Raw genomic sequence first — 144,179 nt, 5'->3', positions numbered from 1 at the left:
AAGAATACCCCTAATACACATAATTACAGGGTCAGAATGTCAATGGCCTAAATATGTGCCAAAGTACAAAACGTGGTTGGACAGCTGTTTTATATATACTTTGAAAATAGCCACTTTAATCAGTGTAACACACAGCTACAATAGAGCTATTATTTTTTCTTAGCATATAAAGGACCTCCATTGAAGAAACCCAGACATTGTACTATTAAAATCAGCCTAAACAGGTTTATAAACATGAAACTAAAAAGGAATGCTGTAGCACAAACAACACTGGCTTCTTAAGGCAGCAGAATCTGCTCCACTCTTTCAAAGAAGAGTGTTAACTTATTAAATGAGGGAAAAGCATCACACTGCTGATTAATACAACATTGCTTTTTGCCCTTAGAAATGCCTAAGATTTAATTACCACAATTTTGATTTGTGGCTGGGTTTTCATCTACTCCGTGATGCAGAGGATTAGATATCATAATATCTATGAAATAATATTCAAGACTCCATTCCGTTTCATCTACTGAGATGTGTTAATTGAAGGGCCGGCAAGTGTTTCCAGAGGAAACACAATTCTTTTGTCACCTATAAGAATCATTCATCTTCTCTTATCGTGCGTTGAATGCAGTAGATTTAACCATGTTCATCGCTGCTCTATTATTTTCCCAGCACCCTTATTACATGCTCCTTGGCTATAGAGACACATTGCATTATTACTTACTTTTATTAACCTTTATTTTGCCAGGAAGGTCAACTGAAAACTCAATTCTCTTTCGCAGCGATGACCTTTGAAATCAAAGTGGGTAGAGGATTGTAAGGGATTGCACAGCATATCATATGTAGTGGGACAATTAGTTTGCTACATGTCCAGAACCAGTTTTGGAATTTCATACGGGCACTGGGGTCAACATGCTTACTCTTTTGATAAGTGCCATGGAATCTTTAATGACTACAGTGAGCCAGGAGCCCACATTAATGTCTCCTTCTATGGCACATTTCCCTCGTCACTGCACTGGAGAGCTGAATCTATTTGACCCACCAACGCCAACACCCCCTACTGGCCCACCAACACCTTTCTGGCAGCAACCTGGTTTTCCTAGGAAATCTCCAGTACAGAATTATCTGTAGATTATATTTAGATTATACAAGTGCATATGGGGCCATCAAAACAATTAGTCATGCAATTAGGCAAACTTGCCAGGTTTAACTTTTTCTGCTGTTCAGACCAATAATATACTGCACATATCTATTCTCATGAGAAGCTGGGTAAAAAGTATGGTTCATAAGATTAATTCCCTGGCCTGAGTGCACCGAACCCTCCCCCCATGAAATCTCTCTGAGTCACCCTACAATGCATCACTAGCTCCGGGGGTTTGCCATCGTGCCCTGGGCTGTTGCAGCTCTACAGATCATACAATGATTGACATTTCTAGCCTTGCTTTGACACTGTTAGGCTAAACTTAGCTTGTCCCACCTGATTTTTTTTTCCTTTGTTGGTGTACCCTGAGAAAAGAAAGACCTCAATTTTAAACTCACTCTTCTGGCTGTCAAATGAATGTCCAGCTTCTTACCACATTCTCTCCACCATGGGCTTTGTCCCCCACCTGCGAGATATTTATTTTAAATATTTAGCTTGTTAAAATAATTGATGTTTGCAGACCTTGTCTTTTTTATACAGAATAAAGCCCTGCTGGACCTCTTGCAGTTTGTTGTTCATGTGTTATTTGAATACTGAACCTTGGCAGCATGGAGGTGTTCCTGCATGACAAAGAGCTGTTGCTGATTAATTAGGCCCTGGGGTGAAAGTGTTGGAGAGCCCTCCAATCAGAGCCTTTGCGGACAGCCGCCGCATCATTAAAGGTGACTACTCCGACCTTTGCGTTGCTGATGGGTTTCTGTGGGATGACGGCAGACGCGGCATGCCTGGTAATGACTTCAGGGGGCCACACAATGCTTTTTGACCCATGCTTGTGTCTTGCAGGTGAAGAGGTGCAGTATCGATCTCTTTCACCGGAGTTACACATCTGTCGGTCCCATGAGTGAGGGTGTCGGGACCCCAGAATTAATACAAAAGTCGAGACAAATCCCTCTAAACACTAATTTTCTCTCTGTTGGCCATGTTACGCCCAGTGGTAGATAGATGTAATATACTTCTGGTTACAAATTAGGTCGTGTGAAATATGTAACTTGGCTTTGTCTGTTATCATACCTATACTGTCTGAAGGGTGGTGTGTGTTATTAAAGCAGTTTCCGTATGATATTCAATTCTCTGACCCTGATGCAGTTTGCTCAGTTTTGGATGGCAGATGATATGTTACTTCATAACACTTTTTTTGACACTGAGGCACAATGTATTCACCCAAAAGGTTTGTATGTCAATGAAAGTATTAACATAAGGGTATAGGAAACTAGTCCAGGAAATAAAATGATAGTAACGCCATATAAACAATTCTAACAAAATTGGAAATTTGGAAGTGGTAAAGTTTATACTTTTTTACACTTGTATCACACAAATGTATACACAAACACATCACTATTAATAAATTCTGTCATGACTAAGTGCTGGTAGCATTCTTGCCTCTGCAGCTAATAGTATGTGTGGAAGTCATAAGGAAGAGATATTTTATCTAATGTTGAAGGACACAACTTCACCCCAGTATGATCATGTGTAGTGTGACCTGTATATAATCTGACAAGTGTAATTTACTTTTCTATATAGCAGTTTACCAACATTACCACCAAAAGGGTAATCATGTTATTATTGCTTGCTCCTAATTTAAAACTATGGCATCTGCTTATCACTTATAAATAACATTTCTCTCTGAGCAACAGAGCCGAAGGGTTTTACAGTTTTAGTTGTGCAGGTGTTGAAGGAGATACAGTACTTGAACAACATGGGACATGCATGTTAATAACATATTGTTTTGCTATGAATCACCCTGGCACATCCCTCTTCACTTTTGTGTGTGTCTGTTTGTGTCTTTTTGTGTGTTATATGCATATGTGTGGTTGTACATGTGTGTTTGTCTGTGTGTGAGAGGGGCTGTTTGCTCCCCTTGAGTAAGTGTTAAGAGCCTGTCCATGACCACAATCCTCTTAGAAACATTGAAGGGGAAGTTGGCTTGTGAGTGGAGTACGGTGTTAAAGGACTCTAGTCAAGCAAGGCCTCACTGACATGCTGGCCTTTCCCTGGAATCCCTCTGGGTACACTCAAAACACCACCCGTCTTGTGCCCCTGATGGGTCCACTGTAAGATGTCCAGCAGGTGTGAACTTTATGATGCTTATTCTGGCGATGGTCCAGTTTTCCCTCTGTAGGCCCTAATTCCCAGACAACATTATATCCTTTTTGCAGCCTATCCCAGTTATCTACTACACTCAAAGGATTTGTTGGGGCATATGACTACACACTTAGTAAAAAATGTAAATGTTTTGGCATCCAAAACCAAATCTCTCCCAAGTGCTTTTAAAATAACACTATGGCTGATTTGCTGCCATTACTGTATAAAGAGAATAATTTGTTTTATTATTGCATGAAATCTTTTGTAATCTGTGACAGTGCCTCAGTGAACACAAAGTGCAGCCCACTCTGTCTGTGATAGCGAATGAAAACAGAAGTACACCTTAATGGGGCACTCTTATCTTGTTTGATAACACATGTGCACTCTCATCCATTATGATAGAGTCTTTTGTCCGTGCAATGGAATGCAAATTTCAGTCTGATCATTGATCTCCCTCATCATGGCCAAATGGACAGACACCCATGATTAAACAGTCCAGAGGCAGCACATGGAGGAAAAAAAAAATAACACAATAAGGGATGGAAGCCAAGTTCAATGTAATCTGCAACACAGCTGACCTGCTTGTCATTGGTAACCTGTTGCTTCTCATAAATTACAATTTGGCTTTCATGTTCAGCTCCCAAAAATGAATAAACTTGGCCAAAAAAAACCCTTCCTTTTCACTGACATCTTGAGTTAGAACTTCCATTAATCTAACCCTCCCTGAACCTCACCTGAATAAAAAGGTTGGTAGAGACCTGTGGGCCAAACACTAGCTATGCTCACAGACATGAAGGTCTTCATAAAACTGGATGCCACATCAAGGTTCTGGCAGATTCCACTAGCTGAAGAGAGCTTCCTCCTAATTACTTTGCCTTATGTAATTCATTCTCCAATTAGTCACTATGCTTTCAATAGATGTTAATCTGGCATTTCATTGGCTTCTCAGCACTCCAAACACAGAATCAGGCTGATGGTGGAAGGATGTGACAGTGTCCTGTGTCATGCAGATTTCTACATCTATTGCCGGAACCTAGGACGCCTATTTGATGTCATTCAAAAGACAGCTAAAATACCTCTTGTCAGAGAGAAGAGAATGGAATTGGACAGAGCCGTAACACCAAACCTTCAAAGAACTGAAAACAAAGTTAAGATTACCTTGAGTTCAGGTGTCATACTCAGCTAAGCCAAAAAAACACAGGCCTCAATGAATACACGAGCCACAAGTTAATGCTGTAACTACTGAGATTGAATGCCCTCAAAGAACTTTCCCCACAAATCCTGAGGTTTGAAAATGCTGAAGCTCACATATGACATTGTCCATGTTCCCGGAAAAAAGCTGATCATGGCTGACATACTTTTCAGAGCACCAATGCACAGCATCTAGCAGAAAGAGTATCTGGGAAAAAAAGCAGAAGAAAGTAAGTGAATGCTGCCAGACTGAATGGCCAGACAAACATCATTTACCACTAGAGAAGATTCCATTCTAGTTTGAGAGGGAGAGGTTGTACATAGCAGGAAGCATATTTCTGAGAGGGTAGAGAATTGACATCCCTACTTCAATAAGAGAAGAAATGCTGTGCATTCTCCATGATGGCCATCAAGGCACTGTCAAATGCAGAGCCAGGGATTAGTAGTCATTTTGGTGGCCAGTCTTAGCTGTGCACATGTACAAAAGGGTGGATACCTCTGAAACGTTTTGAATGTGAAATATGCAGCCTCCAGTGACAGTTCTGCAGAAGCCATGGCAAACACTAGCCACCAAGCTGTTTCACCGGTAGTGGAACACTTACATCTTAGTTGCTTACTACTACACAGAGGTCGCCCAGCTCAATTTGACCTCAGCCAGTTCGGTCATTGTTACCTTGAAGAATCCCTTTAGATGCCATGGGGGCCCACAGAGTGTCATCTCAGAAAATGTTTGTGACTGAGAAAAGAGTGAACTTTCCATCCCTTTTCTGTATTTTCAGCTCCCTCATGTTCATTGAAAAAAATCAACTTATCAGTTTAATAACCTGAGTGGTATCGTTATTAAGTATCCAGATAACAGCACATGTGACATATAGCAAGTGACCAGTGTCAGCAAGACGGAGGGAACAAATATCATGTTATGAGAAAACAAGGGTGTTTTTATTCATTTGGCTTTAATCAAAGCTCATTGTAATCACAAACATAATATTCTAAGTCCTTATGGAGATTAACATTGCAGGATTTCAATCATTAGGCTTGCTAGTTCTAGCAGTAAGAATAACATGTAAAACATTTCTCTAAATGCATTGAATTCACTGAAAACGAAAACAACAACAACAACAAAAGCCTTTGCAGTTGCTAAATATGTTTGCTAAATATACCCAACCATTGCTTCACCATTGGTGGTGATACTGATGTTATTAGGAATCCCAGTGTGGACAGGATAGACTCAGGAAGCTAGAGTAAAGAAACTGGCAGTAGTATCCTCATGGACATGGACCAGTTGACACAGGTGCTGTTGATACCTGCCATGTGATGAACTCAAAATTTTCTTGTTTTACTGCTGGATAAGTCTTGTTGTGGTATTTTGCATTGAAGGATCTTTTCAAAAAAGACATGCTATGTATCTCTTTCAGCAATTGGGTACTTGGTGGTGTTCTCACTTGTGTCCACCCAGATTTCACACCACCCTTCTTCAGAATTACTCTTTCATGTTACAATTTGAAGAATAATAGAATGTTTTAACTCTAACAACAAAAATAATCAGACTTAATAGAAGTGGTTCTATCTTATTTGCTTCTAATCTTAACTTAATTTGAAATGTCACAAATCAAACAAAACTGTCCTTTTTGGAAAAGTCTTTTTTTTCTCAATGTGCTGAATGTGTACTCCACAGACGCAGATAAGAGTACTGTTTTAATTTGGTTAAGCTTTTGCCATCTTCAAGCGATGACATTTTTGACAACGACTGTTTCGTTAAGATTGCCACTGTTAGTTTTACGGATTCAGAAGAGGAGGGATCCCCTACAAATGAATCTGACATTTTATTCCTTTTACTCCAAGCTTTACAGTTAAAGATAAAAGATTAAAGCAAATATGATCTTATAGGCAAATTGTAATCTCTAACCAGATGAAGCGTCTTTCAATGATGCTGCTATCTCTGAGTTGTGAAAGACAGGAGTAATAGAAATCCACAAGTAGCAATAAATCACCAGGAACTGATGGCATGCACCTTTTGGCATCTCTTTAAAAGATGTTAATACTACCATCTCCCATATCCTTGAAAAGGACCCAATGTACAGTACACACCACTGACCTTTCTTGTTGAAGTCTTATAACAAAACACACGAAAAAAAAAATATTCCTTGGTTCCATCTGCCAGTGGATCCTGGAGTTCCGGGAAGTGATCAATATGGAGCTGACTACATGGATGAGCAGCACCAGGAAGGTGTTTAGACTAATGTAGCTAATGGGACTATGTTGTGCTGCACAAGAAGCCATCAGGGCTACTCTGTCCCCATGGGAGGGAGAGACAGGTGGTAGTTCTAGTAGTGATAATTTTACGAAACGATGCTGAAAAATGTTGACAATGAAGTGTATTGCACTTGGCCTCAAACTATATGTACATGAACAATTGTTTAAGCAGATAGAAACTCCATTTAAAAAGGGAATAATTTTGCCTCAAGCAATAGATCAAGTTCTTTATTTGACTTTCAAGAGTGACTAACAAGGTCAGAATGCTGAGATGTAAAGCACCTAGCTCTAACTCTGAATATTTATCACTCTGAATATTTATTTATTGCTCTAATCAGAGGGACCAGAGAAGCGTTCATAAATTCCACCCTAATCCCAATGCCTTCAGAGGTCCCTGGAGATCCAGTGGGGAGAAGAGCGATTCTCCTTCACCCCTTCATAAATTAATAGAATGCAATTTCTTAATTATGAAAGCCTGTTGTCTCAAAAATACTATCCTCATGATACCTGTAGGAGATATGACCAATTTTAAATGTATGGTATAATTCTATTTTCTTAATTAAAACTAAATGTTCTTATACAGCTTACATTTAGTAGTCTCTGACAAGGTTGCATTATTATTATTATTATTATTATTATTATTATTATTATTATTATTCATGAGACTGATATGCATAAAAATGAAATAGTACATTTTAAAAATGCATCATTACCAAGGAGACTGGAGTGCAGTGAGTAATACTGTCATTGGTAGTCAGCTGAAGTTGGAGAAAGTGTAATTTCACTGTGCTGTATTGCAGTGATCTTAATAGCCTGCCATAATTTTGTCTCTGGCATACTACCATATATTTGCAGCGTATATTTTAAGGAATAGGAAGTTAATCAATTTTGTCACTGCCCTGATATACCTGAGGGAGTTCAGGGAGAATCCGTTTCAGTGTTATACACATGCCATCTCTGTTCCCTGCTCATAAGAATTTATGATCCATTTCATAATTAAATGTCCCATAATACTGAAACCCGATCAAAATCAAAAAAAAAATAAATAAAACTCAGGACTTTGAGCATGGAGCAGCATTGTTGTGCCTGCAAGTAGAGCCACCAGATTAACCCTGCAGAAAATTACATTTCATATTGTTAACACCCCCCCACATTTCTCAATGGCACACAGGAGACACACCAGCAGTACCCTATTCCGTCTCCTTATCTGTATCTGGCAGAGGCACCCAGCTCTCTCACACAGCTAGGCATATTATTCTCCCCCTTTTAATTTAAACAAATTGTCTTTCTGTCAGTGGTAAACATGCTCTAAACTTGAAGGTTAGTCATTGTAACTTATAAAATGTTGCATTCTTTTTTCCCCCCTTCTCTACTACAGAGACAGATTCAGGTGATTAAAGAAACCTCACTGCTGGTTGGCTTTGTTCTGTAATGTTTGCACTCATTTTCAAAAGTTAGCTGCTTTTATTGCTTCATTTGTGTAAGTGCTGATGAAGACAGCGGCTTGACAAATAACGAATAAACTGCTGTAATGATTGCTTCTAAGCAATTGCTTAGAAGCATTCTTCCCTGCCTTGTTTTGAAAAAAAGTTAAAATGCCTCAGGACTGAAGTTGGATTGTATATTGTGATTATCAATATGGTGGCTGAGATGGGATCTGCAGTGTTTCGCATTAAAAAGGATTAGAAGCACGGGTTTACTATCACAAACAAATCACAAAAAATAATGCTCGGTGCTCACAAGATCCCTCAGGGGCTTGCTTCTTATTCATTCACACTGAATTATTAGAAATAATATTTTGTTCAGTAAGGCAATACTGTAAATGGACAGATAACTGAATTACAGCTGCCAATCATCAGTAAAACATATATTTGTGCTCTGATTCACGATCTTAAACAATGGGAACTGGAAATTAATATTAATAAGTACAGACAAATATCTTTCAAATGCAATCAGAACGGAGTTTCATATTTGTGCTGATAATGGCTTTAGAAGGTCATATTTGAATACACCACGAGATGATTTCTTCATAAATTTGCCTTTGTAGGCAGATTCGTAATGAGCTGATTAATTACTCAATATATAAATACATATATAATGTTTAAGCTTTATACACAGAGAATCAGTTCTCAGTTTATTTTTTGTTTGTTTCGTGGTCAAGGCATTACCAAGCCTGAGGCATACCACCCTGTTTACAAGATTGTTATGCTGTACTGTAACTTTGGTTTAAGAAGTACAGTATACATGATTCTGGTTTTGAATCAGCTGCTTACCCTGGTATTGCACATTGGTAACAGCTCTCTCATTCAAATTAAAGCCAAATAGCAACCGTTATATGACAAAGGTCAAGGCCCTTATTAACAAGATGTTGGTGTTTGATTGTGAGACAGTGCTTCTTGCCTAGACAAGAGTGGAACAGAGCACAATGACGCGCATGTTCATCAAAATCCATACTGCAGATAGAACTTATAAAATTGTCTTGTCAATTCATTGGCTTTGTTGGTCTGGATTTTGACATCATCACTGTTTGTTGACTTCCAGTTGTCTAATTCACTGAAACCTTTCTGCTTTAGATATCCATCTTTGCTTTGTTATTTTGAAATAAATTGATAACCTTCATCTATCGCAGAGACACAAGTTGCTTATTGGAAAAGCTAAACCTAACCCGAGAGATGGGTCTGTCCTTTTTGACCTATACATGGTGCCTTCTGCTGATTTTCTCTCTCAATATGAAATTTACAAATAGATAAACTTGCCATGTGTTAAACTTGGCGTGGCAAAATAATTGGGAGTGCAGAGAGTGACATTTCATTTTTCATTACAAGGGTTCTGATTTTAATCTTTCCATTTTTCCTTTGGAACACCTGCACTTCTCACGGACCAACGGTGTGCTACGGAGTACCACTCGAGAGACGCTGATATAGAATATTAAACAGCCAAGTTTTAGGTAAAAAGGACAATGTGATTCAATGATCTACTGTTACCCTACAGACCATATGACAGGGAATGTATATACACAGCCTAAAAAAGGGCTGCAAAGGAATAAAACTAAAGTGCAACTATAGCACAAGCATGTCCTGTTGGATCGAAGGACATGAAGACCTCATGCCTGAAAAATCCTGGCGACCCAAAGGGCCAGTGTAATCCCCTGACATAATCCCTTGTTCACTACTTCTCTGTGCATTCAATTCAGTGCTCCCACCTTCAGAGAGAGCTCTCCTCTTAAACACAATTCCACAGTATAGCCACTTCCCTCAGGTCCCTGGGGAAACGGGGAGAGGAGGGTGGAGTGGAACCGTACGGGTGGGGTTATGGTGGGGGTTTGTATTGGCAATTTAATGGCTCTCAAATGAGAAAGCAATGACAAAATGTACACCAATCACTGTCCAGGACCAAAGACCGTTCACTTGACTTGTGCCGGTCGAGAGACAGGGGAAATCACGATTCTGACAGAGTACCGTAATGAGTGTTCAGTTTGCTGCCACTGGACAGCAAATCAATTGAAAAGCCCTGATTGGTCCACCTCACTTCTCTCAGCCGGGTCCTAATAGCACTGTCCCAAAGAGAGAGACAAACTGGTAGCCTCATTTTGAAGCCTTCCTAGGAGACAACCCCTGACACCCCCACCCCAACACCACCCCCAAAATAAATAGACACAAGTCAATATCTACAATTACTTTACATAATTGTATGTGTGACTCATAGGCAATTTAAAGATTTTTTAGATGAGATATATAACACAGGACTCTCTGACAGCTGACAGGCCAGGACCTGTGGTGTACATCCTTGGAGTGTATGAGCTCCTATGGAGTGGCTGAAGATTTCTGTATAAATTTTGTGACTTCATATTCTCGAAAAAATTTCAGTTCCAGCCACTTGAACAAATGGCTATTTTGTTGGGCTGAGCAAGTGATTATGTTGCTTGCTATGAATAATTTCCTTGAAATAAGCTTTCTAAAAAAGAGAAGGCATGCCCTTCCATGAAGTTCCATTTATTGTCACACCCAGCCAGTTATATCCAGATGAAATCTAAAACAAAAATGGCACCCTCACTGGGATGGAGTCTAATTCAAGGACTGTAGCCTCTTTGAATTGTAATTTCAGAGGCAATGAGGGCCCATTATTAATTCATGTCATTCCAGCCGCAGAGCAAGGAACTATTGCGGACAAATCAAGGCAGTCAAAGTCTAATGAGATCAAATGTTGATGTTTCAAGAGCTGCTCGCTCTCAAGGCAAGATAAGGACAGAGCCAGCCCCCGATGCAATTAACGCCCGGCAAGAGAAGAAGGCTTTTCCAGGCTGACATGTTCTCATTTAAATACACACATCAGAGGAGACATCAAACCGCCATTAAGGGACAAAGAATGATGACTCTTGATGTTTAACACCTCACACGTGTTAAGAGCTGAGACACAGATCAAAGGGCAAGGTGTCTGCATAGTTCTTATTAGTGAACGAAGTCAGCCTGGGTTAACTTCAAGCTTTTAAAATCCCAGCATGTGGTTGAAAACAGTTAAAGTACACTTAATGTTTTGTTTTTATACATATGCTACAGAATGATAAGTCATTTTAATGTTTATTATTGAATGTGCATCTTTAGAAATGAACATAATCATGATCCACTGGTGCATTACCGTAAGCATTCTTGATCTCACTGATGTTGCATTTGTTAAAGTAAAATGTTGTTGTGAACAAAAATAAATAAATCATTTTTATTCCTCTACCTTCAGGATAGCAAAGTGGTATCTCTTACCACTTTCTACCTATACTGAATTGTGATGGTCTACGATTGTCATTGTCTGACAAAGATATATCCCCTGAGAAGACTAAATTGGTATTATGATAAAGCTGAGATTCTGGGGACCCTTTGCTGTTAGTGTCGAAGGATTCCCCATTTTGCTGACATAAAGCCATAATTAGCAGATATGCTGACACCATCAAAAGAAACTGTCCATCACATACAAAAAAGACTTAATAATTGAGCCTCCAGGGTTAACCGGCCTCCTGATTATCCTTTGGCATCTACTGCTGTCTCATTTTTCCTGTGCTTCTGGGAACAGCAGGGACTCCTGACAGGCACAGGACAGTGTGATGACAGGGTGCTGGAATTTACTGTGGTGTGCCCTCAATGCCAAATCATGTATTCTCTGTTTTATCAATCCCCACTATATTGTCAGTTGGGAGGCTGAAGTTAATTATTTTCAGAGAAGATCAGTTAATACAAAACAAGTTTGGTTAAGGTTTTTTATTACATATTGGTTATGTTACTTATCGTGTCCATAGGTTTCCAGTAAGGGAATTATAGATAGGTGACTTTCCATGATGATAACCTTAACTTATAATAACAACTCTATAATGGGCTAAAACATTTGTTCATTCACATTTCAAAAGCACTCAAGATTATCACCAGGCTTGGCAAGAATACTTTGTTACTCATATTTAGAGCTTGGGGTTTTTCCACAACTTCAACCCTTCAGATTGATATAGCCTCAGGTTCAAAGGCCTCAGGTTATCCCATTGCAGTAGTTCAATAATCTCAATTAATAAAGACCACGGTTTAAGAGCATGAGTATGAAGACTGACAACGATCTATACATCCATTGACCTATTCTTTAGCAAGGCAGACAAATACTTTCAGATTCATCCTTGTGTTCATATAAAGGCAATTCTGTTGTCATTTTCTTTTGCATACAGTTTGTATAAGTCCTGTAGGTATTTACAGTCATCAAACCCAGGAACAGAATCTAGCAAGAGGCTTTTCAGATCCAAACTGAAAATTTGTCACAGTGTAAAATTTATGAACCGGTTGATTGAAATACATTTTCCTCAGTCAGCCAGGGTTGTTATGTAATTACTGATTAATAACAGCTCCAGTTTGGACCTGTCTGTAACAAATCCCAAGCTTCTTTTTTTGATGAAAAAATAATACTAAAACACTTCTTACAGCTTTAACTTATACACACAGCCTTCCATTAGTTTGTACCTGGTCACTCCATTGCAATCCATGGTTATGTTGGAAAGGTCTACTGTGAAATTGCACAGAGCGAAGTATCAGACAATATTCTGGAAGATGTGAGAGATGCCTCTATTGACTTATTCTAAAATTCTGAAATATGTACACATGAAATGTGTCTGTACTTGTGTTTTGTGTTTGTATGTGTACATATGAATGCATATATGTGCATATATATGTATGTGTATACATATGTGTATGCCTGTATGTGTATTATTATTATTATTATTATTATTATTATTATTATTGCAAACATGTTGTTCAGCACAAATGTAGCCATGTTTTTAAAATCAACCTCAAATGCATTTCACAATGCCATCTGTCACAGTAATTCACATGCTCTAGATACACTATTAGCCACAACAACTCTCAAATCAGTTGTTACCACTGATGTTTTGGAAACTAAATAAGCAAAAATACAAAGATTGTTCACATCTTTTGATTTATTAGTGAATACAGTTACATAATCAGATTTTCTGATCAATTCTTTAATTTTGATTTCATGCAAGTCAGCAGTCTGTGGTAGATACCTTGCAAAGTTGATAGATAATTGTTATTATATGTTTTTTCTGACAATGCATGTCATTTTAGTTGATCCATTTTTTAAAGCAGAATATTTCCACTAAAATACACATCTGTCAAATCATGAATGACATCCCATTTTTTCCTGATGCATTTTTGACAGAGGATAACCACTTGTCTGTGTCAATCACAGTTTTTTGTGTATGTGTTTGTGGTTATAAATGCTGGGCTGTATTGTATATGGTTTAATAACACAATATTTTGCAAGATGTGCAAAATAAATCTGTAGGTATGCTGTATAGTTGTATGATTATTCATGTTTCTGTGCTGTTTGCACTGCCTACAGGGATTCCAGGAGGATAAAGATTAAAATATAAGTCGAAGGTGTCAGGCAGTGCAAACAGCACAGAGAGTTGCATGTGGGTGTGGCAGAGCAATTATTGAATGATTGAATAATGAGCAAGCTATGCCATGCACCTGTGAGCTGGGTGTGTCGGGGAGCTTTGCAGCCTTTAAAAAGCAGTTGGTTGTGTTGGTAAGGGGACAGCTGCCTGGAGAAAAGTAGCAGGCGTGCTCTGTTGTGGCATGTATTAAATTGTTTTTTTTTCTGGGTTTTTTTATTTGGTTGCATTAGTTTCTTTGGGTTTTTTTTCTTTTTTTGGTCGCTTGTTTTAGTGTTTGTGCTAGTGATGGGAATAACGGGTCTTTGAAGGGAGCCGGATCTTATGGCTCCGTTCCTTTTCGAGAGCCGTTCAAAAAAGTTGTGGTGGGCTGACTGTGGTCGGGGCAGTTGGGTGTCCAGGTCTGCTAACCCGTGACAAAGGCTCTGCATGTTACATGATGCAGCAAAACTCTGACCGTACTCATGTGTCATGAGGATTGTCATCTAATCTTACATTAAAATGATTTACATGCAGCTAAAGACAAGACAATTCATTGTCTAGTCTTTTCTGTATGCATGAACTAGCTGCACTTTACTTTTCAAAGCCGGCCAGTCATGATTAGTCATTTCTGCATCCATTTGATTGTGTTATAAAAAATCAGGGAGCAGGGGAAAAAGAGGATTTTGTAGATTAATATGGCAGTAAGGGAGCTTTATCCTGTTATCCATGAATGCAACAGAATTTCACAATATCGGGGCCATTAAAACTGTAAACAAGACTATCATGTTCTTTTGTGATCCCTGCTTTAATACAACCATTAAAAGAATATTTATGATGGCTGTCCTTTCAAAAACAAGTGAAAATTAAGATTAGGTCTTTTTCCAAGTTCAACAAATGCACCAGAAGCTACAGCAATTGTGAAAACATTCAATAAATATTTAGCATATCTGCTGCTGTTTTATTTGCACAAGTGAGTCTCATATCAGCATGATTGGGGACTGACTACCTCTTATGTCAGTGTGGTTGGGGATTCTTATGCTGAAGCACAGGCATAGCTCCCTATGACAATGGAATATATTTCATCATTTCTGTATTTCCTTTTGATTAATATGCTGTACATATACAGTGCTTACCATTGCCTTACAGAAATGGCCTGTTTGAAGTACCAGAAATTTGAATGTAACATCACAATATGTGAGGAAGCTGCCCTTTCTTAGCAAAACACCAGGCTAGGAATTGTGGAAACTAAAAAGAATGCAAAAAACTAGAGAAAATGCCATTATATGGATTTATTAGTAAGAGCATACATCCATGGTAAGGAAATTCAGTTTATCAACATAAAGCGTCACATGATTTCCATAAAAAAAGCCTCCATAAAACCCAAACACACATAAACACATCTTTGATTATTGTGCTTCTGTGATGCATTCATTTTTTATTAGATCTGCTGAAAGTGGCAGCTGGGCACAGTGACGTTTGCACGTCATTTGTGTGGCATGAAATAGGAAACTCAGCTCTGTTTTCCAAAGGCCGAAATAGCATTTCGTGAGAAGGCATCTTTAAAGAACATGTCAGATCTAAAATTATGCCACAGAGCATCAGGCCCTGATACACATCACGGCTATCGAAGACATGTGACTTTTGCAGAGGGAGTTTAAATGAATATCCTTGACAGGAGGACAAATGTATGACACTTAAAGCAACGCTGGCTGTATGGTTTAAATATAGCAACACACCATGGGAAAAAATAGTTGTATTTCTCTGTTTCATCCCCCCTGTTCCGTGTTTTAAATGTTATGACAGAATCAAGGCAATAACCCCAAATACAATTTAAAGAAAAATGTATTAGTTCCTTACTGACGTGAATTGAATTGAATTGTGGGCATGTGTTGTGAACATGGTTTAGTGGTGGCACAGGTCCAATAGGTCCAGAGTGCAGCCATTTTACAGTCTTCTACTCCTTCCTACTCTTTGTGGTGCTCTACAGTTTGGGAAGCAGGAGGCATTTTGAACTAAATTCACAGTGAAGGTTTGGATGGTTCTCCAACAGGAAAGTAATGAAGACGAAAGATGCCTTTTCCATAGCTAATGACTACAGGGTACATGTGGCCAGAGTTAAATGGTTTTGGTTACAATCCACCCCTGCATTTTCATACTGTAGTTGAGACAGGCCTAAACAGGTACATCAGAACAGTTTTTATCAGTAAAATGTGTGTTCAAAAGGCAAACAATTCTGCCTTTATTTGAAAGTTCTGCCAGTACTGAGAAACTGCCTGCAGCAATTTGACACTGGAGAGTCTTAACTACACACGAATGAGGAACTGATACTCCAGATTTGATACATTTCAGTTTCCTAGAGATAAGCTGTTGAAGCACCATGGGTTTAGAAATAATGTGAACATTTTTATTTATTTATTTATCTTTTTTTGTCCTACATCTAATGTTTGGCAATAGTTTTGCTTCTGGTAATTGTCAAAAAAAAAGAGTGCTATCATTTTAAAATAATAATAATAATAATAATAATAAAGTCATAAATAAGTAATCATTTCAGAATGACAGACCTTCTGTCTCTGCCGCCTGTCATTCAGATTTATTCCCAATATATTCTGACACATTTATTTGTATTTATTTATTTATTTCCCTGATTTGTATTACTACACCGCTAATCCTTTTAAAACCATCCATGCTCTGCTTAAACACACTTGCATGGGCTAAAGGATTATGTTAGCCACCTGTTAGGGTTTGGCAGTTTGATGTTGAAGCGCTGACAGCAAGACTGCAGTGTCATGTACAGAAGGCAAGAGCTGGAGGTTGGAATCACTTGAAAAGGGAGAAACAAATAGATTCTGTTGAAAAAAATTAAATACTCAATCTGCTTTAGTTTTCTGTAAGCTTCTTAATATCAAAATAAATTATACTGTATTGCAAACAGGTTGCAGAGCACTTATTCTCTCATATTCACACTTACCTTCACAGAAAACATGAGTAAGTATAAGACTAACTCTTGCTTCTGACACGTTATTGAATGCTGTGTTCATTTTTTTTTGAACAAAACATTCAGTAATGTGAATGCTTCTGAGCATTTCTAGTTTTTCAGAAGCTATTTCGAAAAGCTTCTGAAATGTTCTACAAATCTCTGCTGAGCACAGAGGCTCTTTTTGTCATTTGTAATAGAACAGTGCACTTTCCTTTGAATGATGAACGTGTTTATGTTGAATGACTGTATGCAATGTAATGTGGAATTGTGTGTGTGTGTGTGTGTGTGTGTGTGTGTATTAATCTATGATTTGTGAATTTGGCAGATGATCTTATCCAGAAGAACAACAGACACACATGGTCTGATACATATAATTTCAGGTGATACCAGAAAATAGGTACAGAGCATTCAACAGCAAAGTAGATTAGCATCTTCTATACAAAAATGGAACTCCACAACAGCAATTGTTCTAACATGTACATAGTCATCGTCCGTCATCCTTGAAAGAGACATGGCTATGTCATACTAAGCATAGAGCAAAATTATCTATGCATAGAGAATAATAATGTGTATAAAGTCTAATAATCTGCACACAGAGCTATGTCATGATCAATATGAGCAACATGGCAGATTCAAAGTATTTAAGAAATGATCAATTGTTATTGTCTTTTGCTTTACATTCTTTTGATAAGAATTTGGTGAACAATTTTTGTACATAAAGATATAGGCATTGTCATGCATAACAAAAAATGACTATGCATTCATTCTGCTTTCTGAAACACATTTATTACAGATGCATAATAACAGTGTATATTTTTGACTGGAATATTTTGCCTCAACACAAAAGGGGCTATTAGCCTGAGCATGCTGTGCAAAACACAGTCTGAGGGGTAATTGTAACCAGAGGAAGAGAGCCTCTCTCTCCTCAGCTCTCTGAGTGCTCTGGAGCGGCAAGGAGAGTCAGTCGAAGGAGTCGTCTGAACGGAGGCTTGTTATGCCTGCTGGGTGTGGCACGTACTGATCCCCTCCCATGGGGGCTAATTTACTGCTCCAGCATTTATAAGTCCTCCGCTCCTCCAGATTACACACAACCAGCACTACAGCGTCTGCATTCCTGCGCCAGGAAACCACATTATGCCAACCCGGTGATTGACTGCCAGCTTGATTGATTATGCGTTCATTCATTTGCCTGTGACTGACGTTCAGAGAGCTTTTAACATCGTGCCAACCTGATTATTATTTTTCTATCCGCGTGACACAGTTAGAGTAATTTTTACATTTTGGAGCACAATAAAGATTTTTGCTTTCGGAGGATTCAACAGCGGTCTGGAGTGTGCGATTTGCATTGCGACACACTGCCCAGGAGCCCTAACTGCTACTCCACTCTGTCACAGCTCTTTTCACTTCTTCATGTCAGATTAAGTCCAGTTAAAGACCCCAGGACACTTGAGTTATAGGTATGTGAGAACAGGATTTGAGTTTTGCAATGTTTTTCACAAATTTCTTCACTCATAATTGATCTACATGCATATACATCTCAGACTATAGTAAAGTGGCAGTAGGAACATACTACAGACAACTGACTGTTTTCTGGAGTGTGGAGTGATCTTCAGATGAACTTGACCACTCAGAATCAAAAGGCCTTGATAATGTCAGCATTGTCTTGTTATGGTGCTAAAGCTCAATATCCATTTAACCATTAATTTGCTTAATGACAGCTCTGATGTCTGACCTTTGTCATAAGTAATTGTCAGGGTCGATGTAATTGCCTGCATGAACTTTAATTCTCAAAGACTCTTCTTTCCACTCTTCAGATACACATGCTTTCTGCCTGTCCTGTTGCCTTACACTGTATCTGTCTGCAGGAATTCACCAGGGGAGGCCATGTCACATTACTATCCCATATTGTGACTGTGATGAGCTTGACCTGACCTGAACCCAAATGCTGTAAATGCAATCATAGGACCAAACCAGCATGTTTTGCAGGGTCCTGTCAGTTGCGGGTTAGGTTGCAGGGGTATAGTTGTAGTGGCATGGTCCTATTGGTTATATTGTCTAACACGTCCATGTTGAGTCAGGTGCACTTGTGGTCTCGGTACTGTATTTGGCACTGTAGCTTGTTTATGTGTGGATGGTGGCACCCTTGTTTGTGTAATATTTTGGATAAGAGCATCTCCTCAATGTCTTATCAGTAACTATAAATTTGTATCTGCTCTGTAATATAATTATTCATGATAATATTAAGTGGAGAAAAGACAGTTTTCAGTTAGCCTATTGCAAAACAGTCAATGAGCTGGAATTTTCAGAAACAGCATCCTCTAAATTGGACTCAGTATGTTTCAGTAATACTGTAAGATAATGCTGCTTTAAATCTCAGTAGATTTGCACCTATTTGCAGTTGCCAGGTATCATACTAGGTGTTTTGGCATTATTTGCCTTGTTTGATTGATTTAGTTGCTTCAGTGCCAGACGCCAAAGCCCAGAGTTGTTGCATTGTTAAATCCTTTGTCTATAAACCCCATCACTGGTCTGTACCTTGTCCTTGTAAGGCTTTGCCGTGTTGAATTTATGCAAGTCGGTAGCTTCAGTTTGAAAATCCATTTGTTTAAGCTTACCTCCTCCCCACAGAGCCGAGACACCGCATCCTCTGTAAACCCGTGGATACTTGTTTTGTTAACAAGAAGCGCTGAGTGTAATTTTGATTGATTTGAGACCATTTGTTTCGTCTTGTCTCTGTCTGCGCCCTACGGTGAATTTCAATGTTTCCCTGCTTCTGTTGTGCTGTCTCCCAGGTATTCTGTATGCATTGAGATTCTGAACTCTAGCCCCTGCATCAAGGTCATTTAGCTGTAGGATGCATGCAGTAATGAAGCACTGAATTACTCACTTACAGAGAACATGCTACAATCCATATACATCAAGAGAGACCTTAAAGCTAAACACAATAATAAAAGACACAGAAAAAAATAGTGTTGTTTTTTTTCCTTAATATATTCCTTTTTTGCTCTCAGACTGCACACCACAGCAACATCTATAACAGTATCAATCTATTTTTTATTTAGTGTTGCACATTTTTACAATAGAAATATACATTTTCCAGACAGTACTGAAGAATCAGAAATCCCTTGGCAAACAGGAAAAAAAATTCTTTGACTGATGGAAGACAACTGATTCCAAGGAAGCAGTGGAATCATGTATAAATCTATACTTAAGGTCAGCATATTTCCCTATTCCTGTTATGGGACTCCCCACTTGCATAATGTAATTTGACCAACATCTGACATAATTTCTCTTTGGATGTTTCTACTGTAGCTCATGTTGACCTGACTCTTGGAAGATGTATTTATCTTCATGATAGGGGCAGTGCATCAATTCCATATTGTAATAGAAACCAAGCAAAAAATGTAGCATTTGAACAAACTTTATTGCAATTGTCCAGTGGTTTACTGGCCATCGGGCATACCGGGACAAATCCCGGTGGGCCGCCACATTGGTGGGCTGGTGGACTGTCAAAAAATCCATGAAGTTTTTACCGGCCCTGTCTGTCTCTTTACTGGCCCTCTCTGTATGCCTATCATCTGATGAAATGGTTCAATTGGGAGGACTGAGAAATGAATGTTTATTTCAATAACAAGATACCATAATTTCATGAATGCTTTCACTGTTAAGGCATGTTGCACAGCAGTTTTCAATGACACACGTTCGTATGTAATCCTTTACTTTGACACTGACAAAGTCATGTCATGATTAATTCAAACAGAGCTTAGTTGCGTAACCTTACCAACAATGCACTCATCTAAACTAAGTAAAATATTGCATTGTTACCACAGTTTTTTTTAATTAACGCTAAATAAAAGTTTTCAATGTTAGCTGTGTGCCATTATCAAGGCAAGCAAGCTAGCTAGGGAACTTCAGAACCGCTGATGTCCAAGTTGTACCTAGCTAGCTAGCTAGTTGCATTAAACGCGATGATATGAAACTTGATATGTGATATATATCAGCAGAATATAATCGTTTGTAATGTACTGATAATTTAATGTTAAATTTCAAATAAATAGATATGTACAAAAGTGCATCTAAGATTTAAACTATTGGAATGCTCTCTGGAACAGAAAGAGGATCAAATAGATATTTAGGAAAAAAATGACACCCCATATGGCTCTATCATTATGCCAAAAATTAGCCAAAAACGATGACTGATACCTTACATAATTCTGTCACTAAATCCAATTTATATACCATGAAGAAGGGTGATTAGCTGTTACCTGTCAGCCACTTGTGTTTTACTTGCAATCATTTATATTTTAGTGCAGACATGGGGTGCATTTAAAGTACTCCAGACCTTTTACTTTGCCACATCTGCCCTCTGCAGCCAAGCTGCAGAACCATCTGATTCTGAGGCCAAACTGTCATAATAAGCGTATTACTGAATTACAGTATTTCATCATGTATGCTGTTCATTTTGAAGTGTTTTCCTTGGCTAAATTTGATACAACATTTCTGAACTACTTGTATACCTTCAATGATAGATAGGAATAAGAATTCTAAAAAAGCTTCTTTTTGCTGAGTCCCCATTAAGTTTCAACACTACAGTACATATGGAACACCAGGGGTACTTCAGCTACACTCATTAAGGTGTTATTCCACTTGCTGTTGACATAAGTGTGGACATAGGTGACTGCCTGCTTTTAAACAGATGAATCTGGCAGTGGTTTAGAAAGTGACATCTAAGGCGCAGCAGGGCTCTCTATAGGAATCTTTGTCCTCATTGGAAACAGTTTGTCTCCAGTGGGTACTGGAGCTGCAGCAGCAAACCACCAGATCCTAGTTCTCCTCCCGTAGGGTCCTTGCATCTCCTTCAGCATTTTCGCCTGGCGGCAGAGAATAATCAGTAAGAGCTAGGCATTTTTCTCAATCCATCTTAGATGAGGTAACTGGGCCAAGTTGCTTGATCACTGCTGCTTTGTGAACACTTTCACACTCCTTCTCTCCCACAAAAATGTTGAACTTGCACTCAGCCATGATTGGATGGTTTGAGGACAGTCAGCGAGATTTACACAAATATAAGCAAGTGTTGTGCTTTTGTTGGTCCTTAAACATTCTACATTAATTTCATTTGAGCTCATTATGTTGCGTAAGACAGCTAAACATTGAAAAAAATCTCAAACCTATGGACAAGATGTATTGCAGGCATGGGCGTCAGTTTTTTTTTGAAAAGCGCTGGGGACAACGACAGGTTTGACATGTTCACAACTACCTAAAGGCTTTCAAAACTGGAGGGGACGAAATGGACCATGACAAAAAGTGGTGGGGACATGTCCCCAGCGTCCCCAGTGTAAATGGCGCCTATGATTGCAGGTAGATTGTGCATTTGTCTTGATTTATTTTTTGAATCATATTGCTGTCTGGTTTGAATCAAGAGGAACACATTTGTATTTCTTGTTTCAATAAAAAGAACATTAGCAAAACATGACACATTGTGATGAAGTGATCCCAATAGGAGCACCTTTCATTGCAGGTTACAAAGATGCAAATGTTTTATGTGAGTCGGAGGTGAGTCAATCTACATAAGACCTTTTTCCACATTCGCATAAACATTTCTGCATCCTTTTATATGCTGTGCTCATAGACATAAAGAGAAGCCAGCAATTTACCACCTTAAAAAGTAAGATCTTCCATTGTTAAAATTCCAACTGCAGTAATTGCTAAACAGACCAGTGAATATTTTTACATTTCCACATCCAGGCAAATCACATTTATGATGATGTCTGTGTTGTCTTTGGAGCTCTGCATGAAATAGCCATGCACATCGGTTTAAATCGTCATGTCCTGAATGTGCCTGAAGGTCTCTGTAGATTGACGGTCCATGCATTCTGCACCATTAGAGAACAATGTAGTCCCTGCGGGGGTTAGTTACAAAGAGCTTCATGGTGGATGAGGGGCCCTCTAATGTTTTACTCTTCAAAACGAACAGGGAGGCAGGAAATACAGTTCTGTCCTTTCATCTGTTCATGCAATTCCAAAAAGAACAGCATAAGTGGGTGCAGTTATGAAAAAGATATGAAAAATGTCCATATACTCTTTACGCATGATTTTCAGAAATATAATAAAATGTAGCTTTCAGGCGTATTATGGGCTTTTCATATCTGGAGAAAAAGGGGTGTACTTTTCTTTTGTGGACTACATCCAAGTGTGGAAATTGATCTTGCTGCAGCTCTACTGCAAACACATTTGTAAGCGAAACCACAGACATGATTAGCTTGGTGCAGAATCTATTACCCTTGCCCCTGTTAGTTGACATTTTGAATTCTGTACCATTCACAGCAAATAACAACAACAGTGTAACCTAATCCATGGTGTAGGAAGGCTAATCACAAGAACCCAGATGGAAGGGCATACAAGATTTATTTGTCATTAAAAGCAATAAAGGCTGGAGAAGACTTCAGTTTGCTATTAGAGATCACAAACTTTTAAGTGCAGTGGTGGCAAGGATGTGAATGACATTACGAACAAATATTTGACCCCTGCCTTGGCTAATTTCAGTGTCGTATAATGATATAAAACAGCGCAAGCAATAAACCAGATCTTTTTTTTTCAGGTGCATTTAAAAAATATTTTTGAGTGCACACATTGTACATTTGAATCCATTTCATTAATAACATGGCACATTTGGAATTCTAGCATAATATTTAAATATTGTCTATTTTCTAGTGAAATATTGTCCTTTTGTGGTACAGAAGTCATGTCCTTTTGTATTTCATGCCTTCATTTATTGTGCGCTGTTTTACTTATTGTTTGGCAGTGGATCTGACCACGCGGCTGTTAGGGGAAAGCGTTCCGGTTCTGCTTTAAAGAAAAAAATATCCACAAAAAGAAAATCTGTTGCATTGGCAAGCCGGTATTGTATAGTGTTATGTGTTTGTTTGTTTTTGTATTTGTACCATGACTGCTGTATTTAAATTACAAATGAAGCTGACAAGAAGGCATGAAGAAACGTAAATCAATTAGCTGAACTGTATTGATTGATGTGAAATCATTCTGAACCCTAAGCCCCTCTCAGATTTTTCAAATACCCAGGAGAAAGGCTGAAATAAGAGAAGGCAGTATACGGGAAATGGCAATGAAGAAAAAAGGCACTCATTATAATTCAAAGCCTGTGAGGCAATGACCTTTACAATGTGTACTCCGAGACAGCATGTTTAATTACTAAATCGTGGCTACATCATAATTATTCAGGAGTCCCTGGAAATTTCACCCTCAAGGATGAGACTGTGATGTTGAGTTGAGAAACTTTGCTGTTCAGCACAGGCACACATTACTCCCATGTGCAACAGTGATAAATTAGTTGGGATGTTTCATATCATCAAATGTAGCAGAGCTGGGGGCTTTGCTACCTGTACATCTGTTTTTATTTTGTGTTCATGAGGCCTCAGTGCAACACTGGAAATGAGCATTGAGGCTGTTCTTAAAGTAACTTCACTCCAGTTTATTCAGAAGTTAAGTGCTAAGTCTTATTTCAAACAAACCAGCTCTCTTTTTGACTGTGACAGGAGTTGGAAGTTTGCATTTTTCGTTAAAGGCAATGAAATATGTGTTACGTGAAAGCACATGCTTAACCTTGTTCAGGGTAGTGTAACATACTGCTGTTAGAACAAAGTGTAGCATGCGTCATCAAGTATGTCATCCATTACAGCACTCCAGAATATCCTGGTATATTTTTGAAGTCCCTACTTTTCACTGCATCACAGCTGGAATTGCAGAGTTGACCTTTTGAACGGGGAGTTATTTGAACATTTTCAAATACAATTTGACATTTCAAAAAGAAATCAACAGGTTTGCCCGGCAGTGCGATTTAATGAACAGCAACTAGGTAATATAAGTTAAATATGAAGTACTGTTTAATCATTTAGTCATGGAGAGAACATTGCAGACTGTTTAGAAATATACACACACTGGCCTTGTAAACAGATGTGAAAATTGAATGGACATCACAATCACATAAGTATTCATCAAGCCTGGCTTGCTGTATCATAACTGTTTGAAGTGCTACATAATCATCAATTGGTTATCAAATGACCCTTGAACATGGGTGTCTAAACAGAGGCTTGAAATTCTTTGTCAGTTTTCAGGAAGATCAAGGAGAATGAACACCAAGTGTTCAGTGTTTACTTGGACAAGCCAAGAATGCACCAAGTCTATAACCATTACAATGCATATTTATAAATGCCTGGTACAGCTTATCAAAGGCTTTTCTGTTTTTGTTTGTTGCCCTTTAAGTTACAATTACATTACTAAATGAACCATATCTGATGGGCAATAACACTTTTAGAACCAGTGCTAACTAGCAGCTAATTTGAAGGTAATGTCATTGGGAGATGAGGACACATTGATTTCTTTATGTTACCAATTTTTATGCTTTGTTTTTCTTCACTCGTACTGTTAGTATACAATATTAGACATGCAGTGTTACATTTAAATATCAATTCAGCAAACAAGTGGCATGTATTTTGACAGCCATCAGACTTGATTTGACATTTTAATTGTGTGACAAGCACACTCATTGCTCAAATTCCATAGTGTCAGCCATACGTTCATTCCAGACACCACCTGAAAGTCCTCATATTCCAATATCTCTGCTGTTAGCTTGTTTCTCAGGAATAACAACTACTCTCAAATAGATTCTACACATGATACTTTGCCGGTAAATATTTTGACAGACCTCTAACTGTAAGTTGTAATCTTTATGTCATGGTAATATGTCCCTAACCAGTGGGGTGGATACCACTAATTTGTTGTTTTATGGGAAATGCATATATGTATGACTAAAGTATGACAATTAAACACCTGTGTTGCAGAGATGCCTTACAGTTAGGCATATCCGTCAATGCGATACAGCATTACTCGGGTATACTCACATTCTTCGCAGGCCATGGGGGTGTTGGGGGGTTGTGGTGTTTACTGGCTAATTGGGAGACATTATTCCTTACAATAATCACAGGTTTCCAGGTTAGACAGTCACTAGGATAATGTTTCTGAAAGCTAACACGGAAAGGAATTCGAGTCTTCACTATTGCAGTTAGCACTCAATGAAATTTGTTAATTAGTCTCTCTGACTAGTGCTCACTTTCCACTTTACCATGTCCTTGGTTTGAATTATGTGGGCATTGCAACTAACAGTGTGACAGACTTATGAATGCTTATGGAATCAATGCAGATGGAGAGCCATTACATTTCCTGTCATTACAACAGAAAGTAAATTGGTTCATCATGAAATATTTCATTATTGAAGAAACTTACACATACCGGACACAATGCTGGACCTGCGCACTAAACTTCCAGCAATTAATCAATATGCAATTAACATTCCTCCACAACAAAGTTCACTCTTTTTCTTAAAATAAACTTGCCCTTGGAGACCATATAATAAATTCTTTGTCCTGCTGTATGTTTCTGTCTTTTTTTCCTGGCCCTTTCATTGGTCGTTGTCCTGATTCAAACCTGAGAGGCATTCGGACATACAGTATGTGGTATGAGGGTCAATAACAGACTCTGTTCAGATATATTGTAGATTCAATATTCTGACTTATCTTACAGACATTCAAAAGCTAAGGCCCAGATTTTGTTACTGCTATGTACTGCTATGTGCTGTATTCATAAATAAAAATGACAAAAGTAAGCAAAGATCACACCTTGTAAATATTTAAACAGTGTTCTCAGATCATCAGGCATTAAAAACAACAACAAAAAAACACTGTGTAAGAATCTAAAAATCAGATAGCATACCCGTAAGGGATGAAAAGTCACCATGCAGAGAGCTTCACAAACTTTCACTTTACACTTACCATGGCACTCGTTATTAAATGTGTTTTTAACAATGAAGCAGTAGTATATATTAAATTTTAGCAGAATATATTAAATTGTGTATCATGGAAAGTGGATTGCATTTACAGAAATGATTGGTCCTGGTCAGTTCCCATGCATTGAATGTAACATGAGGAGAGAGAGGGGAAACTCAGAATTCAAAATTCAAATTCCATTAAAGGCAGAACAAGGTGTTATACAGCAGAAAAGCGGTGAGATTTAAATGTTGAGCAAATGAGGACTGTGCAGAAAGTCACAGGTTTGATATGCAGTAAATAACACTGCTTTAACATGCAATGAAATGGGAATTTAGCAGGAATCATAACCCCTATGGGAAGGGAGAGGAGAATATTGGCTGTTAGTGCATAGATGGGAGCAGGCTTATGGGGTTTTTGAAGGTCGCCATTGAGGCTTCCCCTCCACCAATTACTATTGTGCATTCCTTCCTTAAATTAAACGAGTGAGTTTCTAGTAGGTTGTTATTTAAAATATGTGATATGCCTATGTTTGACACTGGCTCCTGTTCCTGTGTGGATGGTAGTGCCCTTGTTTTTGTAACGTTTCATGTTTTGTTGAATACACTTTGTGCATCACCTTGGTCATTCTGGAGTGTGCTGGATGTCAACAAAGTAAATGTAACGTTAATTGTACTCACATATTGTATGTCAAACTGGATAGGAGCATTTGCTAAGTCACAAAATGTAAGGCAATGTAAAGTAAATAGTTAATTGCTCTATTCATAGTGTTCATGAGGTTTTCATTATTTCAAAAAATATACATATAAATATATTGTCAGTGACTTCCTTACACCTACAGTGCTCCAAAATCCTTTTCCCAGCCCATTTTCTGCTTGTACAGCTGTCTGTATCTTTTATGCATTCTGAGAATACTACAACAAGTCATGACACCATACCAAAAAGGAGGCAGCCCCATCTTTATGATAACATTTGCTTTGTCAGTTCAACTACATCAGCAGTTCAGCTGTTAGGGGGTAACTACATAGTCATCTTTTGCAAGCCAGACAGCCACACAAGGAACAAACGCTGATCGATGACTGAGATCATATAAGCAGCATCAACAATGCAGCCAAGTCTTCTTCAACAATGAAATGAATTTGGTGGAGATAACCCCGATGAACGTCAGCAAATGTAAAGCGGATGGGCATAGTGAATATATGACACAATTGTTTTTTGTGTGTGTGTGTACAACACACAAATCAAAGGAGAGGTCAGAGCATGATTATCTGGGTCTGAGTGTCTAGCTGCAACAGAATCAGGAGTAGTGATTGATGGCAACCTGACTGCATGCCACGACATTGATGGAGTCCTAGGACCTCACATGCTGCTCCCCCTGCAGGCTAGACTTGGCATAATATTCTAACAGGATAACAGCTGTCTTCAAGCTGCTTCAGCCCCATTGATAATTTATAAGATGACACAGGACAACGCATGCCATCTAGAGCTCAGTGAATGGCCACCTGCTGCATCCTCCAGGATTTACAGAGAAATGGAGTATCCCACAAGACAGCATTTGCAATTTTTGTCGTATGTCACAGATGAAGAGCTTGTGTTGCTGCTAATGGCAGCTGTATCGCTACTGTTGATCAAGCCTGTTGAGGAGAAATTGAAAATGTCAGCGTACCTGCTGCAGAAAAGATTCTGTCACTTTAAGTCATTAGTTGCAAGTGAAGGATTTTTGTGACTTTCTGTAATACTCAGGCTCAACTGCTGTGGTTCAGGATACCTGAGAGATGTTGGTTAGATTCAACTAAGCAGATTCATTAATTAATTATTATTATTATTATTATGATTATGATTATGATTATTATTATTATTATTATTATTGTTGTTGTTGTTGTTGTTGTTGTTGTTATTGTTAATAATAATAATTAATAATGGTGTGGTGGGGTGTAGTGGGGGAGTGATGACTTGTCATACCTGCAAACCATTTTTTGCCCCTAAAATATTTCTATAATCTTGCCACAATGTATGATTACAACTGAGTTTTCAATGAACATAAAAATGAAAGAATGGAACAGAGAGGAGGTACATGTGAGTGCATGTGTTGTCATGTGGAAATAATATTGAGCTTATTTTACACAGTGGCAAACTCCTACCTATTAATGCCATGCCCTCCACCTCCATCAGCTCTTTACAGCCTACACAAATGAAACAATTTGTGATATGATATTTCACATCTAACATTGCTTCCTGCAGATTCATTTAATTTTCCCTCTGTACTGTCCCTAAATTTTTTATATGTGCTTGTAAATAATAGGAAAGATCAGTTTGGGAAGACATAATTTTATTAATACATCAGATTAATAATATTTTTCAATATTGTTAGATTGGGATCTGATTCCCAAATTCACATCTGCCGTTTTCATGGTTTTGTGTAATTCTTTGCCTAAATGCCATTCTTCCCCTTCTTCCTCAGGTATGTACTTCTGTGATGTCATGTGAAGAATGTGAATTTGCTTGCTCACTTACCTCATTCACCTGCAAATTGGAACGTAGCCTAAGATTCAAGGAAAGGATGTAATGCAGCACTTTTGGGACACAGCCACTGTTCTTTATGACCATGCACAAATGCACCTCAAATATTTGCACCTCAAATTTTGTTGGCACCTTATTTCAAATCTTTTTAATGTCTTATAATGCAGATATAATGCAGCATGACAAGCAACTAAGCAATCATATTTCACTAGCTAGCTAGCCAGTGTGGACCATGTGCGTTGTTGAGCACAGACGATTATATGCAAATTATTTGAGGCATCATCATCAAGTCGCAGAGATATTTCACTTTTCCAAGATGATTTTTGCTAGCCAGGGCAATTGGACAACTGCACCGTCATCTTCAAGGATCTTCAATTACAGCTGCTGGCCACAATTTATCTTGCAATGAAAAACTGAGTATTGTGGTTGTTGAGCTCAGCAGATTAACATTAGCATAGGCTGCATACCAGTCATTCAGCACATCAAGTGACTAAAAGGTTTACTATAATGCAACATTTTCAAAGTTATTCTAATTAGCTGTGCAACATTTTATGGATGAGCAGTGCTCCACTTAGACTTTGAAATCATGGCCTTCTAATTACAATTCCACTTTAGTATTGGATGTGTTAGTACTTCCTGTCACTTACACTCTAATATACTCAAATCTGAATTTTCTCTTGACTTATATCCTGTTAAGTTGCATCAGATAAAAATCAGCTCTATTTATGTTCTTTGCAAATTTGTCTTAGAATAATGATACATTTTTCATCTTTATCCATGATATAAATACAGAAAAGATCATCTGGCTTCCCTTCATCAGATTTTCAATGTAATTACTCAACATGTTGTATAAAAACAAACAAATAAAGGAGCAGTGTTAATCAGTGTACCATGACCAAGGGAGTATCCTTATGAATATCTGTCATGTTTGCTTTCTTTTTAAGCTGCACAACATTCAGCAGACCTTCAGGGATGCATTCATTTTCTGAAATGACGGAACTTGAGCTTTGTGACTGAATTCTGTGCCGTGATTTTGTTTGACAGTCTTGTCTGGATAGCAGCTTGTCAGTGTGTGAACTATGGCAGATCCTGGGTTTAAATACCCCTGGTCCCTCTGAGAACAGCTCAAGGGCATCAGATAACATTGCAGCCATTTATTCTGCAACAAAGCATATGTCTGGTATCCGAAGGATGGATGATTCTGCCCTGTAAAAATCATCTTGATGTACCTTATCAACCATGCAAAAAGATCACCGGCACTGCAGAGAACAAACGAAAAAGGAAAGGCATTGCTTTCCTCCGCTCTGATCGAAAAATTGATCCGGAAGAATGTCAATAACAACAAGCCCGGCACCGATGTGCGCACGGCGATATGCCAACAGCTAAACTGAGCTTAGACGTGATTATTTACCAAATAGCAGGGGGACTTTGCTTCTTGTGTTTATGCAAAAATACAAATTATTATGTTTATCAATTTTCATTTCTGTTCAGTAGGCTACACATTAAAGCATCGCGGTATCGATTTGACACTGTTTGGCCCGCTGCATGTTTGTTTTTATGATGATGAAAGGACATTTATGAAGCTCATTGATCCAGGATGGTGGGGTAGTCAGTGAGGCAGGGGTTTGAGTGGGCAATAATGAACAATTCAATCCCCTGACTGCCAGCTTCTCCACAGACAGCTCCGCTGGGACAGACAGAGATAATAGAGGCAAGCGTGTCCCATTGGAATTACCCAGGAGTCTCTGCCAGTGTTGGCGACTAGGATCGAAGACTCAGCATAGTAGGAGTGCCTGAATCAGAAATCACAGATCTGAGCGAACAGTATGACTAAGCACCCCACAGAGAGAACAGCGTGTGCTTAAAGCGCCATTCTTTATTTACCATGCACACCTATTACCATCTGTCAATTGACATAACAGGACACTCCTAAGTGTGGCTCGACAGGATGTAAATTGTGTGCCCCTGCTCTACGTGATTGAATTTCAAAAGCACACAAAGTAGAATCTAAAGTCGCCGCAATCATAAACATCAGACTGACTTTTCAGTCAGTCTAAACTGTGCACTGCCAGTTTTAATGTTTCATGCACATATATTAGAACATGAAACATTAAAACTGGTTCACACTTACACAAAACTTTGATTACATTAATCTTTGGGTAAAGTAATGAGAACAGTTTCTTGTTTGGTCAGCATTTTTCTTGATGGCTGAATGATGCTTTTAAGCCTAGTTTAACTTATTATTTATGATGCTTAATGCAGTGCCTTTCATCTTATCCATATATATTCATGAATAAAAAAAACTCAAAAATAACTGAATTCAGTCAAATCTTGAACTAATAATTTGAAACACATTGCATATGTGTCAAAAAGATGGAATATCCTCTTGTGTACTGATGTTTAAACCTTGCAAAATTGTGTTAACACAATGTATTAACACTTCTTTTTCATGCAAGAAGAGACCATCCATGTCTCTGCAGACCTTATTAATGGCAAAGTGTTCAAAAACACACATTAGACATAAGCAGTGAATGGAAAAAACATTTTATTTAATTTAGGTCATTAAAGAGGTATACCCCAAACCCAAAACTGAAAATCTGATATGCTGATTTTTTTTCATACAATAATTGGTAACCTTTCTGTCATTATACTGTAGATCAATCCTACTATGTCTGCAATGATATAGCTTCTAAAATATTATTTTGTGTGTCAACAAGTCCCAAGCTCATTCCTCAGAAATTAACTGGATTCTGAAATATTTGACTTATTACCTTCATATAAGAGAAATCATGGTGTGAAAGAGTAACATTTTGGTGTAGAGGTGAAGGAAAGGTTCAGATTCCAATTCCCCACAGGGCATTATTGTACACTTCAGCAAGTTACTTAACCGGAACTCCCTAAGCATCCAATATTATGCAACATACTGTGTTTACACATTACAATAATGCCACTGGGGTGGCAGTGTTGCATAGTGGTTAAGAAGCAGGACTCATAACAAGAAGGTGGTTATTCCCTGCCGGCGCACTGCTGTTGTACCCTTGGGCAAGGTACTTAACCCACAATTGCCTCAATAAATATCCAGCTGTATAGATAGATAACATTGTAAAAAAAAACAAAAAAATGTTTGACCGATGTAAGAGCAACTGCTAAATGCCAATAATGTAATATCCACAGTTTCGCCATAAATGTGAGAGCCAGCTAGGTAAATAAATCATGTAATATAGAGAGGCCTCTTCTGCACTCTGACTGAAATCAGTAGAAGAGCTTAGTTTTTATTTTTACAGCAATTAAATACTAGTTGGAGGCTGATACCTAATCAACCTATATAGCTTTGATAACTCACTGTGAGGGTGCCCCGTACCTGCATTCTTAAATGAAGTTTTTTTTTTCATTAATTTCGTTTGTACAGAGAAACACATGGTGAAATCCCATGCAGTACGTGCATTAAGCTGGTGGTTACAGATTTTATTCAATCTTAGACTGTATGGCAATTAATAGAAGCACACTTCTGTTCTTCTGACATGTATTCGTAGTCAAACAATGAAAAATTTGAACTTCTCACATGACATTTATCTTCTCTCAAACTCATTTCAAAATGAATGCTCTACAAAGCCTGAACTGTTGTTTAGTGTCAGAGACCCCACTTGGCATTTAATTGCCTGTGAAAATCAAAATGTCAGATTCTTCTAACAGTAAGTCAGGGTGCCGAGGATCCATGCATCACCTACCTGCAAAGACAAAATATGATAATGTGAATTGGTTTGGGGGACCGACAACCAAGATCTGTTTAAAGTACCAATGGAAACAACATTAAATTGTTGAATAGAGTCTACGGTTTTTGGTGGAATGCCTCTCCATGCATCTGTAACATAGTTTATAGGTTTGTTCCATATGCACCACTAATTTAGTCACTATTGACCCTTTCATAAAAGTCAGCTTTGTCTCACTTTTCTAAACTCTACTCGTGCTATACCTGATGATGGTTTGCCAAACCTTCTGGCTATGTCACCCAGATACCCAGATTAAGATGATTCTATGGTAACGGTTAATGTTAGCTGCCTTTCCTTCTCTGCCTCCACCAACAGATAAAACATTGTTGATATGCACTCATGATCAGAATTACTATTTCAGGAGGTCACTTTACATATCATCAGCAGTCTTACAACACAGCTGCACAGACTTAAGATTTGATCTAAGTATACAAACATACAAGTGTACATACACGCATACAGCAATTCTTATATGATAATCAAATTAAATCTGTGCAGGAGGTGTAGAATGAAGTAAGTTATGTATCTCAATATCTCTAAGGGCTTGAGTATGCCACTTCATATATGAATCTCCATTAACTTATGCCCTAGCAGCTATTCTTCATCAGCTCCAAGCATGCTTTGTCATTTACGGTTTGTGTATATATGCATGCATACAGATTTAATGGGTTCCTTGGGCAACTGCTCTTGAAATGAGTTTCAGAAGCAATCAGCTGTTTTATCATTTGGTTTGTATGTCCTTTGACTGACATCAGATGCCTATGACATTGACAATATTTTCACTCACCTGGAAAGCAGTGTAGTGTGTGGATTCTGTGTGCTTGTATGCGTGTGTGTGCACATTTTTGTTCACAGCACTAAATTTTATTAGCCAGTTTTCATAACACTTGCATGCATATATAGAAATAATGGAACATTTAATAAGCCATGACATATTTTGGGCAAGATCTGAAATTACCCCATCGGTGAGGGTAAAAATATTTTCAGCTACAGATTCTCAAGAGCAGGGAGAGAGCAATGAGTTCACATATTGCCTGGAGGATATCTAGGAGGTTTGTGCAGTAAACAGGAAATCCCAGAGAGGATAAGAGACAGGTATTTACAGATTTCTGATCCTCCAAATTTAAGTCAGGCATTACGCATTGTGTGTAATGGATAAAACGTACAGATCACCACACTGCAGTAACCGCAACATCAAAGGAATTCTAATTGCATGATTTTTATGAACCATATTTCACCTAATTAATCTAAGAATGAATGTGGCTTTCTTTGAGCATATTGGCAAAGTGGCTTATTATTTGTGAAGAAGGCATGTATTTGGAATCTCAAATATAAAGTATTACTAGCAGGGAAGATCACATTTGAAACATTTTAAAAATGCAACAGCAATGGTTTATTGTACCAGTAATAGTTTACATAGCTTTTTTTTGGTGGTGGTGGTTTGGGGGGGGGGGGGGGGGGGTTCTTTATTTAGTTAGAAATCCCTATTGCTGTATTGCTCATTGAATTTTAATGAAGTAATATATTTAACTGTATTTATTTTGCTTACCTGCAGAACCCTTAAATAGAAAGAGAAAAAAAATCATTCAGTTTTACTGTTGTTCACCATCTCATGGCTGTGGTGAGGAGGCAGCAAGCTGATACAAAATATGAATAGATAAAACTGTACAGCTATAGTGCAACTTCTACCTCAAAATTATACATGAAAATATATATTATATATTATATATTTCTCCCATTCCTGCTATTCTGTCTTTAAATCATCTCGCTTTTAATATAACATGATAAATCAACTACTATAAAATTCTGTTTGCAATTCCCAAAAAAAAATAAAAAGAAATTGCACTCAGCTTGGCAAGAGATGCCCCCTCTGTCATCCTGTGTTATTCGAATGACCTCCAGGGAAGGGATGTGACTGATTGAATTTGTATGCAGGAGACAGAGCCTTGCATTTTGTGACTAACCCAATTTCCGTTGCATCTGATCTGTCATAGAAAAGTTACTCTCCCTACTCTTTCATAAATCATACCCCCTGTGTCATCCCATGGTGAAAACATAGGAGGGACAAAAAAGTAATCTTTGCAAACCCTTTCCAACATAGATGTAAATGTTCAATAAAGTGTGATTCAGTTTTTACTGAATAAGAACAACACAGAGATCGATTAATTTTGTGGGTAGAAAAGTGGAGTGCACATAATGGTCATAAAGCACATTAATGGTCAACTGCTTGTTCAAATGTTCAGAGTTCAAGAGTCCTGCTTCCTCCATTTACTGCTTGCACCAAGTGTCAAGGTCTAGGTGTTTGTGCAGCAGCTGTAGGGAGGATGTCGGAAGAAGCTGGGGGAACCTTGAACATGATACAGACACCATTGATTCAAGAAAACCAAAGTGACTGGAGGCACTAAACTTTGAAATGAATGCCTTCAGTATCTCAAAGGCCTTTTAAGAATGCTTGCTGTGTTTACAGAGTAAACTCTTTCTCTTGAGTTAAATGTGTCACAATGCATTGAATCATAAGTGCTGGAAAAAAAAAATCAGCAGAGCACATTTCCAGTTTCATCTTGTCTGTTAAATAGATAAAGTGGCAGTAGCAGACATTACATAAAATGACACCATTGTGTTGATAGTGATAGAATGACAAGTGCATATACACATATATGACAAGATTATAGAATTAAATTTTATGGCAGCCATTTAAATAATTGTGAAAACTCTTCGAATTTGAAAGCCTGAGGAAGGGACTTTGGGTCGCCATGCACGGAAAACCTGTCTTCTTTGATTCTGAGTTCTTCAAAACCCTTTAGGGCAGATGCCGAAACAACAGGCTTGTCAAGGGACTCTGAGATATGACAGGAGGACTGGGGTCAGGCATCAAAAAGGTAACACTTTATATGTAAGCCTCTTTCAAATACTGTCACACACACACACACGCACGCACACACACACACACACACACACACACACAAATGTTCACTGAATACCAAGTAAAAGTTCTGTCTATTACATTTATAAATGTGAGTTGCAATAGGATTCAGAATTCCTGCTGTATACTGTAGTGCATGCACAGTTAAAAGTCAGATATATTATAAAGTGAACCTGGAAATATTTTCAGAGAATACATGAGTGTGGTGTCTCCATTTCCTTGGTCACCAGGGGAGTGTTTTTCTTGAGGTCTCTGTGTGATGAAGAGAGTGCACTTGAATTAAAATTTACACCCACCTCTTTCATGTTTTCAGTTTTGCACTCTTGCTCAAAAGATGTGAGGTATTAGTGACATGAACTTTGAGAAGTAGTATTATGTTTAAGTGCCTCAGAAAGTTTTGAACTGTATTAGTAAATGTCACAGCATAACACTCCCTTGCAGTGAATAATAAAAAGTCAACGGCAAAGCCATACACAATAATATAAAATGTCTAAAAGAACATCTGTTATTACTGAAAATGGAGTTTCAACTTAGATCTGGCCTTAATTATTCAAATCAAATACATCACAAATCACCTCAGTTATAATTATATAAGATATTACGAGATACAATAACCAATAATGACTTGTGACTGCTTGTGATTGCTTGAAAATGTTTTGACTCAACTGCAACCACAATTGATGATAAAATTAATTACATGACCAAATCATTCAATTTCCTATGTAAAGCATCTCACAAAATTTTCAATCAAAATTATTAGCTGTGGTGGCAATTATCAAAAACAGTACACTGTAACTGATGAGTTTCAGCAAAGGTATCATGTTCAACATTTGTGATCCCCAAAAGCAAATACAAAAGACATGAGAGAGTGAAAGTAAAATGTTGCACAACCAAAATTAAAGAAGAGAAAGTTGGAAGTACTTAAACCAAAGTGTTTGAATCAGGAGTTATTGCAGGCGATGCAGGTGATGAAAGAGGATGGGTTAAATGGCAAACCTAAAAAGTTGACTAATATGGTTTTCTTTGACCTGGAATTTCCAGTTCCTTTCTTCGTCTCCTGATTTGCTTTAAGGCAACTACACCTGTGATAACTCTACATTTCTTTTAAAGAAATATTTCTATTGGCTTTATAGGACACCATCTGAGCAATTAATGAATAGTTTTTAATTCCTAACTTTTTTGATTGTTAGCACCAACATTATCATAGCTACAGTAGATAGGGAAATTTTGCATTAAAAAGTTTTGATGCAATGAATAAAATGAAGCATAAAGTGTAAACCATTCCTCATAAAAGTTTGTGCCACACTTATATGTGATGATATATCACCAAGCACCTCCAGTAGAAATTAAGCCCATAATGTCACTTTTCCGCTTGAGAAACATTGCCAGACTGTAAGACCCTCTCTCTCCTACTCTGAACTAGGGATGCACATTAATGCCTTTGTAAATAACATAATAGTCTATTGTAATGTCTTGTAATGTAATGCATTATGATATATTTTCTGGAGCTCTGTAGAAAGGTCAAATTGTTGGAAATCGACGGTCCTTTCATCACATCATTCATGTTCATCTTCTTCCATTAGCTGTATATGAAATCTGGGATTGTGTACCAAGTGCTGCTCCTCAGCTTCAAGGGTATTCTTTTCTCTTGGTTAAACTAGTGCACCCTTCCGTACTGAAATGAAGGTCTTCTGAGTCCAGCTAGATTATTACCACAAAATCAAAGCTGTGCTCTCTTGAGGACCGATCTGTTAGCTGGTCTCAGGCTCCACAATCATCAGTAAATGGGTTTGTAACACATTGAAATCAGAATCCTTTTAATTATTCTGTTTTTTATGTGACCTTTTGTTGACTGTCAATACCTCTATCACACTCTTTTCCCTGTTTCTCTGCCCCTTTGTCTTTGTAATTTTGTCTATTATTAACACTTGTTCATTGTATGATTATGGCATAATAATTTAAGTCCCTTTGCTTTAAAGGTGCATCCTACAGCGACACGGCCTTTTAAATGTGCCATATAAATGAATTGTACTAGTATTATATACTGGTATCTAAATTAGTCATTTGGTTGGTTTTATTTCATCTCTAGAATACAACAGCATATGTGTTCCATGTGTCCAAAATTGTTATTTTTTTCATTATATAGATATTTTTTTCATAAAATCAAAATTAACCAATAAGAACTAAAGGGATAAACTAGAGCTACATATGAATTTACATATTCAGAACACATTTGTACTCTCTACTTTCTTTGTACTTTGCTGTCAATGTAAGGCAATGTAAACCATGTGAATGCATCTTATAAATGTTAAATTCACTCTCACCCAGCATGCATAAGTTATATTGAACCATTCCCATTTTGATGGTTGGTGTCCAGGATTTTGCATCGGACTAATATGCAATCCACCAGTTGTCTGATGGCAGTAACTTCTTCCTGACAATGTTGTGGTCTTTGTTGTGTCCATCCTGTATTAATGTAACGGCATTCAAGCACTGTCTTTGTACTTAGTTAAAAGGCACAACCATGTAGAACAAGAAAGAACCTAGACTATCATTAACAGATTATGATTTTGATAAAGTAGTAACTTCTAAACATGTTTGTATTTGTGATGTCAGATGTAATCAAGACACTGTGACGGAGACAAATTTAACAATCATAACAACTGAACCTCAGTTCAGTTCAATCTCATAATGCCTTATTAAATAAAGCCTTATTTTCACATGCAGATTTTCCTTGTTGTACAATAATGTATTATCATTGCTATTATTATTGTTATAATTATTACTAAAAATTTGCTAAAATAGTGTTATTTCTGCCATCAGCTCAGTTCATATAGATTTTTTAAGGCATTTGGTTAAATTCTGTCTATTTTTAAAATGTAAATTGGCTACACATTTACACCATCAGAAAGGAACAAAAAACAAGTCTCTGCTTGACTTGAGATTTTATTTCTTGGTTTTTGCAGTGTGTACTACTTTCATATCTATGTTGTTTCCCTTTCCCTTGTAGAAACTGTTGCCAGAGTCAGATTAAGCCCAGCCTTCTTTTAGAAATCGCCATTACCTTCTTTTCTGACCAGGTGATGATGCAATAATAATGTTCATTGACGGCATTGCACCTTTCCTGTATTTTACATGGTCATATATATTTTTAATTGAAAATACATAAATGTGCTGTATGTATGGTCCCTGCAATAATAATGATACAATGTGAAAATAAACGAGCATTCTAAAAGGGCCAGCTGCCTTCCCAGCTGCCTTGCGCTTACATTTATTAGTCAATTTCACATGCCCAGCAGTCTAGTGGAGTTTTGTATTTTCAACACAGAAAGGGGAAAAACGCTTAAGCATATTGCCTTGAACATCAAAAATCAATGCTAGACAGATTCAAGGGAGGAAAGAAAATATCTCAGGGTATCCGATGATTGATTCAAGTATCTCATACAGTGACTGTAAAATACAATGGAGATAAAGACAAAGGCAGGAAACTGTGTATGTTTTGACTATATTCATTTCTGTTATTTGTCTGCGTTAAGGCTGATGATGATGATTAAAGTGTTGATTTTTAAATGAATTCTTTAATACTGGAATTCTGCCCTTGCCCTTTTTATCACTGCGTCCACTGTCCAGTTGTCTTTACTGAGTGTGTGGAGTGCTTTGGTAACCATGGAAATGTCATATTTCTAAAGGAAACACAAAGCTTAACCTCAACCTGTAAGAATAAAACTACAGTGGGGAACATCTTCAATATAGATCCTTTTCCACTTCACTTTGACAGACAGTAACTGCAAGCTCTCACATGAAACAGCTCATTTTTGTGGTTTCATTTTGTTTGCAGACAGTGTTGTAGCTGTGCCTATCCATTCAAAGCTTGACTCCAAATCAAGATTGACAGTTCAATCCATTGCTTAGACCACCATAGCTTCAACCCCACTGAAGACCAAAATCATAGGGGTTTTTAATTTTTTATGCTGTCTACTCTTTTCCACCCAGTTTTGGAATCAGGAAGCATACCATATGTCATTTCTAGATGAATTTTGATTAATCCAAAATGTATACACTTAAAATGGTTCTGGACTCTTTTATCAATCCAAAATCAAAAATTACTTGAATACGATGAGTGATCATTTTAAAATGAAAATTGTTGTGATTAAATTATTTTTGTAACATAATGCATATTCACCTTTCATATATACATTTCATTGAGTAAACCACCAAGTATTTCTCTACAACACCTAAGTGGAAACTGTCTAAATCTCTGGGGACAAGAAGAAATACATTTAGCCACGAGTCATCATCTTTGTAGGTCCCCAGCATTTCCCAGCCAGTGCATTATGTGAGAAGCCATAATGAAGCTAAAGTAACAAAGTGCCTTTTCAGGAAATTCTCTGAAAGAAGATCACTTGTGTCTGTGGAGACAAGGACGTGGGCAGTCAAATTAAGTCAAATTAGGCAAATTAAGTGTCATTTTTCTTGTTGTTTCTTTTAAGCATCAGAGCCACTGATTTTAATTTACAATGACACATGTGTATGCAATAAAAGTGGGATTAAAGTGAAGTTATGACACAAAGTGGATATTAAACCAAATCATCATAAGCTTAGGACTTCTTGCATAAAGCTACTGCAATAACTTGTGGCTCTATAACACCTTGCTTGTGTGTTATGGTTTTATGGCTGACTAGCCTTAATCTGTCTCAATGATCACTTCATCTGAGCAAATATAGATTAAGATTACATGTAGTGAAGCTCATTTTGTCTCATGTATAAAACACTGAGGTCAACAGTCTCTTAACAGACTTAACATACACACACATGTATCTGTTGTATGTGTGGTACAATGTATGTGACATGGAAAACCACACCTCCCTGCCCAGACCCTGGTAGTTAATTGATTTTTTCGTGGAGGTATCAGTCCTAATTGCAGAATGCAGTTACAAGACACTCACTTTAATTATAAAAACTAAGCAGACGCTTCTGATAAAATAAAGCAGTTTTGGAACCAATATCAGCCTTTTCAATACAGCAGAAAAATGGTACAACTTGATGTCAAAGAAATACACCACAGGATTCATAGAACAAAGTTGTTCTCTTTTTTTCTCACATTATTCAGCAGGTAACAGCAAAGCAAAAGCAAACCGTAAGGAATACAATAACTTATTGTTCGATTCTTTAGATGAACCAGTCAATTGAAAACTGAAGTGTGTGGGAATTTTATGAATTTTATCCATGTGCCACAGCATCCCCTGGGGGGGGGGGGTGGTTAAAACACATGGAGACTGATAAATTGTTCATAGATAGATAGTTGTTCAGACCACCAGATAGCTAGCTTGCTCAGACAATTGTGTCACCTGTCTCATGGCATGTGTACCTTTTCTGGCTTGTTCTGATCATTGTTGTGAAAGGAGCTATATTCAGTGTGTTTTTGTTTTTAGAGATTTTACCACTGATTCACTAACCTGAGGAACATGTAGCACTTACAGGGCACATGGCACATGTTCTTATAGAACACCATATGATATGGGCATTTATAAGCAGGTATTTATGTACATGTATGAGTGCATGTGTGAGCACTTTAGGGTAGCCAAATTAATTATACATTCTACTATGATACTATTATTCATTCATCACCAGTCACCAACTGAATCAAAAGCACATTAATGAATGTGTCTTGCAGTCTGTTTCCAAAATTTAGACAACAGGAAATATGTTTAAATGTTAAAAAAAATGAATATCCTGAGTTTCACTGATTAAGATACAGTGTAATGCAGAGTAATATGCAGTTAGTAAATGGGATGAATTGATTCAAATGTAAAACTCACTAGATGTCAAGTAAAAACTCAGGTGCACAATTTTTACTGCGGGGTAGGACTGCAGAAAAACAGACTTAAATGTCATGTCAGAATATACGTATCTTAGACGAAAATGAGACACACCCTTTTGAGTGTGTAGAGAAGCTGGCCAACACTTCTCCCATAAATGAACCAAAATAACAAAAGGTTAAAACAAATAATATTTTTTTTTTAAAACCAAACAACAAACCAGCATCAGAGACAAAACAAGCCTTCCCCTGCTCCCCAGCCACACCTGTATTTAATCAGGCTTCAATTAGTAAGGTGTGGCTCATTACCCAATAAACTGGTTCCCTTAAAAATTGCCAACATGTGCATACAATTAACAAATGATTAATACGCAATTGACAATTAGACCCTGTTTACACTTGGTTTTAAAATGTGTCTTGGGCAGTTGGATCACAAGTGGACAGCCCTAAATACAAGTGTAAATGACCACCAAGACGCATCACTCAAACCACTTGCCGAGGCGGTCTGGGACACATTTGAATACATATAATTTGTGGTGTAAACGCTACTGATTCCTGATGCGTCCCCGACAAGGACGTAACAGGAAAATACGTAATCAATTCAGTTCACTCTTCAGGGTCTTGTGGCTATCACAGCAGCGGTGAAAGTCACTGCTTTTCTCACATTCTTCCTTTTTCATCTTGTCCTGCACTCTTTGTAAGTTGCAAATGACTTTGCCCTGCCAATCTCAACAGTTGGAATAGCCCGTAGATGTATATTAGTTCTTGAAATTTTTCTTTTCTTAGCTAGCCCGTGCTAAACAAATCTGGCGACAGAGACTGACATAATAACTGTGTGAAAGTGGTCAGCTGGACACCTTGGAGACGCATGATAGACACAGGTGTAAACAGCGATGTGTCTCGACTGTCCACTTGTGATCCAATCGCCCAAGACGCATTTTAAAACCAAGTGTGAATAGGGCCTTAGTCTCTAGAGAGAGGTGGTGAAGGTTTTCCTTCACAGAATGACAGCCCCTTATTTTGGGAAAACTCTGGCCCAGATGAATATAGGATCATAGGAGAAACCCATGTCTGAGTAATCTTAGTATAACAGATGCATGCAGCTCTTCATGGAGGCACTTAAGCAGGGATTGTGTGCACTTATCTCAATTCTGAGTTAGCCCCTAAATGAATATATCTTTGTGTGTGTGTGTATGCGTGCATATGTGTGCGCACTGTTCTGATAAGCAGGTGTACTTAGTGTGGACCTAAATCATTATATTGCTTTACTATTTGTCTTATAATCAATCTTGTCGTCCCCCCCTACACACACACACACACACACACACACACACACACACACACACACACACACACACACACACACACACACACACACACACACTTCTACCACTTCCTTTAAAATGACATGACAGGTAGTAGTTATTCTTGTGGAGTTCAAAGTCACATTCTAAAATTTCTCACAAGTGCCTTGAGAAACAAAGTTTTATTTTATTAAAAAGAGGTTTTAAAAAAATTCCTAAACCATTTCTATTACTTCAACAGGTCTGTGCAGATGAGTGCTCCTTCAAATGGCTTTTCTCCAGTTAACTGTTCAGCATATATATTGGTTTAGAAGATTTCATATTCATCTATTAGTCTCGTCACAGAGGGGAGGAATGTAATCAGCTGACTTGAGTGTGGTGGTATTTACTTGCGCGTTGCTTCAGGTTTATTAACAGGGACAGAGAGTTGGTCTTTTCTCCTTCAGTAGTGTGTATCCTATTCATTGCTCCAAATAAATGCTTTGAGTCTGAGTCTTAACAATGAATTTTATGCATTATTCCTGTATTGTTTCCCCTTTCCTATCCTGTCTGGGTCACCGCTTTGTCACTGCAGAAATCAATACACCAAAATAATGACTGCTTGGAAAGCCACACACTTGAATGGCAGTCTGGAGATTGAATATAGTGATGGAATGCTCTTGCTTGGCTAAATAGCATCCAGTCCAATCTTTAGTATTCAAACATATCTCCCATGCTAATGCTCATTTTGTGCTTGGGATACTTGCATGCCTTTTTTGCTTGCAACAGCTGTTCTTCTTCAAACATATATTCACCACAGGCACTGATATTGCTATTAATTCATGTATGGATGTCAGTACTTTTAAAAAGGTAGGCAGAGAACAAATAAAATACAAATGATGTGTAATATTTGAGGAAAGTGAAAATCCAGGGAAAGGGGAAATACACATTTGACAAGGACATGGATTTCAATGTGCCAGATTGAAATCCAGTTTTAAGTTTTATCCCCCAGTCACTGCAGATTTTTCTGGCACCACACAAAACAGCACATGCTTCCTCCTCAACTAGACTTACATATTTCTTGCTACTAAGGTAACAGGAATTTTGCTTCTTCACATGACATAGATGGATATAATTGTTCGCTTATTTTCAAATTTTGTCCACAATGTAATAAGTAAAAATAAAATGTGGACCATCTATGCAAGATACTGCTGCCTACATATGAAATTTTGTTTCAGATGGGATCTACTTACACAACACAATTTCCAGTGGTGCACTGTCTGAAAAGATTTTATTCTATCCATGTCTTATGCTATTTCAATTTATACTTATTTAATTCTCCCTTCATTTTTACTGCCCTGTCCATCACCACTCATAAATACACATGACACTAAGAAGAGCCTCTTGAAAGGCTTTTTTGAATTGTAGATTGCAGACCCTGATAGTTTTCAGAGCCAAAGTTTCTTAAAAATTTAGAAAAATATTCAAAAGCAGTGCTCCATGCTGTACAGGGGCAGACTGCCTCTTTTCTATTCATGCAACCACTGGATACTTTTCTCCCCCAGCAATTCTAAATATTAACATAGAGTAGCAGAATCATGATGTTTTAAAGGAAATTGATATATAACACATTTCCCTCAATTGTCCATTGTAGTGTTGGGATTTATAAATGTCCTCCAAAATGCTTACATATTTCAAATCTTTTTTTAAACAAGAGAAAGTTTGAGAAGAACACAGAAATGCACCCAGTGCACCACAGTGGCTGCAAATATCTATTAGACTTTGATTTTTCTGCTGTCACTTCAGTTTTAAGTCAAAAGCTAATTTGTTTTGCTCATTTGAAGTGAGATCAATAAATGAATTGGAGAGAAGTGAACAGCATCGTAGAGCAATTTCATGCAATATGCAAAGCAAAACCATATGCAAATAACACCACAAGTAACAGAAATACAGTGCTATGGTTTGTTATCCAGCTCATAAGCATGTTCTTTTTCATTACTGAGCAGCGCAGCGATACATAGGGAGTGTACGGGACACATATGAAATTTATTTCATTTGTAAATGCAGTCTGACAAGTTTAAAATTTTAGACTAAAATGGCTCTAGTTAATAAGCTAAAAATTGAGCCCTAAATGCAGTACAATTTGATTCCATGTACACAAACAAAATGTAAATGCCCAGGCCAAATACTTACAGAATAAAAGGTTAAGAATGACGCAATTTACATGGACATAAATGTAATGATTTTGTTCTTGATAGCATAGGAATATCAGAATAGTTGAGAATGTATTTCCATCTAGTTTATAAATGTTGGCTTTTTCATTTGTGCAAGAATGGAAGTTTACTCAAAATTTAAGATTAAGTCACTGCTCAGTGCATTGTGTTCTCATAAGTTCCCATAACAGGGTAATTTATTTGACTCTCCTAAAGAGATCTAAGCTCTGCCTGCAGAACAACATTTCATCAGTATCTCCACACAATAATAAAGAGAAAGAGGCTTGTATTCCTCTGCACCATAATTCTGACGCCATTTTGACATACTGATGTTCTCCATTGGTGCTGAATTATTCTCTTAGGAGTGGGGGTTCCTAGTAGAAACTTTGTTGGCCCGTAGTGTCAAAGCACATCTTTGTATTTCACATTATTCAAAAAGGAGAGTGTAGAAAAGGGCCACATGCCTTAGTCCCTGTTTGTGGCACCACCCCCACCTCTCACAGGCACTTTGATTACAATACAGTTGTAACCTGCCCAAACCAATTGTGACTTGTATTTAATTTGTACCCTACTTCTGTCAGTCAGTAACTAACCCATTTGAAGGTTTAATCAACCACTGAAAAGTAGTGAATAATCCTTAGAATGAATTTATTTTTTCAAAATTAGATGGAGGTAGTATCTTATTTGCGCTCCTTTCATAATATGTGGCTGGTCAGGGGGTCATTCAGTCCCCACCCCCTAACACCTGATACCTCTAATATTTGATATTCATTTTACATGTAGTGTTGTGATGTATCTTGGATTCTGTGTTTTGGGGACTGTTGTATTGTATTATACTTGGCTTCCATCAGATTGCACAAATTAACCTGTGGTAAGGCTTGAATGGTGTTACGCTCACACTCACCGGTCTGGGAGTGTTGTTAGCCTGGTCTGACACTGTTGCTCTTTAAATTGAATGGATACACTTATGTTCTATTGTGCTGGAAGTCGCCCTGGATAACAGTGTCTGCTAAATGCATATAATGTGATGTCATTGTTATAATCCGCAATGATAATGACTCTGATGCTGTTCTGAAGTGCCTCTTCAGGTCTACGGCACCAAATACTCGAGCACATCTAGAAACACTATTCGCCTGCTGTTGTCTCAGGAAAGTACAAATACAAAGCAGTAGTTATTCAGGCAAGTGCAGATGACAGTCTTTGAAGACAGACAGAGAAAAAAAAAAAAATTTCTCAGTATGTATTACCAGCAGAGTGCTACCATATTTGGGTCTCTTCACTTCAGGGAAAGCGATGAGGCTTTTGTAAGTTCATCTATGTATCTGAACCAGCAGTTGGTGTGCTTTAAACAAATGTATTATATAGACACCTAGATCATTTTTTGTTGAGGACTTGACTTGAATGGAAAGGATGGACTTCATACAAACATGAATGGTGCCTCCATTCTATTGAAAAACAAAACAAAGACCCCAGCACAATATTTCATAATAAAAAAATTCCTCTATCATACTGAGAACATCTCTGCTGTCTATATCATTGATGAGAGTAACCCCTATTTCAGAAAGGGTATAAACACTAAAAATCTTATTAAATAATAATGCAAACTAGCAAATATATAAGCCCTATCCACATCATTAAATTCCACATCAGATTCTTGTTTTTAAAATGTTTGCTCCTGAATAGCAAAGCAATTCTTCAAAATGAAGCAATGGCAAGCCTTTTATCTATTTTCTTTAACAGAAACATGGCTCAAAGTAGAAAACATCATACGCTTTGTAGAAGCTGTAGTTTCTCCCTCAGTCAAAAACCTTGTGCTTCTCATTGTGGAGGTGGAGTTGTTACCATTTTAGGACAAACATGCATATAGATGGAAAACACTATGATAGCTCTTCAACTTTCAAACTACCAATTTTTAATTGGCTCAGTTTAAACTGATAAATATATATATTGGCCTCAATGCCCTGGCTTGGCTATTGGAATTTGGACAATTTCATTTGGACAACTTACTGATGACCAGTTACACCACAAGCAGAGATTCAAAATGCTGGAGTAATTATTTACCCAAATTGCTACCTTGATTGTCATGTAAAAAGTATGGTATCTTGTATGCCCCATGTACTGTCTGAGAGATACTGAAACGCTTATTCACACTTTTGTCTAGTCAAGGCAATGCTACTGCAAAACCTTACTATCTGGCAAACCATATCTTGTCACCCCTTTATGCTGAAAAAGATGGCAAAATACCACATAACACCTCATTTTGCCTTTATTTAGTTGCCCTCCATTAAATACCATCCAGATTACAACATTTGATTACATTTACATTTGTCACTAATGTTCTTATCCAGTGTAATTTGCAAAATACGAATACAGAAGTGCATTCATTAAAGTTATTAGAACGATAGTACATACTGAGCAGGACACACCACATCCAAATGTGTGTCAGTCCATTCCACATTGCTGTGCTATCTATTGCCATTGAGTACATATGTGTTACAATACATTTCAACAAGCACAACATGTGATCTTCTTTCTCTATCTCACACAGATAAGCTCTTACAATCTTACAGTGCTGGCTGAATCATTGTGCCCAAAGTTTCAAAGGTCAAATCTGGTGGCACAGCTTTCAACAAATGGGCCCCTGAGCTTAGGAATGACCTTCTCCACATCATGCAGGAAGCAGAGACTGTACACTGTAGGCCTTTAAATCTAGTGTCAAAAGCCATCTTTTTAGCCTCTCATTCAAGTCCTGATCTTTCTAACCCAAAAATATACTCTACCTGGTTCACCCCATCCTTCTCAAACTATGACCTGGACACCATTGTAGTAACCAGGCCTACCTTCTTGCTGTGCTTGGCATTTTCAAATACAATAACTTTGTTTTTTACAGAATGTGAATCATTCCGTTGTTCTTAGAGATAGCTCAGAGTCTGTTTTTACGTGACCTTTTACAGGACTTTAGTCACCCTAAAGAATGGCCTATTGAAACTATGACGTCATTATTTTAATTGTCTTGTCAGGCTTCGCATTCATTAGATTAACTATAGCTAAACACTAAATTCACCCTTTGGTGCCCTTTGTTTAGTCATAATCTAATTTTTTTTTTTTTCAAGAAAGTGGTGAATACGTTGGTGGAGATCATTGTGAATAAAGATTTGGAAACTTGCTTCTGGTTGTGCATGTAAGGACACTAAAGTAAGTTCAATTAAAGTGTTTATCTTTATGATAATTATTCAACAGTTTTTTTGTACCCAACTGTCTGAATAGCTTTCCTGGAGTTCAACTCCAATGCCTAAGAAGTGATCAGGGAGTAATTTTCCAGTTTTTACCACATTTGCTAAAATTCTTTTTTCACCTCTTTGAAAACTCTACTGTTCTCTAACAATCCAATCCAATTGTAGATACTGTTACACTTATTAAAGACTTATTAATAGGTTGAGTGACTGATGTTCAGTGCTGTTACAGTGCTGGGAGGTAATTTAAAGTGCACAATGACTGTATTTGAGTGATTAAAGTGATGCACAGTGATAAAAATCTCTGCTAAATGCTCGGCTAAAATGAGAGCACCGTGAAATGAATGGGCCCAGAATGAAATGAATAATAGTAATTAAAACTTTTCTTTGCATTAATTGTTAAAACAGTATTAGTGCATTTATGCCTGCTGTGATTCTCTGCCATACTTTGACCCTGATCCACGGCAAATTTCATTATGTTCACTTTTAAATAGAAAAACAAGACAAAACCCCTGATATTCAAATTCATAATTTTTAGGCCAAAAACTATATCTTTTTACCACTTTAATATTTACTTCATGGAAACATTTTAATACTCAAATTCAATGACAATATTCAGTATGTTTTTCTGAAGTTGGGAAGGGTAAAGTGTTTGAGAATTCTGTCAGAATATATATGGATACCGTATCATCAATGGGTTGAGGTTGCTGAAGGTGTTTGCAGAGGAAAAATGAAGTAGAGCTCAGGGGAGCATGTCAGTCTGCTGCCAAAAGTGATGTCACCACCCAGCAGGGAAGGAAATTATGCATTTTTAAATGATATTTTTAGGGTGGTTTTTGGCATTTTGGGAGCACTGACTCATGCTAATACAAAGGTTACAGTTGTAAATAGAAAAACATCCAATATTTTTTTACTATCATACATTGACATAACTCTACTATAGTTTTGCAGGAAAGGCAAAATTACAGTGGAGTGAGGAATAAAATCAAATATTGTCAACTATACTTCTGTGATGACTTCCTTCAGACCTGCGTAAGCTTGACACATATTCATTACATACAACTGAAACAAAACAAATGCACATTTATTTGCAGGTGTTTATTTAATTCACGTTTATTCTAACAACATCCATCTTGCAGTAACCATGCTAAAAACATTTTAAATAATCGTCTTACATTGAAATGCTAAATTCTTTCCCTAGTGTCCGCTTTAATTGGTCCCTTTGTGTATAAAAGCATTTCTTTCCATACTTTCATTGCTTCAGTTTTGTCTGCTCTTCCCTTGTTTGCTAACTGTGGCATCCATCCAGACGTTGCATAGTGATTAAGGAGCAGGACTTGTAACCCAAAGGATGCAGTTTGAGCTCTCAGGTGCTGCTGTCATACCTCTAGGCAAAAATGCTTCGTCTGAAATGATTCAATGTGAATTTTATTTCATTTTATTGAAATCCTACCTATTGAAATTCTATCAGGTCATTTTTACATGATTCTTTGAAGGCAGCATCCTTTCCACCTTTAATATGGCCCATAGAAAGATTCCTTCTATTTATACTGGATGAAGAATATTTGGAAACTTGCCAGACCAGTTGATCCTTTGCAATACCTGTGGCCATCTGGAGACTTCTGTACTTCTTCTGGATTAAATTGAGGCTGCCCAGTCAGCAATTATGGTTTCCACTGTACACCCTCTCGAGGAAAACAAAAAAGTCAGAGCTGGAACAGTTACAAATCGTGAGCATAGCCAGTTAGCTGCCCTTGCTACTCTTTTTGTTAGCTGAATTGAATAATTCTATCAAAGCCCCTCCATCTTGAGATGCCCTTTTCACCTAACAGTACTTTGATGCTCTCCAAGATTCCACTTGTGTCATGTTCTCTGCAGCTTGGATTCTACCACAAAAGAAAATGATCTGTGCCAAAAACAATAATAATAATAATAATAATAATAACCTAGTGGCAACATTTGATATACAGCTGAATACATGATCACCTCTGAAAGTCTGTGCTGCTCTCTATATACACAGCACTGTTTTCTCAACAGCCCTCCTGTCTGTGCTGCCATCCACAACCATACTGAGTTGTCCTGCAGAGTGAACCTGTGGCATAATTGCACCATGGATGTCCACAGTGAGAAGCTGCGGGAATAATTTTTTATTGTGGGAAGAAGATAAGCTCAAATTAAACACTCAAATGGGGCAAATACAATTCACCTCACATGATCCATGAATTAATTAGATATTAATATGGAGCGTGGAATATTAATGTGGCACCCATAATGATCAGATCAATATTTTAAGACCTATTCGTTAAATAATGTGTACACATCGGCTCTTCAAGTCAAGATACAATTTTTGTTAAACGTTTTGTCCAATATTGTACCAATCACTCAGTCATGGCCAACGTCACTCCATAAATGTTTGCATAACTACCATAAATCTCAGTCTGGCACAAATATCTATGTGAAAACGCAGATCAAATTGTACAATAACACTCTTGTATTGCCAGGACTACAGGGAAATAAATTAAAAGCACTTAGTAGATTGACAGGCTACATTATTAAAATGGTAAGCAAAGTCGCCAGTGTCTCTAACAGGATTATAGTGCATTGATACCCTGCAGCATGTCATTATTTGCTTGTCTGTCACACCCATCAAGCAGTTGTAATGGTGACATATCCACAATCACCTATAATTTTGCCCATGTGAATGTACAGATAACAAAATAATATCTATTTAACAATAAAGAAACCAGCTATTTTGATGTTATATTAATAAATTGGAGAACCACAAAATATAGATATGTATGAAAGTGAAAAATGATCAAATAACTGACTACAAATTGACTTCAAATTGTAGTCAGGGTGGAACATTAATCTTTCTGAATTTAAATACTGCACATATACATTTACCAATTATTCAAAACATCATCTTAATACAAAAATAAGACCATTACTGAAAGATATTTTAAAGCGGGATTAACATCGAAGAAGACAAAACAAAGCATTTGTATCCAGTGGCATTAGTTGAATTAGCAAATTCTCTAATCCAGAGTGCCTTACATGGTTAGAGGTTACAGTTTTTACATGTTGGTTACATTGGTTAAATGTTGGTTACATTTTTTACATTACAGCTGGACATTTACTGAGGTACTTCTGGGTTAAGTAAATAGCCCAAGGGTACAGAAGCAGTACCCCAATGACCTTTCAGTTTTGAGCCCTGCCCCTTACCACTATGCTATACCACAGCACTGCTGGTTTGATTATTTTACATAGCATGCATGTCATAGTAATCCCAGGTTAGGAAACATACCACAGAGCAGTGTTTTTAAAAAAAATATTTTAAATGTTTTAAAATTATGATGAACCCTATTGACTCATCAGATATTTTCAGTAACATGAAACAAAAGATAAAGCAAAAAAGAAATTGTATTCCAGAGGAATTGATCAAGAAAACCCAAGAATGAATTCCCTGGTTACTCAGACATAACTCTGAATGAATTTGTCATATGACAGACAAACCTCGCCATCTGTGTGTCAAGCTTGATAAAATGCCCGATGATAAATACAGTCAGAACTGAGAAAATTATTGGAAAAAGGTGGTGCATGCAGATGCAATGGGTGACTCATGTAGTCACTGAGCTTGTAGAGGGTATTTCTCATTCAAATTCAAGGTTTGTTGGATGGAAATAACATTGCTTCTATACACAAACATTTTTCAAACACATCATAAGGTCAGCTGTCAACAGAAAAAATACATCAGAGAGGTCCATCTATGCAAGTATTTTGACATCATATTTTTGCTTTTTTGTAACAAAATTATATCTATAAAAATCTATAAATCTGGAAATGCAAACACACTGCATTGATGGACAGACAGGCACCTCTTTTCACAACAACCTGAGACATGAGTGGGAGTTTTTGAGGCATTCGTGTATCTCGATATAGTTTGTTTTGCTAAAGTTCAAGGTTTCAAATGTATCAGGAAGAATCTTTGACTACATTAAGATGCACATGCCCAGACTGACCTACATAAATTCAAAAACAGAACTACTTTATTGCTTGTTTAGGTATTTGCCCTAATTTGAAAATGAATCAGGTCAAATTAGTTACCAGTTTAGGCTAAACATTTTTCATGTTAGGTGTTTGAGAAAAATGTATGATAGAGCATAACATAAACTAGGACTATGAATAATAGTGAAAAGACTGCTTTAAATTCTCATTGTGATGACAAGGCTGACTTAGTTTTAGTTACATGAATATGCTTAGTGTGCTGTGTTTGAGTAATGCCATTCCACTGGGTTGAGTGTAAATGTGTTCATTTTGGAGACTTGGAAGGGTCTTGCTTTGAAGATATTAAGGAGTGCAGTGGGGTGTCATAGGAATAAAGCAGCATGACTTGTAAGCAGAAAAGCAAGCACATTTGATTATATAAACATAGTCATTATGCAATAAAGAAATAATTAATAAGATCTGTATGTTTCAGTACAATAAACAATGGAGAGAGAGTCACTTGACACAAATTCTGGAATACCACAAATTACAACAGGGTCTCCACAAGTTAATGCACGTACACACACACACACACACACACACACACGCACACACACACACACACACTACCAAATGAGGAATTTCTCAATGAAATACACAATGAGTATTCCCACAAGACCTCTTTTTTTTGTCTCAAACCAAACCTAATAAAATAATTATTCATTATTATTCAAAACAACAATTTTAGATATTAATGACAGCATTTAAGAAAGACTGAGCTGTATTCCCACTGCCTTTCTGAAAGCAAATCCCTTTGGGGTACAATTAAAAGATCTAATGGATAAATCCAGCCTGACATATCCACTTGTTCTTTTGCACAGGGACCACAAACATGTCAGTGAAGAGTCTGCCTGAGGAACAACATGTTTTACACCCTGAGAAGAAGCAACAAATAACATGTTTTACTTTTAACAGTTTCTCTGAGGTTGCTCATTTACAGAGGTCAGGAACAGTACAGTATAAACCACAGTATCTGTTTGTAACATTCAGCACAGTTACCTCCAGATGTATCATCATATATCATCACACTGCAGCGTGGGGTGCAGGTTCGGAGGACAGCCTTACAACCATAACGTTGCAGGTTTCAACATCTGTTGTAGCCTTGAGGAGGCTTATTAACCAGAGTGAGGTAATTGCTTTGCGTCATTTGAAGATTGTGTATTGTGCAAAAAATTAAGCTATGTAGTTCACTACAGATAATAACAGTACAGAAATAAATGATAATAAGAATACAAATTTTGTTTAATTTCTACGCTTTTGTTTCTGAGCTTTCTACAAACAAGTAAGAACAATTTTAACAGCTCTATATGGATGCATGAATGGCTAAGTCACACAATAGTACAGTGCTGTTTTGCTAGGTGAAAGAAATGTTGAAAATCTATTATGTGTAGTATAATATGTGTGTTACAGGTCCAAAATTGAATGAAAGATTACTATTCATTAGACTACTATTTCCACAGTCACTCTCCTCATGAACATGGAAGCTTCTGACAGCTCCTTGATTAGTTTGATATGACCCTGCTCAGTATTGTCAAATTCAAGGTGTACCACATTATAAGGCATAATGAACAATGGCAATTTTTTCTTGTCTCATTGACAGGACAGAAATCGGGCAGTTGGATGCTGTTATGTGCAACTCAATTGACACTGATTACAAGAGTAAAGACTGAATGTTTATCTTCAATGTTATTTATGACTGAGAAAGAATTTGCTGTTTTGAGGCCATCCCTCTCTAATAGAGTGACATGGCTGGAAGAGTTACATCAATTTACTGCTGACTAACACAAGATTGTCTGGGGGTTGTTAATTCACCTCTAAACATTAAGAGAATAAGCAAAATGCTATATCTATTATAAAGAATAAATACAGTATCAACAATTCTGGACTGTAAATAAAGATCTGAGATATAAATTAGCTTTGCCATGTCAAAGTGAATCACTGTTTGCCATTTGTGAGACAGCTGGTAAAACAGCCATGCAAGACAGACCATCTTCAACCACTAACAGATGGTCATTAGAGCAGGCCAAGCCAAAATCAGTGGCCCTGGAAGGGGAGGGCAGAGAAGTCTGAAGTGGAGACTACCACTCACATGGTTAAAAAGGAAATCTATAGTTTTGGTGATATCTCACATACTGTATGAGATCACATTTGAGGGTAGTATTTTGGCAAAATAAAAAACCTGTTGTCTGGACATAAGTACTGTACGTTAGTTGTCATTCGAATGTCCTGCAATATTGTGAGATTTTCCCACTGTGAATACAATTCTCCTGGGAAAAATCATGCCAGACAGTATCAAATCTGATACTGTAAAATATGCATTTACTGTTAGTTTCTTTACTCAGACAATACTTGCACAGAGCACTGAGCCAGGCTGCCCAGTGTTGGGGAAACTGGCACTTTGCTGGACTCTTAGAGAGACAGGGTTGGGGGTTTCTTTCTGCTGTGCTGCAGTTCATTTGGCAGGATGCAAACTTGATGTCCTAAACATTCATTTCCATGCTGTTTCACTGAAAGAAGGCCAGTTTAAAAGCAATCACAAAGAGATGAAATCCTAGGATGAAAGGGGCTTGAAAATTACTTAAGTGCAACATGTTGCAATGATAACAGCTGCTGTACTAAGTGCATAACTTACATGCATAAACTGAATTCATCGTGATACAGATGTTACTACGGTGTTACTTACCTTGAATGGATCTTCGCAGTCACTTCTATTTCTCCACTCAGAGTATGATGCAGCATATTAAGCAGCATATTAGCAGACTAGAATAATTGCAAGATCAAAACCAACTTACCACCCTCATTGCATGGAAAGTGATGAGTCTGTCTGATCACAGAAAGTGAGCCTAGTATCTGATTGGGCAAGAAAGTATAAAATGTGTTTTTGTCCTTTGCTGTGGTTTCACTGGGTGGTATCTCAACAGCAGACACAATAAGCGGGTTTGTCTGCTTCCAGTTGCTTCTTCAAGACTGGCTGTACATTTATTCAATTCTGTCCAAGCTGCTAACTGATGACTTTAAATAGTGCAAGTTTTATTGACTTGCTTTGACAGTGCTGCATGTCCTGGAAGCTGGCATGTATGCAACTCTACAATCATAGGAGTACATGATCATATTTGCTTCATAGCCCTGATCATGGCATTAAATGTAAGCTAGAACAGTGTAGCAGTATAGTGAAACAGTTAGTAGACCTGTACCCTTAAACAAGGTTTTTAGCCGTTCAAGTGGACTACATGTACACCAGACATTACTGTCAGGTAAGCAAATGAATAATCTAAATTACATATGTGGAATTCAGTGTTCCCTTTTTGAAAGTCCATTCTATCGCTCTGTAAATCCAACCTGAAAACAAGCAGTGGGAGAGACAGAGTTTTAAATTAACAATGAATGTGTCACCCATCTCCATCATAACCAGCTCATCTCTCTGACCTGTATTCTCTCTCCTCCTCTACAGCGTGGTAAAGATCTCCATGATCACACACTCTCTGTGTTTCATCATTGGCCTGTCACAGTTTGGTACCTTATAATGTGTCAGCAGTAATTACAGCTCATTACAGGATATGTATATGCCAGGATCCTGTTAGTGATGATAATTTTAAAAAGCAAAAGTCGTTTAATTATTCTAATGTTAGACAATTATCAGGATGCCATGAAAATTGAAGATAAACATTTTAATTGTCTAGAAATGCAAAAATATCAGCATTTTTCCATAGATGCACTCCATAAAATTTGATTGATAGAATCAGTCTTGATTATATTAAAGCTTTAATCTGAGCATAGAATGCTGATCCCTGTGAAAATGGTATTTTTCCTACACTTGAATATAACTCTATGACCCTATCATCTAAACATTTGTAACATCTATAATACATTCTAGCTGTGACAGCTGCGTAAAATACAAATAATAACACATGCACATTGTGTAGAAGGTTTGTTATGCACAAACACACTGCAAGTTGTGTACAGAGATGATACAAACACAAAACACTGTTAGAAAATATTGTGATATTTTATTAAAAATGCAGCAGAAAAATTTTATACAGGTGTACAGCCAGAAATATCATCTATCACTTAAGGCAAAAACTGCAAACAATATGAGACAAACAATACAATTTAATATCCTACATTGAAACCCTGCGTGCCTTGACAGCTGAAAGAATCAAAGGCCAGGACAAGTACCTCTGTTGAAATTTACAAAAGTAACATTATATTCCTCCACTGTGATTTTGATTTTTGTTTGCTTGCTGTTTTTTACCCCTTTCTTAAAAAATGGATGCATATTCAAAACAACAAAAACTGGGTTAATGGTTATTTTAGTGTTATTTTTATTATCAATATTATTAATTATTATTATTATTATTATTATTATCATCATTATTATTTAAATTCATTCACTTGCTTTTTAACCCGAAGTATCACAAGCCTGGCACAATACTTTACATATTGCTAGCAAATGACAATTTGAAATATCTAACAAATATTTCTTTACAAACATATCCAACTAATATTAATACCAAAGCCCACTGCCCTGTTCTAAATTATGCAATGCTGGTCACTTTTGAAGCTGAGGCAGTGTTTAGGTTGCTAAAAAAAGGCCTATAAAAAACTATACTAAGCTGCAAAGGATGGAGTGTGTGAAATTAAATGTGTGTATATTATGTATATATACACCATTCACATGATCAACTCCTGCGTAAGACAGAACACTTTCAATGGAGGTTGTAAAGAAATACTCAAACATGCAACAAATGTTGGCAGAAATAAAAGTTATGGAACACCGAGATAATCTGTAGGATATAGTCTTTCAGACAAACAGTATTTGCTGTTTTTTTTCTCCTTGGAAACGAAAAAATGGTTTTGATTTAAAAATAAATGATATGACCAACATATTTACACACAACCGAAAGCACAAGCTCCTTAAAAGTCATATTTCAACTCAAAACAACGATAAAAGCTTTTTTGTTTGTTCTGTTTTAGTATCTGTTTTTACTCACAACTATTTACATTTTTGTTGTTTTTACAAAGTTTCATAAATACAATTCAGGCTGGGAAAATCAGACTTAGCTTTGATCTCCACCATTTCACTGCATAGTCCCTTAAATTCAAATTGTTCGACTTCCCTTTAGAAAACTTCTCACACTCGTTGGTTGTTCTTGGCATACAATGTATGGCACATACAAAGCTTTTAGTTACCTTGTTATCACTTGCTACACACAAATATATTTTATGTATTTGTCTTCTATGCCAGTGTTTTTGAAGTGAAAAAAATGTTCAGTTCTCATTTTTCTTTAGCTGAACTTAAGTTTGATCCTTCCAGAAGTTTAGATCTGAAATGAATATTACTATAGTGACATTCACTTTTCACATTTCACAGTTAAGTTGAGTTCATCTCCGATATATTTCAAGAAGGCTCAGTAACAAAATAGTATCTTATCTTCTGTGATCAGTCTCAGTGGGAAAGTTAACACTATCTGTTTTTCTTTTTCCTAAACATTTCATGTAGCAGCTCCCAGGCTTGCATTTTTTGCTTGCAGAGAGCTATACTCGCGTGGTAGAGTGTCCATGGGGGAGGTTGGTACTGTTCTGGCTGCCGCTGAATGTGTTGAAGGTGTGCATGGGCTGCATCCCGGCCAGGGAGTTGGGGATCATGGTGATGGTGTTGGGGGTCATCAGCGGGATGTCGTCCGGAGAGCGGCGCAGCGTGAGGGTGTAGTCCGGGGGGCAGGTGAGCCTCAGCGTGTCATGGGCCTGCAGCGACTCGCACTCGTGGTCGTGCTCCAGCTGCTTCATCTGCAGGGACATGATCTCTTCGTTCTGGATGTGGGCAATGTCATTGGCGGTGTTCCGCTGCGGGCTTGGCCGGCGGTTGGACTCGTGCCGGCGCTTGTCCTTCTTGTAGTAAAGTGCGGCGAAAGCCAAGATGTTCAGGAAGAGCAGAGAGGCGCCCACCGCGATGGTCACGCTGAGCTCCGTGGAGTAGTCCCGCTTGTTCTCAATAATTACCGTCGTCTCATCTGGATCTCCTGTTTTATGTTGGTCCGTCACTTGCTTGGTATTGCCGGGAGGGACGATGGGGTGGCGGGTGGTGGAAGGCCACGTTTTCCCTGGGAAACGTTTGGTGTACGGGAATGGGGTTGTGTCCTGAGGAGGAATCTTGGTTGTTGTCGATACATACTGGAACAGTTCGTTTATGTTGTGCAAATGCGGGACAAGCTCCAACCAGAAGGCCACCTTTGTGGCTCTGTAGTGGTCCCGGACCCTGGGTTTCAGCCCGATGTGCAGGTATAGCTGGTCCTTCGGGTTGTACTTGGACCAGGCCACCTCTTCAAAGCGGTTTGGTTTTGTGTGGATGAATTTTGTGTCTTGGGGAACTGGCTGATTTGGGTCTCTAAAATGAAATAAGCAAAAAAGCCACTTGCATTAATAGGTTAACACTTTACTATGCAAACATACCTCTACAATGATTATTACAGAAGTCGTCTGTGTGCACAGTCTTCACTAAGACTAATTAGGACAGCATTCAGTTGGAAATATTTACAAGATATAACAACAAAATAAAGATATAACTGACAAAAACGTACTGTCTTGTACAGATCTATTGTTGATTTAATGGTCTTGGTATGAATGTGAACCTAAGTGTCTTAGAATGAATGTGACAAAAATGAGTATTACACAATCTTTGCTATTATTTTAATTTTTAAAAAAGCTCACATTAAAACTCACCAAAAGCCAATTTAGCTATATGTACATAAATGTACATTCAGGGAGCAGAGTGATCAGGCTAAATCATTATCACTTGTCAGTAGTGGTTGGTGAACCAAACGTCTAACTTACAAGATTGCAGGTTCAAACTATGTCCTATGCTTCCATTATACCCTTAAGCAAGGTAAAGGGTAGTCATTTGTAATGGAAGCCTACTAAATTAACAATACATAAATGATAAATGAAAAGTTGTCATAAACGTGCTCTACAAAGAAAGTGTTCAACCTCAAGCTTCTTCACAGCATGGTGGATTGAAAACTCATTTTGAGGAATAATATAAAAGCAAAGGAATGTAATCAAAATATGAATTTCAGCTGCAGGCACCATTAATGAAAGAAAAACAGAATACATTGATTCTGTTTTACATTAAATATGTATAGAACTAGCCCAAAAGATGAAAATGGGGGAGAGATGGGTCCTTAACAAGGATCAACACCAAAATGTATAAAATCTTTGCTCATTTAAACAGTCCGTTGATCACACATATAATAAGACAAAGTAAAGTATGCTGTGATAATGTATACTTATGTAATTGCTTCATATTCCTTTCTATGTTCAAAAAACATGATTAGACATGCATTAGGACCAATGGATGAAATACATAATTTATGGAGCCAGACTACTGGTCCCTCTGTTCATATTAGCTGCTAGATTTATACTGTTAAACCCAGTTTCTAACTCCAGTAATGTAAGTGTTGTTCATTCCTTAAGAAAGATGTACACTATGACTAGCTTCTCTTTGTATATGTCACAGTATAGAAACCTTGTTAAAATATATTTTAAATATTTCTGAAGCAACAATAAAAACATAACTAAGCCTACAAATAATTTAAAATATGCAACAATTGGTTGATATACTTGTGATGTTACAGTTCAATGGAATCTGGAAATGGATTCAGTCTTCAAAGAAAGTCAAATAATTATTTCATTTAATTATTTTAGTGAAGTATTGTATCATATACAGTATAGCGGGGCATCTCATAAGCTTCTTATTAGGTTTAGGTTTGTAAATCAAGGTCCTGCCCAGTAACTTATGCAACCATTTAATAACCAGACATAAGGCGATGAGTATATTTTATAATGATACCGAACAAAATACCCATAACATAGTGGGAACTAGTTTAATTAAACAGCCAGGGCACATATTCGAGTTGAAATGGACAGCAGCTACACTGGAAGTATTCTTGAAAGCATGGAGTGACAATATTCAAAAATTGCACAAATTACTTTCCTAGCATTGTTGAGTCAAAAAACATAATCCACAGCTGCTTGAAGAAAATAAAACATACAAAACAAAACAAAGTGAAAAAAAAAACAGATCCATCCTTATCAATACCCCCTGGAGTTCAAAAATGTAAAATGTAAATGTAATAGGTGGATCCTATTCCATCAAAGCTTGCAAAGCACTGTGTTAGCCATTCTATTTTTAATGTAATATTTTTGGTCACCACCACTCTTCAAATTTCTCTATATTGGGTAAAAATCCTTAGCAGGGGATGCATTTTTATGGCTGAGATTATATCTGTCAGATAGAGCTCTGTTTTTGACGTTTACGCTAACCTTACTTGATTAAAATATTCTTAATCTGACAAGGTTCTATTCTCGGGCCTTCACGTCCTCCCCTCTGCATTTTGTCCCTAAGCCAGGTTAGTCAGAAACATGTATCAGTTTACACTGCTATTAACTCTAACAAAACAACAAGAAAAATATAGTTCTCAGGTGACTCCATCATGGGATATCACAATTTGTTCTGCTCTGCTATAACATTAAAAGGAGAAGTCAAAAATCTTGTACATTCAGACCTAGATCCCACCATGAAGCACCAAGCAAAACAACCAGAACAGCTTTTTCATCATACCGATGCAATTCCTGAGGTATGTCTCAAACATGCAGAGAAACCTGTGCATACCTTTTTCTCCTCATGAAGAGATTACTGCAATGCCTTACTGGCAATTGAAATGTTACTTTATCTTCTCTCTAGTTCCAGTTCAGAATGCTGCTGTGTGGCTTTTAACCACAAAAATGACCATATTATCTGTCCCAGCCTTTCTTCATCCTCTCCCCTGTTAGGATCTGATGAGTATATGTGATAAGCTGTGGTACTGGTTAAATTCCCGAAAAGGGCCCTGATGTTTTTCCTTGGGCAAGGCATTCAACCCACATTTCCTCAGTAAATACCCACCTACATAAAGAAATGATTTGTAAACTGTGAAAGTTGCTGTGGATGACAGCACTAAGCAAACGTAAATGTTATGTAATGTAGTTCCCTTATCTTCTGTCCTGGCCTTTTCTTATAGGTCCCTACCATCAGGATCCTCCATCCATATCAACACCTGCTCAACTCAGGATCAATGATAGGAGGCACAGCCTCTGATAAGTGCATATCAGTGCAGTAGTGTTTCACACTGTATCTTGTTTCTGACTCTCACCACTTATCTATTAATCCCCGGCATTTTCAGTTGTGTGGCTGTTTTCCCCTGAAATATCTACACAAATGGAAAGAGATTCCTTCAAATCATTAGAGACTGATCACACCTCCTTGATCTCGATTATCATTTCAGGACATTTACTCTCTTCTGCAAAAGCATTGAATCTGAACTGTCCATGTGAATTTCCTCTGTAATGTAGTTTTTGACAATTTCTGTAAGGTCTATATCAAATATACCTATATCAAATTACTTTGATTGAATGCCTCCCTGAATACAAATCTTCCTTGTGTATTCCCATTATTTTTTCAATCAATTTAATTAATATTGAGACAAATTACATATATTATTTTTTATTATGATGAAAATTTGTATCTACTGAAATCTTATTTCAAGCATTTTCCAAGCTGACCGTCCTCTCTGACAAAAATAAAATGTAGACACTTCACGCCATTGGTGATGCAATTTCACTGATAGCAGAGGTGAGAGACAACGTCATGGAATTCTATGACCCTCAAACTGCCACCAATGACAGGAGACTAAAACTCGGGCTGCATGCAGAACAGAAACGAGTCATCTGACACCTGACACACAGGAATTCTAATGCAACATCGGGTGATGGGCAGCAGTGGCAATGTGTAAAGCGAAGCATTATCTTCGTGTTTTTTTTTCCCTGGGTGGCCTGACTGTGTTGAAATTGCATTTGTTCACACATATGATATAGGTTTCCAGTGAACTGAGATGGATTGGGCTTGGGGGTTGAATTGGGGGGGGGGGGGGGGGGGGGTGGGGGTCACTGAGAGGAAGCCAGACCACCACACTACATCTGTCCCTGATCTTGAGATTCAAAATGACAGTCTAATATGTAGCACAGATGCCATCCTAAATATGCCAAATCAGTATGTTAAAAAAAATGCAATAGCCACTCTAAAAATCTATATTCTTATGGCTATTGTATTGCTTGTAAAGAGCTGTGTGCATTTCCTTCCATACTTCAGTTGTATTTTGGCATCAGTATCTTACCTTCATACAGCAGTGCCTTATAACAAAGCATTTCCCATGTGGCCCAAGAACATGCTCGTTTGGCATTGATTTCTTGGGTAAAGTGTCTCTTTTTCCTTTTCTGTCCTCATCAATGATCTTTGAATTTATGTTTCATTTCAAGCCAGCAAGCTGTAATTGAATAGATTTATTGCTAGCCTCAGTTTTAGTTCTAATGAGCTAGTATGGGTGAGTGGCAGCTTCTGCATCAAATTTTGCTTTGACTGACATGATTAATTTCCATGTTTTTTGGTGGATCAGAGCTGCATTATAGTAGGCCTTTGGAGGGTACACATTGGCTATCAGCATTCTGAAAGGAGGCCCTTTCATCTACCTTGTGAGTGAGACTCTGGTTCAGTGAGAATCCCAGCAGACAGAGGAAAGCTTTAATTGGTGAACTAATGATAAGTCCACATCTCCTGACTTCTCAATTCATCTTTTTGAAGGAGTCGATGGAGGAGATTGGACTGGATTGACTTTCAAAAAGCACTCATTTGAAATGGTGTATTTGTTTTGGCTGCATTTAAACGATTTTTACAAAAAAGTTTCTACCAACATTTGTACTGGTCTGACAAAGGCAGGACTGTTGAAGCACTTTGTGAAAGTGAAGCAATCACCAAAGAAAAGTGCAGTCTATCTGTAAACTGATAAAGCTTTAAAGCTTTCCTGATGCACTTAGCACTATTGGCATACTGCCAATATTGCAGTGCCATGCCTGAACATTTTCAAGTTCATCATAGTATATCAAACATGTATTAATTCACCTTTTTAATGTATTTTATTGCTACCAGGTTTCAAATACGCATTCTGATTTCTAAGTTATGAACAAGAAGAAACACAAATGAATCAAATGAATTACTGAGTTGCACACAATGTGAGAATCATCATTGAAAACAGGCTTTGGCACAACTTTGAGCAATGCTCTGTTTTTGAATCACTGGCTTTATACTTGTGTTGCTAATGACTGTGATTGACAGCATCTACAAGATGCCTATGTAGTCTTCGGTAATCCCAAACTATTGCTTCTTTGTGAAATTATCCTCATTTACAGTACTGTATATAGTTTGTTTAGTTTGTTTCACTGTTGCCATGAAGGGATTTCCTAAACTCTATACTGTTGATGGGCTTTTGAACTGTATATACAAATAGTGTGATGTGGCTGTAATGTATCACAATATGAAAATATTAAAATCGGCATAGAATATTAAGAATATGACTCATACCACTAAATGTATTAAGGTATGCCTCAACAATTTCCTTTATCTTGAAAAGTACCTAAATACTTAAGCAATGTATCCCTCACCTATCAATATGCTTACTCAAGTGTTTTAAAAAAAGGGAACCTACCCTGTTTTGGCAAAGTTGGTCCAATAGGTCATGACGACTGCGCTCAACATGACGTCATTCTTGGAGAAGTTGCAATTGAAGAGGTCCGTGGGCCCGATCATCGGGATCCCAAAGACGTAAGGAACCTCATCCCCATGCGCTGAGTCAGCCCAGCTGGGCTTCATGTCACTTTGGCAGTGGTGATAGAATGCGTAAAAGTAAGTGGGAGAGCCATACTGAGCGTGTAGATCTGCCGTAGCCACGGCTGGCGCCACCCACTGGTGATCTGTGAAAAGTGCGACCAGTGTCTTCCTGCGCGTCTCCGGATTCTCCTTGTCGGCCCAGTCCGTGTACATGAACTTGATGGTCTCTCGGAGGGTATCCTTCCCCTCTGGATAGCCGTACAGGTGATCGACAAAGTCAGACACCGCGAAATCGAAATCATTGGCAGACACGCCATCCTCACTGTCCACAATGCCATCCACAAACTTAAATCCCTCTCCCTGGTTCACCCCCAGCATGATGTCATAATTAAGGAACTCCCCCTGCTCCATTAGGATCTGCGGGTCGTCTGGTATTACATCCCCGTCAATGACAGGCCCGAAAGCGATGTGGTACTTTGCCGGGGTGATGTTCTGCTCGATGAGCTCCTTGTAGTTCTTGTTCTGGAGGCATTCCACCAAGTCAATGGTGTCCAGCATGTTGCAGCCAACCTTCTCCGCCAGCATCCGTGTGTATTTGGCTGGCTGGTAGTTGACTGCCCAGCTGGACAGTGCTGTCCCACTTTGTATGATGGCTTTCTGGAAAAGATCTGAGAAACAAAAGAATTAAAACATAAATTCTGATATTAAAATTATATACAAAAAGAATTTCTGCTATTCATTTGTTACTTTTTTCAATGTGAAAACAAGCAAATGTGCATCAAAATGCAAATCTCGTTTTCCTCAGTATTTCCTGGTCTTTTGTTTTATATTATCATAAAATAATTTTAATTATTTTTGATTGAGAACTGTGATATTGACAAAGTTAATTACAGTTCTTGTACTATCCTCAAAAGATGTTTATTTCTAAAAAGGCACAGTACAATACAACACATAACTACATACTGTAGACTGACAGCCACAACCCACATTTGGGGCCATGGGGGAGCTATCATGTGGAAGGTCCATGGTCTCTGTTGGGTCTATTTGTCCTCCAGGACCTTTTGTACATTATCCCCAGTATAAATTGTCATCCAACAACTGTCCATCTGCACACATGGCAATATTGACACATGTCAACAAGTAAAGGGAGTGAGTGGATGTTCTGGAGTGGTGAAAGACCACTGTTTATGTCTGTATATATTTAATTCAGAATAAAATGTATTTTACCTAAAAAAGGAAAAGACTAATTAAGGGGCAGACAAAAAACTGCAGACATTTTAAGTTTAGTTCAACAGTTTGAAAGCTGCCATTAAACATGTAGGTAATGCAAGGTATTTTAAAATGTGAAATAAAAATGTATCACTGCCAGGTACCAAGGAACGTGCCATTTGAATTTCTGCCACAGATCTGTACATGATGAAGAAAACAAAAGGATATAATCTGTTACAACTCACACAATCCATTGACTGTCCTAATTCTTTTACTTTAATTTTCATTATCACCATTTATTTTTTCCTTTCAACAGATACACTTTATCCTCTATCACCATGAGGTAAGGAGGGATGTTTGGCCAGTGGAAAGCAGTGTTCCCTATTGACAAAGTAGAAAAAAAAAAAACAATGTCCCAGTGCAGTAATGGGATACCACCAATATTGTACTATGACCAGATATTCAGTTGCTTTGCTGTCCTCCTCTGAAGTTGTAGTTGGTAACAGGGTGTTTCTTTCTCCATTCCTATACTGCCTATGTATATTTTGTGTTGGACCATACCCCTGGCCATACCTGGCTCTCTAAATCAGGCCATCTAATACCTCTGTAGCAAATCTTCTCTCACCATAGATGATGTGTGGTGAGTGTTTTGACACAAAATGGCTGCCATATACCATCCATTTAGGAACCACACATTGGTGGTGGTTGAGGTGAGTCACTCCTCTTCACTGTCACTTTCACTCTGTGAATGCTGCTATGCAAATGCAAGTCAGTTATTCATTCTTTAAAGCTGCCAGCGTCATTTTTCATTCACTTCATCTTCAGCGCTATCACTTTCCTACTTGAGTAATAATTAAAACCGACTAAAAATATGGCCAGTCACTTAATCTTTACCTCTGGTTACCCGATCGGGCTCATGGGTTAACCTTCAAACAGAGTCACACATGTAACAAGAAGCTTTCTTTCTGATTACATTTATTCCACCCCATGCCACACATGTCAAACCTGAAAATATAGATCTTCCACATAAATGCAGTCATAATCTCTGTATGAATTGTCCATTTTATTCTCATGAGGACACACAACTGGAACACTCTTTATCACTGACTGCTGTTGCTCCTGCGCACATGTTCCTGTGGTTTATGATTAAGAGTTTATGATATATTTCAAGACACAGAATCACACTTCTATACTGTTTACTATTCCGTACGATTCAAAGTTTGTTAACGTGTCCACTAACTTCTGTTGTATAAGCCTTACTCCATTCAGGTGAATCAAAAATGTATGGATGAAACACCAGAATGCTCTTAATTGATGCGATACATAGACCATAGATCTCCACTGCATTAAATATACTGCAGTTATATATCCAGCTGCTCACAACCTCTCTCCACTATGATCTGATGACTTAGGCTAAAGAAAAAAATCATTTTTAGAGGCAACTATATTGTAAAACACAGAACTGGCTTTTCATTTGCATCTCCTCTGTGCAGCCATTCCATACCACTGTATTTGGCAACATAAAAAAATACCTACAGTGTACAGGCAATACAACTATTGCCAACATGTAATTTTATTTTTTCCAGCTTCCACAATTATATCTTATTTTACATTATTTGTCTTCACATTACTTTGTGATATAACTTACTCTGATCCGAGTTCACTCTTAACTTGATGTTGTAAAGTTACCCAAGAAGAAAGAAGGAAAAAAAAACAAGCAATACAAACAAATCTTAATATTTCCACAGAAGAAAACATTAATACCCAATATTTTAGGAGTGAACAAGGGTTGGAGCAAGGCAGGCAAGTATGGCTGTTTGACACATTCTATTTATATGCTGTGTTTAGAGGCCACAATGACTCATTGAAGATGATTTAAAAAGGATGCTTGTGCACCATCATCATCTCCTCTGGGGTCAACTTTGAACCTTCTTTAATATATAAAGTATGTCGGTAGTATCTGACTTGGAAAATATTTTGTGATAAAATAAAAATTGAGTTTTACTTGAGTGCTTCATAAAGTATGCTTATGGTACTACAGGACAAATTATGTCCTACAGATAAAAGACATTTCCACCTCCAGGGCTCACAAACAGACTCCTTTCTTTCTAGTGGATTTACTGCAGTGTATTATTTGGTTAAAGCTAACATGGTAAAGTAAAATGAAAATCTCAAAACTGAGGCTGCATTCCATTGCCAATTCAAGAGATTAGGAAGTAAATATGCATCTTTTTGGTGAAATCAGCTAGGACACAAAGAGAAAGGTCAACTGCACTGCACTATGTACATATAGCAAACTTTAGGCTCTCACCAGTATGTGTACTCTTTACAAGAAGTATATTAACTCGTTTTTAAACATCCATTGTGTAACTTTTCAAAGTGAATAGGGAGAGCTAACAGTGGCTTTTTAAATTTATATTCTGAAACAAGTTATCAGGTTTTAACACTAATGCTTTGAGACACTATTGTTGTCTGCAAGAAACAGTTGTTTAATTGAGGAGTTATCTAAAACTGTAAAATCCAGTGCAATAGGATAGAATTTGAAGAAAGCTTTATGTGATATTTAGAGATCTGTCTAAGACTGTGTTTATCTTATCAACTGTGTTGTGTGTTTGGCTGTAGCAGACAGCACTGAGCACCCTGTCTGAGAAGATATCATATGACCTTTATATTCCTAAATGCTATTCTTGATAGAATAAAAAACTCAAGTTTTAAATGGTCGAACAAAATGTCAAATGCTCGCCGCTTTCTGAAGCCTTACTTCACTTGCCTGTCATATTAAAATCTGGTGGCTGTAACATGATTTCATGACTTGATGAACCTTTATACACCCCCTGGTTTCATCTCTTTGAGTAAAATGTGTTTTGATGTTAATTCACAGTGCATTATATCCAATTTTTATCCCAGACATTGGTGCAGGCTTTCTCAAAACTAATTTTGGAAATCATAATGCAGCAGATGTTTAAGAAACTTTGTTGAGTAATGTATTTATGAAGTTATTTCCTAATGTGTTCATCATGATTGCAATATACATAGTCAAGTCACTACATAAAAAAATAAATGACATTATTCCAACAATTATGCTATTTATTTTAATGTATTCTGTAAAAAATGATGGAAAAATGAGTGTTATTTTCTACTTGCTGTGCAAAAGTGGAAAAAATCGGTATGTGACTTGGCTGGCTATACTAATATTCTAAAATGGGTACACTGTTTTTGAAAAAGGATATAATTACAAAATGTGCTACCACTCCATCTAGGAAAAAGAAATGGTAGGGACCACGCAATGATCAGCCTTGCTAATGCTTTTGAATACATTTCATTTATAATGTGGGGTTACTGTTCTTTCCTCATTTTAATGACCAATCCTTAATGACAAACAAAAGAATAACAAGCAACTATGAATTTTCCTCCCACACAACAGCTGCATGGCCAGCTGACACACTCTCCAAGTGCTGGTAGCTGTGTCATCGTAACCTATGTTGCTTTTCAATTTTCTTACGCATTTACTTTTTTGTCTTGTGTCTATCTAAATATGAACAGCCCATTTGTAATTATTTTATATCTGGCTGATTGTAGAATTTCGTAGCCCAAAACCTCTCCTTTTTTTTCTTTTTTTTTTTCTGAGACCTTCACCATTATCCTGAGGTAAAGGTTGGCAAGCAAGCTATAACATCCTACCTAACCTACCTTTTATACCAATATGACAAAGGCTTTAAACCAAGAGAAGGCTCAGCACAGTCTGAGATCATAAACAAGAGAAAAGGTTTTTAATGAATGAGGACTGCAGAAATCAACTGTAATGAGGTTCTAGTGATTTTCTTTCTGTGGTAGCTGTGTAAGGGAATAAAGCTTTTCTTATGCAATAAAGTATGTAATTTTGTCTTCTGACCAAATTATGTTTAATAGATATTGAACCAACATCTCTCTTGTAATTGAACAGCATCAGTATTTGTTTATATATTATTCCAACTGTGACACTTCTGAGTAAGGGTGTGTGCAAAAGCAGAACACCTACATACCTTCCGAGTAGTGAGACAGTGTCAGCAAGCTCACACATGAGGCTCCTGCACCAGATCCAAATATGGTGACCCTCTTTGGATCCCCCTTGAATGCCTGGATGTTTTCCTTGATCCACCTCAGTGCTTGAATTTGATCAAGCAGTCCATAGTTTCCTTTAGCTGCCTGGTCACCTGTGCTCAGAAATCCTAAGAAAGGGAAAAAAAAGAATTACTACAGCAAAAAACACTAGGTCTTCTCCGAATAAACACTTCTGCAAGTGAGGTTATCTTGAGGACATGACTTGGTCAGGTTAGTTTTATCCCACCTTACTCACATTGGACTTACATGCTTCATAGATACGTCTAACCCCTGGAAGTCATTTTAAACACACAATGACTGCTGTTAGTCTTTGGTATCATTCAACAGATGCTCACCTTTGATGTTGTCACAATGCAGTTTGTGCTATATGTGATATTTGAAGTAAATGATATGCTATGTATATTCATACACATTTTTTCTCTCTCTCTCACATACACACACACACACATATAAATATGCCACGTCCATGTTTGAAGTCGGCTACGCGGGAATGCTGGATGCGGGATCTTGCGAATTTCAGAGTATCTATTCCGATTGTACACTAGTGACATGTAAAAGCACACAAACTATCTGATCACTTTCATGTAAACAGTACGTTCAGAATCATCAATCGGAATCATTTCATTCCATATGAAAAAAAAAGTGCATGTAAACATAGCTTATGTTACAAACGCAAATATAATGTACACCTAGGTTGACAAAAGAATGACAACGACCTCAGTTTGACTATTTAATGAACAGTAACGATTAAGCAAAACAAACAGTAACGACTGAGCAAAACCTCAACATTAGCCACTAAAATGTAGGCTATTACGAGACATCTGTAACCTGTATCATCTGTAGCCTGTTTAAAAAAAGGCTAGGCCTACATGGCATCAAATGTACCCTATAGCTATAATGTAGCTATAGACTACCAGGTAACATTTTATTTTCTCCTTTTTTTCATTGCAGCAAAGTCCTCTGCTGCCGACTTGAAATCAAACGTGTCCAATGTGTCTTTGCAGCTTGCAATGCGCATAAGCATCACTCTCTCCTTCTCCACACGACTTCGCAGCGCCGTCTTAATTCGATTCTGTAGAGAGAAGTGGGCCTAGTAGCAAGTATCGCGCAATAAAAGAACACACTCTTCTGGTGAAAAAGCACTGTAGGCTGTTAACAGGCTGTTTCGCTATCAAAACACAAATGTCCTGTTTAGGGATAGCCTTCTAAGTTCAATTTTGGAGCACAATAGCATCTAAACATGTACTAATGAAGTAATTTTCTGAATAACCAACACTGGGTTCCATTTCTTTTTATCAAAGAACAATAAATCTTAAAATAAATAACCTTTGTGCACATACAGTTAAACACTTAAACTCTGATGGCAGTTCCTTTAAGTGAGATTCTGGGTCATCTCCAATCTAATAGCAATGTAATTTTTCATTAACCTGTACTTCTATAACATTTTTTCAGGCTTCTTACATGGACACTTGCATAACTGAGACTAATGGCAACTGTACTTTGAGGAAGATGATGGTAAATACTCATCAATGAACTCATCCAATCCTTCTGTAGATTTATCACCTGTTTGTGAAATTATTAAATGATACTGAAGCCAGTCACTTCAACCTTTGACCTAATATAATTGGCTATATGTGATTCTAAGGTTTGAAATGGCCCTAAATGAAGTACAGAATTTTAAGCTTGTTTAATCTCTGTGACAAATTACTAGCAAATTTTATTAGGCATTAAATATATAAATTCATGCAATCTGGATTAAGGGGGATTTGAAGTAAATTATCCTTGTGGGGAAAATGGCTTCAGCTTTACACATGCCGAGGGGAAGCTATAGACCTTCAGTCTACAGTACTAAATATGAATTTCGATCTTTGCTGTTAATGGGATATAAGTAAGGAATTATTCAGAATAATGAAGGTGTCAAATACGATGCACTCTATATAAAAAATAAAATTGTCTTAGGTGAAGCAGAAATATTGTAGGCCTTTTAGAAGTGGTCAAACTGAAAGTCATCTCACAGCAACAGATGTGTCACTATCACAGGCATGACTCTCATGTTAGTTTCAACCCTCACCCTCTAAGCCACTCCCAAATCCTAATCCTTTTGTTCACAATAGAGTTTTAGACAATCGTTTCACAAACAAGAGGACCTGGAAAAATTGGGGACAAATGTGTGGGGATTAGTGGTGTAACCATGCCATGACATACATTGTTTCAACTGACTCAAACAGTTGTGAATTTTTCTTACATGACTTTAATAGGTTCAAAAACGATATCCACAATTTGATTAGCACAACCAAACTGAAATACAAACCATCTAAAATCTGGTCTTTTTCCTTCTAGAAGCCAATAAGCTTTTGAAAGAATTTTGTCTGATTCATGTAAGACAAACCTGGATGCAACTGACAAGGTTTGCTAATTCACAAAGAACAATGTGGATTGTGGTTCTGAAAGGTGTCTTTGTCCCTTTGAAGATCACAGTGTGAAGGTTAATGTGTCTCAAGCGCTAATAGTCTGATCTTGGGATCTGGTCAACATCATCAGCAGCCAGACCCTGGCATGCATATACTGGGAACTTGTTGCATAACAAATTAGGAGATCCTCCAAATACATTATCAAGTTTGAACGTGGCAAGCCGAGTGCCCAGTCGTCACAGTCACAAAGACTTGGACCCTGACGCCTGCTGCTGGCAGCTGGATTGGCCCTACCCAGAGCCTGGCGTGGATGCCTGGGACAAAGCGGATGAGGGAGGAATGGGTCCCCTGGCTCTTGTAGGCAACAGATCCAGTTTGTCACGGAGGGATAGAGGGGACAGCTGGGCGAGAGATTACAGGCCCCAAGCAGCAGGCTTGCACAGACCTCGGGCCTGCGTGGTGTCCACTCGCTGCAGCAGGACACCAGGAGGGAGCTTTGGAACTTAACCATAAAAAAAAACTCAAATTTTACATTATTGGTGTAGAGAAATGGTAGAAAGCTACAGAAAAAAATTACATGGATTTCATGGTCACTTTGAGAAGGATTCCAACAAATATTGGGTGTCGGTACATGTCAGACATTAACATTTGATGTTTGTGTTTGAAGTTGAAGTTTGTATTTTAGAGTGGTTTCGCTGTATTTTTTTTTTTTTTTTTAAATGCTCCTAGGCTCAGTCATAATATACTCATATTCACAGTAAGAGTTTTCAGGGTATATAAGGAGAAATAACTTAGGAAAGCATTTATAAGTATATTTCCCTTACTGCTATTATTGACAATTCTATAATATAGCTGCTTATCATGACAGTATCCTCAAGGGTGTTATTTCATATTTCATCTATCATAGAGAGACTACTGTATAGATTAGAGCTGATCAATCAGACAAATAAATGGTATTATGGTATTCCATGTGAGGCATGATTAGATGTTTAGTGTTTAGTCTATATACATACATACATACACACATATATATATATATATATATATATATATATATATATACATACACACACATATATATATATATATATATATATATATATGTACCCATGCATACTTCCATTATACTAAAGCTTATGAAATCCTGTGTATTTCACAATGTCTCAGCTCAGAGTGAATCACTGAGACCATCTGCAGTGCATTTGCATTACGCTAAGGCAGACTAATCCCGTTCACGTCCCAAAATTAACTGTGGAATGATGGGAGCTGTGGGCAAAATGTAGGTCGGCCATTGTATCACAAAGACAGCTCCGCAGTTTGAGACAATAATGCGCAAGGTCTCAGTGGCAACGGGGCCATTCACTCGGATCGAACTGACACTTTGGTGAAAGCTCTGAGACGTCTCTACTCATCTGCCTGAAAAGGGCACCAGATAGACTGAAGTAAATTAGAGCACGATGGTAGTCCAAGGGGGACAGAGCCAAGTTTTTAAAGGCATTCATTCTGTCGACACAGAGAATGCTATTATTTAATTAACAGGGCTAATGGGTCTATTATGGTAATCCTGCGTTCTCTAAAGCACTACCGCATAAAACAAGACAGTGGTGTGGAGAAGTGGTTAAGCTGCTGGACTTGACTGCAGTGAGGTGAGGCTAAAATATAGATGGTATGGTAGCATGGTGCCCCTGGAATTTAATGTAATGAAACAATGAGATCCCAGTAATAAACATTTAGTAATGTGATTACTGAAATACATTTCTTTTAAAAATGAAGAGATAGATTTACAGATATAGATAGATTTTAATAGATTTGTCATTATTTTATCAAAACACTGATACAATAGCTCAACCTAAATACAAGCTATCATGACATATCTTTTTATTGTCTATTTGATCCCCTTATTTAATGAATTACATTATTTAATGAATTACATTATTATCAATCAATCAAATTACAATTGTCAGTGAGATTGGACTGCAGAGAGCATTCATGTTCAAAGATGCACATGTTATTTTTCCAGTGAGACTTCAATTAAACTGCTCCCTCAGAAGAATTCCCTCTGCTGTTAATAAGGATCATTTCAACTGGAAATATTTGAATGATGCTGACAGCGATTCTGTGTTTCAAGGTGAAATACAGTAAGGAAAGGGAAGCCCACTAAATATAACTTTTCCTCTGACATCCCTTTGGCATCATCAGCCTTTAAGTCAAAAGTCGCACAGGCTTAAAATCAACACCTCCAAGAGCTTCAGCACTGACTGTATTTTCTCCCTATGACAAAAACCATTTGGTTGCTGAAGCCCTTCCTTTTCCTCCTCCAAATGTTTAACATTGATGCTGGATTTATGAGTGTCAAGCATAGAGTTTGAGCTTGGAGGCACGATTCTGCACTGAATAATCTTCAGAACTAATTGAATTTTGCCATTTCTTTTGCTTTGCATTTTTGCAGCTTCTTTGAGAGAAGCTTTCAGCAAAAATGAATATGATATATATATGTATGTACTGTTATTCTGTATGTTCATGATGTAGGCAGCGGACAGATGTTTGATTTTTAAACATAAAATGCAGATATGTACTTTCATACCCTTAATCTGATACCATACAAGATTCAATTTGGGTCAGATATAAAAAGGATCACACTCAACAATGTACCAGGCATAATCAAGTCAAGTACCAAGACACACTTTACAGGGTTAATCCAAAGAACAATTGTATAACTCCTCATTAATCCACTGTTATGCTCAGCGTCATCACCGTCCATGGGCTTTTACACAAACACACACACACACACACCACATGCTACACATACACACTGCACAAATGCATAAACAAAATCCAAGCAGAAAACACATGGCTTTTTGAGAAAACTGATGTGTATATGGGTGTAGGTACATACTGTATATGTGAGTGTATGTGTGTGTGTGAGTGTGTGTGTGTGTGTATTAGCAGACACTCTAATCCAGATGAATTTTATAGGTTAGAATTTCATCCTCGTTTTTTACGTTATCCATTTATACATCTGGATATTTACTGAGGCAATTCTGGGTTAAGTACCTTGCGCAAGGGTACAGCAGCAGTGCCCTAGCCGGGAATCAAAGCAGCAACCTTATGAGCCTTGCTACCTACCACTACACCATACTGCTGCCAAATTTTCCTTTGTAATATGTACCATCAATTTATCAGCCTGTACCCTTGGCTTAACAGATTCTGCTATTATGCAAGGACTAATAACCACATTGTCAACAGCTGTATATTCCTGTCTGTCTGAGAGTTCATGGTGCTCACGTTTAAAAACATACACTTCTTGCATCCTCTCACAAATAATTTCCTCTAAGTATTACTGCATGCACGTGGATACTACTGGTGATCATAACACCACAAGCTAAGCAAGCTCGCCATGGCTTCAGCAACTGTTTATCTTGTAGCAACACCATATTGAAGCCTAACTACTTCCTATTAAAACTTGTGGTTTCTGAGTGTAGATGCTACCCTGTCTACCAGGAGGTAATAGGGACTGACAGGCTATGCAAAAGATACTGTGACACAGAGGATGAAGGTGGAGATCTAATCTCACAGCAGCACATTTCACGCAATGTCCACCTACAGGCATTAAGTTGTAAGACATAATTGTTTTATTGAAGAATATGTAATATTTTAGGAATTATTAAATCCATGTTTAACATCCTAGTATAAGTCAGTAGTGAACTAATAGTAGGTAGCTAAATTATCTTTTGCCTTTTTTGTAATTAGCTAATGTTATCACAATGGGTATTATCTGGCCATTTACAGTGCTGTTTTAGCCATCTTCATTACTGCATATGATCAAAAGTTAAGAATGGCAACATAATTACAAGGGGGAAAACGCATGTTTGTTTTTATATGTATTACAAAACCGCAAATATATGCACAGGAGTCTGTTGAAATCTTTTATAGGACTTGTCAAAGGTATTACATCAGTATGGATAATTGGATGTGATCTCAAAGATGAGAAATTTGGTGGAAAAAGGGATGAGTATATAATATATCCTATGTTATCGTCTGTTATCTTCAGCTAAAAAAAGATCTCTGTACTACATCAGCCCAGCTACAGTTTAATTTTAATTTGCATTTTATATTTTCAGACCATTGGCCTGAAAGCCAAATGCAATAAATAGTCAATAAACAAAAAGTCAATACATTGAATTTGGAACACAGTTTCACATAATTATGTCATACATCCAAGTATATTTGCTAATGAAATCATATTGCTACAACTCACATTCTAACTCAAATTCACTGTCAGTATCAATTTAAAAACAAAGATGCACCAATACCAAATATCTGGCAGCAGCAATAGCAATAGCAGCAGTATCAAAGCAGTAGTCTGTGTGTTTAATTGTGTTTATTTGTTTTGGATCTATACTATTACACAGAATCACTGATCTATAAATTAATTGATTTTCTTATCCTAGTCTCTGAGTTGACTAAACTGCTGATACACATAATATAAAGATGAGTAACTCTGCACAGCATCAACTGAAAAAAAGAAGCACACAGCTTAACTGCAATGGCTTGAGAATTGGTTCGATATGTGACTTCCTGCGATGTGAATTGGGAACAGACAGTAAATGAGGGGTGCTATGTTAGTTATAATCCCGCCACCAAACAGAGTAGTGTGCAACAGTTAAACACTGGGAAATCTATGTACAGTACAGCTGTATGTACTAATTACACTGATCTAAAAGAGAACATTGGGCAGTTGTTTGCTCCAGTTCCCATGAGTAATTATGGTTTGTCAATTGCTTTCTATAGTGACAATGACATTATGTTTTACATGATAGGCATTTAGTAATTAGGAAGCTGGCAAATTCTTGTGATTCTTGCACAATTTTGAGCACAAGACTGAATGAAGAGAACATTGACAATATTAATGACATCTTCTAGTTTCAGTAAATAAATATCCCAATTCCCATGCAACAAACACACCAGTTAAATTCTGAACCAATGAGAAGGCACTTCTTGAAAACCACTTCCATTTTCATTCAGTTCTCAATGATGTATTAAAACATTCAAATTACTGAATCAATCACATTTTTTTCTGATAATGGAGGGTATAAATACCACAGACCTTTTAATTACATGAAAATATCTAGATTATAGCTAATAGGCATAATAAATGACTGAACATAATATGACTATCAGCAAAAAACTGGTATGTATTTATCTAGATTTGTATAATTATATACATTTCTATACATTGCAAATCCTTCAGTATATCTAAAATGGATTCACATTCAAAGAATGAATCCACTGACAGTACAGAAAGCAGAAGTTACTATAAGTACATTCATAGAGATGAGTAACAGCTCAAATTGTATAAACAAACTATATTCCTGTCAGGTCATAGTAACCATACAAGGTACTTGCACTGTTGGTGATTAAGCATCCACCAGCCCTCTACATATAAAGCATCCATACAAGCAATGTGTTTTCCCCATTAATAACTACAAATGCGTTATGAGGCACAGCATCATTACGGAGGACAAAATATTCACATATCAGCGAAATGTCTCTTTAAGGCTCATCTTCATAACAGATGGAATGCTGTTTTTTTGTTCCATTTCCTGATTCCAGTGGGTATATGTTTTGATGGATGATGTCCTTTTTTTGGACGGAGACCCTGTGGGGCTTGCACTGACCCCCGGTCTTAAAGGCATGCGTACCTCACACTCCTCCTTCACCAGATGGTGCCTCTGCTCTATGCTAAGGCTCGGCCGGATAGCAACTCTTTTCACCTGGACCCTGATATAAAGCCTTCATTATATTATCCAGCCTTTTGGGGGGGGCGACGACATTGCTGCCACCCACATCTCCCACAGCCGAAGGCCCTGAGGATTCTCCAGGATGGCTCCTCACTTCTCGTTAAAGGAGAGAGACTGTTAGTCACAGAAGCAGACACAGGGGCTTTTAGAGTTCTCTGGCTCACTCCTCTCAAGGACATGTGGCTCACCATTAAGATACATTAAGTCTATGGAAAGCATGAGTCACACTGACGAAAAAAAAATGTCCCTCAGCACAAATATGCTCCAGTGGGTTCAGGCATTAATGATGTAACGTTTGTGCATGAACACATGTAAAACCATGTACAGTGTTTCAAAGAGTGGCCAGATCGTCTGGAACTTTCTTTTAACCGTTGGAGTGATTTGGTGTAAGTGTGTTAGTCAAGGATAGATAGAAAAAGGCCTGTGCTCCATCTAAGCACATTACACAATATCTGCTTAAATATTTTTACTCATTTCTGGAAAGCGTTTTATAATTAGTTTGAATATGAACTAAGGTCCATCTTGAGATTTTAAGTTGAAAGGTGAAAAGTGCACCACTGATTCAGTTCTGCCCCCTGTCTGTAGAGGTCTTACCCATGGCTGCCTATTTTGCTGTGTGCAAGATTGCAGAGCTGTAATTAGTACAAGAACTTCTTTGGAGATTGCACAACAGGTTTGGATGTTTGTCGGAATGACAGGTTGTTCCGGCAGACACTGCCATGTGACAGTGATGGAGATGGGGTGTCCATAGCAGCTCATATGACACTGATGCCAACAATTGTTGGGAGAAGCAAAGTGCCAAGTCAGTACCCCGGCAACAGTGCCTAGGCAACAGTCTCCTCGTATGAAAGACAACTGCCTGTTTACTGACTTTATTAAATACATTGTTCTGTGGCATCTTATGTTAACAACTTCAGCTTTTGATTATGCAATCAAACTGTTGCTGTCTATGGTAACAATACTGTACCTTTTCCTGCTGTTTTTGATATTTTGTATAGCTACATCGTACTCAAAATATATTGATATTTCTGAATCCACTAAAGAAAATTCTCACATAGCACAAAATACTCATATTCATTGACAGTTCAGATTCATACCAGAGTTAATCATGACAATTTTTTTTTTTTTTTACCACACAAATTTGATTGGTTCCCTAACCCACGCCTGACAGAGATACCGGGAGCCATGTGTTTGTTTTTTGACATGAAGTGGCACGAGTATCGTCTCCTCTAACACAACCTCGCACGAGGGACAAAGAGAGAGCTTAGCCAGATCAGAGTCACACGGCGTTAAACCTCTCCCGTGATCACCGCGCTCACCACGGGCACTGCGGGGACCTCCAAGGTGGCCCGCATGCCATCTGTCTTCCAAAGCATTGCTACCAAAGCCATTGGAGTGCACAAATCAGTCCCAACATGACTGTCTAAGCCCCTGTGATGAGCTGTCGGTGTTCCAGTAATTGCCCGACGTCTTAACGTTATCTGGCGAGTGTGTTGAGTGCTTTCCGCAGACAACGAGAGAGGAATGCTGGAGTGGAATGGTGGGTTTGTTGAGGCGGGAGGGAATCAGTCTGTTGCCAGGAGATTCGACTCTCCTGCACAACGCTGTGACAAAATCATTTAGTCTCAGCATCCACGTTTGGGGAATCCTCTGCTACTTCCTCTAAGTACTGTGATCCAGAGTGTACATTTAAATGATTTAACAGTATATAAATGTGCCTGGGAGTCTCAGCAGAGAATGGTCTTTGGAGTAGATGTTAGCTGAGTGGGACTTGTTAGCTCTGGGTTTGTCACAGAGGGTTTCAGGTGGAACACTGCTGAGCCTTTTATGGGAAGCTTGTTTTTCTATAACATGTAAGCAAAGGACCAATTTTTTGATATGACATTCTGAGCATTTATTTTGTATTATGGTCCTGTCAAACAAAACTGCATCTTTCCCTGTAGTCCCCATGGAACATTGTGGGGTAACAACACTGAGCCACATCATTAACAAACGGGTTTCCTGAAAGCAGCTGATTGATATTTGTGACAGTGCCAATCATGTCAATAAGACCTCAATCTCTGAACACACTGACAAATGGAACGGCGGCGTCGAGCACCCAGACAAAATGAGGTCTCTGTGACCTTCACCTACAGAGCATGAATCATATCACTGTTACACAGCCCGTGATAAAGGTTAATTGAAATCAGTCCCCGTGACATAGGACATTTGCTATGCAATTCATTCCAGACAGGCATAAACATGGTTTTGCTTTCTTTAATGAGGCATTGACCCATGCAGACAGAGGCCTTGAAAAAATATAATGCAACAGGTTCAGAGATGCTGCATCTTCAATGAGGCACCTCCGAAGCAATGTGAATTCACTAACATCTATCACACCTTGAGATGGCACAGTAATATTCCTGTCTCAAATGCTGGTATTGAAAAATCACCACCAAAATGGTTATGGTCACCACCCTCCCAAAATGGTATTGAAGGTGTGAAATGCAGTAAGAATCATAGCCATTGCTGTGATTACCATAAATTACCTCAGGGGGAAATTAATATCACTTTTATGACCAAGGTACATTTTAGAGTATTAGAGTCCAAAAAGAGGGGAAAACATTTAACGCATAAACCCTGCTTATTATGCCAAAATATATCTGTGTAGAAAATACAGCGTTAAGCAGGATAATCTGTGGATTGCATTATTCACTTTCTTTCAATTTTTACTATTATATACTGCTAGAAAACAATCAAGACATATGATTTTTGAGGGGAAAAAAAAACAAAAAAATCAAAAGACTGCTCCCAGCAGCCACTTCACTTCCTGTCAAGTTGCCACGATTTCCAATTATCTCTCCAGTAATCCCCACACTTCAAAATGCCATCTAAAAGCATATGATTATCATGTGGAGATGTAGCTCAATAATTACAGACTGCCTCAAATGGACAAAATGAAACATAATGTCTCTCTCTCAAACTATTGTTTGGACAAGCATTCCTGGAGGTAGAACTGGGCTTGCAGCATGTCTTAGCATTTCATCACTTCAGCATGTTTATTTTAAGTGAAGTGCTCTACAGCAACATTGCACAAGGATCGATAGTAAGTCAATATATAACCATGTCAAAGCATGGACTAATCCTCTTAGTCTACAAGTGTCACAATTAAACTGTGGTTGAATCCCGTTAAAGCATTGGGATATTTGGTATATGTCTTGGGATGTCTATTTGGTATATGGATATTTGGGATATGTCTTTTGGAGGCATCAGCACTGTCAAATAACTGCAGACAGTCAAAAGTTAACAGCTGACATGTTTTAAACTTGTGGTTTTTTAACACGAACAAGGGCACATATGACTCCAGAAAGCCATGAAATGTATGACGGAATCACCAATTAGTGTTAACGGTTATTCCAGCCACCTACCCGGAGCTGAATGGCATTGTTATTCAGTGACACTACATAATTCAACCCACAACAATAATGTACAGATATAGTGCTCTGCTACCTTGCTCAGTGTGACATGGGAGAACAGTGTAATTTTTCACTAATGACTTTTATTGTACCACAACTTCAAAATATGCATTTTAAAATGACTTTTCCCTGGCAATGTATAGGTTTGCATCAATAGCTTTATTTATTTACAGAGTGGATGTTATAAAACAAAAGTATTTGTACTAGTGGATATTTTTGTCAGGAACAAATTGTAGTGATGCACTTTCCAAGGAAATTTTCTTGACACTTTAACATTGTATGTTCTTATAAGATCTAATGCACAGATCTAATGAAGAACTTTTTTTATGACATTAACATATGTATCGGCAACATGTAGGTTTTTCATGTGTTTTTGAGGTGATCAGCATGGTTTTACACAGACTTTACATCAAGCTTGCAGTCGCTTTCTGACAGTATGCATTTACATAGGATATGTTTAATATCAGTTCAAGGGGTATTATTTGTAATTTCAGATAAGACATTATCTGAAATTACAAATTTCAGGCTGTATTTCAAATCTGGTGATACAATATATAAAAACAATGCACTATAAGAACAGAGAGATTTTAAAAAAGACTGTTTAAGGTATACAGTAGATTTGACCATTTCCACTTTTTTGTGAAAACAGTTTTGCTCAAATGAATATATAACAAAAAATCAGTCATTTCAGTTGAGCTGGGTTAATCACGGATAGTCCAAACATTTCTGCTCTTGTTGGGTGTCTTCTAAAGATCAAAGCGTATCTTAGATTATTGGTTGGACATTCATCCAATTTTTCTGCATCATTATCATTTTAAGTTGCTTTGATATTTCTCACTTTTCTCGCTCCTTCTACCCTCCAGTTGTTGAGCAGCATTATATTTTAATCAGCTTTGCATCTTTGAAGGATTTTTACCCTGAAGAAATTATGCAAATGAACATTTTTGCTACATCAAGTTAGTTTTCAAATGTGCTATAGCCAAGGCAGCTGTGGTTTCCTCTTCAATTACTACCATTTCTACCAAGGAAGAACACTTTTATCATTTGCAGTAGTATTGGACCTGTTGCACTTAATGCATCAAATACAGATCATAAAACTATGTGGTCATATAGCCTAAAGCTGATCTCAGATAGCTGTATGATCCTAAACCTTGCACAGGGCTGATCACCATCAAAGCCCATTCATAGCCTTGTTTAACTCATGTGGACAGCCTTGTCCGACCTGTGTTTCCTTTCAGATTTCAAAAGGATGAAATCAAAATTCCTTCCGCTCCCCTTTCATAGAAAAATGCCCGGAAACACCACATTTTTTAAGATGCTTGGCGGCAGCTCCTTCTCTACCACGTTATAATTCCAAGATCAGCAACGTGCCATTCCTTAATAAAAGCTCTGACTAAGTATACTCTGGCAGAGTGAAACGGCACAGTGATGTAACATGTTCAACTCTGCCTTCGCCAGAACAATGCTGAGAGCAAAATGATCCATCACCTCAAAGCACGTGGTGGTTATGCTGCACAGGAACTGTCCTTGCAGGGATTTACTGATGCACTTCGGAGAACTGGAAGTCATGGTCATGAAATCAGTTTCATCACAATCAAGTTACACTGGATCGGGTAAGAAACTCTCCTCATAACCAAATTTGCTGGCTCAAGTCATGGTCATTGTTTTCCCCATTGAGAAAGGCTCTTAGCCTGTGCCATAGCAGTTGAACAACTGGATATGAATCATATAAGCTATTCAGATCACCCGGCATACGTGTTAATTATTGATGTCAATCATTCTGCCTGACAGCCCATTCACTTTATCATACGAATGTACTTAACATTACAGAATCTGAAACCCACTCAAAAGCCTTTTATCTTATGTTTGCATGGCTAAAATCAGCAGAGAGAACACTGAAAAGATAAACTGTCTTTTTAAAATGCTGCCATATATGTATCCATCCAAAAAAAAAAAAAAAAACTAATCGGATTCCAGCTCATTGTAATTAAAATGAGCCTTAGCAAGGATAACCCAGTAATTAATGTCAACCTATTAACTTTTATGTCCCTTAACTGTAAAGCATTCTTATACATTTAATTCCAAACAGCATTTTAATATGAACATTAGTTCTGATTAATAAAAAGGGACAAGGGAAATTCAAAGTTGCATGGGTCCAAGATCATAATCATATATTGTAATAGTGTAAAAATTAAATATGGGATTAAAAACTGAAAAAAGTCTGTGATATCTTCCCTTTTTTCATGTTCAAATAGGGCAATGATATCCTGTAATTAGTAAAGTGGTGCTACTCTTTTGGCAACCCTTTTATACCTAACTTTAACTTTAATGTCACCATAAGTATACAGGCCAGTAGGGAAGAATTCCAAATCCAGAATTCCTATCAGTAAGGCTATTGATGAGTTTATATATCATCTAAGCAAATCCCAAAAAGACATGTACAATTTTAATAGAAGTGGACTCTGCTCTTCAAACAGTCTATAGGTTAAAACAGGTCCATAGATCCAAATTTCAGTAGCTACATTCATAGTATCCCATAGTTGTAGTATGCTCTTATTTGAGTTTAAATGAATGAAATTGATTGTCTTCTTTGACTCTTTCCAATAAATTTGCTGGATTCAAAATGTCAGACAGCCACTTATTTGAAACACTTTCTCTGCATAGAAATAATTTGGCCCCACCCACAGAGAAATCTCAGTGATGGATATTCTACCATTCTACTCATGGCGCCATCTTGTAGGCCAGTGTTTCTCAACCCTCTCCTGGAGTACCCCCTGCCCTGCCCATGTTTTAGATCGCTCCCTGCACCAACACAGCTGATTCAAATGATCAGTTAAGCAGCTTCAGGAGTTCATAACGAGTTGATCATTTGAATCAGCTGTGTTGGAGCAGGGAGCGATCTAAAACATGGGCAGGACAGGGGGTACTCCAGGAGAGGGTTGAGAAACACTGTTGTAGGCAAACAGTCAGCCTTGGAATGGTGTGTATTAATTTATTTTCTCAATTAAATGGCTGTCATCTGTGTTTCAAACTCAGTCCAAATACACATATACTCATATATACTACTACAAGAATTTTACTCATTACATACATTTTTGATACATTTTAAGAAATGAAGTTGTTTTATTTTAAAAAGCTTTTTTATCAAGCTAGGCATTTTATGTAGTGCAGAGCTATATCTTTATATACAGTAAATGATGTCTTGTATCACTGAATTGTGATCCTGAGATTCCTTCCTCCCCCAATGATAAATGTAATCTTGTGCTGTAGGCAGCACACAATTAATTCTTTGTTGCACATATTGTTTTATAAAATGGCTGAGTGGCTAAGTAAATCTGATTCTTACAAAATGTGGTGGAGGCTTATCATTTTACTTTGTGTATATGTAATGCTGACCCTAAAAATTCCATGACAGAAGGATGAGCTTCTCTGAGAATTGGGCAAACATTCACTTAAGCAAGAGAACTGCATGACCATATGATAATTTGAATAATTCATCAGTATTTAATAATAATTAATAAGTGAAAACTGAGTTGCCAATGGCAATTTTGATTTAACTATTTCTGCACTCACCAATCAGATTTAGTATATAGTATATATTTAGTATATAGTATATTTTGTATATATAGTTAACAGCAATTACTCTTCCTCCCCACCTCCCACTGCACATGGGAGGGACTTGGATTTTGACATAAAGTAGGACATTCAAACTTGATAAGAGAGTGCCAACTTATCACCAAGGTATCTGCATAGCTGCCCACAAGCCCTGGTTAAATTATTCAGCTTTGTGTTTTTTTTTTTTTTTTACAAAATATACATAACATAGCATCAGTGTTTGAGTTCATCACAGAATTATATAGTTAAGACAGAATGTTAGATGCAATATTGGTAAGAATACCATATATTGCCAGTTCATGTCAGAACCGGAGTTCAGTGTATTATAAACACTTCAGTATTTATTTCAACCATTGCCACAAACAAAAACCAAAGTGTCATGAAGGTTATGCAATTAAAGTGCAACTTCAGCAGATTGCACTGTCAGCAAAAGTGACTGATGTTATCCTGTCTACCATTTACAGAGAGGCAAAGACAGAGGTATTTCTCTTTCAGTCATCTCTTAAAATGGAGAGCTGACAAATTTGATTTAATTAGCCAATATATTTTAGTACAGTAAGGCTTGACACAGTTGACCTGGACACACGTAGCAAATCCCTGACAATCTTTGAAAGGTTCCGAGGTTTTCGAGTCAAAAATATGCATCGGTCACCTTCAAAAGCACTGGGAGGGGAATTGTCCTTCTGCCATCTATCCATAAGGTAAACATAAGAAACATACTGGGAATTCAGAGTAGTACTGTGATGTCCCAACACAGACACAAATAAGTAAAAAGGGGCATACCGATAGGGGATCCTTACTTAAATTACCAACGATGACAATCATGAAATATTAATCATAAAAATCCGACAAAAGTAGGCTCAGGCAATAATTACTCTACAGTCTAAATTCTATGACTCCCCTAGTTCAAAGCCACCCTGTGATAAACCGACCAGGTGACATGTCAATTTTAAACTATTTTTGATTGTTCGATGTCTTAGACTGCATTTTGCAGTTATCATGCTCTAGGAGATGCACCAGTAAGTGTGTTATAATACTCCATTTTAGTCTCTATCCCACATCTATATATGTCAAAATTATCAATCAGATTGTATTTGTGAGTACATTTTTGCAAGGGAATTACCACAAAGTACTGACCATAGCATAGCTGTAAAACTACAGCTATAAAAATAACTCTCTGTTTTGCAAATGGTAGCATTTAGAAAACATGGACAAACATGTCTCTTGTGACCTGACAGCGATTGGGAACTCAGGGCCATAAATGATGTAGCTTTGGAATGGCTTTTTCCCCTCTTCAATTTAACAGCTGTTCCGAGGTGCTACATGTAGCGCTCAACTTGATCAGATAATCCCTTAGCAACAGCTATGGAGAGCTGTGTTCCTATCACTCTTTTATTTCCATAGCACTTAACTTTGAGTGCTAGAATTTCCGATAAGAGTATTTGGGAATATCCTCTAATAGAAGCTTAGTCTTCATGGGCAGAAGTTCTGGCTTTGAAGTGAAGGAGGAAGCTATTTGTAGTTATAGTCATATTAAGCAGACTGGTAAGGACCTCAGCACAGTCCATTTTTCTTTCATAAATAGAGGAAAAAAGTGGTGAGACATGGTTCCTACAGTAAAGCTGGTATTTCAGTTCCCTCCCTTGGCATTCCACCGATAGCTCAGAAATCAGTTTCACTCAGTATGAACAACCCTCACATATTTCCTGTCCCACCCTGTAATAATTCAAATAATGACTTGGCACTAGAGACTTATGTTGGTACCGCAGAGAAACTGTTCCAGAATGAGGAGGAAAGATTGGTGTTTAAATAGCTGTCTTCCATATTTGAAGGGAGGCACTTTTGAGTGGTCCTTTTGTCATCAAAGTTGTCAGAAAGTTGAGTAAAAGCATTTTGTTCCAATCAGTTTAGCTATTGTGCTTAGAAACACAGCAAGATTTGAAGCTAGTGAAAGTAAATCTTTTTTTTCTTGTTCAGAACACACAATGCTTTAACCTCCTTGCAGATGGAAAAGGTTGTATTTATATTTGTATGTGTTGTAACTTCATGCTCCCCACCCTCCAAAAAGTTTTTATCCATAATTTTGATGTCAACCTGTTCAATGAAGCCTTCAAAAAAAAAAAAACACTCGGTTTTGATTATCATGCCTGAACCACTGCCAGCAGAGTTGTTGTTGGTATTTTGACATCAGTTAAGTTAGCATCAGTGTCTGTCAGCTGAGACAGAGCAATTTTTGTCCCAATGTTTGTTGGTGGGTGATGGGTAGTGAAAATTCCAGACACAATGCAGGAGGCATTTTTGCCCTTGCATTTATGCCACCTGAGACCCAGTGAAAAGCCCACCAAAGTGTCTACCCTGTTTTTTTTTTTTTTTTTAGTGAATATACAGTTATGCCTGGGCAAGCACACTTTTAAGGGTAATGTGGCTTTGTTGTGAATGCACAGTAAATTGCAACACTTTCCTCACACCTCTGACTTGTTATAACTTTTTCCCTTCTTAACCTTTAACTGCTATCTGTACCATGTTTCATGCATAGTGGAAATCCCCCAATTGCATTGCATTACCTCCACATCTTCCAACCTCGGCTCAACTATGTATGAGTTTTTGTAAAAAAAAAAAAAACATTACACCACCTCTGGGATTGCATTAAATGTACTGCTGCGTCAGTAATGCTTATAAATAGTGGGGTGGGGCCTCCCCTGATTAGATAACCTGTTCCACCATTCAATCACACAGGTTGGAGTCAAAACAGGCTCTTTCATGTGATACCAATTACCCTCTTCCATCCCCCCAAAAAAAATAATAAATAAATAAATAAAACATGACTCTTAAACAAATCCCTTGGCCAGGAGGGCAAGGACATTTAGTCTGCTTTTCTTTGACACTAAAAATGCCTTTAGTGTCACCAGACGCTTGTTTTCCAAGGAATAATTGCAACCCAAATCATTCACAGCATAGGCAATAGCATAGTCTCCATCATTACTTCTTCTAGCCTCTTTATAGCTTTGAACAGCATTTAGTTTCCCTGGTTACCAGACTCAGGAGACCATTAGTGTTCATCTCCTGCTACTTTGAGACCCACCTCACAAAAATTGCTTGATTTCTGTCAGTAGCCAAACGGTACTGACAGTCTCAAAAAATCTGCCACATGTTGAACAGTTAATTAAAGCAAATATTGCTATTCTAGACTTTTGTGTAAGGAGCCATGAGGTTCCAGGGCAACAACAGAATTGCATCAAGCCCTTGAAAGCCTTTAGAAGGCCCATACCTGAATTTCTAAAGGTCAGATTAACATTTTCCTCTTCAAGATGAATTGGCTCTGCTCAGTTATTTTGTGTGCATGAAATCAAAAGCTGTTAAGTATGGCATCGATCGGTCTTGTGGATATATGCAACTTCAGGAATAATTTAACATCTACTACCACTGCAAAAATCGAGGGAAGATATTCCTTTCTGTATGCGCTTTTCAACAACATAGTGTTTTATCCAAAAACAGCTACACACAACCCCCATATGCCCCAGGCAATAATAGTTTTGAACAGCAACAGACCTCAGATGGACTATTAAAAGTTTTTATGAGCTTCAAGGAGCACTGTTCCAAAAAAAAAAAAAAAACCCTTGGAACAACTTGGTGTGTGACATCTGTCAATAACATTTATGCGGTTTATATTAATTTTGACACACACAAAGCATAAAGGTTGCATTTTATGTGGTTATAGCAGTACTTCATTTGCTTGGAATCACACCTGGCTGCAGGCCAAGGTGGTTGACCCTCCCATGAGCACATCTAAACAGGGAAAAGAAAGGGGGAGATGGGGTGGAAGAGGGACGCCGTGAACAGCTGAAACTTCACATCCTCCAGTGCTGACTGTTAAAGTCTTCATGCAGTATGATGCAGAACAAGGAAAAATGTGCACTGTAAAAATCAATCCCATACAAAATATATTGAAAATATATTTTACAAATTTTTTCAGATCAATCAATATATTGAAAACATGTAAATTACTGCTGTTTTGGTATATTGCAAGATATTTATGCTTTGCATTAATATATTTTAAACATACTCACAATATCTTCTTTGCGAGAACAACATATTTCTCAATATATTACAATATATTTCATTTTCATATGGGATGGAGTATTTACAATCTATCTCTAAGTATTAACCCAGCACTATAATGCCAGTCTGTAATCAGAGTAAATAAAAATGCTGTCTATGGTTCATTCACTGTATTTATTTCACATTACTTGTATGCTATTTAATTCTTTAAATCATGTCAACTGTAACATGCATGGAGAACTATTTTACTATTTAGAGTACAAAATACAAAAAAATGGGTGCATCATGGGTGCCTGGGCTTTCTGTGTATGTGCCTCACCAAGGATACCAGGTAATGGTCATTACATGCCACATGAATTGAGGCAAAAGTGTCACTGCCCATAAGGAATACACATATAGTGATTGTGTAAAAGGTAAAAGTATGAGGCATCCTTAAATAATAGTTGTCAACACCACAATTAATAGGTTTACCCAAACTACCTTTTGCCAGGATCAGTGATAGTGCCTGCTGGATGGCAGAGGAGGCAGTGTCTAATTTTCTGGATCAAGTCAAAAGTCATAAAATATTCTGATTATTTTAAGAATACACCAGATATTGTATGACGAGTATTTAAATATAACTAATTTGCCCCCAAAATATTTGCATGCAATTCTCACTGTGTAATTTCAACAGAAACTCTTGGCTAGCTCAAGCATTTTAAAACACACATGAGTTCTGCCAACAATTACAGACCATGTCACACCATTAACCTTTTTTTAATTTCCTCCTTTATTTTTTTCTTCTCCCCTTGAGGACACGGACATGCACAATTTGTAAGAAAGATGCCGGTAGGAAAAATAACAATAACAAACTCTATTCTTACAATATGTTCACATATGTTCACACTAGATGACTAAAAACTGGCAATGGCTGTTGATCTGCATTAAGGAATCATGACTTTGTAAGCTTCCCTTTGAATAGCAGAAGCCAATTAGATCTGAGGGAAGGCTGGCCCACCAGAGTATTTTGAGATAACACAAAAGGAGGTGAAGTGGTCATTTTTTGAATATGCTTATGACCAAAACGAAGTGGTTAGTGGAAAGGACTTCCATCTGTGTCAGTCGATCTACACAGGTGGCTTTAGCAAACTGATATTTCCATTGATGCCTTAAACCAACTGTCACCTAATGCAAAGTCTCATTCTCAGGAGTGCAGGGGCTTGTATTTTGAGATTTTTCTGCAGTCATTTGTGACAGATTTGATTTCCCTGTTATGAGACAGCTTTGTTAATTCCACATACTGAATCACAGACAGTGTTCTCTAAAGTAAAGGGGTTCCCTCTGGATGACTCAAAAATGCTGTCTCACACATCTGTTTTTGATGAACAATGAGGAATGAGCTGTAAGTGAATTAGAGGGATGAAGCCTTCCACAAAATGCCAGAAGAAGTAGGGGAAGTGTGATCCTTTGCAAACTCTGTCAGAAGTGTGCAAGCTGCTGAAGCTAATGCTGATAATACCCGTCATCGCGTGCCAGAGGAACGTTCATTTGCTTGTTTAACCAGATCATGTTTTGCAGACAGTGAGAAACTGACCAGAACTAGAGTGTAATAACGCTGCATGACCCCAAAAGTAAGGTAAATTGATTTACAGCCTTACAACCTGCAGAATATTAGAGCTTTTTGCAGTATATGAGTGAGTCCAAGTTTCTTTCAATGATATACACACATCATATTGATTTGATCATTAAACAAACTAACATTGTGTTTATTCAGTTATGCTTTATATGTGTGCGTTATAATTACAATGTCAAATAGACACTGTCAAATCCCCTGGTAATGGCAAAGTCATCCAATTATCAAAGACTTCCATGACACCCCACACTTTAAATTATGAGTCAGTTTGTCACACATTTTGGAAAACTTTGAGACACTGTGCCTTTCATTTACAATTTTGAAAACTTAAGAGATGCAACATTGTATTATTAGTATTTAGTGGACGCTTCTATCCAGAGCAACTCACATAGGTTACAATTGCTTTACATGATGTTACCCATTTATACACCTAGACATTTACTGAGGCAATTCCGGGTTAAGTAGCTTGCCCAAGGGTACAACAGCAGTGCCCCAGCAAGGAATGGAACCAGCAGACTTTCGGTTACGAGGCCTGCTCCTTACCATTATGCTACATTGCCAGTTTATGAGAAATCACAAGCTCAATATCTACTACCACAGGTACTGAACTAGCATAATAAAATTCATACTAGGATTAAGTAGTTCTCTAACATATATGACATATGAAAAAGATACACAGAGATCTACTTTGTGTTTTATGTGTGAAATATAAAGATGAAAATGTATGAGATTAAGTTCACATCTAAAATTCATAGTTGGTTTAAGGTGGGTCTAGCTAGCGCTGCATAAATATTCCATGATGTACCACTGTTTTCATCCCTGGTAATGGGTTGTTCCCCCCTTATTTGGCACCCTATCGTATGGGAACAGGGATATCACTCTGGGAAATTCTGGGTATGTGTTAAGTGTCACCCACTATGGACTGAAAGAGTGGGAGTCTGGCCATGTCTCAGTATAGAATTGTTTCAGTTTTGTGCCTGTTTGCCTTTTGCTGAGTAAATAAATCTGGTGGTGTGCAGTTCAGTGTATGAATGCTGTAATATGTTGGAAGTATGGCTTTTGATATCTATATGTCTTAGAAGTAATAAATTCTCACTATTCTATGCTATACCCATGATTGGTATGCAATTACCCACTGTAACACTAAACTTTATGAATGACTAACACAGTGATTTGCAAATGTCAACACGGTTTTAGGCAACAAAGTAGTTATATCAATAACTATAAACATAGTATATAAGAGAAAAATACAAAAGTGACCCATGCTTGAACATTGCTTACAAAATAGTGTGTTTAACTCATTGGCAGCCATTTTGCAGCATACAATATTTGAAAAAGCCAAGTTGATAATATGTCAGTAATATTACATGGGACTGGCTGTCATCTGCGAAAGCATTATTTCATGACTCAAACCAACAGTTGGTCTGTGTTGAGTAGCTAATGTGTATCAAACTATGTGGATATGCACAGTAAACATGAACAGCAAATACAGGTTCAGATAATATCTAGATTTTGAAGCAAACAGCTTAAAATATTCATATTTGACCCCCGAACCTAATTTGTTTCTGAAACTCAAAACCTTGACTGGCAATAAGGCACAACTATAGATAAGCATGTGAAACTTGAGAGAGAATTAATCACATCAACTGTAAATTCAAAACTCCAAACTGACCATCACTACTTTCCATTGCATGTTATCGGTTTCTTTAACCTTCTAAGTGAGCTGTGCAGGTTTCCACTTGAAATCAGGTGAAATGTAGATGCTTAACAGCTAGCAATCTAGGGAATTGGTTGGTGAATGTGGATATGAGTTGATTTTGCTTTGCAAATATTGTTTAAAAGATGTCCTACTCTGATTAGTACACTCAAATGTATGAGTAGATACATAAAATTTCTGAGAAATTATTGTCAGTAGAGCAAATTGTTTCAAAGAATTAAATGTTTTGGAGCTTACGTGGTGAAAATATACGTGCTCAACAGTGTCCAACCAGTACAAATATATCACATCTAATGTTAAAAAGGTATTACTCCTCTACCCATCTGTCTCCAAATCAGTCACATCTCAGGCCAAACAGTACTGCACATGATTACCATGTCACATACTGTTTTTTGTTTTTTTTGTTCCATTCCCATTACTCTGAAACTCATGAAAACCACCAAAACCAAAAAAAGCTTTTTAAATTGCCGAGATATGAAGAGCAGATTCACTATCTGCAAGAGGGGCTACTGTTTAAATTCTGCAAAATGAGTGGTTTCTGAGCCACTGTAATTGCACAATTTCTACAATGTGCAATTATGCCTACCTTTCTGCTGTATTTGGATGCTGCTCAAAAAAAAAAACTAAACAGTGTACTAAGTGCATTTGGAAGGAAAGGCTAAAGTCAGCACATCTATCTGCTGAAAGCTCCCCAGCAGAATGGAGGCCATCTTGATATTAGTCCTAGGATGCATAAAGCAGAATATTGTGTATGAGCAAAAAAAAAAAACAGTACATGCAACAGACCATTAAACTCTTTGATGTGTGTCTATATGTGTGTTTGTTTGTGTATTATTCCAGGGGGGAAGTGTGACTAATTTTTATTTATACACAGAGAATCTTTTTGCTAACGTCAGTAATATGACTCTAAGAGTAACATGATGATGAGATATCCATAACAGACTGTGCCACTGTTTTGACATATAAGCAACAACTTTCAAAACACTGGCCTCACATTTCACATTCAAAGGCTTCAATACATCAAAACAAAAACTCCTTTCTACTCTGTTTCTATCTGAACTGTATCAAATACTTACCCAATTATTGCTGAACACTGTAAGGTAAAAATGGTCATACAGATTGCACTCTCTTAATGATTCCAATCAGCAAGTGCTTAGAATGTCCAAAAAATGCAGGAAAGCACACTACTGGGACTAACCTTTAAATGCACACACACACACACACACACACACACACACAAATAAATAACAACAGGTCCAGTTTTAGGGAGGCAACATACGTGTAAAGAGACATCCAAGTTATTGGAGAGAAACAGTAAGTGACTTTGCGTGTCCTGGAGTTACAGTATGTGCTTTGTATCTCGTAGGGCTAACATCACGGACCATATGGCAGCACCTTACGGCTTCAAAATTGTTGCAGACTCCTGAGCACAGAACAACTGCCACACTTTTGTTGATTTAGCTACGTGCCCATCATGACGTGTGTCAGGTTAACTTTCAGTGTATTTGCTAGTGATGAAGAAATGTAATGCATGTACACATGTGAACTCTTTGTGGCCTTCAGAGGCTTGTTAATCATGTCTCTATAAATGTGCTGACTTTTAGCCAGGATTTGCATTGTCTGTGGGGACTTTTGGAGGATACTCGTTCATGCTTTGTTTGTATATTTTTTTTTTCCCTCTGAGGTCCTTACTTCCCTAGGGCAAATGCCATCTGGACCTCGATCTGTTTGATGGAAAGGCTCTAATCCCTCCACTGCATCTGTTACATGCACACCCATTCCCTTACATTCAAAGTATTTTAAAGCAAGAACACAATGACAAACTTTTTTAGTAAATGCCTCAGCAAAACCGAAGCAAAAACAATGACTATATACAAAAAGAACGTAATATCTTTCTTTTTCCTTCAGTTTGAAAAGCAGTGCCTCCATTGATTAAATTCGCATAAATGGTGGTAGAAATAAATAATACTGCCTTACCTGGTTTACAGTTCGCACTTCGAACACTACAAGCAAACTGCACTAATGATCTGACTAAATATGAGTCTAAATTGTGAATCAATGCTCACTGACAAACTTGATCATCAGAATTAAAGAGATTAACTGGTGGCCTATCCTGAAGTGGCCTTGTACATATCACTACAGATAAAAGAAATCAGAATATTCTACGTCCTTGTGAGTCGTACAGGCTCAGGCATGTCTTCCATGTGTTTTTTTTTTTTTTTTGTATTTAGTAAGTCTATGAAAGGCTTATTCAGTGGCTAGTCCACACTGTATTGCTTTGTGATTTTACAAAAAACTCACTGAATGGGTAGTCACCTAGTATATCTTACTCTTATATGTCTTACAATACTTGTGATTTTTCCTTTAATAAAAGCATATTACTTTCTTTAGAATTTACAATTCCTCAGCTTGTTTATAACCAGAACTCTTAAATTGCTTGTTTGCTGTGCAAATACACCTTTTCTGTTTTCCCTCAGATTTAACTTAAAAGGAATTTGTATTACTGTGAGTCCTTCCTGGCTTTTCTGTCAAGCGAGATGGCTGATTATAGGCCGGCCTTTAGTTTTTGAGTCTCACTAGAATATGCTCTTTAAAGTTGTCATTTTGAAATACCTGGTCTTCCTATTATCCCTCATCCTCCACACACGCGGTCGCTCCACCGCGGGAGAGAAAGACCACATGCATCCATCAGGCGGCTGTGATTCAGTTGTCACAGCTGACTTTATGAACTTTCATCTGATTCACAGGCCACAGGAAATCAATGCCCTGTCCCTACTTCCTCCCGGTGCTCGCTGTCCTTGGCCAATTGCGCATCGCCCCGCGGGAGCTCCTGGCCACTGTCAGGGAAAGCACAGTCCTGATTTAAAACCAGCAAAGTCCAGAAGCGTACTGCACACCCAGGACTGAGGCAGTGCTGAACTCACCTCCCAAGAGCCCCTGAGGACACCCACGTAGCTGAGGCAATTGCCGTCACTGAGCTTATTTACATTTCAGTGCACATTAAACATAATCAATGATAGGACTGGGATTACGATCCCCATGAAACAAAACGGAGCCGTTTTAGAGTTGAAATGAGCCATTTGATAATTTATTTGTTTTTAATTTACAATACATTTTGATCTAAATATTTCACGACACCTTCTACACAGATGAATAAGTGATCCAAAGGCTCCCACTGTGATATTTAGTGGCATCATTAACTACCTGATGTTTGATATGAACGGAAAGTTCCACCGAGCGTTCACCAAAACTATAAAGGAAAGGAGAACCAAGTTCTTCTATATTCTAAACATGAGGCATTACATAAATCCATGCTCAAAGACGAGAAAAGGTCTAAATGAATCGTACTGCATTGCAATTCAAGTAAAATTCCGATGAAAGTAATCAGTTAAAAATTTGGCTCACTATAAATGTGACATGGTGGAATTTCCTTTCCATACTCTTCCACCAATTAATGTAGCTGATTCAACACAAGCACTCTGTACTATTAACAGAAGGCATGCTGTCACAGTAGCAGCAGAGGTCTGCTGGACAGCTGTGTGCATTCCTTGAAGCAATGGAAAATTATATATTTCAGAAGGGCTTGGTTTAGGGGAATTTGTTAATATTGATTGAGAAAGTTACAACAAATCACACAGTCTGCTTTACACTGAGGTGCACTCTGCTCATAGACTGTTTGAGCTGCACTTATGCACTAGGTTAGCTTGCAATTCAGTTAGCTCTATAATTCATTTTTCTCTATGCATGTAAAAATGGTGCATTCAGGTGGAAAATTACCTCATTTTTAGAGAAAAAAAGTTGGGTAAACATCCAGTCCAACCTGCTTGTTATATGGCTTAAATAGAGAAGTTTTGATATAAAATGCATCGACAACTTTCTATGTGAACTGCATTCTACTGTAAATGCAATAATAACTGCAATACTTGGAGGATTGCAATAATGCCTTTACTAAGGGCGGTGCATACAAAACCAATGAAAAATATAATAAAAGGATGACATTGGTTTCATTTTTAAAATGGTACTGAAAATGTGTTACATTTAAAACTGTTAAAAAAATGATACATAATTATTTGGGTGCAGTGTAAGAAATTTAATCTGATGAATACAATTAATTAAAAATGAGAACATTAAATGTGTCACTTGTAATAATGTCGACATTAAGTTAGTTTTGGAAATGCTGTCATTACAACTATTTTCACATAGTCAAAATAAGCTGTGTGTGAATAAAAATGCAAACTACAATTGGTGTCATTTAAGCATAAATGTGAGAGGCTGAAAGTAACTCTATGTCAGAATCTGCTAATACTTTGAAGACACAGGTTACTCAAGAGGGGCAAGATAATTAACAAGAAACACAACAGGGTAACTTTACAGTACATTGCAAAGTGAGCTTATTATTGGGAATATTATTAAGCTTATTATTGAAAATAAAATGTATAGTAGCATACACAAAGCATGTTTATCATCATAATATCATTAAGATATTTTCAGTATTGAAGTATTGTAGTTGGTATGATAACCCAATGTACAAACCATTGGAATGTATTTAGAAAATTTCTTAGAATTTAACATACTGTATCTGCTAGACCAAGAAACATTGTTAATACTCATGGGATATTCAACAAAAGGTTTACTAAATAATCAGGAAATAGTAATACAGTCTTCTGCAGTGTATGCATGACCAGTTAAGGGAAAAAGGGAAAATCAGGCCAGGAGAAAGAAAACAGATTATTTCAATAATGTTTAGCCAACATTGAACCAGATGAGGAGCATTGGTACTACTAGCTAGTTTTCTTTTTTAATTGTTATTGCATGGCTAACTATAATTATGGCATACTTACATACATGTTTTTATGGCATACTTACATATACATACAGGAAATATGAAAAGCACTTTCAATGCCGTTTTTTCCAGACAAACATTTACTATGCTATACTATATACTACTACTTTCTATATTCATTTGAAGAAATGACCAAAGAAAGTGGTGACTTGGATCTTGTAGTAGGAAGCAGCCGATTGTGATGCTCTACAGAGACACTGTAGAAATGAATGAGGCTCGAGCCCAATACGTCTGGCAACGTGGTTGTTGCATGTTTGACATTCCAGCAAAACTACATAAGATGTTGTCACTTACACGCAGTGTGGTATTCCTTTATTTGTTTGCCATGTATTGTATTCTGTGGTCTGTGCCTTGGGATAAAGCCTTTGCAGAGAATGTTAAGACCTCTTTCATCATCACCAGTGTTACAAAGATTAATCCAAGGAAACAAAATGCCTAATGCCTTGTCTAAACTTTCAACAGCGTCAAACCTGGCCCTATATTTTAGGCCTATTAGTTAAGACAAAGCAAAACCACAACATACGGCACACCCGAGCCCAAATGCTACAAATGTCTGTGTATTGAAAACAGGCTTCTATTGAGAGGTTGCTGCAAGGAGTACATGGTGTCGGTCACAAAGGAGGGAAGAGTGAGGTACAGTAGGGTGTGAGCTTGTCTTTCACATGTCATTTCCTCTATGGAACCATCCACTGAGCTGTCAAAGAGCTGAAATATAGCACATTTAACAAGAGCCCTTTTTTTTTCTCCAGCCTGTACTTTTTCAGAACGCCTCTTTCCCTCGGCTCACACAACTAAATATAGAGAGCAGCTCAGACAGCTCTAGCCTATAACAAATGGCTTGCAATGTAACACTTCCAGTGTGTGAATACAAACTCTGCCTTTTTTCGGTGCAGAGAACAGAGCGTCCCCAAGGTTTCTGAGGTGTGTCTGCTGCAGTACGAAAACCTGAGTAACAGTTCACAGAAAAACAATGCAGAATTAAAGTGGGTTCAGACCTAATCCAAAAACTCAGTGATAGCAATAGCAATAGCACAATAGCAAATTCCCTCATCAGACAGAATGAGGGAGTACGGTTTAAAGGCATTTTAGCAGGGAGGTACAGATGACTCACCTAAAACTCCTAATCGATAGTTGATGGTGACTACGATGACGTTGCCGTAGCTTGCAAGGATGCTTCCATCAATCATGTTGCCTGTCCCCTCCATGTAGGATCCACCATGAATGTACACCATGACTGGTTTCAAGCCATTCTCATCATGAATGTCTGCAAAGAAAGACAGGAAGTAAAACAAAAGGCAAAATAAAGCTACTGGCTATGTATTCATAAATGACCAGTTATAATAATAATGTCAATGTCAGTTGCCTGTGTACAAATTCATCATGAGAAGTTTGTTGAACAGTACTTTAACAAATAAATGGAGGAGGTATATGGAGGAGGTTTATTATAGATCTAATTAAACATGAATTTTGTTTGTCCAGAACTGATGTGTACAAAAGAACTGTTTCTAATCAGACATTGGTCAAATAACAGAATACATCTTTAACTGCACACAAAATCGTAATTCTCTAACATTAAATGATCTATATATATATATATATGTGTATATATATGTCATTGTTTTTATATGTCACTGAGTAAAAAGTAATGTCAAATGATATGCATAAACTCAACCAATCAAGTCAATCCTATTAATTCAAAGCATGCAAGGCAGTAAGGGAGTATTTCAGATTTATTCCAGTATATCCTGTACATGATATTATGCAATAATTTAGACAGTAACATCACATATTTTGTTATGCAACTGAAACTGAAATGTTTCAGTTGAATGATGTTTTGGGCAGTTTTGCGAACCACGCAAAACATCACCCAAAGTCAGTTAGACAAGAAAGCCAAGCTAGGAAAAATTGTCAATGACATTGTACATATTGTGGACATAGCTCTGAGCAGCCTGATACTGGTGCATTAGACGCTGTGTACAATGTCAGCGTCATACAGATCGAGTTCGCTCGGGACTCAGTGTAATTGTCAGTCAGCAGAGGTCCTGCTGCACTCTGATTAGTGGTTTGTGTTACATCGGCTGGTGGCTGTGGTGAGGAAGTGGACCTTGGGTTCATTCCGGTCACACCACTGCCAACCTGACGGTGGACAGGCAGCCCTGCGGGCAGCGCTTGCCGCGTCGACCGCGCCCGTTAATGCTCTCAGCAAAAACCGCTGTGACAGGTTATTAATCTCTGCCACCTTTGCTGTGGGCGCCCAGGCTCGCCAGCGTAAATACATACATTTCACAGTTTTTCACCTCCGCTGGCACCTCTGATCATTATTGGTAGTTTCTGTGCCCATAAGAAAGCTGCCTCCTGTGTTTTCCCATCTGGGCTCTAGTAAGAGGACACAATCTTCACACAGAACTTTCGAGAACTCCCAGGGTTTTCGCTTCCCATTCTATACAAATGGTTACAAACTGCAAGCTTCACAGTCATACTGTACAGTGTGTTAATGTTTTCCCCGTGCTAAGACCACTGCTCTAATTTATGACCAGTCACCAAATCACGTAGAAAAGTCAGGGAATGGATCCAAAGCAGAGCAGGAGGCTTGCAAAAATCATAAGCTTTAACAAAAAAAAATGTCCTTTCATATGCTGTCTTTAAAGCCATTTCATCAATGTATTTCCAAATCGGAGATGCCTGACTGTTTCAGTGCATCTTCAATATGTTACATTGGTAGTGATTTGGTCAGTGCACAAAATAATTGCATGTGGAGGGCATGAGACATTCCTTATGCAAAATTCTGAATGCAAAAGATACTCTACACCCTCCAAATCTGAAGGTATTGCTTTGGTGCTTTTGCAACAAAAGACATTTATCATTGCCATCATTTGCTGGAGAGTAATATATTCTCATATGCACAGATCAATGTAACCTGCATAGCTCATCTGTATAGGGGCCCATTGCCTCAATTTTCCATAGTGCTAAATATTAGTTGGAAGGATGCAGATGGTTGTTAGCGTCCATGCAGCACATGAAGCTCCATATTCTGAAATCATTACATTGTTCTGTTTACTGTAATGCTCAGATGAAACTGCACAAAGCCTGAAAAATAGTCACTGCTTCCTTCCTCCAGTGGTCAAAGAGGCACATGTACGGCAAGCATCATGAAAGCTTTCTCAAAAACATCCTTGTGCAGGAATTCTACCCAAAGACCTTTTACTGAATTTTAAAAAGCGTGGTGGAGTTCTGCTGGAGTGCACTCGGTTAAGGTTTAAACTCTGAGAAGCCAAACAGCCCATTACCTGCAGAGGGGCACGTTGTCTGTATGCAATGATTCCCCACTATCCAAACAGCACAATGATAAATCATGTGATCTACTGCAGTTTTGTTTTTTTGCATCACGTGACGCACTATATTTGAGTATGTCCTGGGTATTAAATGCTGTTTTCCTATATTACTTTTCAGTAACAAAAGAACGGGCTTCATCCAGGAATTTTAATATATCAAAATGGGTGGTTTATTCAGCTTTAAGAAACTGTGCACGTGAAAAATGAAGTATTCTTTTGTGACACATTATATCTTTGTCTTGCTGTATTTTTTTCTCTGAAAATATACAGTTGCAAAAATATGCAGTTGCATGTAGACACCAATGTATTCATCCCAGAATGGTTGTAAGAATGGAAGAAATATATATTTTCACCTCAGAGAAATGCAGGTTCTTGTGAGATCTGAGCACAGTAATATTGCAAAGCCAATCACAAACAATTAAAACTTAATGATTATTCAACATTTTCTCCATTTGTAATAACTGCAAGTTCTGCCATGTGTATACAGAAGTCTCACAACAGTTATCAAACTGGAGAGAGGGAAGAATCTGAAAGCAAATAATCAAAAATAATGGAATTACTAGTATCACCAGATTTGACAATAAACTATTGCACATCAATTTATAAACGAATACACATGAATTTATATTGGTTCAGAGACGGTAATCAAAATTTCAAATGTCATGCAGACGTAGAGAACGCCTGGATAAAGCCCATTATGTACTGCAGATCTATACTGTACATACATTTTTGACAACCTTTTGAAAAAGAGAACATAGGCACTCTAATTTTACCAAACGTCATTTTCATGATCATCATTAGAAGCATTCCATGATTATGGAAAAAAAAAATATTCAAACCATAGGAGATTACCTTCCATGTGAATGAGAAAACACCTGCTGATTTTCTCCAGTTCTCCACTTAAGGGAAATCTGGATTTTGTCCTTTGATAAATACAATGGCAGCAATGTAGCACATTCAACAGTAGCCTACCTTGAACAGACTATACAATAACAGCAAAACTGAGGACTTAATTTGTATTAGACATCCTTTGTATGTGTTTGTCATCGGTTAATGACGATTCTAAACAAAGCAAAGAAGGTATTACGAAGTTTTTTTTATATAAATATAATTACAAAAATACAAATGTATTAAAAAATACATTGGATCACAGGAAGCATTTCAAGACAATGAAAATACAATTGCTTGAATCATGTTTACATTATCAAAGTCTGATCAATGAAGAGTTCTGAAGAGTTCAATGAAGAGTTCTCTGTTTGAAGCTAAGGGTCCCTATCTCACTTTATCATTTCTCATGAATTGCTGTCATTAGGCATGGCATCTAAACATCTGTTGTGACTGTGAGTGGCCTTCTAGGATAAAAAGGTTAAGTGTGCATTAGTTTCTGTACTAAAATACAGATCATAAGCAGGCCAAGAATCCAGAGATGTGAAAAGGTAAGTTGTATGTCCAGGTTAGCACAGTCAACATTGACTACCACTTTAAATTAAGCAGAAAAGTTAGGACTTCATTGCAGCATGCTAGTGACATAAATGGCATAAAACTAACATACACAAGAAGCAGTGTTATGTCAAAAATCTTCAGTGCTTGGGTAGAAGATATGATGCACAACCTACAGTATGAGATGTAGCCCTGTGACACCGTCTTCTCCCACCCTCAATTACAAGGAGAAGGACACTTAAGAGCTAAGCACTCTGAATAAAATTTGAGTGTCAATATGTATGTTTTATGTTTAGCATACATTTGATGTTATTTTAACAGTGAATTGCATTTTAATAATGACTTCTTTTATAAAGCCCTGGACCACATCCCTGTATATGCTGGTCATGAACCTTATGGAACTCATCCTCATTGTTAACCAAGGTATATCTGTACCTGAATATGAAGACTTGAGTGGCACAGTTCTAACTTTTTTCAGGGTTAGACCTTATTCATTCAAATGCTTGTCTGTATCAAGTTATAGAGACATGACATTTCACTGTATCGTACTGGCAGAGTTGCTTTCATGCAAAGAAGTGAACAACTCAAAGACACTTGAATAGCAGTAGTATATATAATTTGACATAGTTACAAATGAGCAGATTCCTACTTTTAAAACAAGGGTTAGTGTCCATGCTTCACTGAGCAATGTAAAAACGAGGAAGGGCAACATGACTGTTTAAATCAATTAAAATGCATGCATAGGTTCAGTTGCTGTTTCAATTTGCAGTGCAGGGAAGGGAGAGAATTCAGTCCAAAAAAAAAAAAAAACATTTATATTGCTCACTTTGTACACGTTTAGAGAGAGCCTATAACACTTCTCGCATGGGAGCTGTAGTCATCTATATGCTAATTTCTCCACAGAAGAAAGTGGTTTGAAAAATAAGGAATCCAAGAGGTGCACACAAGTATGCACATCAAGGGGAAAAAGAAGGTGAGGTAAAAAAAAAAAAAAAAACCCACAAAAACTAATTCACAAAAAAATCAAAAGGATTCTCATGCACCACTGTCAAGCTTTTTTGTTTTCTTTTTAAAAAAGAAAAAAAAATACCTTTATCTTCGCCACCATCATTACTGGTTATATCATCGTCGTGACTCTTTGAGTTGGCTCCTAAGGTCAACAGGAAAAAAGTAGAGGGAAGGGGAGGACATTTGAAAAAAAAAAAAGGCAGCTTTGTTAAAAAAAGGTAAAAAGAAAGAAATGCACTCAAAATCTTTTTGGATTTCACAAAAAAAAAAAATATATTACATAAAAATGCAGAAATTCTTACAGATAAAAACAGAAATGCAACTAGTTGAATAGAGGCTCTACATTTGTCAAAAAGGCGAAATTATTTTTCGATGGAATAGTTGAAAAGCTACTCTGTCAACGGCTAATTCAGGTGAGCTCACATATCACATAATTTTATATTGTGTGTTACTGATGTAGCTTTTTAAAAGTATTGCCAGCATCATAGCCTTTTCCTCCTTTCCCTCTCTGTACAAAATGGTGAAATATTCGGACAACTGTTTGGCTGGATGTTTCTTAAATGTGTTCGTTTTAAATAACAGTACAAACAATGTGACGTTACAGCATTAGCTATACTGGAAGCAAAACAGAGAGTGTGCATAAGCTTTCAATACAGTTGAGGAGAGCCAATTAATTTTAACAGATTGATTTATTTCCTGAAAAGCAATATTTTCTAATGCATTCTGTAGTGCTGTCTATATTGGCAAGCAACGTGTCTGACTGAACTGCTGAATGTGAATTCCTGCTTGCTTTTGTGTCTGACTACAAAAATAATGTGAAGTACATTCTTTCTATTATAGCATTAAAGTATAATTTCAGTAGACTTTTTTATCACAGTATTATGCTTACAGTAATGTGTGATATACCTGTATCACATCAAATGCGGTAAGTACACACAATGCTGTTAAAGACTGTTTGGCGTTCAAACATATGTCACAGTTCTCTCCAACAAATAGGTCAGTCCCTTATTATTGCTCTATAGGAGAAAATAAACTGGAAAGACGCAAAATTAAAGCAGAGTGGAGTAGAAATTAAATTTAGTTTGCATACTGACACATGCCAAAAAAGTTTGGAATCACAAAATATACTTTGTATTTAATAGTGTATGTTAGCAGTTTAACTATTTTTCTTAATCTGTACCTTTTATGAATTGGTCACCTTGGAGCCTGTTCCACAATGCAGTGAAAAAGACCAGTTTTAAGGATACTTTCAGCTAATTTCAGTTTAATACAAAGATTTAAAATTGATGTGTGACTGAGATTGTTCCTATCCTAGAAGAATTCATAGCCATTTTCTCGTAACATGGATTCCACCGAAAATACCATGCTTTCAAGTTGTATAACCTGTGTCCCAATTGCCTGTTATGTATTTACAATATTCAACTGCAAATAATGATTTCAACAGGTAATTCAGATGCTATAGATGTTTCCACATGGTAGACAGTCCTGTTACTTTGTTGCATTTTCTGTGCCAAGGGAATTCTCACATCAGTTATATCTGAATGAGATCAAAGCCACAGCTTCGAAGAGAAACTGTGGCAATTAGCTAATGGCTTTTTTTTTTCTTTACCGCGATTCAAATCGTGATGTTCCCATCAGGAGTAGGCCTGCTCTTTAGATTCAGAATTTTTTTGCAGCGTTTGAATGTGGTTGTTGGTCTAGAACCAGCCCTTCTTGATCCATCCCATGGGAACCTGCCTGGTTATACTTTACATTATAGCCTCTTCAGGATCATTCTTGGTGTTCCTCAGATGGGCATCACTTTGCGTATACCATGTCCACACAGTTCAGTGTGATACCATCAGATGAGGCCGGAAAGCCAAATAGTTATGAGGGAGCTGGTTTCCTCAGCTGAAAGCAATTCAGAGGCTTCTATGGATGAGAGGCACCCAGCTTGCTACTGTATGTGATCTGCATCCCGCACATTGATTTGACCCCAAGACCTTGAGTCTCGGGACATGGGACCTGTCAGAAAATGGACTCAATTTCACACAGGCCTGGCAGCTAATCACTGAGACATCATGCCCTCTCAAGATCAATATTCATGTGTTTTTGAGAAAGGTATCAATGTTGGTGTGGAATTCACACAAGCCCTTGGAAGATAAACAAAATGTAATTGCCTGTCCAGCAAAACAGTCACGCAATCATGGTCACACATTCACCTGAAACGTGACAAATTAAATGGGCGCATCTGTAAACATGTAGCAAAATACAAATTCCATATGAATACTTTGCAGATGCCATTATGATTCTTTGCAAACAAAAGTGGTATATTAATATTGTGCCTATAGGCCTTCTGTGTTTGACCTTGGACACAGTGTACAACTGTCAGGTACAATCCCTTGACTCCTGTAACAACAGACCAGAACATGGGGACCATTTTGCAGAATGTATTATAACATTAACTCTTCCTGAAGTTTTACGGATTTTCCTCAGTGTAATACATTACATTATGACTGTATGTGACTAGTGATTTCTCTGCTACTCAATGGCTAAAAAGTTGGTTATTCATATTTTGAGACCAGTACCCATGTGCAATATCTCATTCTATACATCAGAATAATAAATAACAGGAGACATAGTAATATAGGAGCATTGCAATAAAATAAACATAAACCAGAATAGAAACAAATATAGACACCATTACTGGGATGTCCACTAATTATATTACTATTTAGATATTCCTATCTTCAAAGAAAGACATCCATAATAAGGGAGATGGACCATTACAAAATCACGGTGATGGAAAAATGCAAATGAGACTACATAGTACCTTTTTGGTGCTCATTTCAGTAGCATGGCCTTGTATTTGTAACTGTACATGTAATACATGTGATGAATTGTTCATATCACGCTGCTGAAAGCTGCATGTTACACTTGTGGATAAACGTCACAAGATCCAACAGAATAAATGCATCTGATTTTCTCATTGTGAGATCTGAAGATGTGCACCACATGCCGAAAATTATAGTGTGTTGTATGCAGGCTAGTGAAAGTCAATAACAGATTTGAAGGAAAAATATGTCAGAATGTGCTGTCTTTCACATTCAGCTGAAATATTGTAGAGCTTCTATGATCTGGAGGGAAATGAATCCAACAAGATTTTATGCATGCATCTTCATGCATTATTATCCCTCCAGTCCTCTGTTGGTAATTTATGGAAATATATGGAGGAATGGATGGAACTGAAAATGAATGAATATATAGTTAAAATGGAAGAGTGTCCACAGTCTTAATGTCTCCTCAGCCAGACCAGTCCCCTAGGCAACATGTTTTTTTTTTTCGTTTTTGTCATCTTCTTTTTTAATTAACTTACAGTAAGGTGTAGTGCTGTTTTTAGATTAATCCCACTTCTGAAAAACGACTGCATCCAGTAGGCTATAAAACTATGAGTAGCTATAAGTGACACTAATCAAAGAAAATATCATTTTTGTTACATCAGGCTGGCAAATTAACATTTATACAAAATAAACAACAAGGATTCGACTTTTTCCATCTGAAATTTCCTTTCTAAATGGATTTTTTTAAATAACACTGGCCTTTTCCAAAAACCCAGTATTTCAACATTTAATAAAATAGTTGCAATGGCTGCATTATGTATTGCACTATGATGACTTACATTTACTGCACTACTCAACTATTCACACTGTGTACATCCATGCTTGGTGCGTAAACCCCTCAGCGCTTAATGCTATTACTGTGTTGCCTTCCATTTTCAATTTGGCTGGTAGCTTGGTAGCTTGATCAGGGTGATGGAAGTGGATAATGGAGAGATGGCCCATTTGTTCCTGAAAGTGTGCCAATTGTTTACACACACAAACACACACACACACACACACACACACACACATATATATATATATATATATATATATATATATATATATATACACATATATTGTTGGTTGGTTGGATGCTAGTTTCACTTGAAATTGAAAAAAAGGTAATGTTTTTCAGTAAAAAAAAAGGTTAAAATAACAAGTGCCTTCTATAGAACACAGTCAGGTGTTTTTGCATCATAGATGCAGTATATACAATTGTGTCTATAATACACATTCACATTGAGAATACTTACATAACCTACACATCTAAGATGTGCTCTTCTCAGTGGAGATCCATTTTATTCCCATCATCTAACACTAGCTTTTGTATTTTGGTTATGCAAAGTGCCACTTTGATACCCTGCACATGGGTGTGTGAATTTTGTTAAGGAGGATTTCATAGGAAAATAGTATGGGGGAAGACCTGAGATACACAAGAGTTTACTGTTCAACACAACAGCACAGAAAACCATAGACATTAGTCGCAGTGAAGTCAAATCATGAGATTATCCCTCACTCCCTTCCTTAATCTGGTATTCATTCCAACCATTCATTCAAACTATATTTAGCACAGAGCCACAAAGATCAGACAAAGAAACGCAATTACGATGTTCCCTTACTGACCTAAATACTGCTTCCTGATTAAGACCATTTCTTTGATTGATAGCTTACGGCATTCACAATTTAGCACTTTATACTGTACATTGTGAGACAAACTGATACAGTGGAATTTTTACTGAAGTTAATGATATTTTGTTTGTGGCTGCAGCAGAGATGTTATGCTCAGAATGTTATCCACCAGGTCACAGTGCTGTGGTCACATCCTCCAGTACTGACCCAGTACTGCTGAGATTTAGCTTGTCTTCAATATGATTATGAGATTTTTTTGGTATCACCATTTATAATAGTGACCCTAACAAAAATTAATTCAGAATCTTTTCAGTAGAAATTTGAACAATTTCCATCGTCAGTTATGCAGTTGTAAATGAAAGTATAATGATTTGCACATCTGGTGCATTAGTTATAGCAAACTGCAAAGCTTTGTTTTTTTGTTTGATACTTGTTTCATGAATAAACATTAATAGAAAAAAATACCCACATCTCTCTCTCTATATCTCTCTACACTCCACACTGTGTGTGCGCGCATGTGTACGTGTGTGCAGCCATGTGTGTGGTCGTTTGTGTGTGTGTGTGGCCATGTATGTGTATGTGTACATTTATAATGTATAACATCCAGCATTCATATTTTTGCTGCTGAATATTACATGATCGGATGTATTATAACATTTCCACCATGCATTAATTCTATATAAATCTAACTCGCCTATGGCAAAGTGCTCAATATGCAGTTCTGTTTTTTTTTTTTTGCTAGTGGTGCAAAATAATCAGATATTTATAACATACTTCAAGTTGACCTCATCCTTCATCCATCTCTCCAGAGATCCATTAGCAAACATACAGGCACAGTGATGAGGAAAGTGATGTTATATGCCACTATTTCTAATACATACAAGCACATTCATTTCCCAGAACAGCCTTTTTTCTGATTTTACTCCACTGAGCTGTCTGTGATCCACACCAAAATTTCATCTTAGTTGACCACTGGACCCATTCTGTGGAATGTCATTTTTTCCCTATGTAGCACAAGGCAGGTGCACAATATGTTTTTAGCTGAACTTGAGTGAAATGGTTGCTGTGGTACACAGTTTCCAATAGAAAAAGGAATCAGGATGGCAGCTGTCATGTCATATAGTAATTATGAGTGATGGATATTTATAGGAATTGTGTTTGTGAGCCTCAGATACAATGTAAATGCATCACACTGTCTCTCCAAAACACTGCACGTGTGCCAGTTTCTTGTTTAAACATTCTGTTGGTTCACTACATCTGTTTCAATGGCCCAGACTTCTCTGACTTATCACTGAAGTGTGCCTGACTGGTCAAAAAAGGTTTTGTGTACTGAAGAAAATCAACAAGCAAGAACACCTTTTCCCCGCTTGAAATGTTTCAAAATGACAAAATCTAAAACATGCACTTAAGGAAAAAAATTGACACATACATAACAGCAATATACATCCTCTAAAAATACATACAGATGTCAGTGAGCTATAGATGACCATTCTGAAATCTCTACCAGCTCTGTATAATGAATGTACACATTTTTTATATCACCTGCATGACCTTCAGTCATTAAAATGAATACTATAAAATTCAGTTCAACTTGCCATGAGATGTATGGATTTGCTACAAAATGGAAAGGAACCTACAAAACCAATGAGGAGAAAGCGGAGTGCTGGGTGTTAAACGTGTGACCTACCGTCCTCCGTAGGGACATAGATGTTTAAGTAAAGGCAGTCTTCATTTTGGTCCTGCACGTAGGTTACCACTGTATCCAAATTGGCAGTAAACCAGACGGGCAACATGTCGTTTAGCAAAAACCTGTCCTCCAGGTACTGAGGACAGACAGCCGCAAACTGGGTGGCGTTTCGGATGCCAGGCCAAGAAGAGGGCGGTTCAGGGGCCTGGAATCTCCTCGCGCCCGTGGGCGGAGAGGCGTAAGGGATCCCCAGGTACTGTTCCACCGGTCCCAGGATTTCGTTGGGCAACGGAGTTTTTAATCCTCGCAGCTTCCCATAGTTTGTGGTGACGATAGAATATTGTGCTTGTTGGCCATTGATGACGGTGAACCTCACGGCGAGGGCAGCGATCCAGAAGACCAAGTTTACATTCAACATGACGTAAACAGGGGTGAAAATGAATGGCAGCCATACAATTCCTCTGGGCCTCGACATGGTCCACTGTAACAGGAGTGGGAACGGTCTGGTTCTTCCACAGCCCGATTGCCTCACTTCAGGCTACAACGTTGGACTGACGCACAAAACGGCCAGCAATTAGATTGGCCCTCTCACCACTCCCCATCACAGGAGGCAGGTCTTATCTTGTTGGAAGCCTTGGTCTCTAGGCAACAGGAGGATGGGAAACGTTGTTCTGTTTTTGCTGGTGCTATTACTTCCCTGAATTGATTCCTGTTTTATTGATTAGCCTGTGGTTAAGAGAAAGCAGACAACCTGAATTAATGATTAACAAGGACCTACAGAATATTGACTAGTCATCCTGTCTTAATATTTACTTTAAAACAGTAAATAAGGTTTCAAATCAAACTAATAAAAAAACTGCAACCATTTCAATACTAGCTATACAGCAAGAATGTTTGGTTATAAACACAACAATTATGGTAATATCTGGATTACTGAAACATGGCAATTATGTTTATAATATGACAATTATTGCAGTTCAGTTTCTAGGTCCAAAAGAAATGCTGCATGGTCATTGATGGTCATTGAGTGTCTTTTTACAAGTATATTTAATGATTTAATGGGTTTCCATAAACATAGATTTTTTTGTCCATCCTAATTATGAGTTTCAAATGATCCATAATCCATTGATAATAATAACAACAATAATAATAATAATCTGTATGGATGTAATTCCACCATTATTTTTGGTAGACGGAAAATCAGGAAGTCAACCCGCATGCTAACCAGACATCATACTGCACATAACCAAACATGAAGGCTACTCATAATAGAAAATATAAATATTAATATAATATAAATATAACAAATAATATAATAATATAAACATAAAAAATATTTCAAATATTACTTATTGAAGTAAATAATTTAATTTAATGTAACCATAGATCAAAAAAGACTATTTCAATTGCAAGTGACAATAACATGTTAGCATTATATGGAATTGCTTAAGGTCAACATCACTGTTATCAAGGTTCCTGGTTTCATTTATTAAATGCTTACATGCAATGAAAAGACCAGACTAACATCTATTCTTGTTTCCTTATTTCCTCTTAAAAAAGTGCAAACAGAACTTCTTGAGTTCATTTGTCTAGACAATTCAGTAAATTACCTCACTGCAGCTACTGTATGTACTGCAGACTACCACCCCACTGCTCGTTGCCCTTTCTAACTCTTTAAAAAGGACACGCAACCAATTTTTCCAATCCCTCTGACATTCAATTCTTTTTAGGATTTTATCTCATGTTTTTCCTTAATTGTCACCCAATTTAGAATTGCCAGTTGTATTACATTAAGCTTGGTCCTTAATCCCCTATGCTCAGACAGGACTATCTAAGCAAAGCGAGTGAAATTCTATATTTTTTACACTGCCAGTTCCACAGTGCACCACTCATGCAATTCAAGGATGATCACATTGTCACTAATGTCACCAAAAGACTTTGCAGGCAACTCACCAGCCATTAGAGGGTGCCACAGTGGAGTAACCAGGCAACAAGCCAATGTCGTTTCACTACTATGCACTGCTGGTCACCATCAGCAGATAACACGCTCAGTTTTGACCATAGGGCTTACTCTGCACTTGAAACGAGCACCCTGTCTCAGCTATTTTTTATTGCCACATAATTTTATGCTGATGCTTTTAAGAACCCTTCAGTGTGTTAATGATCATTTATATATGTTTTTGCATTCATACATACATTAATAGTTCCTCCCATTACTCATATTCATCCATATGCTTCATCTTTCATTGTGGAGTGCACATGAACATTACAGGAAGTGGGATTTTTGTTTTAAATGGGTAAGCTGGAATAATAGTGCTTTAACAATTTCATCATTTTAATAGGCTTTTGCGATCAGAGGAATGTTTTCGAAGAACACTACCCTATATGACAACATTTATTGTTGTGAAAATTTCTCATCAAGGTTTAATCTAACCCATTAATTTACAATATTAGATGTCTCAGGCTTGCATCATTTGCTTACTTAAAACAATCAATGGCAGTTTTAATGGGAAAATGTGTAGCACTGGAAAGAAATAATAATCTTTACAAATATATGGCCAGAATTTTTTTTTTCCATCACACCATTCATTAAACAATGAACTTTTCACTCATATTCTTCCCATGTCACAGAAAAAACTCGTTGTTTCTCCAATTAAATTAGATTTGTTTCTCTTGATCTTTCAACATAAGAAAAATCATGAAACTCGTATTTTAAACATATCTTGTAAACCAATATATTTTAAAGAGATATGTCACATTTCTGTATCATAATAATTATGATGTACAGTTCATAGGAAAGAGCAGTAAGATTATTAGATCTCAGTTATTCTTTCTGCTTGTTATTGTAAGTCCTGCATGCACTCTGTTCTATTTGTCAATCAAAATAATCAAAATAATATCAGACGCTCTTGACACTATTTTTTAGTGATTTAAGAAATCATAATTATGCAAATTTTCAAATATAATTTCCAGAATGTGTGTTCTACATGTGTAAACCCTCCTGGTCAGAGGCAGATATTGCTTATTCCTGTGTATGAATCCTGCCACAAAGGCCTTCCCGTTCAATGTCACACTATGTGCAACTTACTATTGTCCCCCTGACATAGATTTTACATTAAATGGTGAGGGACATCCAAGGCAGCTTAGTACAAACTTGGATATCAGTGAGCCGTGGTTTGAGAACTAGCTGTTTAGATTGAACAAATGAATAAATGAATGAACGAATGAATGCATTTCCAAGGGGCCACATCTGTTTACAGTCTGTGTTCATGCCCATAATGAAAGGGGCCTGTATAAATCAGGGGGAATGACTCAGTAGTCATTTATTAATGCGCTCCTCCATTAACAGAGCTGTCACAAAGGCTTCTGGAGAGGAGGGCTGTTAGAGGGATCTCATCTGTAGCTATTGATTTCTAAAAGTTCTGGCCCTTTGTGCTGCATCTCAACCATGCCATGGTGCAGGTTATGCAAAATGGAGACCCTCGGGAGAGCAGGAAGGGTGTACACACATTGCTGTTGAAAGGAAGACTCTTGGATCATGTTTAGGCTCCATGTTCTTTCTTTCTACAAAACCAGTACAGTATGTTTACTTCATAGGGTTCACTACACCATACTTGTTAATATGTGTCAATATATGTCTTATCTTTCATTATATGCACGGTTTTTACAGTCAAAGTCATTCACCACGATGGTTTATGCCAGATGGTGGTTTCAATTAAGTGTGTGTGCGTGTGCATGCATGTGTGTGTGTGTGTATTGTGTTGTGTTAAAAATATCAGTCCTGAGAAAAAGAAATCCATGATGGAGGATACAATAATGGCGGAATACTGGAATGCTCCTTCAGGCTCTTTTCCACTGTGAATGTACTTCCTGCTCTCAGCCACTCAATAAAACCGCACAGTCCCCACAACTCTATGACATCAATTTGTGCACTTTTAGTCACAACTCTGATGAACATGATCTTCTGCTCTCTAGCTCAGTGATGCTGACTAACTCATTATCACTGCCTACATGATCTTAGTCACTGTCTGTCTGTCTGGAGAGCTGGTCCTAATATTCTGATTTGTCTTATCCACATCGGTTTTCCACATCATGTTTCTGTTTTCCCTGTTTTTCCTCTCTCCCTTTTTCTAAATTATGACTTATAATATAACTCTTTAATGTTTTTAATCAGATAAAAGATCCAAATCTACTTTTTCATGTTTTTCCCCATTTATGTGATACTTTCTGCAATCGCTAGCTGCACGGTAGGCTCATCTCTCCCTAACAATCTCTACATTTGTTCTGAAGTGAAATGAATGCTATTTTCTGATACACTTTCATGGAGTCAATAGCCATTTTCAAAGGAGAACCTCCACATTGCATTACAGTGAAGTAAGTACCAACCGGATGATAAGTGCAGCTAACGTCATCGGAGAGGCCAATAGGCACCTGATAAGTTGCAGGGTCCTCCTGAAAAAGCCCCTGTGAAGAAATAGTGCTTTTCTTGAGCTCAGTACCATCATGACCGAGTACACAAGCTGCTTCATGAACACTGAATGCACAAGTTAGAAACCTGTTTGCATGCAATAATGCAGGAACGCTCAAGCTTCAATATCCCGCAGGTAATTTAATTTCTAAAGAAAATCCTTTCCTCCCTCCACTGCCCAGGCTGAGTACGAAGTGGTCAGCAGGATTTCAGGCTCAGTTAGTTAAATCTGAAAAGCCGATTAATTAGTTTTCACACTTTCACTATTACAGGCTATGGCAGCTTTCACATCTAAGCAAATGCTCGATATGTCAGTGGGCTCCTCGCTTCCTTGAACTATCTCATTTTGTCCCGTAAAATCCCAAGAATTGACATATCCATTACTGCCTCAAATGGGATTGTCTGACGTGCCAGAAATGCAGGGGTTTTTTGCAGCATTTTCATTTATTGAATTGTTTTTTTTTTTTTTCTGCAGACTCCTAATTGAAACAATGTAAATGTATCCATGGTGCCCCTGAGTTAACTGTGCTGTCCATTGAGCAAAAGTTTTTATTTGATTGAGCTCTAAAGAATGCAGTCAGCCACCTCCCTTCATATATGACATGGCCTTTCAAACCACAACACCTGTCTAATATTCTCAAATTTTACCATTCTGTACAGTCTTTCAAAAGGTATTTGAAACTACAACAGCTAACACAGCAATGAAAGATGCTATTTATTCAGCCATGCAGTGATGTTCTTCTGTGAACACAACCGTTAAATTTCCAAAGGTGCTTGTCTGTGTGTAACCTAAATATGTTCTGGAAGATTCATGCCTGGCCATTATCAAGGGCGGACTAGCATTGCTGTGCTATCACTTATCATGTGGCTTGGATAAAGCCAGAGAGCTGTAACTCACATCAGGAAGGTGGGGGTGAAACAGAAGGATAGAGGGGGTTGGGGGGAGGTTGGGGCCACAAGGAAACGCAGGGATGGAAGAGGAGAAAAGGAGGGAGAGAGAAATGTATGGCTCCACAGAACATTATCTGTTGTGTATGATTACAGGCGATAATTCATGTGCATTTTTAATGAAGGCAGGATTTGCAATTTGCATATTAATTAGAATAAAAGATCTGGTTCAGGGAGTTCTCATCACCATGCACCAAACATCGCGCCTAACAGGTGAAGGTGTCTATAAACACGAAAACGAATTAAAATCCTGACGTGAACTACACATTTTGCACTTGCGGTTCAGATTTGCTTGTGATCTACGCCTGGACTTTCTACAACGTGGCGCAAGGGTACATGGCTATGTACCTCCTCCCCACAATAATATTATTTTTCCATTTCCAGAGAGACTTGCCGAATGTGAACAAGGGCACGCGAGAGCAAGGAGCGGGCTGATTTGGTAGACGGTGACAGGGTTGAGTACACGGCCCCTGACAGACATGGGGACCGTGCAGCTTGGAGCATAACAGCTTGACAAACCCTGCTTGGTTGCACAGGAGCTGAACTGTGCCTCTATGTCGCTCCTATCTGAATTGAAAATGATATTGATCCCCTTGCCCAGTGGGTGATTATCGGTGCTTCATTCTCGGCCATATTTATGCGGACCTCCTGGCCTTTGATGGCTGCTTAAGAGGGATCCCGTTTCAGTTGTATTGATACATTGACAATGATATTTTTGAAGGGAACAAATTGTAATGATAGACATGTAGAAAAGCACACTACAAGAAGGAATCTTCTCAAGTTAACAGTAAAACTCTATAACAGAAAAGATCTTCATATCACTAAGACTTTAATTCATTTGAACCATTCTAGACCTCTGTCTTTAACTTTGGGTAACAAAATAGGTGAGTGGTAGGTAGTTTCTATGTCACAGTTTGTGTGTTTAATTTAAATGATTGCCACACTGGTGATTGAGTAAATAACGAAAAACATACCTCTTGCTTAAAATCCTTACTAAAACTTTACGGCCAAACACCACAGCAGGGTGAGTGACTACATCCCCCTTATCACTATAATCTGGGGTTAGCCTTCAATAAAATTCCTCCTCATAAAAACAAACAAACCCTTTCAAGTGTTTCAAGTGTGTGAGAATGAAATAAACATCAAAACATTTAAGGCTTGATTTGAAAATGGAAAAATCCCATTAGCTGCCCCCTCCGTAACCCACAAACCATCTTATTGTTTCATTTTTGAGTATCATTTGCAATGGCCCATACACTTCTATGTTAAGGGAACAATTTTATATTACAAGGAAACCTGCCTATTCTCACACTTTGGCCTGCCTATCAAAGTTTTGTTGCTGTATTTAAATGTAGTACTTAAAATAAATAAAACTGTTGTCATACTATACCCTAACAAAATCACTGCAGGCCATCTTTATGGTGTGTTCTATCAAACCTCATGCTGAAATATACATTGTAGGCCTTAGCAGATATTAAGATATAGCAGCAATACATCTTTTATTGAATTTATTGTGTGTTTTATTATTATTTATATGTCTAAAATGTTACATGTGGAATAACAGCATTGTTGTTTTCAGCTGTCTTTCACGTGGGTCTATAGCAACATGATACTGGTGCAATATCCACACCAGATTTAATTCACTCTTTTGGTTGCACTTAAATGATCAAGTTGCTGTGTTACTTCCATCTTGATTTGAAGCCAACATCGCAGTAAGTAGATGGCCGGTCTATAAAGTTTACCTCTCTTTAGAAATGGAGCAGTTTATCTGAGATTGTTTTCAACTTTGGGGAGAATATAGTACTTTACATTATTTTCCACTGACAGATTTCTACACAAAATGGCTATGATAACTGCTTTACAGAGTCTATAGTACACTGCAGTGTTTGCTTAAACTTTATTATTGTTAATATTGTGGTAAAGAATCTGACAGCATTATTTATCTGTTGTTGCATCACTTACTTTGACACTGATATGTATGTTTACAATGATATATATATATATATATATATACTTTTGTATAGAATGTCTGGGATTTGTTCTCATGAAATGCTTCAATACAGATCCATATTTGCATTTCATCATTTTTGTGCATTAAAAGAATAGCATTTTGACTATAACCATAACTCCAAGCTCGTGATACTTACAACCACGTCTGCATATGAGAGGTAGGCGTGAGTTGGAGGGGGTGCAATAGAGCTCTCCCGTCAGTTAGAAAGGACAGAGCACCATGCATGAATACTACTGTGCCATTTTAAAATTAGGGAGGTGATGGATTAAACATTTTAATAGGAATATCACACCTACTATTGCTAATACACACAATGTGGCAGGCCTACACATACCATAAAAACAAGTATATAACATGTGTTAACTCAGCAATGCGTAACAAAGCACAGGACTATTTTCCATGAGATCCCCCGTAAAACATTTTTACCACTTCAAATCTTCCAAAGCCCTTCAATATAATCGCTGTCCACACTACCACCTTGTGGCCCGCTGTTGAAGTCGCTAGTGCTGAATGAACAGTGACTTTGTCTTGCTACCAAGGTAAAACCAAACCGACAATCTAGAAAAAGGAGAAACTGCAGCGTACGGTCGCGATACCGCACAGACACGACGCACTTGCAGAAAGAGTGCATAATTATGGGATTCGACAGTCGTGGCCTTCGGACCACCTCGGGACCCGCTCCTCATTAATAAAGTCAACCGTGATTTACGTTTTTGATGTGGTTTTCTTTGTATCTGTCAGTAAACCGGCCGAGGCTACGCGTGAACTGAAATATTTTGCAATTATTTTGTCCTTGCAGATTGCACTTGTATTTCTGAGAAGAGCTTTTAACTCTGTACCCGTGGGCTCTTAATAATGGTGATATTGTCATGTCCATGTCACCTGAATAGAGGCTCAACACAAGCGGCTCTATTTTGCGACATTTCGACTGTTTGCTTTTGTATTTCAGACGTGTTTCCCGAAATTGTCACAATATGATCTACCTCCAAACCGGAATGCCTATCTGTTTTAGTGCCTGCGTTGTACTTTGCCATTTAAATAGAAAGAAAAAAGTCAGCGGAATATTATTAGAAACCATATTTCTAAATAACCTGTTGGGACCGTTTCAAAAATAACGAATTTAACTTTCGTGGGTTGGTTAATGGATTTCGCTTCTTTTGGGTAGCTGGTAATTAATGAAAAAAAAAACGGTCTCCCATCACAACAATATGCACCGCTTTTCTCGACCCAAAGTGTTCATTCGGATCACATACTAAAATGCATAGTGCCTTAGCTCATCCGCATATATGGTCTATTCTAGATATAAACCAAACAGGCCAAAAATGTTTTACAAGAATCTTGGCTATGTGCAAAATAATAAGGCTTTCAACTGTTTCCTCCGAATTTCCCATTAAAGGAATGAATCGTGCGTAGTCCATTCGAAAAATGTGAGCAAACGTCTGTCGTCGTGAAGCTATGGTTGAATAACTTGATTCTTGTGACATTATTTCGCTGTGCCCTGTTATGATATCCACGGTTCTGAAAAACAGGTTGTACGTACACTTTCCTCACATTACGGAATGAATCCCCAGAGGAGAAATATTCACCGCAAAATGCCTGCACCGCACGTCTGAGGAAAGCAACACTCGAAGAAAAGACCGCCACTATACAAAAAATAATCTCAGACGCAATTCTAACAGCAGATAGTCAACGCAAATTATTAATTCAAAGTCAACAAGAAATCACTTTAATTACCGTTGCTGTGTCTGGACCATCTGGGTCGTTTTCCGTAGTCCGGACTTCAAGGAACGAAGGAAAAATATCTATCGCAAAGAAAATCTTAAAGTCCTGCAAAAACCCAAACGCAATCTCACAGACCAATGAATGCGTTTACACCTCCGATATTGTTTTGGAGAGGAAAAACTGCGTTTCAGTAGTGAATGACCTACATACATTAAGAGAATTCATTAGATTCACTGCAGTGGAGCTGTAAATTGTAGGGAATCTGATTACCTTCACAGAGAGAAAGGAAGGGAGAGAGCACCGCAAAAGGAGATTAAGGAGCGAAAGCCCAAGCCTGTACCAGTCGCTCTCCCCCCTCTCTCTATCGCGCTCTCTCTCTCTTTTCCTCAGTTGCTATTGGACTATGCTGAATGAAATTTACAAAGCCCACAGCCAATGACTTGCTGCATTCTCTCCATCGCTGTTAACCAGCGGCGTGTACACCACTTTCAGCGTCACAGATTTTTCCCATCGGGGTGCACGAGGCACGCTTGTCCCCTGACGCAGTATACTTTTCATATTTGACATGTGTTTATGATATGTAAGTATCGATTAAGTTATTTTAAGGTGTATGTTACCTTTTCAAGTGTAAATTGTGGTGTGTGCGCGTGCGTGCGTGCGTGTGTGTGTGTGTGTGTGTGTGTGTAAATGAAGTTGTTCAGTTATTCTAGTGAGTTTTTTTCCACTGACCACTGGGGCAACCAACACTACTCTGTAGTTCAATGACCTGATGATTAGTGTCCACCACAACACCAGATGGTTGTAACAATGTACTCACACTTTCAAAATTATTCCCTCTACCTCTCTGCTTGGTATTCAGCATAACAGGGATTGCCTCTGGTTATGGTCCCACTGTCTGACCTCAGCCTCCTTCATGCCACAGTGATTGGGATGATCTCTCTTCTGATTAGCCATCCAGGCTCAGAAACTGATTCTCTTCTTTAAAATCTATTAATATGCTAAATTGTTATTTCAATATTTACATTAGGGCCATTCCATACCAACTCAGCCAGAGATGAAGCTTATTTATCTCAGTTTCTGCCAGAAAGTTTCACACAATTATTTATTTATTTATTTATTTTGTGCACCCTAATTATAAAGAATAATATTCATGCCCCAGCCCCACTCCCCAGAATTTTTGCTTTGAATGGTGACCAGGCAAAGGTCAGATCAAAGCCAAAAGCTTCCACTGGGAAAAAGTCATAGTTATCAAAATTGTGTTAATGATACAGTCATGCATGGAAACCCATTGGAATCCTCAGGAACAGGGCAAAAGAAAGCAAAAAAATACTATTATACTGCAAGAGGTCATGGTCTGCTAAAATTAAATATTATTGAAAGCTTTAGAAAGTAATCAACTACAGTTACTGAATATTAGGTGTCAAATCCCCTCTGGTCTTAACATCTCTCCAAAAATAGAATTTGTACATTTTACCCTGCTTGCCCGAAAATAATAACTTCAGAATATTAACTATGGAGGGGGGATATATGGCAGGCGTTCAAGTGAGATAATCTAGAGATGAGAAAGGACTGGATTTGTGCACAGGTGGTTTACTATTGGGATGTCAAGAAATGCAGTATTAGGAATTGGGCCCTAAATTAAAATGTGCTAAAATGTGCTGTCACATCTGGTGCTCAAAAAAGGAAAGTGATGAAAGAGCAAGGATGAAACAAATTATAGATTTATAAATCTAACTAAATGGCCAGCATGTTTTGAAACCAGCTGGACAAGAGTTGAAGATTTCTCCATTTATGTGACTCCAGACATGAAGGAGTCCTGTACAAACAATCAATGAAGTCAGAATTTTAAAATTCTGAAGCATCTTACTTGACAATGTCACATTTTACAACATAGTCAGTTACTGAGGGTAAGTACATTTCACCATGTAATTAGCTACATTTTAAGTGAAGGTTTGTGTACAATATACCATAGTCAGGGAATGTTATTGATAGATGGATGGCACATGCTTCCAGTTTTGAGGGAACACATGTTGTCGGATTGTGACTGAAATTTCTATGTACCAATACAGTTTTATTACTGGCAGGAATCTTGCTCATCACCAAAGTTGCACAGCTAGCTATCAGCTGTGTTTAAAAACACAATGTGAAACTGAAGCTTTTTTTTAACAAGAATGGACTGCTTGCCCATTGATCAATGATTCAAAATAGAAAATGGGGCAAACTTTACTCCGCTATGAAAAAAACATGTTAAAGGGCCTGGCTCAGTCAGCAAGGTGTTTTCTTTGGGCACAGGCAGAGTCCTACAGCCTAAGGTCAAAATCAGGCGTGTCATGAACAGGATCCCACAGCAGTGGAGCGGTCAGCTAGAGTTCCCATGGTAGGTATCCTGTGATTCCTCATCCACCTGCGAGCTTCTCGGATGATGTCAGTGCCTTTCCTCCAATGAGTGTTCTCTTCACTTATAGCTGCATTGGCATGTGGATGAATTGGAGGATTGTACTTGCCCTGCTCTCGTATGAGTGTGGGGGGTGCCGCAGTGAGACCGGCCTAATGTATATTTAGCAATTTCAAAATTTCAAACTATTTCAAAATAGGCTTGGGGGAAAAATTGTATGTGAATGGTGTTTTCTTGCATTTACCCTGGACCAGTCTGATCAATGCAATACATCTAAAGCAGCACATATTTTTGCCCCACTAGCCAGTTCCTTCATCTCTGAAAAATCCAGGGGTAACTCTTTCATTCTTCCATAAATTGAGAAGACCCTGCTGCATAGCAAGAGGCCTTTGTGAAGCAGAAAATTCAGTAATTCTCAGCAAGAAAGTCTTAACAGAGCTTCCAGAGCAGTTAATTACTAGAAAATAACATACATATAACACATATAATTGGTAAATGTTATGCAGCAACTAATTTCTAACTACTTAGCATACTTCATTATAGTAAGCAATACTTACATGTTTTTTTTTATTATTATTCTACCGAGGACTATATATTTAACTGTTTGAGACAAAGTTTGAATCTTCAGCAATCTGCCCAGTAGTGAGTGTGAAGTTGTGTTGTGTGAAGTAACCCAATATAGTGAAAGTATCATGCAGGAGTGCACAGGCTTGGTTTAATGCAGGAGTAATTTCATCAATTTCTCAACTGTCTGTCAATCGATAGAATATGAGGAGGTCAAACCATTTAACGCTGGTTGACCTTTGTGAGTTCCCACCATATACCAGAGAGTGGTATCCAGGTTAAATAAGTCATGTAATCATTTACAGCACTCAAGTCTAAATACCTGGGGTTTTTGGGACCCATTCTGCGTGTGTCTGTACATAAAATCAAAATGTCATATGAATACTAAGCACACATAGACCTAAGCAAAACTACAGAAGTCTTTTCTGGGAAGACTGTACAGGTGCATTACCTTCATAAGAGCTGAATGACAGGAATGGTGTTTGTTGTGGCTGACATCCTCCTTGATGTTTATGTTGAAGAATTGGAAAGGCTGAATGAAATGAATGGTGTTGTATTCCACCAGCTGGTGTTTGTTGACAGCTCCAACCTGTTGAGAGAGAGAGATTGACAGAAAGATTTCAAGGACACAACTGAAGAACTTGTACCTACGGAACCATTACTTTGTCAAACAAAGTTCATGCAGTCTGTGTTCTTGATTGGAAACGTTTTTATGTTCAGGATTCTGCTTAATACTTGTATTCTACTTAATACATATAATAATACATGTGTTCTACTTAATACATTTGGCTTTAGTTAAAGAATACTGTTTCACTATTTATATATACCTGTGTATTGTGCAATATTATGAAATCGTTCAGGTGAGCACACATACTCTCAGAAGTTGTCGAGTCTGGGTTGACGCCTGAATGAGATACCTCACAGCATTATTCAGGCTCTACTATAGGCTACATTTTAAGTCAAAACTGATCCATTTTTGTATTTCCATAAGAGATATTAAATAAAAATAACTTGCAGTGTTCCAGTAAATCTGCTTTATATGATAAATAAGATTACAGTCTCAATAAATATTAATAAAGGTGTGAAATATTAATGTGTACATGAATTAATAATCTCTTATTAACTTGCACTGCCCTGATACATCGGCATCAGTCAGTTAAATTCAAACTTTTTCAGGAGTATTGTGGATATTACCTCAAACATGAGACCACTAAATATTACCGTTGTTAATCTGGGATCTTATTTAAGACTTTGTTGCAACAGCCGTTGTACAGTCAGTAGAAACAGTAAATATTGATTCAAAACTGGTTGGATTTCAATACAAGTTAAATGATTCACACACAGGAGAACCTATGTGAAGTAGCTATAAGAATTTAGGGGCAATGTTATATTCAAAAGCTTTTTCTATGTGTGCCCCAAACACTGAAATATTTTTAATTTCCTAAACAATAAATTCACTATGTTATAACCCTTCATGCGACAGGCAGTTTTGTGAAAGTGCAGCGCATGTTGATCTACATGTAAATAAAACAAGCTGTCAGCACTGCCTGCCTCTTAATTAACCTGAATACAACTTTTACAAGGATGTCCAACATGTAAACGTCACATGCTAACAGCTGATACTATGTAACCATCAACAATGAATACCATTCTCTTTTTGTGGGGGAGAGTGTGTTCAAAAGTATTTGTGCAGCAGTAAGTTGATTGGTGCATGAATATTCATGGTGTGATTGCAGGAAGACTCTGTAAATTGTATGGCGCACGGGGGGTAGAGACTCGGGTAAACAGGCTGGCTTTAATAAAGGCTGGTCTGTATAGAACTGAATCACTCATTAAGTGCAGCATCTACTTGCTGTCTTGTAAAACTAAACTGTAGCAGTGTGATGCACAAAGAGACAGACACAGGTGGGGGAAGTTAAAGAGGGCTGGAAATACATCCTTAGGAAACACATATTTGGGTCAGGATGAGGCTCAGCTCGTTTTCCAACTCCAACCATTACTGTGTGCTAATCTTGCTGCGTTATTCTCTTCAAAACACTCAACCCTTTAACTATCAGAAATTGACACATTATTGTCAGTGTAAAGAGTTGATTTCATTTCTTTTCCACTTTTTAAAACATGTTCACATTCTGTTAAAAAAAAGGTCCTACTGATGATATACTTTGTAATTTTGTCAACAATCTTGCGTACAAAAATGTGAGGAGTATTAAAAGTTCATTGACTGTAAGGCCTGGATTGGTTATGCCATCTCTGAAAACTGGTCAAATGCCTGCTGTACAGCTGTCTTCTCATTCCCCCTCTGATAGCTGCACATGATTTAATTAATATATTAAATACTTAGTGTTTATTATCTATTACAGACAAAGAGGGATTTTACAACTACCCAATGTCCCTCTTCTTAACACAAATCACAACACATCTCAAAAGATCACTTTCTGGGCAACAATGACATTTTCCCAAAGAAGGGTTGAGGTAAATGTAGAAAATGCAAGATAAAATAAAAGTTAAAGTTGAAAGTTTAAATAAACATTTAACAGTGGTACTTACTGTCAACAGTCCTGTGTAATGTGAGAGGTACGGACGGCTGAAGATGTATGCAGCTGAGCTTCCTTTCATTACCAATGGGATTAATCTGCTGCCAGTGATACTTTCTGTGCTGTATCCTTGTTACAGACCAGGGGAATACAGTCTTCCTCAATAGCCCTGCTGTACTTTTGATGTAAATCAGACATTTAAATGTGTATCATAGAGAAAGGACTGGCATTCCCTTTTGGCATTTTTCCCCAAATCAACTTTAGACCAATAAAATGCATTCAGAAAATGATTTCATTCAAGCTCTTTCCCCAAACACTTTGAGATTGAAGCAACAATGGCAAATTCAATTTGGACAGCTAATCATCCTCTAAGTAAGGGAATGGAAGGATTCAGTTAATATAAACACATTGTTAAATTACTTTTATCAAAAACATTACCCCAGGGTTAAGTGTTATAAAATAGAAACAAAAAAGTAATTATGCCTTATCATATTTGTCATATTCTAATAAGAAAGATCTGAAATGTAGAAAGTGTGTTCATTTTTACACATAAAGCCACCCCCATTTGCCTCTGTCATGTTTCAATCCCAACTGCATTTGAACATGGATATGGATTAGTTTGCATTCCCTCAGGAACACTGTAACTAAGAGAGACCACACGCTGCCAGCGTCATCTGGTGAATAGACCCACGTCTCTGTCTGGAATAGTTTACAGTGGGATTATGTGAAACCAGTGAATTTTAACACAGATCATAATGTGTAAAACACCTTTATTCTACTTGATTAGATGCTTGCTTGTGAATTAATGCAAGTTTTGTTGATGAAAGTAAGTTGTGTAAACGATGGACTCTGGAGATGTGAAGTACAATGATGAGGACATTTTCCAAACTTACCATTCAAAGGACTATAACATTACCAAGCTTAGAAGTATGTGATTGTGAGTTTATTTAGTAGGCTTGTAAACAAAGAGGAGAGGGTGGACAGAAAAACACACAATTGATCTTTTCTTTCTTTTCAACCTATAACTCCATTTTCCAAAAATATTTTTCTGTTTGCATTTTTATTTGCTTAAACCCTAAAATCTATAACTATGAAGTGTTTTCTTGTATTGGAGCAATGCCACCAACAAGCATTTAACTTGATGTGCCCAGCACAGAAATGAATGTTATATTCTGTTTCATCTCAAATTTTGGAAACCTTGCCCCTGGCAATTAATTGCACTGAAAGAAACTTGACATAAACTCTCAATATGTCTGCAGCATCAACTCTTCTTTTAGAATACGCTGTTGAAGCAAGAAATGTGAAGAATGCATTCATAATTCAACTTGCCTCCTACTTGTAGCACTGATTAGTCATCACAGTGATAATGCTTTTAAAGGCAATGCATTTCTACTGGATGCGTATGTATTTTCATTGTTTTCAAGGTACTGGGTTGGGCTCTTGTGATTGAAATGTGGCTGACTGTAGTCAAACACAAAAAGGCTAACTGCATTTTCTCCATTGTCTCCATCCCACCCCCTGGACTGAGGGTCTCAGGGACCACTTTCATGTTATTTTACCTCAGCTGTTAATTGCCTAATAGGACCTGCTAAATGATGAACTCAACCACTTATACACTGTATTACAGTCCCTGGCTATGTGTGATTTAAACATGGCTGTAGACCCTGCAGGATTTATGAATTTTTGGCTACACATCTGGGTTTCTCTGAGACTGTGGACCCCTCTGATAGCTGCACATGTTTTAATTAATATGTTATTAAACACCTGATGTGTATTATCTGTAACAGACAAAGACGGATTTTACAACTACGTAACATCCCTCTTCTGAACACATCTCAAAACATCATTTTCTGGGCGACACTGACATTTTCCAAAAGAGGGATTTAGGTAGATACAGCAAATGCAAGATAAAATGAGAATGAAAGTTTAAATAAACATTTAGCAGTGGTATTTATCTTAAAGGTCAGTAAATGTACAGGATGGCAAAACCATTATATACATCACAATGTCAGAAGATGCTTTCAATTGACTTACAGAAATTGAATAAAAAAGAAGGCATATTCACTGTATTAACATTTGCGTTTATGTGTGAAGGCTACACTCTATGGGTGGGAAAAGCATATGGGTAATTATGTAAGAGAGGTTCTGGCACTTCAGGCCTGTTTCTCCATCACACCCACTCACAAAAAGAAATCTTAGAAAAATCAATCATAGAAATATTTTATGGGAAAAAAAAAATGTTAGATTGTGAATCTTCATATTAACAAGGTTTACATTTCAGTTTAGATCTGCAAGGTTTAATAGTGGGCTTGTATGTCTGGATTTGCACAACTGACAGGTTGGGAGGTTCTGTCAATGTACATGACACAGCCTACTTGTTTTCCCATACTTTTATCCACAAACACAGAGGAAAAAAAGTTGCGTCTGGAGGGTAGGTGACCAAAATGACATAAAAGCACAACAGAATGTTTAATACAAAATGCAATTAAAATGTTTTCTGAACAGGAGACTGAGATCAGAGAGTGCTCTTTCAATGACAAAATAACATGAAACACAAAGACTTCATTGGATAAATACATCTATGTATTTGTATTTTAATGTAGTCTATATGCCTACATACAGTGAATCTAGAAAAGTCTATCCTTTTAAAAATTTCTTGTTTTTATTGCCTTGAGGCCTGAAATGGAAACCCATTAAATGTGTTTTTTTTTCATTTTCAGATAAATATGACCTTGGTTGCATACGTTTACAAAGCCTTTATAATGGGAGTTGTTTTGTGCTCAGGTCTAACCATTTACCATCCAAATCAAGGCCAAAGCTAATTGATTTCATGCGTCATCAGTTGAAGTGATTCTGATCAGTTAAGGATGAAATTGGTTGCTCCTGTGGGTATTCTCAGCAGGTTTCCATGTGTCTCAGTGCATGCCAGTGTAAGGAAATAACTAAGGGCATCAAAGAGCTACTAAAACATCTCTGGGATCAAATAGATTCCAGATAAATAGATCAGGAGAGGGTTATAAAAAGGTATCAAATGCCTTAAATATATTGTGGAAAATAGTAAAAACCATAATCAAGAAATTGATTAAATATGGCACAATTAGGACCTTGCCTAGATGAAGCTGTTCCTCCGAGATGAATTAACATGCAAGGATGAGCTTATCAGGAAGGCCACCAACAGTAACTTTAAAAGAACTGCAAGTCTTCATGGCAAGGACTGGCAACAGTTTCTTGCTTTCTCCACAATTCTGAGCTGTAGGTAGGGTGGCAAGACAGAAGCCACTTCTCACAAAGAAGAACATTCAGTCTCTGCAAAACTCTGGATCTCCTGTTGCCATGTGAAAAAAGGTCTTGTGGTTTGATGCGACTACAGTACAACCTTTTGGCCTTAATAATAAATGAAAGGTTTGGCACAAAGCCAACACAACCCATCAGCGTAGGAAGACAGTCCCTACTGTCAAGCATGGTTGTGGAAGCATCATGCCATGGGGCTGTTTCTATTCAGCAGGGACAGGAGCTCTAGTGAGGAGAGAGGGGAAAATGAATAGTGCAAAATACAAAACGATTTCAGAGAAAAACCTGCTACCCTCTCCAAAAAGCTGAAGATAGGGAAGAGTTTCACCTTTCAGCATGACAGTGATCCAAAGCACACAGCCAAATCCACATTGGAATGGCTGAAAAAGGAAGATCAATGTCCTGGAATGGCCCAGTCAGAGCCTTGACCTCAACCCCATTGAAAATCTTTGGACTGACCTGAAGAGAGCTGTTCATAAGTGGTCCCCTCACAATTTAAGTGAACTTGCATTCTACTGCAAAAAAGAATGGGAGAATATTGTTAAATATAGATGTGAGAAGTTGGTAGAGAATTATCCAAACACTGTTTCAAGTGTTTACACAATGATGTAAAGATGGTTGTTGTGAATAAAGAAACACACAGTAGATCCTTGATGATTTCAAGGCTATTTAGTGTTTTATGGTATAAACAAATTCGATATTTGTTATCTGTAGTGGCTCTACAGTAAGAAATGGGTCACTAGTAGAATGTATTATAATTAAATTATGCGTATTAATAGTAATTTACTTATCATACTGTCATACTGTTGTATATTGTGAGATAATTGTGGAAATGGCATGAGAAAGTATTATTTTTATATTAACTCTTTTTTAAATCATTGCTGCAACGATTGTAATGATTGGTGTTTTCTTGTCAAATTAGGTTTTTAAGTACCTCGAAAAGTACCTTGAAATTAAGGAAGCAAATGAAAGTTTAATGCGCAGGATTAAATATTGTGATGTCTGAGGTGTAAGCTGTTGATTCTTGGCAGCAGCTATGCCAGAGGGAGTGAACCATGTTGTTACGGCCTTTGGTTCAATGCACCAGATGTACCCTATCGCTGTGCTGGATGCAAATGCAAGACCGAGACCCAGTGCTCACAGCAGAGAGCTGACATCATGTCACCGTTGTGGAAACATTTGTGCCATCCAGACTATGGTGGGCCCACGCCAGGTTGAGGTGAAATACCCAAGACAGTGGCATTATTTAGTTGTTACTGTCACGAGAGGAGTTATGGTGGAGCCTCTGCATTGTGTTGGTAGTGACAGTTTAACAAAAAAGAAAAAAAGATCCAACACTGCCCTTTGCTTCTCTCTCACTCTGCCTAGTGAATACTCACTCCCAAGAAACTCAGTCTATTGGGTCTGCTTACATTTCCCCCATATGTACAGCATCACCATGTTCTTGGCTGCATTTGGAACACAAACATTGCTGTCATGCAGGCCACAGAATCAAGGTTTCTTGGTGTAAACCTGTGCCTAGTCTCTTATTAACCAGGATGATACAGAAACACATTGTTCTGCGCCATGGAGCTGTCAGGATCTTCTTATCTAGTCAAGATCTTCTGTGTGCTGTTCTTTCAGTTGGAACTCAATGTGCATCTTTGATGTGTAACATCTAAAACATCCAAATAATAAAACGCCACATCGCATTTTTCCCTAGAAACAAACCTCAGTGAAAAGACGCAGGTAGGAATACAAAGGTTCTGTTTTGCACAGTATAGTCACTGTAGCACAAGTAGTTTTATGTGGATTATCATCTATGCAGTGTAAATCTTATCGCCTACAGTGAGCAGTGCTGAATAATAATAATAATAATAATAATGATAAAAATTCACAAAGATAGCATTGCAGGTTTTAATTTACTTCTTTCTTGCTGTTTTGCTGTACAAAAGTAAACACAGGAGGATTATTTTAGTTAACATACAGTTAAAGTTAAAATGATGTATTTTATGTATAGGGTACATGCTGTAGCAGAACTATGAAGTGTCCCAGTTAAGGCATACATCATAATTTTAATATGTAAAATAAAAATGGTTCACATGCAAAAGCATTGACTTATATTATCTTTCAATTAAACATATGATGCTTTGCAAAGGAAAATGGAAACAATGCCACATCTTATAAATAACAGCATAAGCCACATGATGAAGAAAATAAAGTTTCTTTCAGTATTGACATTGTAGTTTCACTCTCTCTGGGGCCCTTTTGAAAGTAGACACATAGGTGCCAAACTGATATTAAGGTTTCACAATTTTTAAACTATTTTTAAGTTTTATCATATCAAATGGTACTTTGCTATTTTATAATTGTGTACCATAAATTTGTGCTTTGTATGATAACAGAGCAAGCAGCAGAGCTCAAATAAAAAGAAAGTGCTCCCGTCAGAGACTGTATGAAATATGGATGATTGAAACCCCCATGTTGACTGTTACTGGTTGTTTGCCCTCTCCTCGACCATCAAACACTGTGGTAGACACTACGTGAGACAGATGAAGACTGAGAAGACCTTAAAAATAATCCATGTTCTGCACATCATGTTTTTACACACTAAGTAGCATACATCACACTAACACACACTCACAACACTAACATGCATACATCTTACAAGTGCATGCAATATATTGCAAACTTATGTGACAATGTTTACACCTAGGCACACTGTTGACTATTTATCAATAACATAATAAAACATATTTAAAGGATGTAGTGCAGTAGCGCTAGATAAATTAGCTGTACAAAAATGTGTATTCTGGTCTGAGTGAATCCCATACTTCACTATGTTCCACTTGATTGATTGCACATTATTATTGTGTTAGCAGAGTGAACAAAGGTTTATCAGGAAACATTGACTCAAACAAAGTACTGCCATATAAGTAGAATACAAATGTTTTGGGGCTGCATTGGTAAATCAACTCATTTAATTCACTGCACAGGGAAATAATCTCTGTGTAGTCACATGGCTGTCATTAGTTTACTCAGAATCAATCTTGTCTTTAAAAGCTCTTTAAGGAAAATTTCATAATTGCAAATATTTTGATTGAATTAAGATATTGTATACTTTCTATGACAAGCTGTCTTGATCAATTAAGAAATGTCACAACATAGAGACAAAATCATTTTGCAGCCTGACTAATTTTGTCCGATCTCTTATAATTTAAGTGCTCCCTAATGGAAAAAAAATGGCCTGGATTACCTCTTTGAATCTGGCCCAGAGATGGAGACAATGGCAGGCCATTTCTTATTCGAATGTGTGAAATACACCTAGAGGTGGGAAGCATTTGAATAGTACCACATATTATTTTGAAGCTCACCTTTTAGGAAATTACTGCTCAAATTTTGTTCCACAGAGGCATTCCCCACACTGATACAGGACCCACTGTTTTCTTAGCCGAGCACCAAACCCCTTCTCACTTGTAACATTACCACTTTGACGGTCATGTGATCTGACAGGTCGAAGATGGCAGTAAGAAGACAGATGGAAAGAGGGTGGTGGAGACCAGAATTCGCCCTATGAACAGGGTGAGTATAAGATGCTAGCCTTAGATGCTTCATTTTGTACATTTGAACGGTCCGAGTGAAAATGACCCAATCATAGCAGTGTTGATGTCATAAAAATGGCTCCTGTCTGATTCGGTAGGGTTGTGATGCTGGAGCGAAAGATGCCTGTCCGGTCTGCTTGTGTCATCAGGCTGCAGCTGGTTTACCCTCTCTGTGAATGGAACAAATGAAGGGGCTAACTTGACCTGACACTTCCTCTGCCTGTTAGCTGTGCTGGTGACTGACTTTGTGACGGAAGCTATCTTCAAACCTTTGAAATATTTAGGTAATTAACAGATTGATAGAAGTTGTGAAGCATAATAAAAAAGAGTGTGCTAAATAAAATGGGTAACTGTACATTGTAATTCAAGGTTTTGTCTTGAAATTCAAAACATGAAGGTGATTGAGGGGTGGAGGGAAGGGAATTGTATTGGAGACCAGGGAGGACAGGTTAATTTTAGGGTCATTAGGATACACATTTCTGAGATCATTTGTATGCACATCCTAATTTTGATTCACACTCTAGTAGGGCTGGGTATCATTTGAATTTTATTGATTCCGATTCCAATTCTGCTTATCGATTCCGATTCTTATCGATTCCCCGTTTCGATTCCAAAATGGTAAAAAAAAGGGTCAAATGTTTAGATAGCAAAAATATCTTTATTCTTTTAAGCGTTAACTGAACATTCAAAAATTAAATAGTATTTACTATTTACTAGCATTTACTAAATAAATATAATAAAAGCGTATGGTCTACACACATTAAAAATAATAAATAATAAAATAATAGATCAAGATCAATCTAGAGCAGTTAAACTAACTGCTAGTTGTTTTAGAGAGACTATTTTAGTGTTCTTGTGAAAAACACACACATCTTTATTTGTCCTATCTTTTACTAGAAAAGTACACCACACACTATCCCCACTATCAACAAATAAAGACCTCATCCAGAGGTAATTTTAACCGTCAAAAGTAAAAGTAAGCAAATAACAGCAAACGTAAAAGGGATTATACTTAGGGTTTGGTATCATTTGTATTTTATCGATTCCAATTCACATTCTGCTTATCGCAACACTGTACAGTCTTTCAGATCGACACCCTGCTGCCTGAAATGTTTGGTCAGATTTGATGTGCAACCTGACTTGCAGCTAATTAGCTTCCCACATGCATTGCACTTTGCCTTGTCATCATTTTCTTTTCTAAAGTGAAGCCACACTTTTGACCGTTTATGGCGGTCCATCTTTCACACTGTCGCGATGTTAGCCATGCATGCTAGTTCGTATTTAACCCTTTCGCACGTAACTTATTTTATGCTATGTAGCACGCGTGCTACGTTGGATGGATCGTTATGTTTTCATCAGCGTTATTAAGCTTCTCATAGTTTTCAGTTAGCATTTGCTATATTTTTAACATAAAATCGCTGTTTCCTCAAAGGTAAAATTACCTAGAATTTTTCCAATCTGGTGTTCTAATCACACTGGTTTTAGCATATGTGCTAAACGACTAATCACACCGACGTGACTGTACGCGCGAAAGGGCTAAACAAATTTGCTGTTGCATTGATGCGTGACATAGTCACGTAGACAAATTCCTAGCAAATAGCTAGGTACATCCTTGCAGATATGTAGCCTTTGTTTGCAATAATTGAGGGTTATCGTGTTTAGGAACCAATAAGCAGAACCGAAATTCAATTTTTTTTACAGGTACCCGGTGCTTGGCATTTTGGATTCGGTTCTAATTTGGAACCGAGTTTCAGTTCCCAACCCTACACTCTAATGTGGTGAGACAAATGTTTCCATGTATTACAGTACCTTACAATGCAATCACTTTGACATCATTTACAGACATCATTTTCAGCAACATCCACAGTGGTTGATTCATGTAAAATAACTCTTTCATCTTGACTAAAATGGAATGTAACATACAGGCAACAAACAAAAGTTGATTCACTGAGTGAAGGAGTTTAAAAAGGACCACAAAGGTGAACCTTACGCATAACAAAAACTCTAAGAGCACACCATGGTTTTTCTTGTGATAACACACTGGTTTCAGCACCTTCCTTTACACCACTGACAGACCATTCAGCATCTACAACAAGAAAATGTGATGGCATTGAAATGGTCTCAGTGACTTTTTTTTTTTTTGTAATATTCCATCTTTTATTTCCTGGTCATAATTTACTTTTTGCTTTGTCAAAGGTGGGCCAGTCATCTCTACCAAATACTGCACTGATCCCAGCAGAACAGGGACACAATTGTGCCGTCTTCAAAGTTCAACACTCACAGCCAGAATGGGCCTGAAAAAGCATTCCTCTCAAACATGTGGTTTTCACAGTTTTAATGGTTCCTGGGCTATATATGTAACACCTTTTTACATTTGTATTTGTCTATGTCATTATGTTTCCCTCTAGAAACTTATTATTTCCCCCTGTGGTGTTCAAGGCATGCCAAGATCTGTAAATGCCATCATCTGCCCTAAAATAGACCCAGTTATACAAGTTTTGAAAAAAATGCTTGCTGGCTGTGGGTATATGCTATAGGGATATTCAGCTAGTTGGCAGTGACTACAATAGATGGTGTGATTCAATTAGATGGAAAACTATACTTCATACATGGTCTCAAAAAGATGATAGAATGGACATACTTGGTTAGCAGTACAGAAGTTGTGGATTAAAGTCCAGACCTGTTAGGCGTTTCACTGCAATTGCTGGTCCATGCACTGTACTACTGTGCATTCCTGTTACAGGTGCCATTCCTACCCAGCAGACTGTACTTGACTTCACTGCTTGAAGTGTCTCAAAAACTCATACCCCTCCCTCCACAAAAAGGTTCCAAATGTGAATTCAGTGGTGAAGAATGGTCTCTGATTTTTTTTCCCTACCCCGAAGATTAAAATCCATTGAGGCTGAGTAAGGCAATCTTGGTTTTAATTGTGCCGAACAGTCTAATTTACCTCCTGCAGGTTTACTGTGCAAGGGCCAGTTTGCTGTTATGTCTTTATATTGATAAGCCTGAATTAGGCCGGGCTGGTGAATCCTTGCTGGTGTCTCAGAGATGTATAGCAACCTTAATTTGCACAGAGGGAAGGGCGAGAAGGTGCCAGGAAGACTTTGGGTGAGTAATAAAAGAGAAATGAAAAGCACCTCCTTCTAGTAATTTATCAGGGGGAACAGAGACAAGGACTGCGTGGATCCATATATTTTGTGGCGTCAGCATTATTTCTGAAGGTCCACTCCCCACTTGTTTTGCATTTCTAAAAAAGCTCTCAGGGGAATGTGCACAGGGAATGAAATGTTTTAAAGTTTGTACAGTATTCTAGTTTTGCACCAGTGTTGTGGATGTCAGAATTAAGAAAGACAGTGTCTGTAATCTAGCTTTGTTACAATGCTTCTTTGGCTCTTTTTATTGAATTCATGGTATAACCTTTCAGTTCCAAAAACTGCAGCTAGCTACTCTGTCCCTGGTCTCTACCAGAGATTACAATATCCACACTTTAGTCCTGTGTGCCTGGTCACATGAGAGTTTTGAGACTTATAACACACTGGAAAAGGCAATTCCTGTGCAATTATCCCAACTTAAATAATGCTTTCACTGAGGTCCCACCCACGACTATAAAAATCCCGCTTACTACCTGCTTTCCATATATGATGGTCAGAATATGACAACATTTATTCTACTTCAACTTTGTCCTTTAGCCAGGAATCTGACGGTCCAAATTTCCAATTTATTACCGAAGGTTTTGCTGGCATCAGATATCACACATGTCAGCTGATTATGGCATCTGTCCTCTACCCCATCTCCACCCTTTTTCACTGATTAGGGGACAACCACGGCCTCATGCACAGGTACTTGGTATGGAAATTCATATAGAAATATTTAGATACCATTGATCTCTGGGGTGATATCAGCAGCCCTTCTACAGTGAACTGCCTCTTTACCAAAGCATGCATTGTGTGGTCATCATGAATATACTACTCTTGTGAGATTAGGGTGCCCTTAACACATAGAAAACATTAAAATATGCCCCCGAATTACACAATACCAGCAACAAAGTTTGGAACAACATGTCTTTCCTTGAAAGTTTAATGATGTAGCAATGGAACTTGAAGTCAAAATCATTATTTCAACCCTTAATACAGCCTTATGGGATTAATAAAATATCTGAAAAGAGTTATTGTTAAGGGGGTGTAGTCTCAGTAATATCATGCTTGAAGAAATTGCCATAGTGGCACTGAGAAGGTCTTTGCTGAAAACATTCACAGAATTATGATGATACTTATCCACTGGAAACCAGTTGGCATAGATTCCCATACTGTGTCTTCACAGTACTGTGTATTTCTCCAGTTACCTTGAGTTCTGCGATGGCCGGAACACAGATCCGAGTTCCAGTCTTAGGGTGGGCATTTTAGCATAGTTGCTGATTCCATCTATCCCCACTCCTATTTCCAGGGAGTTTGGCCTTTGTCTTGTTTCCTGATTCCCTTGAACTCCTGTGAATGTGTGTAAATTCCGTTAGGCAGAATAGGCTGTTTTACTGCCTTGGTGTGAAGGTCACCCTAATGAACTCATTGTCCTATGAATGGAAAAGCCTTTCTGTTTGTCTTCCCATAATGCCTTTCACTTAGCTGTGTTAGTGAATGCTAATTTCTCCTGCTGAGCTATGTCACTGTGGTGTGTAGCTGCCACAATTCTGATTTCATTTTCTGTCTTGCATTTTGCTCACACCTCATTTACCTCATGGAGCACTGCATGGCTTCCGCCACGTTGGTTAGGTTGAAGTAACAATTTTGACTAATCTGGGTGATTTTTGCCTTCTCATGTCCAATGAATGGGCATGAGCCCTGTGTCACCTTCCTGTTATTTAATGTTTTTTTTTTACTTCTCCAGTTGACTGTGTTCTTTATAACTCTTAGAAATGTATGGAAATGTCCCTATTTTTAATCTGTTTCATTCAGGAATCAATAGCTCTAACTCTGTCAAATGTTTTCTCTGTCTTCTCTATAATTGCATTCAGTGGGTATCACCAATACTCACTTAGGATACCTCTGACAGGGAATTTTTAAAAATTAAAATATTCACTAAAATAAAAAAAGACTTCCCAAAGCACTACTGAAAAATAAGAACATGATGTACTGCCGAGTGCAGATGTGGGGAGGGACAGATTGGAGGGTGATGCTCATGACGTTGAATCCATGGAATATTTCTCAGAATGACTTGATGAGTTTTTCAGATCAATAAGCGGCCAGCAGCCCATCTGTAATGCTGTGCCATATGGTTGCCTCTGGTTCTCTCCATTCCTCACATTGGTATGGGCTCAAAGACCGACTGTTGCTGAGTGTCTTCTGAGGAATGCGTCTAGTTCAAGGATGATGGCTTCCTCTGGGATTAAAAAGGCCACTCAGCTATGATTTCAGCCATGGTTTCTTCATAAAAATATGTATCTTTATATTATGTTGTACCACCACTCAGAATACAGAGTGCATTTATTTATCTATGACATCAGATACTTTCTGGGGAAAGATTTTGAAGTAGACCTCGCACATTCACTGGGAAATGAGAATGGATTCAAATGCGCAGAGTACACAATGAGCTGGAGGGACTAATTACAGCTACTTATATCATAGTGCAGTGGCAGGCGACCCTGTTCCTGGAGTGCCAGAATCCTGCAGCTTTTCTAGGTCATTTTAAATAGTAAAATAAATGGGGCAGAATTTACTAAAGGTGAAGGCATAATGCAAAAAGTGTGTTTTTTTTTGGGTTAGGGTCAGAGTGATGTTAATGACCAGTTTATTAAAACTAGCTCATTTCTACATTTGGTCTAAAGAAACAACCTAGTGTTGCAGCAGTGACCCATATTTCAGAGTACAACAGACAGCACATTACCTGGTCCAGATCAGGAGGATGCTGCAAAAATGCAGAGTTTTCAGATATAATCAGAAACATATGCAGTACCACCATGCCAGTAGAGGAAATACAAAAGCATCATTTAGAATGTCACATAAAATAAGATTTTTTGCTCAAATGAACAGCTGAAAAAGTTAAGTAAAGATCGCACAATATTCAGAGGACAGCAAGTAAAAAGATGTTTTAATATTGTGCAAGTCACATGCAGGCAGGAATCTACCAGATAAAATATCCATCCTGAGTAGGCTAACAGATGTAGATGGAACCAATACCGTTGGGTAAACTAAAAAAGTAGAGTGTAAAACCAATACAGTACTTGAAATTATAACATTTTAGGGAATAACCCATTTGATTCCGGTATGTCAAAGCTTAACTTCTTTGTTTTTCTTAATTTCTTTTATTGTTTTGCATGATTAGTAAGTACAGGTGCTGAAACAGAAAACATCTTAGTTATGTATTAGTTTTTGTGTATGAATTGAATCTGAATGGCCGTGATTTGCTCAGGCCAATATAACCCATTGAAGATAATGAAGTAGCCTACAGCATCTTGCTGCATTTACAATTTTTAAAATGATGAAACAAGACATGCAATTCATATCTTTTTCAGCTGCAGTTTGATTGGAAGATCATTGATAGATCAACAGTAATATGTGAAATTAGCTTCTCATCAGTTTTATGATGTTGTATTCTTTGCTAGTGGTTTGTCAGTGGCAGTATCTGCTTTTCAACTGGTTTTATATACAGTAGTTTGGACTTGGAGAGAGTGTGTGAAATGATTTGGTAACTTATCATTGCACAGAAACTACAGTACAGCATATTTAAGGGACTTTTATTTTATAGTTTTTAACACATACAACATGTAAACAAGCCACAAAAGAATGAAAAAAAAAAAAAACAACAACTTGAGGCCAGGCTGTTTAGATGGCAGCCTCGGTTCAATGAGTCTCCAAGTGTGGCGGGTACGATCAAGCAGGGCTGCAAGCAGGCGCATCGCTGTCTGCGCGGCGTCAGGCCAGTGAACAGCAAGTCCTCCTTCAAGATGTTTTGTGTGGGAGAAGGGTAAAGGGAGAAACGAGAGCGCGAGGTAAGAGCTGTGTGTGAGTGGTTTCGACACTTGTGGTTTCTTTTGGACTGATGTCTCACCTCTCCCCACCTGTAATCATGGAATGTGAGGTAGCTGCCTGAGTGGGAGATGGGAGACAACTTTGCAGGATTTTCATATAAGACAAGACTAGTGTCATCTACTCCAGTGAGACTGACACTGATACACTAGTATCAGTGTCAGCATCCAAGTTATCACTGGATGGCTACAGGGGCATCACTACCCTTTACCAGAGTCATCCACCAAAGGAGAAAATGGCCAGTCACTAACACAGAGCCCCTAGAAAACAATTCAGGAGTGAGGGCAAAAGGGAGGCAATACACCTCTTTTTTTAACCAGATATTCTTTTTCAGTGGTGCCATTTCTCTGCTCCCTGGGTGGCAGTTTATGACCAACAAGCACAGTCATGACACACCTGCAGCGCTCGGCCCATTAGAAAATGTACCGAGATCCCTATACAATGTCCACAGTTTCCTCTCTGCAAAACAGAAGTGCACTCCATCATGTTGCCCTCTCTGCCATCTCTCTGCAAAAGCCTTCGGGGCATAGAGTGTCCATGGCTCAGGAGTAGGAGAGCCCCTTTACTGCAGCTCTTTGTGTTTAGTACAGGACAGCAGCGTGGTGCTCCAGTGACTCCAAGGCTGCCAGGTTTACCCACTAACGGGCAGCATGAGTCTGCAACACCTGGGCAGGGAAGTTACAACAGTGTGTGAGTTCATTCCACAATTCAGCACTTATTGTGTCAGCAAACAATGTGCAAACAATGTCACACATTGCCATAAGGGGGACTTCAGTTTTGGAGTATTTAACAAAGAAACAATAGAAAAAACAAGGGCAAAAAAAAAAGCTGTCAGATCAGGTTACTCTGGCAATCGATCGGTTCCATAAGTCTGCAAGAGCAGTAGGGCAGTGAGTGAGTGCCCCACTGTTGATACAGTGTCACTTTGACATCTGAAGCTTCTCTCAAACAGGAGTATCTCTCTTATGTAGTTGTCCATAATCACAGAGTGCTAGGCGGCCTTGTGAGTGGGAGGCTGGAGACAGCTGTGCTGGCATTTCAGCATAAGATTGCACCAGCCGGCTTGGCGAGTTCCGTCAGCTCCATCTCCTCGGTGTCATTGGGGCTGTCACTTTAATGTGAGTCTCCTGACTGCCCATTGGTCTGTCACGCTACAGTACATTACAATATCTGTACATTTACAAAATCTGAAATGTGATTTTTATGCTTACGTTTTCATTAAAATGAAAATAACATAAAAAAAGCTATAATTTGCTACAAAAATTGCTTAAGATTACCCTCAACTGGGCTTTTACCTATGGGAAATCAAGTGCTATGAAAGGGGACTATAAAAAGGGAAAAAAGGAAAAGAAAGCAACAATTAGCTGGTTTTAGTTTATGCAACAATATTTTTCTCTAACTGCAGACATTAACATCTACTTTTCAGAGGTCTCACAATTTCCATGCAAATATGAGCTTTCACAGAACTGAAATAGCTAAAAACTCTTAATGGACCCAATTTACAAACTCCTAGTTTGAACATGTTCATTCCAGTAATAAATACGAACATGAATAAATACATATGTGTACAGGACAAAAACACCTGGTGAAGCTGTCACCGCAAAACAGCTTCTCTAGAGGAATATAATTTTGTATATTTTTTGAATATATTTTATATATTTTCATGGGCCAGGCCATCTGCATAATCTGAACATGGCTGATTGAGCTCTACAGTAGAGCCTTGCACAGAACTATATTTCTGATGCAGCTTGCTTCTGCAATGTCATCCCACTTCTTCCATCTCCTAAAACAGTTCATCCCTCTCTTGCAACATTTTTACATGCTCCTTTCAGCTCCCGTGACACAAAATCGTGCTCCTGCCCACTCCTACAACAATATATCCCTCTCCTGCAACATTGCATCCCACTCCTTTTAGCTCCTGCAACTACCCCAGTCACAGAACATTTATCCTGCTCCCACCCATTCCCACATTTCATTCCACTCCTCTCAGCTAAGATTTCACACTCCCATGAGATTTCATCCCTCTCATGCAACATTTCATTCCGCTCCCTCCTGCCCCAGCAAAATTGCATTCCCCTCCTGCAACATTCCATCCCACCCTATACACACCAAATAATTTCATTCTTTCCCACCTGCTCACATAGCACTTCATTCTGCTCCAACCCACACTGCAAGGTTTTGACAAAATATTCCATGACTGCCTAATACTGCAGCAAAAGAATCCAAACATGTACAGCTAAATGTCATGTTTGCCATTTCTATTTATATCAAAGCAATATTCTGTTGGTAGTGCTAGCAGAAATTAATGTTTATTTACATCACAAACACTTGCCTTTAAGACGCTACAGCTTTCTGTTCATGATGACACTGTTTATTTTGATTGTCATATCGGATACAACTGTGACACTGCAGATCATTTCTGAAGTGTTCTGCTCCACCAGACCTCTTGCTTTGGGTGAAACATCTTCAACAGTGCACAACTGCATAGAAAACTGCTTTAGATTACCCTCAGTTGGGCTTTTGCCTGTGGGAAATCAAGTTCTGTGAAAGGGTTCTATACTCATATTCAAGATTAAAAAGGAATCTTGATGGCTAGTGTGATTTAAGAGGTCCATCTTAATTCTTATTCAGAAATTAATCTAGGCAGAGTTTTCACTACTATGCTAAGAACACTGATGAAAATGTTGGGCAATTATAAAATTACTTATAATGTATAATAAACATAGAATAGAACATCACCTGAGTAAAAATAAACACAGAATCCTTAGCTTAAGCCAAAGTGATACTATATCACAACATATTAATTTAGGCTATACATAAGAACATATGATGACAAGAACAGGCCATTCGGCCCAACTAAGCTCACCATTTCTTAATTAAAGAGTATCCAAAACTGCATCAAGTCTAGACTTGAACACCGCAAGGGTCTCTGCCTCAACTACATGACCTGGCAACGTATTCCATATATTGATAACTCTTTGTGTAAAATAATATTTACTTATATCAGTCCGGAACTTACTCTTAACTAGTTTCCATTAACGTCCTCTTGTTTTACAGACTGAACTCACCCTAAAGAATCTATTATAATTAGCCTTATTGATTCCTTTTATAAATTTAAATACCTCAATTAAATCACCCCTAAGCCTCCTCTCGCTTAGTCTAAATAGGTTAAGTATCTTGAGTCTTTCCTCGTAGCTTTTATATTTCATGCCAGGAACTAATTTAGTTGCCCTTCTTTGAACCTTTTCAAGAACTTCGATATCTTTTTTATAGTGCGGTGCCCAGAACTGCACACAGTATTCCAAGTGAGGTCTGACTAAGGCATTGTATAATTTCAATATAACCTCTTTAGATTTATACTCAATACCTTTGGCTATATATCCCAGCATCCTGTTGGCCTTTTTTACTGCTACAGCACACTGCCTAGATCCTGTTAAGTACATACCCATCACTCATGTTCTGGGTTACTCTCTTGCAAAGGGGTGGGTTTAGAAAAGACAGCATGCCAAAATATGTACAGAACTACTAATTCCATGGGAGGTTCTGTGTGTAGTCTAATGTACATTACCTACAGTGTGTTAAGTTGAGAAACTGACTGGACAATTGCATTTTGTTGGGGCAATTCAATGAAATTAAATGCAAACCGGACAAATTTAACTTAATGAGTAACTGCATTTGGGCTTTTATAAAAAGAAATAAAAGAAAAAAAATTATTGCGTAGATTGTAATGTTTAACAATACCATATCAAGCCGACATCTTTTTTTTTTTTTAAGTCTAACCCTAACCCTAACTTGTGATAAATAAACAGCAATAAGCAATGTTCATATTCTTTTGCTTTCAAGTATTATATAATAATATATAATAATATAATGTATAATTCTAATCATTTTTCAGTTTTTAAAATGTTTTATTTGTTTTGCCTGTATGTATAAATGATCTACTGATTGCAGCCTACTTCAAAAGGGGAGAAAGAGAATGCCTTATTTAGATTTACTGAAAATCAGAGGTTTAAAATTAATATCATTAATATAATTTTTAGGAAATTACTAAAAGTTCATTACATTTTACTAACCATATTGGCTGTTGTGAAATTCTAAGTTGAAATAAAATTTATGATAGGTTTAATGATGATGATGATGATGATAGTAGATAGATAGATAGATAATTTTTAATACCTGTCCACCCATTGGAGGCATGCACATTTTTCTTACTGGGACAACAATTATTTACCCCTCCCCTTTATCAAAAACATTCTAAAAAAACAAATCCCACCCTTGAGACAGCCCATATTATAAAGGAATTTAAATGTGGTTCATCAGATGTCTTGAAACCAAGTGAACACTTAGCAATCTAGAAGTTTAAAGGCATTGACTGATATATCATATCAGGCAATAGGTTGGAGGTTAAATTAGTTATTGAACCACCTTCTAGCTGATATCATTTAACGAGAATTGGACAGCAAGACCGACAATTGTATAAATCATGATATCATGTTTGTTTGGGTTCAATACATCAAACATATGGGCCTCTGTTTACTCTCGAGATCAGAAAATGTACAGGCTAAACCTGTACATTATAAGCTTGAATGAGCAGGCAAAAATGGAAAGGAGAAGATGCACAAATTGTGTTATAGTGTATCAGAAGGAGGCTGCCTGTAGACTCAAAGAATGAGTACAATATCTTGACAGTGCATTTGGCTTTGATTTACACCCAGTGAAAATAAAATTTTCATGATATTGTCTAGAAGTAGCTACGCCTGATCTTGTGACTCTATTTTTGTAGATTCTGCAAACAATGCAGTGCTGATAAACCTTTTTTGCAAACATTTGAAATAAAAAATGGTGTTACAAGAAATAACTGTAAAAATAAAACGACAGGGAAAACTTATGGAACAATTCAAGGTATAGAATCTGGAAATAATACAACCTTTCCACAAGCTTGCATATCTGCATATGAGCCATAATCTTGATCCTGTAGTGTACTGCAAACAAATAACTGAAGTGGATACTTCTATTAGTGACAGGTTTGAAAGTTATGCTGTACCCAGAGCTTGTTGGCCAAATGAGACCAATATCAAAATTCCTTTTTTTGGCTCATTTTAACAGAAACCTTTTGCAGTCACTTTTTCTGAACATAATTTTTCTTAATTCATAATTGTAGTGTTGGTGAGGCCTGCTGCCAATGTTTTATGTTTAATTAGAACATTTGAGAATGACTACTTTTAAGGTATCATGTCCCAACTTGTCACAGTGTAGAACAGGGCAAACTGAGAAACTGGCTTTTCCCAGGCTCATGCATGTATGCACACAGAGCTGTCCTAGTTAGCAATCTAAAATGTGCAACTGTATAGATAATCTACACATGTTTACTACAATTATTAACTGTAGTCTAATCTCTAACACACATTTTAAATGTATGGTACATATAACAAAGAAAGCATTAATAACTATATACATAATATCTACTAGTATACATAATTATGAAATACATTGTTGATGTTCTTCCTTTAAATTAATGGTGACAAAAGGTCCTTAAGGAGGGGTAAGGGTTACCAAATGTTGTAGATACATTTCTGTGGTGTATAAGCCAAATGCTGTGCACAATATTTGTAAAATGTAATAATTTGACTATCTCTCCAGGAAAAAAGTGAAAAATGTTCACATTCATAAGCCAAGTGAACTGGCTATAAACAGTGAACTGTTTATAGCCAGTTCAGCGTTTATTTAAAACAGTACTGCCACTTTAGAATAAAGACTTACATTTAAACAACCAAAAAAGGGCCATGATCTACATATAATTACTCCTGAAATGTCTGGGGTTGGTTATTGTTTCAAATATACCCTAGGTGGTGTTGTACCTTGCTTCAATTAGAATCAGGAGAGGAACCTAATAACTCAAGGATCAGTCGGTCTCTCTTGGGGGTTTACTTCTGCTTTGGCCTATTTTTGGAAGAAGGCAGCCTTCATCCTGGTGTTTTTCCTCTTGTCTAATGATGAATCTGTTCCACCCACTGTAGCTGCCGCTGTGTGTCTGTCAAGTCTGAAAACACAGTGCAGGAGGGCAACACAGTAGCAAATCACACTGTGCCAATGTCTTAATCAAATTCATGTATGCAGAGAGATACACTGTCAGTACTAGACAATTCAACAATTTACACCATGCCGCTTCAAAGTTAAAGTAAAAGAATACATGTCCTGATCATGATTTAGCTAACTTTTCTTTACACTGTAAATCATTTTTCTTTAATGCTGGTGAATAATACCTATACAGGACATGTACCAACAAATGCAGCTCTGGACTAGTTCCTGCAAAACTTGTGAGAAGTAGTTGACCGCAATCCAGATAGCATAACCTTAAGCACAACTTTTACCCATATGGCCATGTGTGCAGATATAACAAGTTAGGCATGTTAATGTCTCCCTCTGAAGTGCAGCTCCATAAGAATACTGTGCCTTCCAGCCTGGGCAGAAAAGAACTGCCCTTCTTCTGGGTCTTCTATCGGAAAATGCAGAAACTTTTTTATCTCAGTTCTTCATGTTAGATAAATTTCAAATGACTCTTCAGACATGTCTTAAAGGTTGTGAATCGTTGTCTTTGGGTTATTGTATATGTGTTTCACTGCTTGAAATAAATATTCACCCAATAACTGCAATGCTGTATTTCTGTAAATAAATGAACAAATAAATAAAAAGCACAATTCAACCCAATTTAATACCTCAAAAATAATCAACAGATAACAAATCTTTCTGCAGAAAACTTTAAAATATACAGTCCACTGAGCGTTGACTAAAAATGAATATTTGATTCTCAACAGCCAAAGTTTCTCTCTACATAAATTGCACTACCAGCATATCTTCACAGAGGGATAAAATACACATATTGAGCTCAGCAGAGCAGATCTGAAAACGTGCTAATTAAT

The 144,179-nt window shown here is 37.6% G+C and overlaps 1 protein-coding gene across 3 annotated transcripts; it reads right to left on the bottom strand.

Moving 5' to 3' along the window:
- Nucleotides 1-57,783: 57,783 nt before the first annotated feature.
- LOC118785705 (neuroligin-4, X-linked) lies at nucleotides 57,784-118,189 on the bottom strand. Of its 3 annotated transcripts, XM_036540582.1 has the most exons (7): nucleotides 117,885-118,189; nucleotides 113,110-113,187; nucleotides 108,724-109,449; nucleotides 97,878-98,030; nucleotides 69,175-69,360; nucleotides 63,822-64,611; nucleotides 57,784-58,633 (listed from the first exon to the last, which is right to left on the bottom strand). In XM_036540582.1, exons 3-7 carry the CDS (start codon nucleotides 109,196-109,198, stop codon nucleotides 57,784-57,786), a joined length of 2,454 nt encoding a protein of 817 aa, XP_036396475.1. In that variant the 5' UTR covers nucleotides 109,199-109,449; nucleotides 113,110-113,187; nucleotides 117,885-118,189. The 3 variants fall into 3 exon arrangements, with proteins under 3 accessions (XP_036396475.1, XP_036396474.1, XP_036396476.1); XM_036540581.1 differs by lacking the exon at nucleotides 113,110-113,187; XM_036540583.1 differs by lacking the exon at nucleotides 113,110-113,187 and having other exon boundaries at nucleotides 118,143-118,173.
- Nucleotides 118,190-144,179: the final 25,990 nt, after the last annotated feature.

Source organism: Megalops cyprinoides, chromosome 11, assembly GCF_013368585.1.
Source record: "Megalops cyprinoides isolate fMegCyp1 chromosome 11, fMegCyp1.pri, whole genome shotgun sequence".
NCBI classification, from domain to species: Eukaryota; Metazoa; Chordata; class Actinopteri; order Elopiformes; family Megalopidae; genus Megalops; species Megalops cyprinoides.
The sequence above is the reverse complement of the archived record's forward strand: the minus strand, read 5'-3'. Positions and strand labels throughout refer to the sequence as shown.

Coding starts and splice junctions, on each gene's coding strand:
- LOC118785705 (XM_036540582.1), bottom strand. CDS start 109,198: ATGTCGAGGCCCAGAGGAATTGTATGGCTGCCATTCATTTTCACCCCT. Junction 69,361..97,877: donor CTATCGATTAGGAGTTTTAG/GTGAGTCATCTG, acceptor TCCCTTTCTTAG/GATTTCTGAGCACAGGTGAC. Junction 58,634..63,821: donor ACCAACTTTGCCAAAACAGG/GTAGGTTCCCTT, acceptor ATTTCATTTTAG/AGACCCAAATCAGCCAGTTC.